Source organism: Agelaius tricolor, unplaced genomic scaffold, assembly GCF_023055355.1.
Source record: "Agelaius tricolor isolate 1412-34295 unplaced genomic scaffold, bAgeTri1.0.p SCAF_16, whole genome shotgun sequence".
Taxonomy (NCBI): Eukaryota; Metazoa; Chordata; class Aves; order Passeriformes; family Icteridae; genus Agelaius; species Agelaius tricolor.
This window is the reverse complement of record NW_027269276.1, coordinates 2,968,946-3,110,679: the sequence shown is the minus strand read 5'-3', so window position 1 is coordinate 3,110,679 and position 141,734 is coordinate 2,968,946. Positions and strand designations below refer to the sequence as shown.

Genomic DNA, 141,734 nt, shown 5'->3' with positions numbered 1-141,734 from the left:
CAGTCAGGCAGAGCCCATCTGCTTGGAGTGGGGTGAGCACCACAACTCCAGCAGCTGGCAGCTCGCTCAGAGTTTGTCTGAGCTAAAAGAAATATAGTTTGCCACAAGATATTTTTCTATATTCAAATGCAAACTTGAGCCACAAATGTTTCTCTGTGCTTGCCTACACCAACGAGTCACAAATTGTCCTCTTGTATTTAAATAGAGCCCAAATTCAATCCATATATTCCCAGTCATTATCACCCCATTATCCTTTCTCCTTTTTGCTATTTTTCTCACCAAGCAGTGGTAAACCCCAAGCCCTTTCTCAAACATGTGGTTGATATAAGAGGAGAGGAAAGTTCTTTTCAAATATTAAAATGTTTTTAAATACTGTTTTATAGCAATCATGGTCATCTGCAAGAAATCAGTTTTCAAAGAAGTGTTTGATGGACTGACAATCATTTGAGCCCAGGATGAGATGAAATGGTCCAATTCAAACTGGATTGGGACTAACTTTTCTGGAGAGCACATGAGTTTAGAAGAGATTGATGAAGCTGAATTTTGAAACTATCAATTTTGTCTTTGAACATGTTGGGATCCAAGCTGGCTGTGAGGATCAGAGAGCTGGGAGCTTAAGGGATGGAAGGAGGTGGCCTCCTCTGGAGAGTGGGCAGCAGTGAGGAGGAATGATAAAATAGTATCAGAGAAGCCATCCCATCTTTCACTGGACTTGAACTACTTGCACTCTATTTCTGGGACAGGGTGTCCTGTGAAGGGCCAGGAGTTGGACTCCATGATCCTTGTGGATCCCTTCCAACTCCAGATATTCTACAATTCTCTGATTTTGGTGCATTTGTTATGCAGCATTTATTGCTCTCTAATGCACACAGGTTGTTTGCTTCCTACGTGCTTCAATTTACACTTTTTGCTATGAGCTGCATTTTGTTGTGTTTGTTTATGTAAGGAACTTTCAATATTAAGTTTCAATGTGTAAGTATGGAAGGAAATCGAGAAAACTCTTTCTTGGGTGGAATTCATCAGGTCCCCAGCTGGATGGTTGTGTTTAGGGCTGCTGTGGCTGCACGAGGCTGGTGTGCCCACAGTGGGAACAACCTCCTGCATTTTCCATCATTTATATTGTTTATGCTGAATATCCAGGCTCAGAAGCAGAAATAACTTGGGGTTGTTTGGGTTTTTCTGGTTTTATTTTCTTGAATACCAGGAAGGAACAGCCAAGGCCTTGGTGATCAAGACTAACAGTGGGGCTGCCTTAAAAATCATTCAGGCTTTTCAGGTGTCCAACTTCCAAACTACTTAGGGCACAAGGGGAAATGTAAACATTGTTCTGTTATTCAACCTACTACATAAGAGCATTGAGTTTGACAAGGCTCCAGGTCCCCCTGTGTCCCGTCCTGCTCGAGATCAGACGCTGATATCCCTCCCCAGTGACATCCAATCTGCCAGGTTTGTTTTCACTCTAACAATTGCCCACTGTAAATGTTCCTTGCTCTGCTTCGTGCCTGCCCTGCCAGAGCTGCCTCCAGGAGGATTTCACTGCCTTTCTCAGCATTCAAGCTTGTAGTAGTTCTTTCTTAAATACAGTCAGGGTGTATTTAAATACAGGTTCAGGTGTGTGCTGCATTTAATCTGTGAGAGGAGGGAGGTGATTTTAGAAATTCTTTTGAACTTTTTAAACTTTGTATCAAAACCTTTTTTTCCTCTTTTTTTGGGGTAGATATATGTAATATTAAAAATTGTAAAACATTTTATTAAGGAATTGGCCACGTTGGATGAGTCTGTTTGCAGAGCCCAAGGTTGGTGGCAGAGCATGAGATGAATTTCAGGTTATGCCACAGACAGATTTGACACTGGACACAGGGTGGGAAATGGAGCTAATGAAGCTGGAAGTGCTCATTGCAGGAACTGTGTACATATGGAGAGCCTTGGTAGGGGAGAGGCTGATGAGCTCCAGGATTATTACTGAGAGCAAAACTCAGTGTCTTTGTTCTGCACTGATCTGCAGGGAAAGCAGAGTGGGAGCCATCCCCTCTGCCTCTGGTGAGCACAATCCATGTTTATACCCAGGAATGGCAAGGCCAGGTCAGGAAAATGCCAATGGTCTGCTTCTGCAACAGCACAACATTGGAAATTCTAATTTAAAGTATGAGATGTATATAAGAGTTATAAGCAGTAGTAAATGTGCTTGGACCAGGCTGGGAGAATTATTCCTGATCAGCTGGCAGAGCTGGATGTAGAGCAGGACCCTGGACTTTGGTGTAGTTTGAATTAAGCTGGATTTCTGTATTATATTATTTTTATAGTCTCTTCCCATCTGACAGAGATCTCTGCTTTCTTTGCTGTTTCATACACTGTTCACAGCTCACTCCAGTGCCAGGGAACAGTTGTGCCTTGATGGTTCAGGGCTCCCCAGACTGTGGGCATGATGGACCTCCCCAGCATCTGAGATGAGACAACTCCTTCCCAAAATCCTATTCTCTCTCTTGCTGCACAGACAAACTTCTCTGCCAGTCCCAAAAGCAGCAGGGAAGTGTTTCCATCTTGAACAGTTTGCTTCTCTTTATTTACCCTTGGCCTCTGGGTCAGGAAACCTTAATAATTTCCTTTTTATTAATTTAATCCATAGTTCCTAGTAATTACCATAAATTAAGCCTGCTGGGGGGAAAGCCACAGCCAATAAAGCAGAGGAACTGCTGGCTTTATGTGGGCAAGGTCAGTACCTAGAGGATTGTTTCCTGCAGCTCGCTCCCTTGGTTGTTGTGATTAACTTGAGATCAGCAGAGAGTTTCCCATCCACCTTTTAAACGAGGCTGGGACATGCCAAGAATTCTGCTAATGCACAGGGCCCTGTTAAAGGCTTAATCTTGGTGTGAAATGAACTTATCCTGCCCCTGTGCAGGTACTGAGTATTTCCCAAGGGATGTTTCTCTCTGGTTTGAATGAACTTGACTGGAGCCACCAGTGTGTCCTTCTCAATGGCATTCACACCAGTGAGGTGACAGCAGCAGCTACAGATCTACTTCTAACACCTTGGGGCTTGGAGTAGGGATGAAAATAGAGCTTTACCCCCAAGAACAAAGGGAAAATAATAGTAATAATAATCATCATCATCATCATCATCATCTGGATTCACAGGGGGGAAATACATGGCATCGTTCTGCAAAGACCCTTTTTTGGTCCTCCTTAGCAGCTCCTTTGGGATTGGGGCACTCAGAACATGGTGGAGAAAGAAAGTGGGAATTAAAACAAGCCCATGGGATGAGAGGCAGCCTCCAGGAGCCCACAGAGGCCCCACTAGTAAAGGGTTGCTGGTTTCCTCTCTGAACTGGGCTGAAGCCAGGCATTCCTGAGTGGCACCGGTCCTCCCAGCGCTGGAGAGGAAACATTCCCGTTTGTGAGCTGTGGAAGTGCATGCCTAAGCCAAAGGTTACCAGGCTGAGGTGATATTTTTGCATTCCTACAATGTCTTAGCTTTTTTAAATTAAATTCTTGCAACATGAGGATTTAATCCCTCCTGGTATATATGGCGTGCGTGTGTGTGCGTGTGCGCGCGTGTGCAGTTTTTTTTTCCTACAAAAATTTCATCAGGCAAGTTATTTTTGTTTTTGAAAGTTGGCTCAGATACAGGGTCAGTAACTTTCCACCCAGAGCCTGTGGAAAGGTTTGGGGTTTGAGGCTGAATAGAGGGTCAAGTTTTAGGGTTGTGCTTGCGTAGAAACTGGATCTGGGGTTGAGAGCCACCAGGGATGAAATCTGTTGAATTGTTCAGGAATATTTTTTTATTAAAAATAGTGGAAATAAGCAGTTTTCCTTTGCCCAAAAGCAGAGTTCTACCACATTGAAAATGGTCCTAAGAAAATTAGTGGTTTCTAGCATGGAATTGGGTTCGAAATCCAATCCCAGAAGGATACGTTTGGAGTCACATACTCAAAATTAAGCTCCAGCAAAACAAAAAGCATTTTGATTATAGTACTGTGAGGGTGGGGGAAGAACACAGGCTGTGCCCTGATCCTGCTAGCAGGAGCTGGAAACTTCTTGGGAGCAGAAAGGTGCTGTGGGACACCACAAAGCGCTGCAGGCAGAGCCCAGTCTCTGTCCTGGCCTCCAGGAGCAGATATTCCATCCCAGGGTTACTCACAGGAACTCAAAGCTTTGCCTTGGAGCTTGGGCTGTGCCTCTGGCTGCTCTGAGCTCACACACACTCTGCCCTGCCTCTGTCACCAGATGAGGGTGGTGGGTTTTTCCTGGGGAGCAAAGAAGTTGTACACTCAGGCTGTGATCTGGCTTCTTTTCCCTTCTGCTGAGCTGCTGTGGCAGCTTTGAGAAAATCAGGCTGATTAAACCCACCTACACTGGTGCCCTGGAGAAAATACCCACAGCTGAAAATACCAACGAGCCCCCTGCTCTGGGCAGGCACAGGGCACAGCCCTGCCCCTGCTTTGAGCCACGGGACAAAGATGAACCGGGCCAGCAGCACCAGGCCACAAGTGCCCAATTGCTCTAAGCCAGGACTCAGATTTTAAGCATCAACCTTCTGCTGAGGTGCCCTTAAAAATCCATCTTGATCATGCTGGAGAGCCACAGCATTGCATTTCTGGGGAGTTTTTTCTCCACTGGACTGTTGAGCCTGAGCTAATTCCTGTGCTGATGCCATGGAAGTGCCCATGTGTGCTCTGCCTGGACAAGGCTGTGTTCTGGATGAATTCTTGCAGCAGAGATGCTCAGATAAAATGAGGATCATGGTGTTCCATGGTTCCCTTCTGGTGGCTGCACAGCTGAGGATGTCCCTCAGAGCTGGCACAGCCACCTCAGGTTTGCTCAGTGAGGGGAAGGGGTGTCCTGAGCTCTCCCTTTCCCTTGGCTCAATGGAGCCAATGTGAAGGCAGGAAAGGCAGGTTCTGCTCAATGAAGATATCTCTGTTTCACCACTGCTTCCTCCTCTGGAAGAAAAATGATTCCTCCAGGTCTTGACATCTGCTGTTATTTAAAGGATCATCATCATCACCACTCCAGCCCTCCTGGGGCCTCAAGGTATATAAAACCTTATTCTTCCCAAATTTGTGATTGAAAACAGATATTACGTGGTGGTGTCCCTGTAAATGCCATGTCAGTGGTGGAGAGTTTAATAATTAATGGTTCTGCAGGACAGAAGCTGGGGGTGACTGGGGAGGGCAGGTGGGAGGTTTTAGGTGGATTTTTGCCCCCCTGGGGCAGGTGGGTGGTGACCACCTGTGGACATGCTGCAGGAGGAACCTGCAGCGCTTGCAGCTCTCTGCTGGTGCTGCTATTTGCATTATCCAGGGATTCTCTTGTGACCTTTAGCAGTTTTTATTTGGGCTCTGGTGAAAGACTGAGGCAGGGGAAGAATTTCTCAGGTTAGCAGACCCCTCTGCTACTTGCCACCCCCCTCATACACCCACATGCACACCCCTGTGGCCGTGGAACCAGGGGAGCAGTGGGAAAGTGCACCTGGAAGCTTCTCAGAGGGTCCAAGCTGTGGAAAAAGCTCATAAAACACCTCCTTGAAGGCTGTCCCTTGTGGGAGGCTGTGTGTAACCTCCATCCTCACCCTCCATCAGGTGGCTTGGATGGGGGAGGCTGCAGCTACAGACACAGACTCTGCAACAGCTCCACACTGGGGGGACCCAGCAGCTCTCACTCTGATTTAGGGTTTGCAGGTTCAGTGGTGATGGCAATTATTTATTGATTCTCAGGGTGGGCAGGCCCTGGCACGGGTTCCCAGAGAAGCTGGGGCTGCCCCATCCCTGAAGTGTCCAAGGCCAGGCTGGACAGGGCTTGGAGCACCCTGGGATAGTGGAAGGTGTCCCTGCCTGTGCCAGGGGTGGAATGAGATGGGCTTTGAGGTCCAACCCAAACCCTTCTGGGATTCTTCTAATTGCAAGTGCCTGAGAAGTGAAGTAGTGCTCTCAAACCAAAGACAGGAGGCTGTGTGATCAGCCTGCTGTTAGATTGCCTCCTTTAGCAATACCTTTTGTTAATTAAAATTTGGACTGTTCAGCTCAGTGCAGGGAGATCTGCCCCAGCCTCTCCCTGTTCACCCACCATGTCCTTGCACACTCACACACACAGAGCAAATTTAAAGCCTTTTCTGATTGCTGAGTTGTGGTGCCTGAAGCTGGTTGGTTTGACACAGAATCACCCTTAGGGATATTGGGTTCCTTTCTCTTTCCACATCTAAAATGTTTGTCTTGTGTGGGTTTGCCCTTGGGAAGCCAATTCCTTTGAAAGGCACCAGGAGTGGTTCTGAGTGAGGGGTGTCCCACGATGGGACTGTGCTCTGATGCTGCCGCCTTTACCTCCCTCCACAGGCTCTCAGCAAATCTCCTTTCAGTTCCAGGGCAATCAAAGATGTCAGGGGTGGTTAAAGATGTGGCAGCTCTGGATCTCCATGCAGTCAAGCCCTTCAGATTTTCCTCACTCCCACAGGGACAGAATTTTCCTATATTCAGTGCCAGTTTCCAGCACCCCCTGAGCCAGCTGAGGGTTTGAGCACCCTGCTGGATTCAGTCCAGGTTCAGCTGATCTCTCTGAGCTCCCTGTTCCCATCCATCCATCCTCTCCATCCCTGCAGTGCTGGGTGTCCTCTTTGGGCTGAGCTGGGAGCGTGTGGTCCTTGCATAGTGCCTGGGGTATTGCTCACACATGGTATGTTTTCCATGCAAAATGGGTTTTTAAGAAATAAGGGTTTTTTAAATGGACTAAAAATTTTTACCGGGGCATCTGGTATTGCAAATATTTGAAAACGTTGAAATTTTTTCTTTCTTGGCAGTAAAAGCAACCCAGCTTCTTGCCCACTGCAGTCCAAGAACTATTGAATATGTTTTAAAACAGATCGTTTGGGGGGTTTATGTAACTTTTTATGGTTCTAAACAGAAGATACTTTTCTCCTTAGAACTGCTTCAGAATCCTAAATTATAGTTGTTGATTTCTTGGCTTATGGGGAGCTATGTGATTTACACCAGTTAAGAACATCAGAAAGCTTCAAGAACCCTTTGAAAGTGCAAACCAGAGGAAGGTGAGCTTTTGTTTTCCTTCTCAGATATTCATATCCTTGTTGCAGACTATGCCTGGATTCACTCCATTGCTGCTGTGAACTGTGGGACTTTATCCCATCCCCATTCCCAGGTAGCTGGAGTCAGGAACTGCAGGGAGCAGCTCAAAGGTTCCCCCAGCAATCTGAAGGATTTGAGGGAATCCAGCCCCTGGAATGGGGTGAACCCAGATGCTGCAGCTGCTTCAAGATTTTTCCAGTTATTTTTTCCTGAGAATGACTATAGGGTCACAAGATCTGGGGGTTTTTGTGTGTGGCTTTCTGACCTGCTGAATCATGATATTTTTTTGTTATTTTTTTTTCTCATGCCTGTTGCATTCAGATGTAGTTTTGACAGAAGCTGAAAGAACCTCCCTGGGCTGGAGGGAGGAATTGGACCTGCATCTCTTGCATCTCAGCTGAGGGCCTTGACAACTGCGTATGGTACAGACAGCAACAAAATCAATGCTTGATAAAAAACATATTAAAAAATAAGGGGGAGGGGGGTAAATGGGAATGAGAAAAATAATTTTGAAAGATCAGCATTTTATCTGCAATTGATCCCACGCCTGTGTGCTGGAAAACTCTCTGTGTGTGACAACTCCTTGTGCCCAGGTGGCAAAAAATCTTGGGAAACTCCAAATACAGCTGAGATATTTGTGCATACAAAACCAGCTGGGTTTTCAGCTTATTGTGTGCTTGGACAAGTCCTGGTGTTTGCCAGCACAAAGGTGGCAGGAACAAGGGTGGAGAGCTGGGGCTGGGAATGCCCCCAGAGATAGCTTGTGCCTGGCTGTGCTCATGGCCAGCTCTGCAGTTGCCATGGCTGGGGTTTGCTGATCCATGAGCCAGCAGCCCTCTGAGCCAGGGATCTAAAAATGACCAGAAATCCAGCCCTGGACAAGGGAGGGAAGGGCTGGTGCTGGTGGAGGATCCAGCCTGGCCCTTGGGGTCCCAGCAGCCTTGGCACAGCCACAGCACCAAACCACATCCCTGGCCAGTCCTGCTCTGCAGTCTGGCATCATGCTCAGGTTGTGAAAGCACTGTAAAAGCCAGGTCTGTTGTTTTGGCCTTAATATTTGTCCCATGGCATTAAAAAAAAAATAAAGAAAGAAAAATCTGGAAAAGCACAGAATAATAAAGTCCTGAGATATTTAATTAGATTTACTCAAGTGCTGCTGGGCTTGTCTCTGCCTGCTGCTGGTGTCAGGGTTTCTGTCACCCTCCCTGGCTTTGCACGTGTGGTTCCACAAACATTACTCACATGGGGACCTATTCAGTGCCACTTTGGTCCAGTGCAGCACAAGCTGGGCACTTACAGATGTCCATCATTCACTCTGACAAAGCCACTTCTCCCCCTAGCTTTGGTAACCTGGAGCTGGAGCCCATCCCTCCAGAAGAGAAATTCACTCCTTGCTTTGAAGACAGAGTGCTGAGGCATCCTCTGCATTCCTTCCTGACGTGTTCCAGTGCTTGGCTGCCCTCATTCCAAACCAGATGTCTCCTCTCTGATTTGAATGCTGCTGACTCCAGATTCCTGCCATTAGGCCTTCTTCTGCCCGTTCCTGGTGGAGGTGAGGAGCTCCAGGTTGTTGGATACCCAGGCTGCCACTGCTGCCCAAAGAAGCAGCTGCTGTCAGGGTCAGAGAGACTAACAGCATCATGAAACACTTAAAAAAAATTCTTTCAATTTGTCTCTTGGCTGTGATGGCCATTTAGTAGGAGCAAGGCTTTCATGTGCACAACCCTGGTCTGGTTTTCCCATTGCTGGCTCTTCTTTGAGGCCCCTGCTTGGTAAAATTGTGGGGGTTTGTCCTTAGTTCAATTTTCCTCCTCTTCTGAGGAGATAAATCTGTTAGAATGTGTATTTTTTGCCCCTGCCTTTTTTTTTTTTGTTGTTGTTGTTTAATATCATGCCATAAATATTCTGTAATTTCATCTTGCCACAATGCTGGTTGAGGCTAAACTCATGCAGTTTTTGGTTGAGCACTGGATGTTCTTTCCATAAAAAGTTGCTGGTGAGATGTGGGGAAGGCAAGGGACAGTCTGACCACCAGCCCTGGTGAAGCCAGTGGATGAGTCCTCATCAACAAGAAACTTGAGATTTTCTTATCAATAGTACAAAGGTCAGCCTTGGTTTTGTTTCTCAGCTGCATGTACAGAACAATGTCTCTTTTCTCTGCAGTGCTGTCCTTCCACCTCCTTCCCCTGTAAATTTTGCTCTCAATTTAATTTATTTGCAGCCCTACCTTTGGTAGGCGAGGCAGAAACACAGGCAGAGTGTGAGATTGGTCTGATCCTGCAAAACTCTGCAGCTTTTGCTTTCAGGATTGAATGTTGGGCTCTTCTAAATGGAGGGGGAACCTGGCCTCAGCTCATTTTAAACAAGACTGACACCCTCTGAACAGCTTAAAATTGTAGTCTCACAGGATCACAGACAAGTTTGGGTCAGGAGGGACCTTAAAGATCATCCAACCCTTCTGCCACAGGCAGGGTCACCTTCCCCTAGACCAGGGTGCTCAGAGATTTAAAGGAAGCAAAGATGTGTCCATGGAGCCAATGGAAGTGTTTGTGCTCTCGCCCTCCCTGTGAGTACATCACAGTTACTCAGAGGAGTAGCACGTGCTCACTTACAGAAGATGTGCTATAGAAGAGTTATCACTCATCAGGGGAGATATGGGCTTAATGCAAAAAAGAGCCTGAGATGGCTCAGCACAGCCCAGAGCTGAAACATGCTGTGATACCCCTGGGTAAAGATCAAACTGTAAAGGTCTTACCGACATCTGATTCTCCTCAGGTTTAGTTGGATCCAAATCTAGCAAAAGGGCATTTTTATGTCTGGTCACAGTCCAAAAAGATATAGCAAAATCACCTGGAGTTACAAATGTGTTGCAGAACCTGTCCCTAATCACATTAAGAGCTCTCAACTGTAAGGCTCGATTGTTTGCCAAATGAAATATTCTCCTCCGGTATTTGCAGAAAGGAATTACAGTCTGTGAGTCATGTTTTTCATTTGGTACTGAAGTACAGTTTCTATTTTACAGACCCAATCCTGAGCTTGGGGAAGGAGTTGTTAAAAAGGCTTTGTTTTGTTGGGAAATAAGGGCAAGGTGACAGGTCTGGGACAGTGTATTGTGTACTCAGTTTGCAGCTAGGCTTTCAAGCCCTTGAGGTTCCCAATGTCAGGTTTTCCTCTGTGGTTCTCAGAGAGGTGCTGGGGGCTGTTGGATTTGAGGTTGTGCTGAAATAAACAGAAAGGCCATGTAATCCCAGGGCTCTGGTCTCCAGAGCTTCAGTGGCAGCCCCTAAGGTTGAAACTCTGCAGAAATGTCTGGTGGGTCCCCAGTGGACTCTTGCTCCAAGCTTGAAGTGCCTCTGGCCCTTCCTTTTGGCCCACTCTGATATTAGCTGGCCACCAGCCACGGGCTCTGGGCCGGAGCTCACCTGCGGTTTGCACATGAGCTCCTGCTCTAGTGGAAGGTGTCCCTGCCCCTGGCAGAGGGGTTGGAATGAGATGGTCTCTAGGGTCCCTTCCAACATCCTGGGACTCAATATCACCCAGTAAACTGATAGGAATGGGGTGGTGTGGAGCTCTTGCAGGGGGTAGGAGGTGGGGGACAGTGAAATGCAGGAAAGAAAAACATTCAAAGCACCAGGTCAGTGCTGAGAGGAGAAGCAAGGTGAGTGTGTGGAGAGGGCCCCCAGCCCTGGAGGATGGACCCTGCACAGACTTTGTCAGTTCCAGAGCTGTGAGAGCTGAGCCAGCTCCAGGGGCAGTGGGAGAAGCCCTTGGCCCAAACCAGAGCTACTGTTGGATGAGCTGCCCCTCACATCACACTGATCACACTGAGGGAAACTTCACCCAGACTCACCCTGTGTCCCACGGGAAGGAGAACCCCAATTACTGCAGCTCATCTTTAAAGCTGGGAGCAGGAGGGGTGGGCAAAGCCCTGTAATCCCTGGGGAAGAGGGGAGCACATCCCCCTGGGCTGCCCCTCAGCCACAGCCTGCCCCAGGCTGTCCCCTCCTCATCCTCAGGGAGGAAGGAAGCACAGGGCCAGGTCAGCCGTCGTGCCTGGGGGATTTTGGCCTGACTTCTCGCAGTGTCTTAATATACCCCAGCTGGCAGCAATAATTGGAGAGTTATTAAATAACTGTCTGCAGTGACATACAATCTGCAGAGCACTGTACCAATTATTTTTCATTTGCTTCCCTCTATCTCAACATGTCTCTATCTCCTCATCCTACCCCACTGCCTTTCCCAGGAACAATTTACTGTAGTGATTGGAGGGCAGGGAGATCTTCTCCAACAAAGAAACTACTTTATTTTCTGCCATGGTTAATGCCCCTGTTTAATGAGTCCTTCATATCATTCTCACCACCCTAAATTAAAGGGTAGCCTGTGCAATTAAACTGTTTAGCTTCCAGAATGCCCCTCACAGTTATCTGCAAAATGGGTTGAAATGCAGCTGCTACTACTGTTGCTCATACTGAAACTGGCAAAGGGAAAACCACTTTCATCTCTTTATTTTTAGTAGTGTGGCTTTACTTTCAATTAAACTAATTATTTGCACCATCTTGTTCTTGATCCTAGTCCCATAAGATTTTCTCAACCAGGAAATATTTTATGCAATATATAGCTGTAGATGCATAGATCTTCATGTTTGTGTCTTTTGGGAATGAGGAGAGAGCTGGGATTTGCAGCTCTTAGTCCAATGTTTATCAGTATTAAACCAGAGTAAAGTTAGTTTGCAGTGGATTGATTCACTCCAGATTTAAGCTTTGTTAGATGGCACTTGCTTTTTTTTTTTTTTCCTTTTTAAGTCAGAATTTGCTCTTTTTCTTTTACTTTTTAAATGTAGAAGTTTAATGAGGACAAGTTCCCCAAATCCCTTCTCGCCAAATATCTTTCTTTGCATCCAGAACCTGCTGCTGCATTCCCAAGGGTCGGATAACAACCTGCACTAAGAGCATCCTTGAGGATCTGTTGATTCTTTTCATCAGGGGCTGCTTCATCCATCTCTGATATTCACCCCACTCAAGATGAAAAGTGGCTGCTTTTTAAGGATTGGAAAGAGATTTGTCACTGCTTGGGTTGGGAGCAGAGTGGGAAGCCCCCAGATGTCAAACCACAAGGCTCTGCAGCAACCCAAGGAACTCTACTTGGGATGCCTCTGCAGGGAAGTTTCTTCCTGCCTCAAACCTGTTGAGTTCCAATATTCATTTTAATGATCTCATTTTATAAATAATGGGAAGCAAAACAATGCATTCAATAGAAATGAGATTAGAAATAGGAGGGGAATGAATTACAAATGCAAGAGCCTGTATTTATTCCAAGGAAGATAAATCTAATTTTAAGTGGTCTCCAGTGCAACAGAGTCTTGCTAAGACTAAAACAAAGTAAATCTGGTTTTGTTGATAAATAAAAGTGTGAGGCAGTGGCAGGGAATGTTTTCTAACACTAGTTGGTTGTCATAGTATCCTGGGACTAACAATACCTGGGCTTTACTCTTGGCCTGGCCACTGTCTGTCTGCAGTAAATTATTTAACACCCTGTGCTGGAGTTGAGGCACAAGCTGGAAAATCCAACTCCAGTGAACAAATGGCATCAGAGTGTGACCCTCGTTAAAGCTGTCACTGACAGGATTGTGCCTCAGCAGCATGAAGGGGGTTGGGGTGCATCATGAATTGGAAGGTGGAATTAGTGGCATTTCAGCAGCCCAGGCAGAATTTGCTTCAGGTTGTTGTGGGAAAGGTGGGAAACCTTTTAATCTGGGGCTGAGTCTGGCATGGTCATGCACCTCTTGTGTGTCACCCAATGTAGACACAACGTCAGCAATGGCTTGAAAATTCTCCTTTTTTTTTTCTTCTCTTCTGTGATTTGGTCAGGTTTTCTGTCCACATGAGTAGCAGGCAGGAAAAAAAGATGTTTGTTCTGCAGAACCCTCCCTGAGTCCCTTCTCCATGAGGTCCTTGAGCTGCAGTGAGGAAGGGACAGCACCAGGGATTGATGAGGGGGTCTGAACTGCCAGCTCAGCAGGGAGGTAACACCATCACTGCGTTCTCACCTAATTGAAAACACATTGTCCCTCTGTCCCACACCTGCAGACTCGGAGGGAAGCCCTGGCACGAGCTGCAGGGGATGGATGGGGTGAGATGTCCCCAGAAGGAAGGCAGAGCCTGGAGCTGGCACACACCGAGCCGGGCACGCAGAGCTGCCCCAAACAACACCACAAACAGCAGCCTCATGGGCTGGAGCTGGAGCTGACCGGCCCTCCTAGCTGGGAGCTAATGATTCCCTTCAGGATTGCATCATTACATTCGAACTGAGTCATTATGAGGCGATTTGGGAAAACAAGTTGGAATTCATTACCAAGGAAACGTGCTGGAGCTGTTGCAAGAGCCTCCAGCCGGGTCCGGGTGGGTGCAGAGGCACCAGCAGCCCCTCACTCCCAGGGCCAAGCACAGGAGCCAAGATCCCTGCTCAGTGGAGGCTGGTGGGATTCTTCTCTTATTCCACCCACAGCTGCTTCCTGATCTTGCCACTGCTCTCCATGTGACACCTGTCACAAGAATAAACAAACCCCAGGGCAGGGGGAGACACTGGAATTGTGAAATTTGCACTCGTGCATTCCTGGGTGCAGCCTCAGGAGCAGCCCCAGCCCCTGTCAGCAGTTCCAGCATGTTCTCCCCTGGTGTCCAGCTGCTGGCAGCCCCTTTGCTCCAGCTGCAGGGTTGGATGTTTGCCTGCCCTGCTCACTGCCTGGTGCTGGTGCCTCTCCTGGCGGGCACAGCTTGCACAGCTCTGCCCTCAGCAGCAGCATTTTCAGCAGCTCTAGTGGAAGGGCTGGAAAGGGACTACCTGCAAACAGCCAAATGGTTTGTGGCAGGTTCTTGGAAACCCAACAAAACCACACAGTGTTTGGGCTGCAACTTGTTCTGTGAAGCCACCTCTGAGCCACAGAGGGATTTCTACCTGCAAAGTGCTGGCTTCAGAGTGCTGGGTGAGGGCAGCAACATCCTTGGTGAAGGCAGAGAATGTGGTGTGAAGGAATCAGTAAAGGTTTGGGAGAGCAGTAAGAGAAATGGAACTTGGGGAGCAATCCAAGGCTTGATTGTGGGTTGGCTCTCAACACTGATGATCATCAATCAGCAGAGATCAGGTACTCAGGAAGCTGAAGCACCTACCAGGAGCAATGCTAACATCAGCTTGATGTCTAAGGAAACAAGGACATGGATAGAGACCAGCATGGATGGATATAGGCCCCTTACTTGCCTCTGCAGAAAGGTGTTATCCCAAAATTACTGCTGGGAGAGGCCAAGCTGTGGCCACTGAGGGTGAGCTGGGGTCTTTGTTAACGTGTTTATAAAAATGTGAAGCCTGGGCATTTGCTGGAAAAGAAGATAGTGGTGTATTTGAAAGTAAAATAAGCAAATGTTTGCCTAGTGAGGGAGAAAAATTATTTCAGAAACAATATGTGATAATGGAGAAATGCCTCAAAAATCAAATACAGTGAGGACAGCAAAGCCCTGGTGAGGTGGACGGGCTGGTGGGTAGCAAAAACAACTGAGGGCAGCCCTGCTGAGCATTTCCCATCAGTCATTTTCTAAGGAGCTCCCTGCCACAGCTGCTTGAGGAGATGATGGATAGCCTGGTCCCTGGCAAACCCCTGCCAGCTCAGCTTGAGCTACCAGGAATGAGGAGGTTTGAAGGAACAGAGCAAGATACAGGGTGAAGGAGAGGATTTCAAACACAGGGCTCAGGGCATCACAGCCCCCATTAGCACTGCCCCACATGGTGCTTACCTTGTGGCTGGCAAGAGAAAAGGCTTTGAATGTCCTCACACCTGCCTGTGATGCCAAAGCCACAGAGCACAGGTGACAAACTCACCAGACTCGGGGACAGTCTACCCTCTGCCCAATGACTGCAGGCTCAGGACTGGCTCTACTGGGTGACCCTTCCAGTTCAGAGCCTCAAAATCAGGTCAGTCTTGTGAATTAGAGGTTGCACCTAAAAGATTGGATTTTTTTTTCAAACTCCCACCAAAAAGCAGCAGGTCCCTGTAGAGTCAGTTGTTTGCCTGAGGGAGAAACTAGGTCAAAACTTGGTAAATTCAGATATAAAGGGTTTCTTATGCTTCCTCAGCAAACAATGTCTTACTGCAAATAACTGCAACTAACTGTGTGCCCTCAGTCTTGTTCTGTCCGGGGTGATGCTTAAACTGTCAATAATCCTAAGGCTGCTGTCACAGTGCTGCTCAATGGGGTTGACAGATTATATCTCTAAAGTCCCTTTATTGGACCTTGTTCCCAGAAAAGCTTGCAAATTGCTCTGATCTTACCAGACAAAGGCGTTGCTCACTCCCGGAGTCCTTGGATATCCTACACAAAAAGGTAGGAATTGGTGAGAATTACCTGAGATAAAATATCCCTTACAACATCAAAGTTCCTGGTCCCTTAGCTGTCAGCTGCAGGTATGTGAAAGTCCTGACAGGCTGAAGATAGAAGGAAGAGATAAAGCAAAAAAAGAAGGGAGGGGGACTGGAGAAATTCTCTGCATGAAACGTTATATCATTGGATTTGGCACAAAGATATCAGCTCAGGGGTCTGTACAGCCAGCTGGGGTGTGAGCAGGGCACTGGGCTTTCACCTTCTGAGATGAAGCAACAGCAGCTGATACCAGGCAGCCAGGGACAGATCCTGCTCCTGGGCACGCAGTGGAGGAGGAGGTGGACTTCAGTATCTTTGTGAGTCCCTTCTAACTTAGGATATTCTATGATAAATGAAGCAGGAGTGACAGAGATGAGCATAAATCATGATCACGATCCCCCACATTTTCCCCATGCCTGTACACTCAGCTGTTGGTTGTCTTTTGCCAGTGAAATGGGTGAAGAGGGTCAGTTACCAGGGGGAATCACTGCTGTAGCACAGGACATCATCCTTTTGCCATTTTTGCCCTGCACATTTTATAACAAATGGACCTCCCTGAGTTGTCACAGGAACATGGCAGGAGAGCTGGGGTCAGACTCCACTTGATGCCCAACCTGCACCACTGACCTCCCTGCAAAAGTCCAGGTAGGCCTGAAAAACAGATTTTCACAAAAACAGAGTCAGAGTTGAGGTGAAACAAGATCTAGCTTGTTTGTCTAAAATCCTGCCCTTTCACACCACAAAGACTGGATGGGTCTTCCCTCTGCCCAGTGCTCCCACACACCTAATCCTCCCTAAAACTGTGGTTTAGAGCAGATCAAATACCTTTAGGTTCTTAGAAAGGACTGGTTTTGGCAAATGCACAAATACTTTTCTCAAATGGCATAAATATTGTATGTGATTTGCTGCCTTGCCAAAATGCAAACACACACACATGCTCTCCTAACTAAGCAACATTCTTTAAAAGTTAAGATCATTGCTTAGAAAGAAATATGGAGCATTTTATAAATCCAAATTGATCACGCACTGTGTGTGTTGAAAGTATGTACAAAAAATGGAACCCCAAAACTCCATTAAACCACTTCTGAGACAATACATCACTGCACCTTTATATTGCACCAAGAGGTTTAACAACCCTTCTCCAGGAAAATATTTTACTAGGTAACAAAAAAAAAAAGTTATTGAAAACATATATTTGATACTTTTGGCAATTCATTTTACTACTTGCATTTCCAATTCATTGGTATAGTTCATGAAAAAAAATATTTTTGCAGTTGGGTCATGTTATTATTTCTCTATTTTTTTTTTCTACTTGAAAGCCATGATACAATTTTTTTTTTTTCTATGAAACAGCAAAGAGACAAAAGCTGCTTGCTTGGTGATCCAGTGGATGTTTGAGGGTCTGCTGGAAGCATAGAATACACACAAACATGCCTACAGGAAATTATGCCATCTTTCTGCTTTTCTGGATAACCAACTTCAAATCTGAACCAGCTAAAATAAAGCCAGGAAAGAACTAGTAGGTTGAATCTCCTAAGGAACAAAAAGAAGGCATAATTTACTAGAATATTAAAATTTTTTTTAAAATTAGATGATTTTGCTTCAGATCACCTGAACTGTCCCTGGCCCTGTCCTGTGTGTGACTGATCCTCTCCCTGCAGCACTGCTCTTCTCTTGGCTGGTGTGAGTGCACCTCCTCAGGTGAAACCCTGGCTTGAACTTGACCTGCCCAGATTCCAGAAGAAGGCAAAGGAATCCCAGGAGAGGAGGAGGTAAGCATTTCCTAAACCAGACCAACAGCACATCTGCACTGCACACTCAGCTTGGGCTCAGATTCCTTTCCCTACCCAGAGAGTGACTTTAGACCATTTGTTCTGGCCATCATGGCATTGTGGGCATGCTCCAGGCTTTTGCTTTCCCTGGGGCTGAAAACACACCCATTTCAAAACAAACCTAAACCATAGGTGGGACCCTTCTGTGCCTGCCTGCCATCCATCCTCCCTTCTCCCTCCCCACCTGCCTCTTTCCTTCACATCTCTACAAGAAGATTTTGGTGGAGATCTATCATGCAAAAATCTAGGTGACACATGTCCTTGGAAGCACTGGTGTCCTGCAGAGCTGGACATCCACACAAGGATTTCTGCTTCTCTAACCAAACTGCTCCTGGACCACATGTCTGCTCACTTCCTACACCATGCAGGTAAGTCCATACCCTTTGCTCTGAGAGAGAAACTGTGATTACCCACGAGCACGTTGCATCCTTGTTTGTCTGGAGAACAGTGATTTTCCATTTTAATTGCTTCCTGTATGACACATTTTGTTAGGTCCCAGACTCCTGTCAGCTTTTCTTCTCAGTGCATTTGTTTCCTGATGTGTGTGTAATTACAACCATGAAAGTCCATCAGCAAAAGCGCCATCAATCTGAAAGATTAACGAATCTCACGCTTTCCCTCTCTCCTCCCCCCAAAATTAGAAAGCCCCCTCTGTAGTTTCCAGCACACATCTATCATTACACACTCCTGGGTCTCAGGTAAATTAGCAACCTGATTCTTTTCCCTGCTGTCACTTAGAAGAAAAGGGCTTCTTATTCGCCATCCAAGGAAAAGTACAGTAAACCTAGAACTAGATAAAAGGGAAGTAATCAAATATATTTAACTGTACTCAGCCAAATCCCATTATTTGTATAGATGTTAGCTGGTGCATTTGAAGAATTAGGGAAACCTTGTCTTTTATAGGAAATTGTACTGCTTGATTGAAAACTGCAATATCTGTGCTACTGTTCCTCTGCTTACTTGAAATGAGAAGTTCAGCATTATGTAGAGATATATTTATGCATGAACAGTAGATATTTTAAAAGGGGTTTCATGTCCTTGCTCTTCCACTAAGCACGTACATTTGGGGTGAGGACAGCATCCTTCTGTGTTTCTTTCAGAGATGGGAAATGCCTCATCAGCGTGGGAATGTTCCATGGATTGTCCTTCTCACTTCTACCTGAAAGATGTGGAGAAAATAATTTTAGATAAGTCACCTCCTACACATCTGAGGGAATCAACTCCCTGGAGTGTGAGGAACAGCTTATGGGGTGTAGGGATAATGTAGGGGTAGGCTGAGCAGCCATGGGGAAGGAACATACTGGGAGTATCCCATGGAGATTATAACCATGGTGAGGCTGTAGGAGGGCACAGAAAAGCTTCAGCTGGTGGTAGGGAACCCAGGTTTTGAAAATACATGGAGAACATGACATCAGTGCTTGTGCAAGGGGTGCTCCTTCCCTTGGCAGCTGGCTCTGTGGGAAAGGGGGAATGCGCCACCTCGAGACGGCTGCAGTCGGTGGTCACCAGACCTTCCCCTTTGGAAATCCCTCCAGGGCCAAAACAGAGGATGCACAGCTACTTAGGAAATATACCCAAAAATACCCAAACCCACCTCCTCATCCTTATCCACAGGACCAAATTATCTTTCAGGTGTCCCTGTGCAAACAGTGTGAGTTTCGCTGTGAAAATGTTTGATTAAGGTGTTCCAACACAAGCATTGAAATTCAGGTCCACGGATTGAGGGAAAGGTTCTCCTGAACTGTGTTCATGGCAGCACACAGCTTTTCTGAGCTCAGTTTTGCGCTCAGAAGCACTGTTATGTGTGCTATCCAGCCAGGTAAGTGACAGGGGCTCTGCAGAGAGTCCAGGTTCTTCAGGATGATGACCCAGCTCACCCCCATGACAATGGGTGTAGCAAGGTGAGGCACATTTTGATCCCAGATCCCAGTTTTATTTTGCTTGTATGAAACATCACAACTCTATATTGTTTCAGAACTTTGGGGAGAAGAAGGAGGCAGACAAGAGTCCCCACAATGTTTTTTTACATGCCTGAATCAAATTACCCTCCCTTCTGCAGGGCTTCTTCTGAAGTAACAGATCGTACTGTAACCAAATATTGCCATCCAGGAAAGCCATTTTCCATCCAGCAAGGAGGCTTCTTCCTTCTCAGCAGCCACTGAAAAGGGCCTTTGTTCTCAGGCTGAACACCTGGAGAGAGTTATCAGCAGTGGCCTCTCGGGCCGGCGCGCGGAGCAGCTGTGACAAGACCCAGTGGCTTTGGCCTCGGGAGCGTCAGCAGCACCTGGCAGCTGCTGGCACCCAAAAAACCTCCTGTCTGGTCCATTGCGTGGGCAGCCTCGGGTGGTTCCTCTCTTCTGTAAGGATCAGGGTCTGTATTTTCTTGCTTTTCCCATCCTAAAATGAACAGCCTCACTCCACAGGGTCTCTGGATAACCTCAAGGATGTGACACCTCTGTAGGGAATGGAGAACAGCCTTGACATTACCTGGAGACACTGGTGGTGTGAGAGATGAAAAGCTGGCACAGAGCACCAACATCCTGGGCACATGGTTTGACACTACCCTTCAATGAGTAAAAGGTGGAACTGTTGCCTGGCTTGAGGGGGTAGAACATTCAGTAGAGAGGGAGTCACCCGATGTGACCAAGGACAAGATTGTACAGCAGCTGATGTGACCCTGGGCACAGCTTTCTGCTCTCTCCAGATAGTCAGCACCACTTCTGTCTGTGTCCATGGAAAGGCAGGCCCACAACTGCTCAGAAACTCAAGGAAACACAACTCATTTGGCCCATCAGGGTAATTCCCTGGAGGTAGAACTGCACTGTAAAAACCATCACTGCCATAGACATTAGCTTCAAAACCAAAAGGTTTTCATTCTTTCACTGGATTTTACAGGATCTGAAGAAAAATGTGTAAGGAAAGATAGAGAGTGAGAAAGCAGAGATTGTCAGTGGATCTGCCATGGGGTAACCTGGAGAGCTCTTTACCTGAACCTCTGCTGGGTCTATGAGGGGTTCTACCAATTTTCCACTGAAGCCAGACAGTTCAGATCACAAAAAATTGCCCCCAAAACCCCAACATAATTCTTATTTTCCTGATAACCCAGATAAAGTTTTGACTCCTCCAAGGGAGTCATACACTGGAGGATTTCAACAATGCCTCATCATAAGATGCACAGCTCTACAAAGTATCTATTCTGAAGCAGTTCTGCCAAATACCAAGAGAAAATTGCATAACATGAGAAGGAGCAAACCGCAGCTGAAGCTTCATCATCCGCAGTGGCAGCTGACCGTGGACGTCACGAGTTCTTCCATACCCGATGGCATCATTTCCATTTTCTTTGGACTGTAGTAGTGAAAGAATAAACATTTCAAAAGGTTCAAATGAGACCTTTGAGTGCCAGCGCTGAATCCCTGTGAGGTTGGGATAAACTGACAAAATAACATCCTGCAGAAGCTGTGCCTGGGACAAACCACCATTCCTGTGTTCGTGTTCTGTGGTTTGTAGCACAGGGGCCACTTTAAACCTTGGTCTCTGTCCAGGCACCAGTACCAGCTCTCCCATGACTTTATGTTTGCATCTCTTTCTTCTTCATGAAGGGAAGATTTCCAGGTTTGTTCCTTTTAACTTTGTTCATGGTAGCACTCTTGACAGAAGGACTTAGTGCCTATTTAATGTCTTTGCAAGGAAAAGAGAGAAACTTCTCGGTTACATAAAAGTTTGTATCAAAATTCAAGAATCCGGATTAATTATAGAAGACTTGCCTTGTATCATTCAATTTGTTTGAATAGCTTTAAAGATTAAGCAGATCCAAGGCCTAACAGAACCAGAGCCAGTAAGACAATAGCTGAGATTTTCCTTTGAAACAAAATATACAGGTGGTTTCTGTGAGTTTCTGTGTCTATCTGCCTGGCTTTTTTATTTTTATGTCGTATCCAATATCACAGAACCTGGCAGTAGAAATCATATAGCAATTTGTGAAAGCTTGTTGCTGTTCTAGATATCATATAGTCTGTTCCACACCAGCAAAGACAAAACCAATGCCTTTACTCCTCGAGTTTTCATTCAAAAGGATAATGATCTCTGGTAACAAAATATTTGGCAGTAGCATTATTTAAAATGCACAGAGGAAATGTTTGTCCCTAATTCAAGGCACTGTGGTCACACAGTCTCTATTCACTTGGTATTTACCAGTGAATGCCAAAGGCTAATCTGCAAAAAGCTCAGGAACAGAGTTAAGTTTATCACACTCCATCCTTCACCCATCCCATTGTAAGGGAGTTACAAAATAGTAATTATTGAATTTCTTTGTGGCCAGAGAACTTATAAACCGTGTTATACCCAGCAGGCTCTAATGGCTCCTTCGGTAAGTATCTAATTAAGTGGTTGGGGTGTTGGTTTTTTTTTTCCTTTCACAGCATACTTTCGTGTTTTAAAATCCCTTTGCATTAAATGACTTCTCGAGTTTTCCAAATTTCTCACACGCACAGAAGAGGGAAGTAAGAAAAAAAGCGGAGGGGAGATTTCGGTCGTGGGAACAGGAGGCAGAAACGAGGATTCGCAAAGGCTAAAGGCAAATCCTCCCCAAAGTCTCCATTTAAAATACCGAAAACTGCAGCTACTGCCTGGGACAGTCGGCTGTGTAGAGAGGGGAAATAAAGCCAGCCCGAAGGGAGAGGCCGCTCCCCCAAAGCGATTACAACACCTCCAGAGCTTTGAACGGTGTAAATCCGGGCTTGGGGCAGTTTTACCGATCCCGCTCGGCATCCCTCGCCCGCCGGTCTCCCCCCACCGGGAAATCCCGCTCCACCCCGGGGCAGCGGAACGCGCCGAGCCGTGCTGGGCGAACGCACGATCGCGGTGGGGAGAAACCGCCCCGGGGTGAGGCGAGAGGAGCCGAGCATCCGCCCCGCTGCCTCCTCGCCTTCGGGAGGGATGCTCGGCTTCGGCGGGGACGGCGCGAGGTGAGAAACCTGCCGATCCCCGGCCCGGAGAGCCCGGGGAGCGCTCCCTGCTCCCGGGAAAGCTCTTTGCCCAGGGAAAACTACGTGCTCTGGGGAAATGCCTCACAGCGAGCCACGGGACCGGTCCCTGCCGCTGCCCATCGCGGTACCAGCGGCCACCGCCTCCCCGCAGCATCGCTGCTCCTCCGGGCACCAAGGGACGCTCCTGCCCTCTCGGCCGTGCTTAAATCGCGCAGTAAGTTGGGGTTTTTAATGGAGCCACGCCGAGGTGCCGGAGATGGGCTGGAAGAGCCGAGTCCCCGCATCCCGACTCGGCCCCGGGCGCACCTGCCCCGGCCCCGGGGCTGCGGGTGTCTCTCGGGGCTGCTCCTCCCCTGCGCCCCCGATCGCTCCGGCCCCTTCTCCCTCGTTAGGGAAGTGTTAGAAAGTTGCTGAAGTGCGAAATGAGCCTGCGAAACCTCGTTGTCCTCATTAAACTCTGACAAGGAGGGTGACAAGAAGCAGCGGAGGGGAAACAATGCGGCAGTGTTGGGGAGAGCCCCGCGCCGGGGCAGCCTTTGTGCCCGCACACAAAAGCTCTTGTTTGCATGTGTTAAAGTCCATTAAACCGCGGCAGCCCCAGGTGCAAACGCCAGCCCGGAGAGGCCGCGCCACCTTCCGCGCCCGCTGAGCGCCGCGGCCGCTCCGCGCTCGGCCCGGCACCGGCGGGCGGCGGGGCCGGGGCACGGCCCTGCGGGCTCCTAATGAGGGCCCGGGGCTCGCCCTTCATTAACGGACACGGGTGGGTCCCGCTCCCGGTGCCCCCAGATTCGCCTGTCCCCAGCCTCGCCGTTAGTGGCAGCGACGGGACACAATGTCGCCTATTGTGCTGGGCAGCCCCTCGCCCGAGGGGACACGGATGGGACCCCGGGCGCAGCCCAGGGTCGTGGATGCTGACCTGGTGCCAAAGAGCCGGCTGGACAGGGCCGTGGTTTGGCTTTTCCCACTGGGGCTCCTAAAGGTGCCCTTGGACACTGTACTGTCATCAAATCTTCACAGAAAGTACCACCTAGGTTAGGAGCAGAGCAGTTTCCCAACTCCTGGTTCAAACAGCAGAATTCAACCCAAAAGGTGGAAAAGATAGGAACTGTGCAGAGAATAGCAACCAAAAAAAAAAAAAAAATCCACTAAAGCCTTGCACAGGTCAAAGCCTACAAAAACAACCTCATCACGGTGTTAGTGTTTCATATGAATGGCATGGCAATTTATCCAGGAAAAAGTATTTCCAGGTTCTGTTACAACAAGTCTACATCACTTTATCCCCAGTGGTCTGCCAGGGATCTGCCCCGCAGCTATTTTAAATTGTGCTGCTAATAACAATTCATTACAGTTGATAGAACTGGGAGACTTGCTTTTTATTTTGCAATTAGACATAAAGGCTCTGATCTGGCAAATGCTTTGCACTGTGAGCATGTGAGTAGCTCTGCTGAAGTCATCTGGGACTGTTCATGTGCTTAACATTAAGCCCGTGTGGGTTTGCAGGATCAAGGTCTGAGACGGGATCATCTTTAAGGATGTTTGTTTACCTGCTCTGTTCTGTATTTTCAGATTCACAACGGCGCCCTGCAAAACCATTGGAGTGTCTCGAGTCAGCTGGGCACAGCTCACAAGTAGCATTCTGAAGCCAAGTGATTCTTCCCGTAAACAAAAGTGGTTTGCAGGAGCTTGATTCGGGAAGACATGACGGCACTGGGTACGTTGCATTGCGAACTGTTCAGCTGTGTGAGCCTGTGTGTACTGAGGCGTTAATGCAGAACTGTTGGGCATTGGGCCCAGAACAGATGTGATGATGAGTGAGAGCAAAGAGACAGAGAGGAAGAAGAAGCACATTTTAGGCTTCTCAGTTCCTGACAACCACTGCTTCCAAAACCTGGGAACCGTCCCCAAATGCCTCTTATCAAGAGAAAGTAGGAGGCAACATGATCTGTGGAGAAAACAAACATATTTGCTTTTTTCATTTGCCAATCCTGCAAACAATACCTGTTTGTAGGCAAATAATCTTCAGGTCTGCATCGCCAGACCAATGCAGGGAGTGGTTCCCATCGGCTCTGCGGTGCCAGACACACTGAATGGTTTGTAAGGAAACAGGTCCTTGAACTTCTCCACAGCACAGACACTATCTTAGTAGGTTATCTCACACTTGCTTCTGTTCTTGCTCCCATTCTCCTCATCTTCCAATGCTTGGCCTGGCAGGGAGAAGTGAAGACTAGATGAAATAGACCTTGTTTTAATAGAAAAGGCTTCAAAATGTTCAGCTGTTTGTTATTTCCTTGCCACTTACTTTTCCAATTTACTTTTGGAGCCAGGCTAGCTAAAGGAAAGGCCAATCGCTGTGCACAGTCGCAGTTTAATACCTCTGATATGCATGAAGAAAATTAATTTGACTGAGGATTTTGCTTCATGAAGTAATTACAGCACAAAGCATAAAAAGGCTGTGTTTTGTCTTGAGCCGCCAAAGTCCTGGTTTGTATCATGAGGTCATGTTTAGGATTACAAGTGTTTGCATAAATAGCATCTTACAGTATCTCACATTGCCTCTCTCCACCTTTACTAACAGGACTTTTGGAGGTGCAGAGGAACAGGAAAAGAAACTGTTCTTCAGTCCCAGATGTGTTAAAATTGAAGATTAAACCCACAGGGCATGAGAAGGGCACCACAAATATGGGAAGGTGCTGAGTTCATGGGGCTGCTTACACTCCAAAATATATCCCATGCCTACAACCCCTCTCCACTACTCTCAGTGGAGGAGGTCTTGGACTGATACAAGAAAAACCCTCGTGTAGGACATACCATTTCCATGGTAACTTCAGGACAGGCTGATCTTTTTTATTTTGACTTTTTAAGGCACCTCTCTGGATTCAAATCCTTTTGAAATTGTATGTGAATACTTTGATAAACTGAGGAGAACTAGTTTTGGTAAAAAATGGCAGATTATTTCATTAATTTGGTGATATTTGCAAGGTGCTTCACAACTGAAGGCAGCAGTTCAATTATCACTATCTTGCAGCCAGAAAATATTTGGAAAAACAAAGCAAATCAAAATGTGCTAGCAGAGCACATCTCACTGCCTTCACATGGCCAGTCCATATCAATCAGTCGCTTCTGCTACCAGGGAACCCACAAAATGACAATCCCACCACAGCTCAAAACAGTCCATCCTGCTGCTGACCTGTATCACAGCAAATTTGTTCAAGACTGATGAAATTTATGGATTTTAAGTTCGCTTAGAAGAATTAACTCAAACTCTAGAGAACTACCCACGGGAAATAAAAGTTACAGGAATGGTAAACTTACAAAAACCAGAAAATTCGCAGATTAAAGTCACTGGGGAGCAATGCACTCTCTAGCACTTTCTGCCTTACCTGGGTGTTTAGGTGGGAGATCTTTACATTGTGCAATGACTGCTGGAGCTGAGCTCTGAATGTCTGTCATAAAAGCACTCGGGCTGTGGGTGACTCACATTGGGAAACTGAAATTATGAAGACCCTTTTTTATTCATCACTGCCTGCCTTCTTTCCTCCCTGATAATACAGGGTCAGCATCCTCTCAAAATGACTGGAAAAGGAAACAGTGCATGTGAAACTCTCAGACACTGCTGTCATGAGCACCATGGAAAAACCATAAGGAAATGAATAATTTTGTGCCCAAAGCACAGTTTGAATAACAGGCAGTAAAAAGCCCCTTCGCTGCACATTAAACAAGAGGAGAATAAATCATGAGGGGAGCTGCTCCCTCAGGAGCAGCAAGCATTGCCAATGCAGAGTGAGGGGGATGCCTGTAGGAAAAGGGCGTGGATAACTCAATTACAGTTCATCTGGATGAGGAAAACCAGGCAAATTCTGGACACTCCAGGCCGCTGAATGCTGGAGCATAGAGCCTCAGTAGCCTTTCAGAGTATATTGTTTCACACACGTATTTATGTTTGTGTGTGCATGGGCTTCGGGGTATATGGAAAATAAGTGGGATAAGCTTTGGCTCTGGGCCAGGTTGAGTGCTCTGCACAGCTACAGCACTGCTGGTCAGCTGGAAGAACAGGCTGAGGTCTAGATAAAAAATAGAAAATCTTTGGAATATCAGCTGATCAGTTTGTAGAGCATCTGTCAATGGCTACAGCACCACTGGCTGGACAAACAAAACTCTCTAATATGTGCCCCACTGCTGAATCTGTCTTCATCCATGGGGCAGGATGCCAAAGGGGTCTAGAAACAGCCTATTTCCAGGTAGTCTGGAGATGTCCTCACTGACCCTCTGTATACAACTCACTACTCTTCTGGATGGGAACCAGGGCATAAGATACAGCAGAGTGTATTTGGAGGAGTTACCACCAGCAATGTCGCCTTCATTAAGGTTAAATAAGGTTGGGAAGTAAGAGAAATTAATTCCTACAGGCATCCCTAAGAGATAGGAAGACAGCAAGATCATAGCAGGAACATGTCCTAGGACTGTGCCTGGCACAGCAGGCAGGACAGCACAGAGAGCACAGAGAGCTGTGGTCAGGACTCACTCACGGTGGCAGATTTCAGAGTGCACTTGTCCAACCCAACAGTGGGAAGGTGATCTTTGTTCTGCTTGGCAGAGCAGAGCTGGTGTACTGGTAGTGTAAAAACTCTCTGTGAGACACAGCTCTGCAGAGCAGCTCCAGGGAATCCACAGCCACTGCTGTCACATTGCTGAGATCTCTGTGACAGGAGAACACAGCAGGGTAACTCAGGAGCGATGGGGCCTCTCATCCAGGGACGCTTTTCCTCCTGCTCCTGTTTGCGAGGCATTGATCAACTTTGCAACACATTGTTGCAAACTTAGGTAAAACCCATTTTTTCAGTCCCTCTGTCCTAGTGGTGGCATGCCCTTCCTGAGGCACAGGAATGAATGTAAAATGTCTCACATTTGTTCTGATCAGGGCTCTGCTGATGGTTTTAGGGCTTCTCCCACTCAGAAGTCATGAGACGTGAGTATTTCCACCCCTGTGATCTGGTAGAAGCACAAAAGACACATCTGGTGACCAAAGGCACATCACTTCTGGGGCTGGTGGACTTCCTGCTTATGGCAGGATGGAGTTTGCCCAACAAAGGACCAATCAGTGTCCACAAGACTCTGACAGCAGAACATTCTGTTACTCTTCCTGTGACATTATCAGAGGAAACACTGCACATAGCTACGTATATCCATTGAAGTCAATTATTTCAGCTCATTCATATGTTGCTGACTCACCATTCATTCACTTTGTACAACCTTTTAAAAGTCTTACACATCCCCAAACCCTGTCCATGGAATTTCTGCCTTAGATGTATCTCACACTGCACCAACATTAACTCAAAGAGGCAATAATTTTCCCAGGAGTGTCTTGTATAAAATCTTCCTCATCAGAGATAAGAGACAAGGTCATTCCACATGAGACAACCCACTGGAATGACTCTTTAGACACTGCTTGTTCTGGAACTTCTTATTCATCATTCTCCTCATCCTGATATTTTGTCCTCTAATTGCAAAAGTACTTTCCACTTCCACTGAGAGTTTCTGTGAACAAGGTAAAGACAGAAATGGATAAACTGCTCTTCACTGGGACTAGGAATACATTGGGATATGGCTAAGAGATTTCTTTTAGCTTGGGTGCATTTGTAGCTTTTGTGGGAAATAGCAACTGGATAGTTAAAAACGGACAGCTTAGAAATAAACGTTTCTGCACCAATCACCATCAGATAGGTTTTCACCTGGGCAGAGAACTTCCAAAAACATCCTGCAAGCTGCAGGGAGTGGGGGTTGGTTCATCAAGGTACTTTCCCTTCTGAATCAGCACTAAATCTGTGCCACTGTGATATCACAGGCTGCCTTTGGAAGCTCTGAGTATTTTTAAGCATTCTAACAGCAAAGTGCTGACTATTGCTGGGGATTACAGATTCTGCAGAACATTTTAGAAGATAACTTCTGGCATCTTGCCACTTGTTATATGGAAAATATGTTGTATTATCTTCCATGTGTGTGGGGGTGTGAGGGTGCTCTGAGTGTCCTGGCCCTCAGCCTGCAAAGACTTACACATATTTTATGCAGAATAAAGTTAAGCAATACATAATGAACTTGTTCAGGCTCAGAGCCTAGATCTGTCACTTAAGACATGTTCCATATCCTTCAGGACTTCTCGAAAGACAGCATCTTTCTCGACACTCCAAGTACGCTACTATGAGCACCATGCTGGAGCTTGGCTGAGTGGGACACAACTATGCTGTTATCAGTGTAGGACTTTCTACTGGAAGGGCCTGGTCCTGCCCCAGCCGGCTGGAGTCCTTTGACTGGGATAGTCGGACTGGGATGGTCAAACTGGTCCCAGACTCCTGTACGCACACAGGAATGTGGAGGAGCTGCTGTCAGATGCACAGCACACATTTGGTGTCATGTTCTTCTCTTACTATCAGTCCTGGAAAGTTCTCCAGAGGCACTGAGTGAAGGATGAGGTGTAGCAGGTTGAGGTAAGGATGTCAGGGCACCAGGAATAGCAGATATTATCTCCCCTTATTGCTGGGAGACACTGGTGTTATTCCCATGGAGACCTTTGCAAAAGTCCTCCCATGAATGACTTCTGGGTGGGCTTGGGTGGGATGCAGAGGCAGAAGGCAGCAGAGGGCACATCCTCCCATGCTCACCCCAGTGGGACCCTTTGGGGGAAGCCAGGGTGGCTGCTCTACTCCCCAGAGCCCATCTGGTACATCCTGCTGCCCTCCCTCACTGCCTTCAGCTGCGGGGAGCCCTGAGGGAGCCCCGTGGGGAGCAATGTCAGAGCTGTGCGTGGAGCTCTGAGGGAGCCCTGTGGGGAGCAATGTCAGAGCTGTGCGTGGAGCTCTGAGGGAGCCCTGTGGGGAGCAATGTCAGAGCTGTGCGTGGAGCTCTGAGGGAGCCCCGTGGGGAGCAATGTCAGAGCTGTGCGTGGAGCTCTGAGGGAGCCCCGTGGGGAGCAATGTCAGAGCTGTGCGTGGAGCTCTGAGGGAGCCCCGTGGGGAGCAATGTCAGAGCTGTGTGTGGAGCTCTGAGGGAGCCCTGTGGGGAGCAATGTCAGAGCTGTGTGTGGAGCTCTGAGGGAGCCCCGCAGGAGCGCTGAGGGGAACACCACAGGGAGCCCTGAGGGAGCAATGTCCCTTCAGAGACCCTGAGGGACTATGTGGGACCCCTGAGGGGAACCCGGTGGGATTCTGCGGAGAGCCCCTCGGGAAACCGTTCATGGCCTGAGGGGAATCCCCTGAGACATTGAGTAGGATCCCTTGCAACGCTGTGGAGAGCCCTTTGGAAACCCTTGGGGATCCTGAAGGGAGGATTCCTTTGGGATCCCGTGAGTCCCTTGGGGAGCCCTTTGCGAGCGCTCTGGGGACCCCGACGGCGGCGCGCGCGGCGTGCGGGCGCCCCCCCGCCCCTGCGGCGCGCGCGGAGCCTCGGCGGGGCGGCGCCGCCCGTCACCTGCGGCCGCGCGAGGGGCCGGGGCGGGGCGCGGGGGGCGGAGCCGGCGCGCGAGGCGGGGGGCGGCGGCCAATGGGGGCGGGCGGGCGGCTCGCGCGGCGCTCTTAAGGCGGCGCGGGCGCTGTCAGCGGGCAGAAGGCGCGCGGGCTCGACGGCGGGGCCATGGCAGCCCTCAATGGCGCTGTGGAGAACGGGCAGCCCGACAAGAAAGTGCCTCCGCTGCCGCGGCCCCTGCGCAGCCTGGAGGTGAAATACACCAAGGTGAGCCCGCCAGGCACGGGGCGCTGGGCGGCGGGTGGGCTTCGCTGTGGTGTCGCTGGTGTTCGATGGAGTCAGTGTGGTGGTGAGGTGTTATATTTTTAATACAGAATTTTCGCCCTCAATGTTGTTTTCCTTAGCTTCTTTTATTCCTTCTGCTGCCTGAGACAGTAGGTTTACGGGGGTTTGAGGTTGAGCAAGCAGATGACAGTGGCGTTTCTAATGGAGCAACACTTGCCCCAATCCCTAATGCCAAAAACCTATTTATTTCTTTTTAATAAAATAACTCCTCCAAAGCTGTTACTCTGCCCCAGGCGCCCTGGGCTCCTCTCCCTGGCTGTGGCGCCTATCACCATCTTCCCCTCCCAAGCCACCCGTGAACGCCTCCAGCTCCCCGCTGGCGCTCAGCAAAATCCGATTTGGATGGGGTGAGCCTGGGCAGGGCGAGGAAGGTTTTATCCCTCAGAGCCGCTTGCTGGGGTCGTGTTCCAGCGTCCTTGACCCACAGCTCCCCTGTGGGGAGGTGGCTTGGTGCCAGTGGTGGGTTTGGGTGGTGGCGAGCGCAGGGCCTGTGTCCAGCAGGACTGGGCCTTGTGGAAAGGCTCTGCCATGAGACTGGAGCATCCTGCAGCCCCAGAGAGGAGCAGTGCTCGTGTTGGTGGCTCTTCATCCCAGCTCCATGGCCTCCCCACAGGATGAGGAGTCGGGCACTGAGCCCACACAAAGCCTCACCTCTCCACTCTCCATTGAGTTTCCCTTTAAACAGTTGCTCCTGACCTTCCAGTATAAACCAAAGGCTCCTGAGCTTGATATCTCTGTCCCTCAGAGGTGGGGCTGGCTTGGAGCTGAGCAGGGCTGCAGAAATCCCTGCTCCCAGTGCAGCTGTAGCTCTGCGATCGCCGAGTCGCTTTTTGTTCCACAACAGCCTGACCCGCTGCCTTGCGCAGTGGGGAGAGCGTCAGGCTGGTTACTGCTGAGGAGCCTCGGCTGCCATAATTTCAACTTTGTGCCCGGACTAAAAGAGCTGCAGGAGCTGAATGAGTGTGTTACTGTTGCATTTTTGTGTTGAGTATTAAGAAAAAACAAAATTCGAAGCTTATTGCCTTGTAGCTAGAAAGAAGGAACACTGATAGCTTGTCCGGTGAGGTGTTGATTTGAATTATGCATCCAAAGTGTACTGAAACAGACTAGCAATTATGAGTAATCAGTGGACTAGATTAATTTTTTAACATCCGAAATTTATCTACTCTTTATTTGTCAGATAAACTTGTCATTTAGCAGCAAATTGGGTCTGCAGCTGCTGGTTGCAGAATGGCGTAATGCAGCACAAACAGCTCTTTCCTGCGTCCAAAATGGACACAGCCATTTGAGTTCTTCTTAAACATCCAAATGTTCTGGTTTTTGTTATTTTTATTGTTGTGAACACTTTTAAACACTCCTTAGGGATCTTATCCTGCAGCCGTGTGTGTTTTCAAACACGCAGTTTATGCTCCACAGTTTTGCCAGAGACTGCGAGCGCTGAAAGAGTCAAGGTTGTATCTTTAAAGTGGAAACCAACATAAATTAAAAGTGTGAGTTTGATGTTTGATCTGATGCTCCCGGTGCATCTGAGAAAATAATGAGCAGCAGTCAATTTTCATAAAACTGTGAGGGGTTTTGTGCAAGCTCTGAGTTTCACCAGATGTTTACAGCTGACAGCACGGTTCCCTCTGCTTAGAGGAGATTTTTATTTTTGGTTCTACCAGTTATGGGGCTGGGGGGAGAGGCAAAGTTTTTCAACAAAGATCTTTCTTATAGAGCAGCTTAGTGCTTGTCATGGGTGTGTGATGGAAGTGATCTGTCCACAATTCCTTGTCTCAAATTTTGGCTGTGAAGCATGAACTGTGGATATACTATTCAATTTGATTTCAACTCCTGGCACCAAGGACTCGTGATATGTGGTGGATTCCCAGAATGATGCCAGTGTATATGTTACATTTAAAACAGCCTGATCCTGTCACTCTGATGTTTTACTGCTTAGTAGGAACATCACTTTCCCACAGAATTAGCACTGAATGCAAAGGAAAAATCAGTATCCTTCCCCAATCCTTAGTTTGTGAGCATATACCTGATACTGTAATTTTATGGTTCCTGTCATATTTCCCACATTTATAATACGACTTTTCTTCATTAGGGAAATAAACTCATTTTAACCTCAGTTTTTCTTTATGTTAAAATGTAGCACTTGGGTAACAGAGGTAGTTTGGGAGCACTGGGGTCCTACATAGGAGTTAATATTTCTAACATTGTATCTTTTCTTGTGACTTCCCTTGGCAACATTTTTTGTGAAATTTTCTTTTTCTCAGCCTGTGTGAAACAGGTGGGTCCAGCAGTGCAGCTTCTACACCAATTACACTTTGGATGCTTTATGCAGAAATAATAAGAAAAAGTCCTTTCAGGAAAAAAGCTGCCCAAGGAAAGAAAACTATGACCCAAAGCAGTGGGAATTCCGAATGTAAGAGATGCAACATTAATCTCCTGGTGGTGTGTAGAGACTCATAAACAAGATTGCAAATGTGGATGGCTTCCAAATAAAAGTACTAGCTTACAGCCACTAGCAGGCTACTAATAAAGATTACTTCATCTAATCTTATTTAAAGTATATTTATAAAATATAACACTGCCAAGTCAGATCACAGCGTGGATAAGATGCATGTTGAATCAATTAATTGTATATAGGTATTCGTGTTCTGTTTACAGTGAGTAACAACACTCCAGTATTTAATGCATTTTCAGTTACGCAACGCTGGGACTGTTTGTTCTTGCTCTGGAAATGCAATATTTTGAAACACTTAAATCTTGTCACAGATGACTCCAAGTGACGTGGGAGGCTTGATCTGGCCTGTGACAAGGCATGGTGGGGTAGAGCTGAGCCAGAGCCCTCCTCCTGCAGACACTGCCAGAGGGGGAGCAAGCTGTGGAGGTAGCCCAGGGCAGGGCACCAACAGCCAAGTAATAATTGTACAGCAACACAGAACGGGGGGCTCCCTTCTGCCTCAACCATACAAGTTTCTCTTGGGGTCTGCTTGCTGTTCCCATGGAGATGTATTTTAAAAACTGCCCATTTCTCACTGCCAAATCCTGGTGGTCTCTGTGGGACCTGTGCTCTGCCTTCCTCTGGCTCAAAACTTACTGGGTGCACAAGGTTTGTAGAAATGCTTCTGTATTGCCAGCAGTGTCCCTTGGAGAGAGCCTGAGCATCCTTGACTCTGCCATGGATGGAAGTTGAAGAGCCTCTGGACCTTTGAGGTGCACTTGTGGGTTTTTTGTCTATATAAGTTGTTTTTCTTTCTCCTGCCCATCCCACTCCCCTTGCTCTCTCTTCAGATATTTATTAACAACGAATGGCACGAGTCTACAAGTGGAAAGAAGTTCCCCACCTACAACCCTTCAACTCTGGAGAAAATCTGTGACATTGAGGAAGGAGATAAGGTAAGTATTGTTGGACAAGCAGTGCAGAAGACATTTTCCAGGGAATTCCTTTGTGTAGGGAAGCACACAGAGGAAAAGCTGCCTTATAACAGCAATATCCATCTGGCCAGCCTGAGCTGGAGGTCTGGGACACTGGATGTGCTGCTCAAGAGTTACATGGGCTGGGTGTAACATCAATCCTGTCCAGCTTGTCAGAAGCACTTTCCCTGGTAGGAACTGGCTGCTGAACACTGTCAGAGGAATGAGATTGAGCATCGTTCTTGTGCCATAGACTGGAAGGAAGTAGCCAGCCTGAGGAAATAGCAATGATGGTGTGTGCTCACCCCTGACAGGATTTGGGCCCTGTGTTGGGGGTGGTTTATACCCCAGCTGCAGGGCAGCCTGTTGGAGACACTGAACTGAAACTCCCCCTTTTTTAAACACAAATAACCTGAGTGCTTGGGGGAATTTAAATTTGGTCATGCAAACATTGACCACTTGCTGCTGAAGATGTGGTGCTGCTTTTCTGGCTGGTATTGTGGGTTCTGGTCTCCTGCACAAATGTGGCAGCTCTCACTAAAACCAAACCAGTATCTCAAGAGCTTTAGTAATCTTTTGTGTGCTGTAGAGTAACCTGAGATGTTACTGCTTGGGTTTGGTAACAGCCTGAGGTGAGGAACAATCACATGTGACACTTTTTTGTCCAAAACAGCTCATCATGTATGGGCCAACTAGTCTGACCTATGGAAAAGAGCTGGGCCAACATCTGGCTTTGTGCAGGAAGTCATGGGAAGGTGATTCACAGCTGCTGTGCTGTGCCAGGGCTTTGGTAGCTCATTGCTGTGGGCAGTAAGTGATGGGCAGCGTGGCCATTTCTGCCTGCACTGACTTCTTGTTCTTGGTATTTAAGCTTGTCCAGTGCTTGTGAGGCAGCCTCCAAGACTTACTGCCACTGGGGATCTGTGCATCCATGGGGCAATTACACATTGAGGCAGAACCAAACATTATGTGTCATTTCTTTATCCTGACTGGGTAGGACACAACTGTGTTTAATTGCAGTGGCATGTAAACAGTGGAATTGAAGCTGACTCTGATGCAAGTGTATTTTGATAGGCAGAAACCATGACGTTGTTATTGCTCCCTGAGCTAAGCGTGTCCTCAAGCAGCCATAGAGAGTATTACATGTGCAGTTTGTGCTTGCTTCTCAATGTTGGCTAAAGAAAATTGTTATACAAAACTAACAGGCCGGTTTTGCCTCCTTGAGATTTTTCCCCTCTCTGAATTCAGCTTCTAGCTTGCAGGAGGGTCACTGTAAACTTTTCTAGCCAGTGGAGCTCCCACCCCCTGAATACTCAGTACAGGTGACTGATTTCTTTAATGGAAATTGTAGCCAAAAATGTAAGCTAGCTTTGGGTGCTGAAAGCCTCTTCTATACATCTCACCTTTTAAAACAATATTTTGCTCTAACTAGGCTTTTCCAAGAAACTGAGTAGGGATTAGACCTGGATCTGGATTAATTAAAAAGAGTACTGGGTGACAACCATCCCCAACTAGCTGTTTGCCTTCTGCTGACACTTGACCACATCCCACCCTCTTCTGGCTAGCCAAGGTCCCTGAGGCTTCCCTTGCTCTGGTTCATCCCCTCGTGGGGCTGTAACTCCAGTCTGCTGGAGTTGCCACAGGAAGTGGTGAGTTGTGCTCAGTGCTGCTTTCCAGAGCCTTGTCCCCTTGTGCCACTGCACTTTCTGTGCAGGCCAGTGCCACTGCAGGGGTGGCAGCTCCTGCTACAGCCCAACATTGGCAGAGCACAGCTGAGCTCCTCTTCCCAAGCCCTGAACACAAACCTGCCCCTCCCTGGCCATGCAGAGTGTTTTGCTTAGGCTGCACATGAGGGGTGGAAATTTGGCAGCCAGTATCTCAGTGATGACAGTTTAGTCTGGTGCTGAAACTTGGCCAATGCTTTATAAGCCTAGAAGAAAAGGTTTTGTTGTCTGTTCTTTACTTACAGAATTGTCCTTGATGGGACAGTTGAGGGATAAAGAGATGTCTGTGTGGAAAAAGACGCCCTGAAAATAAAATGGTGGATGTTTCCACTGGATGCTGGAATATACCTGACAAATAAAAGCTTAGTGTCCAACTGTTTGCCAGGATGATAATGGAAAAGGAGTAACTCTGGTGCTGTCCCTAACACTTGGAGACAGGCTTTTTCTTGTAGCAGCTTGCTGACATCCATCAAGGACGGGGAAAAGTGCTCCTTCCTCAAAGCAGTGCCCAGCTCAGTTGCTCAGAGCATGGGCAGCAGGTCCACAGCTATGATTGTCAAGTCTCTGTCATGATCATTTCTAAACAGTTCACCCTCTAGTGGATCTTTGAATGTTGGGGTTTGTTCACAGTCAGTCTGTCCCCTTCAGATTGTAGTGGCAGACTGAGGTAAGACCTCAGTAGACTTGCAGTGCCCTCAGTAATGATTTTGGACATTTCAGGATGCTGTTAGGCTGCTGTTTGGAACTTAAAGGAATTCAATGTGTGAACTGTTTGCAGGGGAGCAGGTCAGGGAACCTCTTCTAACTGAAAAACTGTGACATGCTCATGCCCTATGTCAGAAGAGTGCCTTTCCAAAGATGTGCACAGGGGAGGCTTTTTGAAGAAGTCAGTAGGTGAATTGAAGAAAAAGGGTCCCCAGGGGTGTGCTCCATGCCTGGCACATCTCCTCACTTGGAGCACTCTGGGGCACCCTGAGATTGAAGCAGAGCAAGGCTTTTTTGCAGGTGTTTTCCCAGTCACAGAGCCAGTGGGGTGATGGTCTTCACTGTGCTCTGCAGCCTGTGCTGGGGCAGGAGAGAGGAAAAGAGGATGGGAAAGAAAAAAGGAGCAGCAATGAGCAGGACTTGAGGGAGAGGAGGAAGATGGACGAGGCAGCTCAGAACAAAGAACAGTGTTCAGTTTGTTCAGAGGGGAAGGTATGTGATTGTGTAACTGGGGCTTGTATCATAATTCAAACACCCCAGGTGGCTATGAAGGTTTGCAGGCATTTCCCAACACTGTAAAGACTTTGCAATCTTAATATTCTTAGTGGAGCTTTTTATGTAATGTCAGTAAATCTGTTATAGATCCGAGTGGAGCACCAGGATGCGTGGATCTCCTCCTGCTGTGGTTTTGTGCACCACAGGGTGTTCCTGGCACCTTGACAGCTCAGAGTCACTTTGTCACGCCTTGTGCCTACCTATTGCAACATGCCTGCAATGAACATGCCATTCAGACTCCCCTAATGCCTAGTCATAACAGGATGGATTAAGAATGGCATTTCAGCCTTCCTGAAGGATTTCCTTGTTTTTGCTGGTCTCTCAGGACTATTGAGGCTGTGCAGAAAGGCTCTCAGGATATCACTTGGTGGTGCTACCCTGAGGGTGTTTAGGGGAAGCCTGCATGACAGTGACTGGAAGCTCTGAGCCAATTTTTGTACCCAGAATATCTCAGAAAGATGGTTGTCTTCATTTTTGTCTCTACAGGAACTGCAGCAGGGCTCAGGTGCTCCCATTTTTAGAGGCTGGGGAACATCTGAGCATGCACTGAAGTCCTCTGCCCATGCAGTTGTCTCACTCCTGTTGTGAGTGCCAGGGTGGAGGGAAGACCCTCAGCACCAATGGCATTGTGCCACTGCAGACCAGTTCCCTGCACATCAGTGCTCCCAGCCTGATTGCAGAACTAATTAAATGCTGTTAAGGAAAGGCTTGTTTAAACCTGACACACTTATGTTCCTTTGCCTGCTCTGTCACATAAATTATTGCCTTCATTCCAGCAGGCAGGATGGGGGATACATGAGTGTGCAGTGGCTGGTGGTGCCTTCTGGCTTTTGTGATGTGCCAATGTGAATCCAGATGAACTCCAGCAGAGTGAGCCATTCAAAGGCCTGTGGTGTCTGTGGGTGATGGCTCCAGGCAGGACCTGCCTGGCTGTGCTTAGTGGCCCTGGGCACCTCTGCCCCACCAGCATCCCTTGCTGGACCAGAGCCATCCTGTGACAGCACAAGTTTCCTCCAATGGCTTCCCACCAGTGCTCTTCCAGAAGGATGGAACTCTTTTCCTGACAGTATAGGTCAGACTGTTTCAAAGCTGTGTTATTGCTTGGTAAAGAAATGCAGCCAAATTTAATGTAGGGTGCCATTGCCTTGGGTGATGACTTGCAGTTGTGACCATGAAGGCAGCATGGCTCCCTACAATGTTTTTTTTCTGGACTGAGCACCCCACATCCCCTCCTGTGAGGGGGATGTGGCCAGACCTTGTTGGATCAATGCAGAGGGTCATTTCCTAATTGTATCCAGACAAGACTTGAGAAAAGGTATAGATGAGACAACTGGTGAAGTGCTGGGAGGAATGGTCAAGGTCTGACACCTTCCCTCCTTTCCCAGCCTTTTGAACCAGTATATTGCACTGAGGTGCAAGTTCTCCATCAGCTGAAATGAGGCTTTACACACAGCAGGAATCTGCCCAAAGCTTTATCAGTGCTTGGGGTACAGCCTTGGCCTTGTGCATGTTGGTGGCAGTGTTCCCATAGATCCCATTGCATTGGAAGCCCTTGGCTTCACTTTTTTAATCAATGTGTGTGAGGTGATGGGAGGAGTCCAGAGCATACAGTGGCCAGAGCAAATGAACGAAGCTCCAGGGGTGATGGTGTGGGAAGAGAGGAATTTTCTCCCCATCTGGTTAGTAACTTGGTTAAACAGAGTTGGATTTGGTCCAGAGGATGGTAAAGCTGTTGGGAGATGAAGGGACAATGGCACTCAGTGTGTTTAGGGGAAATGTCTTTGTCATAGCACTGAATAGCAAAACCTTTCCCATCTGGTAGAAGTGTTCTGGGAATGTGTTCTAGGATCTAAGGGTGATTTTTGGTGTGTTAACTGCCTTGGCATGGGCTCCAGGGGAACTGGATGGTGGGATCTGAGCTGTAATTACTTCCCTGGGTAAAATCTTGATCTCATGGGGGATTTTCCTGCCCACACTTGTTTAGAGGAGGCTAATTCATGTAGGCCAGTGGCCTGTCATGATTCTTCATCCTCCCCCAGTGTCACATCCTGTATTGGCAGGAACATGATTCTGGATTATTTTATAAACAAGTCAGTTACATTAAATTATCCTTGAAAGACCCAATTGGTATTCAGGCCTCAAGGTTGTTTATGAGCTCAGGCCAAACATAAAACATATTCCAGGCTTGAATTCAAATCCAGGAGTGAAATGAAAGTGGTTTTGTTAGACAACTTGGTTTTGGCCACCACAGCACCAACTAGGAGGGGTTTCTGTGCCATTGTCCAGCTCCTTCCTTGTAACCTGAGGTTTTCCTGTGTGTGTGTTGTGTAGCCTGACGTGGATAATGCAGTGGAGGCAGCGAAGGCAGCGTTCCAGAGGGGCTCTCCATGGAGACAGATGGATGCCCCAAGCAGAGGACGACTCCTGCACAAGCTGGCTGATCTCCTGGAGAGGGACAGAGTCATCCTGGCAGTGAGTACTGGGAGCAGTGATAAGCCAGCAGCAGTTGGCTCTGGTGTATCCCTACCTACCTAATCTTTTTCTGTTCTCTCCCTTCATGAAGGGCAGAAGACAGGAGTCATGACTTTGTTCCTTTTTCTGCAGGACTTTAGGGGCTTTAGAAGGCTGTCAGTTCTTCTACATAGTTGACTTTTGCAGGACTTTAGCTAGTTATTGAAGTGATTAAATATATTAGTACTTAAAATGTGTTCAGTTGGTAGAAGCCTTTGGACTCTACAGGCCTTGTACATCTTTCCAAATGGCACCCAGAGATCTCAGCTTGGGGTTGCTGTCCATCCCCACCTAAGTTCTTGGATCTCAGCACTCTCCAGTTCAGTGCTGCACTTTTATCTTCAGGGAAATGCATTTATGACATTGCATGCTGTCAGATGTGCAGATAACTGAGCCAGTGCCCTGCTGGGGTCAGAGGGAATTGACACCTGAGGGATGTGCTCAGGAGCCTGTACCTGTGTGACTGTTTTGAGCTGGGTCTCTTTCCCCAACACAGTGTCACTCAACTGCAGGACAGCTTTCAGTTTCAGCAGGGCAAAACCAAAACATTTTGTTCTGAAGACAGTTCTGGGCAGCAAGTAAGAGGGAAGAAATACATATATATATGTGTGTGTGTGTGAATAAACCCTGTTTATTTTCTGCTCACTTTTTGATGTGACTTTGGGGCACCCTCCTTTTCCCTTAACCAGAACACACTTCAAGCTTGCTGTGGTCCTTCTGGTCTGGAAGAATTTGTTTGGCATTGCTGTTTGCACTGCAGAAATCCAGCCCTGGCTGCCTTGGCTGTGTACTAAGCAATGACTTATAAAAATCAGTTGTTTTAGCAGACATTCAGTGGATAACAATTCTTGCCATTCCAAGGGGAATGTCTGTTTGAGTGCTGTTTGGACCCTGATGTCTGTGGAGCATGACAGGGTATGACTTCATGTGTAAACAAAGATGTTTCAATCTACCAAGGGATAGTACTTCCTTTATGGATGTGCTGGCCATTTGCACCAATATCCCATTTAATGACCTGAGTGGAGAACAAAGCATTCCCTGAACTAATGATCAGAACAGTGTGAGGGACACAGGCTCAGCCTGGATTTTGTTTAGAGCTGATCAGCACCAGTGCAGCTTCAGTGAGGCAAATTCTGCCTTGCCCTGGGCTCAGCACAGATATGAGCCCAGAGGTTACTTAACCCAACCTCTGAAAAGCCTTCTGGTATAGGCTTATGAAGTAGAAAAATTAGATTCTTTCTTTTTCTAATAGAAGGAAAGTAGCTCTGCCTGATTTCAGTGACACCATCTGGACTCCAGAACATCTGTGCTGGAAGGTCAGTTAGGGTGAAATCATGATACTCACATTGTTTCTGACCAGTGCCCCAGACCCCAGCCTGTATCCCACCCACACTCACCTTCTGGAGGCTTCTGGAAGGTGCTCCTGAACAAAGCAGCTCCTGTACACATCAGAGTTACTGTGTCTGCTTTCCCTTCTGCATTATTTGTATTAACAAGCTCATTATCTAAATATTAGAGGAGGGAAGAACATTCCATGTCTTCAGAACAAGGCACAATAAAGCTTAGAAGAGGGTTTTTAAAAGCTCTTTCTTAAGGAAAAAAAACCCCAAAACATTGCCTTGTCTGATAGTGTATGCAAATTGGTTTTTTTTCAGACTCTGGAAACAATGGACACAGGAAAACCTTTTCTGCAGGCTTATTTCATTGACCTGGAAGGCTGCATCAAAACCCTGCGCTACTATGCTGGATGGGCTGATAAAATTCAGGGCAGAACTATTCCAGTGGGTGAGTACCTTCAGAGCTGGGATGGGATCAGGCTTGAGGGGGAGGGAGATCCATGGAAAGGCTGGCTTCTGAAAACCTGCAAAAAGAGCCTGCACTTCCTTTCTATCTCAGGATGCATTTTAAGCAGATGTGTTTCAATATTGAAACTAATGGGAGAACTTGGTTAATGCCTGGATAGATCTCTGGAAAATAATGTGTGGGCTCTTCTGTTGCTTTTTTAACAGAGAAACTTTTGGTCAGAGCAGTCACACAGAGAGAGCACTTTGGTCCAGGTGTAGAAGTTCAAATATTGTTTTGGTGAGAGCAAGTTAAGAGAATGGATGTCCTTGTGGCATGATGGACAATATGGAGTATTTTAAAATTTGGCTTCTTTTGTCCCTGCATGTGGGTGATCTCTGAGGCTGTGTGAAGGACAGACACTGCAGACAGAAATTAGTCACCAGAGGAAGGGCTCTGGAGGGCTGAGCTAGTTCAGTCTGTGCAGACAGCAAAAGGAGCCATGTCAGTCATATAAACTGAGATTTGTCACCCTCATTCAGAGTGGTGTAAAGCTTTGCTTGTCTGGACACTCCTTGTTTGTCCTGATTTGAAATCACTTTGAAAAAGCATCATTAGAAATGTTCTTGCTGTCTGTCACATCTTCCCAAAGAAACTAGGTGTTCAGCAAGAATGAATTTGAAAGGCAAATGTTCTTCCTGCTTTCTCTGTGAAAGAGCAGCAGCAGTATTTTAAGGTGAATAGTACTACTTTAGTTCCAGAGTTTCATCTTGTTATGAATTTCTTACCAGGAGTGTAATTCCTGTCACAGTGAACAGGATTCCTGTATAAAGTGGGTTTTAAAACTCCCTCCCTCAAGGACACAAGTGCTTTGTGTTTTTCAGTAGGACAATCTGAAGGAAATTTGTTTGCTCATATCAGTGTGATAATGAGTTATCCTCCCCTCAGCCTCAACACAGGGAGTTTGCAGAAGGAACTGAACCCTGGTTTTAAAAGGTTCCTGTGTGACTGTGAGTGCTGTTTGGCTTTCAGGCTGGCACAAGACCTGTACTCAGATCTTCATCTGGACAAAGCCATGAGTCAGGATGAACAGTGTTCTCTGTCTAACAGGGGCTTAGTTCTGTCCCCAACACACCTTCTGTAAAAGTGAGGATTTTGACTGTTTTGTGCCCTTTTACTCTCTTGTCTTGCAGATGAAAATTTTGTCTGTTTCACCCGGCACGAGCCCATGGGTGTCTGTGGAGCCATAACCCCAGTAAGTGACAGGGCTGGTGCCCTGCATCTCAGAGAGAGCTGGAAATTCCATGTGCTCTCCATCCTACCCTGCAGCCTTGTGCTGCCTGGCTAAGCACAGCTGTTCTGCAGGGAACTCCCATCTCAGTGGCCTGATGTAGTTTTGTGTTTTACCCCCATGCCAATTGCTCCTGGCAACAGAAGTGCTCTGCACTGGAAGGGTGGGTCTCCTAATCAGATGCTCTGTGGCTCTCTGAGGCTGACACCAGTCACCAGAGAGCAGTCAGAGCTCTGACTCTCACACTGCTGGGACAACCATCTTGTCATGAGGAGTGCTGGCTTTCTGCTGCCTTGTGCTGATGCATAGTTTTGGGTTTTAAATCATATCCATTATCAATTAATTATGTCTGGCTGCTCTCTGAGCTTTCTGGGATTAAATCTCATGAATAGTTTTCTTTTCCTTGAGGTCTCATTCTCTGCTGAGGGGACAGTGTGGCTAGCTCTTGGAATGCCTCCAGTGTTAGCATGTGTTGCTTGCTCTGTTTCAACAGACAGCCAGGAAGACTTTACAGCTCATGGGAGACAGATTTTGTTCCTGTCTGGTTGTAAAATGCTTTGAATGTGGTATCCTACAATTTGTGAGGCAAATGGTGCTGTGTCAAGATTCTGTTTGGACATAGCACCAAGTTTGCCAGAGCTCAAGAAGTCTTTGGACAATGCTCTTCAGACCTGTGGTGGGAGCCTTGCTGCTGTCCTGTGTAGGTCCAGGAGTTGGAATTTGATGATCCCAGTGGATCCCTTCCAACTCAGGATGTTCCATGATTATATGGTACTTGGATCAATAAGAGCTCCTGGAGGGTTTTGACTTTTGAGATAAGACTGAAAGAAATGCATATCTGCTGGACCCTGGGAATACCAGGTCTGGATCCCAAAGATGTCTGGGGTCATTCTGCTTTTTCCTTCAGCAGGACTGAATTTGTACCCCAGGTGACAAGAGGACAACAGTCCCTTTGGCAGTGTCAGGGTGAGGCAAAGTAAGAGGTTATCAAACATTTCTCTTGGTGGCTTCAGAGCTTTTCTGGCTGAGCAAGCAATGTGGCTGCTGGTGAGCAGAATTTATGACTTCAGATCAAAATCTCAGGTTCCTCACACTGATCACCAGTTAAAAGGTATTTTCCCTGTCACTCTCAGCCACCTTTGGCACTCAGCAGTGCTTTGGAAGATGTCCCTTTAAAAGCCTACATGCAGGATGCTTTGGAAGGCCACTGTAGGAGACAGAGTGGGACTTGTAAGATCTCAGGTTGACCCTAGACCAGCAATAAATACAACAGAAAGTACAGAAACAAATTTGACTTAAGATCAACACTGAGTTTGTATAAAGAATGATTGGGGTCAACAAAACCACATCTGTCTTCAGTTTACTCAGAACAAATCTTCTCCAATTTTTTTTCCTTGTTCAATCTCGATAACACCAACAGCCTGTGGGTTTGTATTTCCTACTTGATTGAAAAAGATTCTGTCACTGTCCTGGCTATGTTTCCCTAGAGCAATTACCAGTCCTCCCTTTCTCCTATGGCTTGACTATATTTAAATATTTTATTTTTATTTAGCTAGAGAAGTTCTTAGGAAGTGCAGCATATGGGCTGTTTTTTATCCCAAGGTGATATCATGAGGCAGCCCTGGAGTCCTTCACTGTTACTTTCACCAGCCACTGCAGCAGAAAGCTCCTAATGGAGCGATTTCATGCTCTGAAACTGTAGAAAAGTAGTGTAGGTATAAATGGCTCAAGCTGCCAGGCCTCCAAGAAAACTTAGGAGAAAAAAGACAAATGGGAACATTATGGGATGTGGCCATTGGAGAAGATCACTGAAATGGAAGAGGTCTGGGGAAAGGGTGAAGCAAGTTGAAGAATAACACTTGAGACCAAATTCTGCTTTGTCTCAGGGTTAGAATAGAACTCATGGCTCAAAAGCTACACTGCTAATTTATTTGTAAGTGTGAATTTGTGGATTCCTGACATACTTGGCTTCTTTGTTGATAGCTGAAGGCCCTTGGCTTAGGTTTTGACAAGAAGTCCCCTTGCTCTTGGCCTGCTTCCATCATCCCTGAAGCAGTATTAATTATTTTTAATGAAAAAATCCTTTCTGCTGCCAAATGACCTTTCTGAGATTCAGTGTGAGCTAGATTTTCCACTTCTTGCTTAGACTCCAAGATCCCCAAATATACATGACCATGAAAGAGATTAGCACAGAGAAAACTGATGTGGACTGGTTCCTAATTCCAAATTAGAAAACTAATTGGAAAGGAACAATTTACAATATGAAGGAAGTATGAGACCTCCCCTAAATTTCCATGACTGAACAACTCACTGCAGCTTCCTATTTATAAAACTGGAACTGAATGATATTATATAACTCCTAACTACTCAGCCAGTGCTTAACAGAGAAAAAATAGGTTTTTTTCAATGAGTAGTTGCATTCTGTAATTCCCCATATACAGATGCTGTACAGAAGTGATGCACCAGGAAACTGCTTCCAACACAGTATCTCTGACGAGCCAAAATCCTACACAAAATGTGATCAAACTCCTTCAAAGAATGAGGTCACATCATGCAGAAGGTTGTCCAGCTTACAGGATTAGTGTGAGGACTGCCAGCAATATCAGGGCTCTCAGGGGGAAATCAAGGAAGTTGTACTCCTTAGCCCAAGCAAACACAGCATTATAAACAGACGCTCCTCTTTGTGGCTTTCCTCCCAGCTCCTTTCCTCCCTGAGCTGGGAAAAGGCTGCATGGAAGTGAGTAGGTGACTGTGGCAGGCTGATCTGAGCAGTGCCTTGTGTTCTTGCAGTGGAACTTCCCCCTGCTGATGCTGGTCTGGAAGATGGCACCAGCTCTGTGCTGTGGAAACACCCTGGTCGTCAAGCCAGCTGAACAAACTCCGCTCACGGCGCTCTACATTGGCTCTCTGATCAAGGAGGTGAGGAATCTCAGCAGCCCCTCCAGGTTCTGCTCTCTTAAGGTCATAAGCAAGGCTGTATTTTGAATTGGTTTTTAGATTTTAAAGAGTCTGAACATAACAAACAGACTTCCAGCTTTAATAGGCTCACAAAGGAAAGTGAGAACAACCTCTGTCTTCGGTCTTTTTTTCCAAAGGCCTTTGTGACTGGCTGGGAGGTGGCAAACACCACAAAACCTCTGCATTTTTCTCCTTTCTCAGGAAGCTGCAGAGAGAAAAAGATGCTTTTCTTCCCCTATCTTGTCTTCCCCTCTCCCAAATGAGGGAAAGGCAACAGCTCAGTTTTATTAGTGGGACAAAAAAGAGTGTGATTAGGCAGCAGTGTTGTGTTTGTTGTTTTTAAGTGGGATAATTTAACCAAGACAGAGTGCCCTGGGAAACAATTCCTCGTCATTTCTGTGGTTTCTAGAGCAATGTAGTTGTGTCTGGCCTGTAAAGTCAACTGAAATAAAGGCAAGATGAAAGGTTGGGATTTTAAAATGCTGGTTTAGGGCTTGTCAGGTAGGATCTTGTGTGCCAACAGGTCTGTTAATTGTGCAGAGGAGGTGGGAGATGCACAGAACCTTCCAGCACTGCTCAGTACATCAGCTTCCTATAGCTATGGATGTGAGTGGCTGAGGAAAACCAAAGGAGTTGTAGATGGGCTTTGGCCTCTCAGTTTCTTTGTTAGGCTCAGTCAAACAATGATTTTGTCCTTTCTTGGCTTAGCCTGGGAGAAAATAGAAAAAAATATGTTGGTAATTGTCACTTAGGGCTCTTCCATCAGGAAAGGAAGTGGAAAAATAATACCAGTTAAGTATCTCCTACAGTTACTTGGCTTAATGAGATTACACAAGATGAGTGAATGAGTACAGGGTGCAGTTGTCATGACTTCTACTGAGCCCTGCCACACCACTGCTTTTTTTGACTCTGACATGCAGCTCCCCAAACACAGGCATAGCATTCCCCCCAAAAAAAATACCATTCAGTTCTGGTAAAATTATTTTGTTCAGCTGAAATTCTAAGGTTGCTATTTCTCACAGTAGTCCTTCAAGGCAGAAGTGTAATTAGAGCACAATAATTTTTTTTGGAGATGCTCTTTTCTCTGCCCAAAATTAGCTAAATTATTTTAAGTTTTTCAGAAAAATGAATTAAAATTTTTTGGTTTTCATCTTTAAAAGGATGTAGAAGATGTTACCACACACACAAAGCTATATGTTACGTCCAATGAAATAATTTTTGGCCAACCAAAATTTTGGCTTTCATTTTTGCTGAAAAACAGAAAAAACTTTTTGGCTCAGGGTGTTCTGAACCAATTTTTTACTTCCTTGTGGCTTTGCTGCTGACTCCAAACATCATTATTTGCACAGTTTGACATGCAGTATTTGCTTGAAAACTCATTAGCCAAGATGCAAACTCCATTAAATGCATTTTTGTCATTGTCACATCCATAGAAGAAATGTGACCACCCTTCCAATTTATGAAAAGAAAAAAAGGGGGAAAAAGTCTTATGAGGATAATTTTTTTGCAAGACGGTACATGAGCAATTGCTTCCTTTTTTCTCTATTACAAAGAAATGGCATTTATTGAGGTTTTGTATTAAAAAGTCATAGGAAATGAAGCAAATGTGTTATATTCTGGAATTTCATCATTAGAAATTGCAAGGAAAACAACATTGTGCTATCAGTAGTAAGGGAAGGCCAACCTAGATGAGCAATAATTGTTGAAACTCTTGTTTCAGGAACTAAAACCAAACCAATCAGTCCCTCAGTTCTCCTTGCACTAGAATTTCACCTGAAGTTTTGCCATTTGTCTGTTTTGGCAAAACTACTAGTTGGCTAATCTAGGTTGTAAATGTGGTGGAAACTTGCATAAGTCTTGTTACCATCTGCTTTTGTACTCCTGTTTTATTAGCCCCATCATCTAGTGAGGTTTTACTGACTTCTTAATCCCTCTGGTCCCTGAAGAACCACAAATGTCAACCTTTGTTCAAAACAAACTTTCATTCATTTACCCCTTGGCTGCAGCTGCACTGCAGTAGCTGGGGGCCAAGTTTGGCCAAAAGAGTCACTCTCTTTTGACTTGAAACTGGGACTTCTCCAAGAATTCTTCCTGAAACTTGGCATTTCCTAAGCATGGCTGTTAGTTTCACCCACGTCTACTCCAGCTGGTAGCATGCAGCCATGTTACTGGAAAGCCTGGAAAACAGGGATGTATCTGGTAAGAGCTCAGAGGAGTATAGTACAACTAATCCAGGCTTCCTGGGAAATGAGCTGTGCTCTCAAATTCGCTACAGAGCTGTTTTTAATCTCTGTTTCAGGTGGGTTTCCCTCCAGGTGTGGTGAACATTGTGCCAGGCTATGGCCCCACAGCTGGAGCTGCAATTTCTACCCATGACAGCATTGATAAAATTGCTTTTACTGGATCGACCAAGGTAGGTGCTGGCTTTCTCAAAGACACCTGCTGTCCCTCTTTGCTTTCTCTTGCAAACTGTCATCCATACAAGACTGGACCTAGGAGATGTCAGTGACTTCTGTATAACCAGCACTTCCTCTGGCACATTCCATGTGACAGGATTTCTCAGAAGTGTTTGTGTCTAATTCAGATCCTTGTGCTTGTAATAATCCCACATCTCTGAGAGCTGGGTTTTGCCAAACCACCACATTTCTCTAAGGACTGTAGGAAAAGGGGCTCTGACGTAAGGGAAGGCAGTCTGCAGGGCAGGCTGGCAGTGACTTAACATCTTGTCATTGACCCAGTGGAGCTTCTGGGCATGTTTGCCTGCCAGTCCTGCCCTGCAACTGGAAAACATGTCAGTCAGAGCCCTGAACAATTCTTCCTTGGCTTTATTTACCTCTGAGGAGCTAGGACTCAAATAAAAACATGGCTTTGTGCCTAAGGCCTTCTCTGCTGACGTGGAGGGGATTAACATTTGAGCTTCATTCTGAGGCCTGCACAGTAAAGCACCTTCTATTTAGCTTTTTTCCTGTAAATAGATGTGTCTGGCTTGTTGAGAGAGAGGTGGCCACAAGACCTCTGCACTATCAATCACCTCCAGCCATCCTCTTCCATACCTACATGGGAAAAGTGCATATGACTTGGCCAAGACCATGGAGTTGAGCAGAGCTGAGACATGCAAACAAATCTGACTGCAGTAATCACTGCTGAAAATTCTCAAACAAAAGCTTGCTTAGAAAAGTGAACATTTTTCCACTGACTGCTTTAGATGTTTCTTGTAGTAGATCTGCACCTCCAGAATGGAGGCAGTGTCCAAAGAATGGAAATGCTCGCACCAGTGGAGGCAGCTGAGGCAAATTCAGTCTCTTAGTTCTTTGAGGAACACTATTCTTGCTGAGCATTTGCTCAATTCATCCATTCTTAAGTCTGCCCTTGTAATTGCAGAGTGTGATGTGAATGTGCAATGATGACAAATTACCTTGAAAGGTGTTCTTGGTCGGTAAAGGTAACTCCAAACACTCAAAAGCTGCAGCATTTACCAACACTACCATCTAGTGGCTTTGTGTACATCCTGGGCTTATCCCAGAGGAGAAGGTGTGCTAAGCCTATGTTTCTGTACAGGGATCATGGGAACAAACAGAGCACAATAAAGTATAAGTTCACAGTGAGGTTGTCCTCTCTTGATAGTTGGTCTGATCTTGGAGTTTATTCAGTTACATGCTTCTCTCCAAATCCTAGTTTAGAAATTTTTAGCCCAGATGAGACATTAGCTGTGTGGAAACAATAGAGCTTATAGACTCATCCAGCCCACATGGATCTGTTTGGGTTTTTAATGAAAAAGGACTATCCAGTGGATTAGTGGCAGAAGGAAAATCTCAGCTGCTGGAGCCTGTAGGCAAAAAACTCCTGTAGACACTGTGCTTGTCTCCTAATCCATGGGTGTGCAGGAAACACCAAGGGAGACAGATCCTTTGCTAATGCATGTGTAATTTAGAAGTGTTTTCTTCCCCCTCCACCCATCTGTGAGTTCAGCTGCATCTCTGCAGCATTTGCAGCACAATGCTACTGTTTCTGAGCCAGGAAGTGAAGCTAATTTAAAATATATTTTGATTTAGTTATTAAGCCCCAACTTGGGCTCAGTGCCAGCTTGGAAATGCTGATCTTAAACTCCACGAGAATTTTCCCATATAGATCTCTTCTCTTAGGTTATTAACTCACTCCTCTTTGGCCAGCCAGCCTGCAGTAATGCCTCTTGCAAAGCTGGGAAGCATCACTTATTTCTGCTGTCCCTAGGCCTAAGCTCTGAGTGACTAGAGAAGATCTCTCCTGAGGTCAGGAGTCATGCTCGAGTAACAAGGGCAAACCATGAGAAATGCAGACCTGTTATTACCAGACAGCTGCCCCATGCTTTCCTTCCTCACAGTTCCACTCCAGGGCAAGAGCAGTTTTAGTCAGAAATAAAGGTAAAGGTTTCCATGTGCGAAGGTAAAATACAAGAAAACAGTTACAATATGAGCAAATTCAAATATTACATCACTCTTAAGAAATTATCCTGCCCTAACAACTAAAGGAACCAAATAGTTTTAATTCATACTGTTACTAACAGAATTAGTTTACAAAATTCTGAAAGCAGAGTACAGATGTAGTTCTCCCACACAGCCTGCCCTTTCAGACCTGCCTAAACCAATCCTTAATTCTGGGGCTGGTTTTGACCCAACACATTACAGCAGTAGGAAACTCAAAGCATTTCAGAGTTTCTCCCTCACCTCTACCTGTTGCAGCTGCCATCCAGGCTCTTCCACCTTTGTTGGAGTCACACTTGAGATTTCTGGGGGAAACAACTCATGTCCTCTTTGTGTCTCACTGATACAGGTTGGAAAACTGATCAAAGAAGCTGCTTCCAAGAGCAACCTCAAAAGGGTGACGTTAGAGCTGGGAGGGAAGAACCCCTGCATTGTGTGTGCAGATGCAGACTGTGAGTATGGGCTGTTGGCTGTGTTTGCTGTCAGAGGATCCAGGGTGGTGGGCTTTGTGTCTCTGCTGTCCTCTGGCAGCTCACAGGGCTGCTGGTTCCACCCCAAAGGCTGGAGGAAACCTCTGTCCAAAGGCAGGATGTAGATGTGCATTCCTGGAGCTCTTCCCCAGCATGGGGATCATTCCCATGGCCCGTGGTGCCTTCCCTGGGGATGGCTGCAGTTGCAGTTAAATCTTGCATTTCTGTGTTTGCTATTTGTGGGCTTTCTCTTTGGTTGGCAGTGCTGCAGAGCCTGAGCCAAGCACAGGGGAGAGCAGTTTTCTGCAAAGCAGCCCCTCTGCAGGCATTCCTGTGACAGGGGAATTTTGTAGGACCTGATGTAATCCAGCCTTCACCTCTATCCTGGTGGTCTGCAGGGCTCATCTTGTGTGTTTCATTGCAATTTTGTTACATGACTCAGTAGTACTAGGAGATATGTTTAATCTGTGACTACCAAAATGGTTGGAAAATCCTATTTGGCTTCAGGAAAATCCTCTCCAGTCCTGCACAGCACACATTGAAAATCAGAGGTATTTGTGCCAGCTGCTAATTGTGAGGATTGCAAGGAGCTGGCTGAAGCTGGCATGCTGCTTTCTGAGCAATCATGACTGAAACTTGTCTTTAAGAACCAATGCATGGTATCAAGAATTGCCAGAGCAAGAAAAACTGGTAACTGCCTTCAGTGAGTCCTTGTGGAAGAAAGTATCAGGAACTATGGCCAACTAGACCTCAAGACAAAAGGCAGGAAGGGAGGTGGATGCAATAAAAGATCTGGTTTGGGGGCAGTGAGGCCCTGTGAGTGCCTTCCATGGGTGTGGACCATTGTCAGCATTTTTTAACGAGGTTTTCCAAAGAGAAGGGAAAACAACAAGTCTGGAAACACTGGAATGCTGGAACTGTGCATGTGGTAACACTTTTCCCTCCTGGGTCTTCTCACAGTGGACTTGGCAGTGGAATGTGCCCACCAAGGCGTGTTCTTCAACCAGGGGCAGTGCTGCACGGCCGCCTCTCGCGTCTTCGTGGAGGAGCAGATCTACCCCGAGTTCGTCAAGCGCAGCGTGGAGTTTGCCAAGAAGAGACTGGTTGGAGACCCCTTTGATGCCAGAACTGAGCAAGGGCCCCAGGTAAGTGTGTGTCTGAGAGTAGTTGTTGTTTGGTTTTTGGTTGTGGTTTTGTATAATTTTCCTTGTGTAAATATTATCCTTACGGATGCGGTCCCAGCAGAAGTGCCGAGGGGTGAGTAATGTATCGTGGCTTTATTTTTCCTCTCTATTTTAAATATCAATTAATCACAACTGTTGAAATGTTATGTTGTAATTTTTTTCAAAACACAAATGTATTTAATTCAGTTCTTATCCAGCTTTATGGAAGGGGCTGTCTCCCTGGTGCAGTAACACAAAGCATGTTGCAGTGAGCCATAGCTCTGTGCAGAAGAGTGCAGCTAAATGGCTATTCAGCTCCTTGGCTGTGTGGGTGATGACAAGTAGTTAGAGCCCAGAGACTCCTGAGTCCTCACTTTCCCTCTCCTCCTCTGCTGCCTTTCTGATCCTTTGGAGAAGTTTCAGCTGAATTAGGAGGAAGAAACATGCCAAACTGCTGTCAGAACCAGCCTCCTCAATACTTCCAGAGCCTTCCTCTTAGTTTTTCCTTTTGAGGCAATCTGAGTTGTGCTGGAGAACTCTGGGGGAAGATGATCCTTAGGTCAGATCTCCTAACAGGCCCACTGTTTGGTACCAAAAATAAAGCAAGTTCCCCAGAAACCTATAGCTAAGTCCTGTTTTTCTCAGCACTGCACTGTGGGTTTTTCTTCCTTGATGCTGTCTGTGTAGGATCCCTCAGAGAAGGGGTGGCTCTGAGGACATCTGCCTCTTCTTCTCTGGATCTGAATCTCCACATGATTCATGCATGGTAAAACCTCATTTCTTACCCTCATGCAGGGGCAATAAGATGAGGTACATCCCCTGCTCATGCTGAGGCTGCATCCAGCCCTGTAGCTTCTCTAGAGATTTCAAACTGCTCGGGACTCTTAGGAAGAGAATCCCGTGCTCAGACTTGATCCAGCAGAGATGAGCTGACCCTCAAACACTGATTTCATGAGAACAGCTCCTAAATCCATTCAGTTGTGAGTTTTAAAGGGTGGAACACCCTGCAGTGGTTGGAGCATGTTGAACAGGGCTGCTAGTTTAACTTCATCAGTGTTCCAGCTCCTGCCAGGCTGTCTTCCAGGGTGCTCTGTGGCACAGCTCTGGGGTCACTGCTGTGGCTCAGGGGAGACCCTTTGCACACAGACCTGTAATTAAGGGTAACAGAGTTGGAATAGCAGTGTCTGGTCAGATTTTAACTATTTTAACTATCTGTCCTTTTTTCCTGCTCTGGCTTACCTGTTATACTTGTAGGAGAGAGAGAGCACACACACACACCTGAACATCTGTGTATGCAACTGTCAAGGCCAGGATGGGAAGGTGTTGAGGGAGTGGAAGGAAACTGTAAATCCCAAAGCTTTTTTTGTGGTTGCCAGTTCAAAGGGACAACCACTTCCTCTGCAGCTATGGCTGCTCACTCTCTGGAGCCTATGTTGTGGGCACATACAGAAACTTAAGCAGAGGAGAGAAATGATGCAGTGTCACAAGGACTTAAAAATACCTCTGAAAGCAGCAAAGATTCACACTTGTCCACAAATTATTCTTCAAATGTGAAGCTTCCAGATAATTTTTCCCCCTGTTCCTGAAGTAACCTGCTTGGCTGTGAGGTTTTTTTTTATCTTGAACTGATGGATAAGGGAAGAATCACTAGGAAAAATAATTTGTCTTCTTCATCTCTCCCCATCAGATGCTTCAGATCCAGCCTGTTGCTTTCATTTTCCTTTGGTTTAAGGCAGGGTGAACATACACAACAGTATCACAACAATGCTACATAGATCCCATTGTGGGATGGTCACTGGCTTAGAAGCCAGCAAGGGGAAGGGGTTGAAGCCAGCCTTCAGGCTGGCAGTGGTTGTAGCTCATGATCTCTTTGGTCCTGCATCAGCTGCAGGTGATGGCAATCCTGTTCCACAAGAACTTGAGCTTGATGTAGCTAGTTCAGGAAAAGTGGTCCCATGTGCAGTTGTTTGTTCCTACATTGCACTGCACTGGATTGGGGAACTGGCTGATTCAGGTCTAATCCAGCCTTTTTGGAAGTGAGGAAGAATGGTTTTACTCAGGTCAGTCCCCTGACGTGGATTACTGTTCACTGGCATAGATGCTCATGGCATGGCAGTGGGGGAAAGACTGTGTCAGCTGCAGTATTGGGTTATGCTGATATAAACTGTGCTGCTCTGATTAAAATTAGGTCAACTTTAAACAGCGTTAAATTTAGACAGAAATGAGGCATGCTTCTGGTGAGACTTCTCCAAAACTCACATGTGTCTGGCAGTGCTGACTGGCTGGAATTCAAAGGACACCACAAGAAACCCGAGGGGTGCTCAGGACTGTTTGAGCAGAGTGCCAATCTCAAATGCAGGCATTTCTAAACTTTGGATTCCTGGGAGCTGTATCACAGGAAGCAATAAAGTAAATCTGCACAGATGGCAAACTGGTTAACCAGTGCATTGTACAACTGTGAGCAGCAAGCTGCATTAGATGAGACTGACATCCTGGGGCACTAGAACAGGGATTACATTAAAACAAGACTAGACTAGTTTTGTTATTTTAGAACCCAAATACTGGGATTTGTGGACTGCAAGACCTAGTCTACAGAAATAAAACAAGCACTAATTATGGCACTTTTTAACCAGTAATTATTCAGCCCAAAACATATAATTTGATTTATAAGACAGTCAATATTTTCCTTATACTGTAGACATGCACTTCAGGATTAAAGTGTGAAAATAAAACATTTAAGTAGAAAGGGTTGTGTCCAACAGCCTGTTGGACCCAGTTATGGGCTATTTTGTAGGATTACAAACACTAGGTTTGCACATGGAAAAAATTCTCCTTGTGGTCTTGACTGAAATGAAGCAAGAGATGAGGATTTGGGGGTTCCCGGATTTTCAGTATTGCAGTGATCCTTAGAAGCTCCCTTCTCTATTGAATTAGATGAACAAATAGTAGAATTTGCTTTACCAGATCATGTGTTTTTAATAGAATTCAATGCTTGAACCATAAATAATAGTGGAGTAGGGGACAGAATTTAAACAAGCCTTGCAAGCTCTAGTTACAATGACAAACAGTTCCACCCTTGCATGTCATTTTTACAAATGTTTTCTTTCCCCAGTGTCTTTTCATCTAACTGTAGTTTGCCTTGCAACAAGTTACAGCTGTATAAATATCCTTGTTTTGTTTTCTGTGATGTGAAGTGGATGGACTGGATTGGTCTGGATCACAGACATGCCAGGATGGAAAGCACTTGCAGATATTTTTGAATTATTTACGCTTGGCAACTAAGCAACCAGACAAATAGACAATGTGTATGGCACCTGCCAAACTCAGTGTGACACTGTATCCTACAGCAGGGCACACATTTCCTCAGGCAGTAGCATGAATTAAGTGTGTCCTTGGGTAGCACCTTAACACATGAGAGAACACAAGCACTTAGAACACGCACAGTGCACGTGCTACTCACACATCTGTTTGCCTGGAGATGTGCTGGGCTCTGTTTCCACTGTGTACCACAAGTATCCCAAGGACACCCTCCTGCAGCTTTGATATTTGTCTAAAAGCATGAAAACTTGGATTGTGTGTGGTCAGGATTAACTAGGGACAGGATATAGTCTGTAATCTGGAGGAGTCAAGTGTGGAACACTCCGTGTAAACAGTCCCAACTGGCAACTGGCCCTGCTGAAATAAAACCAGATGCCTGGGGAGAGGGATTGAGCCAGAACAAGCATCTGGAGATACCTGGCAATCAGAATAATCCCCCAGCCTTCCAGGACACCTTGTACCAGTGGGTGGAGTCTTCTTTAATCACCTCAATAAATTTGTCCAGCTTTTTTTTGAGTTTTTCTTTTTACAAACATCTCTAAGCGCTTTACTATCTCCAGCGTGCTGTCATGAGGAGTTTCGTCACTTAATTCCACATCATGTCAAGAGCCAGGTCTGTTTGTTTGAAACCTGCAGCTCTGCAGCCCACTGCTGCACATGGAGGACTGAAGAAGGGTCAGCAGTGAGTGGAAGTGTTGAGTGGAAGGGCTTCTGCACCTGCTCCCAGCACAGGACACACTGTGCTTGTGGAGTGCATGATGTGTTCTCCAAGTCCTGGTGCAGCTGTGCAGCTTCAGGGTCCTGTCACTGGACTGGCCTTTCCCCACCCCTACAGAAATCCATGGTTAAAGGCTGACAGCAGCACTCACTATTTGAGATTACTCCATAGTTAGGAGGAGTTAGAAAAGGTAGTCAAATGTGAGAGAGAAAAAAATGCAGGATTATATCAGTTTCTAAGAACTGTGAAAAGTGATTCTGGTTTTAAAAGCAAGGCTTTGGTGCAGCAGTTGTTGTGAAGTCACCCCACCAACAGGGCTGATCTTGAGGCTGTTCATGGAGTGTGCACTGTGGAAGGAGATGGAGGCAGAGCTCACTGGGTTCTTCCAGCTGGGGACAGAGAGCTGTAGGTGAAGCTGCACACTGCAGCAAAATTGAGTCAATCGTTCCTGGATCCTGGTCTTCCCTCTCCTGTACTGATTCTGCTGCTGGTCAGATCCCTTGCCGAGCTCTTTCATCCATCTCAGGCAGTTCTCATACTGCTGCTGAGATAAAGCAGTGCTTGGAGAAGGTGAGAAATCCCAGAGCTCAAGTGAGGTGAGCTGTGGGAAAGGGGGAAGACTCCTCCATGTGGCAGCAAACTAATAGATCAGATGAAACTGTCACATGTCACTTCACCTTGTGTTTCCTGTGGCTCAGAGCTATGCCCATGTCCTTTCTTTCTCCCTGCTCACTCCCTGACTGCCACATCCTAAACTGAGCTATAAACTGGCCCAGTTTGACAGTGCCCTGCAAATGTGCCCCTGGGCCCCATTCCATGACTTCTCTCTGGAACCATGATAATAAAGGTGCTGCTGTTTGTTTCTTTCCTTTTGTGTCTGACAGATTGACCAAAAACAGTTTGATAAAATCCTGGAGCTGATAGAAAGTGGGAAGAAAGAAGGGGCTAAGCTGGAGTGTGGAGGTCTTGCCATTGAAGACAGAGGCCTGTTTATAAAACCTACAGTGTTTTCAGAGGTCACTGACAACATGAGAATTGCCAAAGAGGAGGTACAGTACAAATCACCTAGAAAAATGCTGCTTCAGGATCAGAAATAGTGGTAATGGAGGGGGCTCTGTCTGAATCCTTAATTTTAAATATAAATAACTCAGTAAAAATAACTGACACTGGCAGGCTGGAGCAATTATTTACCCTGTAATTGCCAATGACTGTGGACAGTGTAATGTGTGCTCTTGCTCCCCTACTTTGTAGAGAAGGGGTTGCTTTATTGCAGAAAAGTGGGAAAAGAACTCTGGGACCTGATGCTGGTAAGGAGCAAAGGAACAGCCACTGAAGTCCTCTGAAACAGCCTTAGCATCTGAAACAATCCCAGATTCCATTCTCATGGCAAAATCTCCTGAGACTGACTGTTTCTTTCCTATATGAAAACATGGTCAAAGCCAGCAAAGTGCAGATCTAATACTCTGGCTTTCATTATTCATATGTAGAAATGTTGAACAAGCTGCATGTGATTAGATGCTGTGATATTCCTTTGAAATAGAAGTTAATCTACTTTTCATCATGTTCCCTAATGGAAAATAAGTAGTTGCCAAAGTCTAACTGGCATTTGTAGTTTAAAGTTTAGCCTAGTGCTTTTTATGGGGCTGCTTGCTGTTCACTCCTGGCAAGATGTTTGAATGTCTCAGATCTGCCACAGAATCTCTAAGGAACCTGGGAAAGATATCAGTCAGTCAGGGCATGAGTTACATGCTAAAAATAGAGAGAAAAAGAGCTGAAAATCCCATGACAAACCTTTTCTTAATGAACTGACTCCAAATCCCAAGGCATGATTCACAAAGCTTATCCAGTTCCATTCATTGGCAGTTTTGTTACAAATGCATGTTCATTCTTTGCCTAGGATTAAGGCTCCACATAAGAGCCTGAATATCCCAAAACAAAGACATTTATAAACCCTTGTTTGAGCTTAAAAGTGGCCCAAATGAGTCTGTTTCTCACATTCAATGGGCTTTATTGTGCTGTGAGAGCCTGCAGACCAAGAAAGGGCTCCACCTTTGATACTGTGCCTGATGAGAGACTCCATCCCAAAATTTGGGAAGCCTTCTGTATGGCTGTTGCCTCTACTGGCAACCTGGGAAGCCAAGTTTGTGGTCAAGCACAGATGTGGTTAATGCACTGCATGCAAATAAAATGCATACAGTGACAAAATCAGGGTTAAAACCAAGGAAGAAAACTTGCAGTCCTTGAAATAAATTAATTGTTACTTGAGCACACTCAGCTTCAGAGTTCAAAAGGAGAGTTGTAAATGGAGTAAGGATGAATCATTTGTAACTTGTCCAGATCTAACTCTGCTTATTTTGATTGTTACAGATGATCCATTACTTGTTGGATCTTAACATTTATTAACTACTACAGCACATCACAATGCTTCCTTTAAAGTTTAATTAGTAGCTTTTAGGACACTCCATCAGTGACCCCTAGAAGGCTAAAATATAAGATTTTAAATATATTACCCAAACAGAGCATCTGATTCTGATTACTTCAAAACTACCATAATTAGCAGATGCTTTCCTGTACTAAAGTTTAATTGATATCTGCAGATTTTTGGGCCAGTTCAGCCAATTATGAAGTTCAAGAGTATAGAAGAGGTGATAAGAAGAGCCAACAGCACTGAGTACGGACTCACGGCCGCGGTGTTCACCAAGAACCTGGACAGAGCTTTAACCCTGGCTTCAGCCCTGCAGTCAGGAACAGTCTGGTGAGCAGCCTGGGAACAGAGGATGGGCTGGGGCTTTGTTTCCTGGGAGGGGAGAGGGATTTAGGACTTGCAATCGTGTTGGTAAGATAAAGGTCGTGGGCTCCATCCCCATATGTGCCGTTCATTTGAGAGTTGAACTTTGTGATCCTTGTGGGTCCCTCCCAACTCAGAATATCTGTGATTCTCTAAATGCTGCAGCTAAGGTGGATTAGTAGCCTGCCTAATTCTTAATGTTCTGCTCAGAAGCAACATCCATTCCTCAAAATGAGGTGGTGAGGCCTGACAGCATGTTGAGAAATGGACTGGTTTTTCCTTCAGTTGAGGTATTGCTTTGTCGGGGTTGTAGTAAGCTCCACCAGACGTTGTGCCTTCCAAAACCCTCTATGTAGCAAAAAGCAATTTTCATGATCTTTTGCCAGCACCAGATGGGATTTTGCTGCATAAACCAGTATGGACAGTAGGTGGCAACACATCACTGTCACAAAGAAAAGCAGCTATTTTTGTGTACAAAATTTCTTATTTTATATTAGAATGGTTTTAAAGATGGAATTCTGATTTTTTCCCACTCAAGACAGGAAGCTGATCTGGTATCTGATTCTGATGCAGAGGATTAATATTAAGAGTTGGCACCAGAAGAATCAGCCTCAAATATTTACATAAAAATGGGATGTTGGGCTTTGAAGGATACATGTGCTGAACACACATGGAGGTGCACACTTCCAGCTCAAGCTATGCCTGTGCTGCATGACCTTCAGTCATTTGATCATACTGAGATGCTGGGGAAGTGTCTGCACCAGCTTTTTCTACCAAGGATCCATAGAAATGGGCCCAGTGCTTTTATTTTACTTGACACAATTGTCTGACACAGTCCAAATGTTTTCTGTACCTGGAAGGGGATGCTGGGGCCTCATTGTGAGTGTTTAGAGAACTTTCTGAGTAAACATGTTCATTTCAGAATGTACTTAATAAATTAGGGAATAGCCTGAACTATTTATTTTAATCATGACTCTGAACATGGCATAAATTCTAGCTCAAGCACAAATGTCTTTGCCATTAGAGGATATGAAGCAAGATGTAGGTCAGACTGAGAACTACTCAGATGTTTTCTGTTTCTGCAGCAAAAGAAGATTTTATTGCAATAATCTGATTTCTCAAGTGTATGACAGAGAAAACAGAGAGATTTCTGATTTTATTGTATTGTTGCTGTTGTCATCATCTTGCTTTTCCTTGGTATTGAATTGTCTTTTTAAAATTGATGTTTTTATTGTAGGATCAACTGTTACAATGCTCTCTATGCTCAGGCTCCTTTTGGTGGCTTTAAAATGTCAGGCAATGGCAGAGAACTGTAAGTTTTGCTCAGTATTTTGTTTCTGTGTGGGTGGTGAATGCAATAACATTTGTGACTGTGAAAACACTGTTGAATTTGCTTTTAAAGTTTAATCAGGCTTGCAGCATGCCCCACAGGGAGGTGCTAAGCCAGTAGAGCATGGATGTAAAGCATTCCTTTAGGAGCACCTTCATCTGCTTTATGAGCTTTTAATAGCTCCAGTTCAGTCAAGTCCATTGGAAGCATTTTTCCATACTAGTTAGATTTTTAGATGAAGGAAGAAGTGTGGCACCATGGCTGGGGACACTGGTATCCACCCCAAACCTGCTCCATCTTTCCATAGTGGTGTCTGTGCCTCTCTTGGCTGCTGTATCATTGCTCCTTGTTCAGGTGGGAAGGAATGATCTCTCAAATCATTTTCCATCCCACCTTCCAAGGTTGCTGCTAAATTACACAAGAACTCTCTGTCCCTATTCCCCAGCCTGGCCTGTTACAGTGGAGCCACCAGACACTTCAGCTCTTAATAGTTACTAAAGCTGAAATTTTTAAACCAAAGTCACTCCATGAGTTAGACACAGAGCTGAGACATTGTCTTAAATCTTAATTTTCTTCTCATATAGGAGCCAGGTTTTGTTAGACCATTCAGCAGACTCCTCAGAGGAATCTAACACACCTTTTCTTTCACAAGCCAGATTTAATCCCAGAAACCATTTCCAGTAACTGTTCTGGTACATCTGCTGCTCTGAGACATTCAGGTGCCTCATTTGCTAAGCACAGCAAATAAATTAATCCTCAGATGGGACATAGACATATATTGAGACCTTATGGTTTGCTTTGCCTGATTGCCTGGATAATTAAAGGATGTCAGAGGTTTCCCATGGGAAGGGCACGGGAAGAGAGCCAGTTATCACCAACCAAGACATAATGCAGTGGTGGGCTCTCTCATCAATATGCATTTCTGGAGCAACTGTGCCTTCCTGATGACAGGGTATCTTGTAGATAGCTTTTTTTGGATGAAAAAATAACTTTAATTGCTGTCTAAGCACCAATAGCTGTGTGTATGTGGCTGTCTCTTGGATGACTTCTCACATCAGCACTCAGTTTGCACAGGCAGAGTCACAAGTGTCATCTTGTGGGTTACAGTGACCAAAGCACTCTGTGTTTCTCTCACAAGAGGGTGTAATTGTATGTACATGTACTTGGTGGTTATTAGAGGTGGTGGGACAAATGGATAGCTGATGTGAATTGTTCAGATCTGGTTTTAATGACCTGATGTCAGAAATGCACATGTGTACAACTCTCTTCTCTCAGGGAAATACACATTAACAATCAACAACTGTTTGTCCTTTCCTCCCCTCTTTTCTTCTGCAGTGGGGAGTATGCTCTGGCAGAATACACCGAAGTGAAAACAGTCACCATCAAACTCTCCCAGAAGAGTCCATGAAAACAGGAGGCCTGAAATGCTGACACTCTGAATGTGACACATGGGGAACATGTTCAGAGCAAGGGGGAGGGGAGGGGTGGGAAGGAACATGGAAACACCTGTCTTTATTCCTCTGGAAACACTGAATCTGCTGGGCTCCATTTTGCCAACTGGCTCTTCAAAAACTGATTCACTGACCCCACTGGCAGTACACACTTGTACTCCACAAGTCCCTGGCTGTGCATCTTCCTGCTCCCTGTGACTCAAAACTGGTCAGTCACAGTTTTGGCAGGACATCTGCTTCCCAACTGTACCCCTGAAGGACATGGACATCACTGGCATGCTAGAGAGACTGCTGGTGCCATCACAGGCACTGGCAAATACCTTCAGAGGCACTTGGGTTTCCCTTGGCAGAGATGGACTCGAGTGGTAAGGAAGGGTTAGAACAGCTTGACTGGAGTTGGTGGAGTTTGTGTGAAGATTGCAGCTGGAGTTTGGAATGGGAGTGCAAGCTTTCATGGAAGGATCTGTGAGGAAATTCTCTTTGAAAGAGCTATCATGGTTTCTCTAAAGATATGGTGCATTCTCCATCCTGGTGATATTCTAGCCCTGAATGAGATTGGTGGGAGTTTCCTGGGGGACTCCTTTGGGGCCACTATGTCACCCAACAGAGCCAGACTTTCAAGTGTCCTTGGAACCTGATGTTTGGGTGTGCACACACTACACATGCTGCAAATGCAAGTTCCTGACTTGCTGACCCTTCTGGCTCCCAGTGAGTCACAGTTGTATCTCAAACCTTCACTACAGCACTTTTCTCAAGAGGATTTTGCACTGCATTGACCGTGGTGACACCGAGTTGGATGCTGAGCATGTAGCATGGTAGATACCCCACAGAAAACACCCCATACCAATCCTGATCTGGAGGAGGGAGCAGAAGAGCTGCAGGAAACTCTCCTGCACTCTCTTTCTCTGCAACTTTCAGGCTTTTTGAACGTTTCTTTGTGCCTGTATGAATGTAGCTTAAAATACATTCCTGGAAGTGCAGTGTGAAAAGGCAGGTGCTCCCAAGCACAACTTGAGTGCTGAAGAGAAGGGTGTACAAGCCAGTTACCATGGAATAAGCTGTGGCTGGACTTGAGCCTGTCAGCAGCTTCACAGCCATTGTCCCTGTGAGTGCTGTCATCCCATGGCCAGCACAGAGTAGCTGATCCTTCACTGAGAAAACTGCCTTGGATTGTCCCTTGCTCACAGCTGTCCATGGAGTGGCTGTCACACCCAGCTCATGCCTTAGCACCTCCTGCAGTAACTTCTTTTTATGCCCAGACATTATTATGAGATTAATTATCATGAGATGAATGCAAACCACAGGCTATCTTCAGTTCCTGGGCTCACTGCTTTCCCTCCTCCTGACTCTGCTGGAGAACCCCAGCAAAGGCACAGCCAGTCCCATGTCTGCAGGAGTTAATGGTGACAGCTTGTTAGGAAGTTCAGCTGATCCCTCTGGGATTGTCCTCTGAGAACAAACCCAGCGAGGTTCCTTATGGCTTATCAGCAGGTCCCCAGGGAGCACTGATAAGGATTGCTGCTCCAGATGTCAGAGCTTGAAGCAGAAATGCAGGTCTGACCTCTCTTCTCTGCTGCAAGCCAGGATTTACCCAGTACCTTCCTTTGCTCACAGATAGGCTCAGACAGCAGCAAATTCTGTTGCATGAGTGGAGCTTTTTTTGGAGGAGGAAGGAAGGTGGGTGGTGATAAGTAAGGAAAAAAGTTTGCATGAGCCTAAACTTCCTTATTAGTTGGTGAATGTTGAAATTGCACTTCAACATCCCTTCACTTCTGGTGTGACATACCTCCCACAGTGTAACCAGGAGCCTGTGCTCCCACGGGGTGTGAGGCAGGTAAATCTCCCCATCCAGTGATGAAAATGTCCTCCCTTCCCCATGAAAGGCCAAATGGGAGCATTGTAAATAAGTTTCTATTTTTGTAAGACACTTAAGAGTGCAAACCTCTTCTCAGACAAACGTTTTACTCTTGCCCACCTGAGGGTTTCCTTGGGCTGCAGAGAGGTGAGGCAAACAGTAAAAGCCTGTTTATCTTGATGTATCTCTGTATTTTTGATAAACAGTGGTGGAAACTGAAATAACCTGAAATTCTTAAAATCCTACTCTTCTGGCTTTATATGTATGATATATATTTCACTTTTTTTCCCCTTATCAAGTTTTTCAAAAGTCAATGTATCTCTTATTGTATAAATCAGGGTTTGACTCTACACACTGAATTTTGTAAGTTATATAACACTAGACACTAACTTTAAAATAACCCCTTAGAGGATATATATATTCCTCCATTGCACAGTAAGGCTTTCATATGAATACTAGTTGTTTTTTTTAAAGAAAAGAACTATATTTATAAATTAGGATACAGTTAATCTAATGTATTTTTATAGCTAAAGGTACATGAAAATGTTATGTTTAAACCTCATGTATATATTTAGACTATGGATATCTTTTTTGTAATAGTTCTTGTTCCTAATAAATGTTTAACTTTGTGAAATGGGTGTATCTGAGGGTTTAGTATCTCACTGGGAGTCTGTGAGGGAATCTGCACTTGGATTAATTTTTGCAATTTGGATTAATTAATTTTTTTTCAGCTTTTGGATTAATTTTTGCAATTTTAAGTGCTAAGTGTGGTCAGTGTTCTGCACATAAAAGCTTGAGTTGTGCCATTTACCATAAGCAGAGGGAGGAGAGCAGAGCTGCAGCTGGCAGGGGCAAGCACAAAGCTGGATGGATCCTCTTTTCCTTCTGAGGTGAGCCTAAAATGAAGTGTTTAAAGACACTGTGGCTCCTGCAGCCAGATGGGGCTTCCTGCCTTGCTCTGGCTGCTCCCTAAACCCCTTGAGACACATCCACCACCAGTGTGGCTCCGCTGAATGTGTTCCCAGCCCAGTTTTATTTCTCTCATCTGCAATGTAGATACAGAGCAAGAACATTCCATTGTCTTTCAACTCTCTTCCCATCTGATGTGTGAGAAATTCCTTTGGGCTCCCTACACAGGCCAAGCCAAACTCCTTCAATTTTCCACTCACTGACAGCATCACTCAGAAGCTTTCAGACTCCAGAAAAGGGAAGGCTGGAGATACAAAGGCATTACTGTGAGTGACATAATCAATGGACACCTAAGGAAGAGTGGGATGAGATTTGGAGAGGGAAAAAAGGGAAAAATTAGCTTGAATATGAGGGTAAATTATTGCCAGAGGAAATTAGAGGCTCTATCATAATAAAGGAAAAAGAGTTATTTTAGGGTGGTTTCAAACATTGTGCTAAAAATGGTGTAAGAAAGGTCTGGGTAAGAGCTGGGCTGTGAGGCATAAAATGGAGCAGGCTGGGTAAGAGTTGGAAAGATGCTGAAAACAGGTATCACTGGTTTTTAGCTGTGTTAAAAGTCAGAAAACAATAGTATTGCTACGTTCTTGCTCTCTACCTATGGCTGCAACTGGACGCAGATTGATGGGAACCCGAACACAGGGAAGAGCAGCGGTGAGCACCCATCTGTGCGTCCACAATCACCCCAGGCAAATCGGAGGCTGCCGCAGCCGTTCTGTGAATGCAATCCACCCCAAGTGACCCTCAGTGGCCCATTGCTAGGTACCGACCAGGCTAAAAACATCCTCTGTGTGTAATTTAATTTACAGAATGGCTACGAACAGCAAAGTAAAAGGCACGCAGAAATGTTTGGTTTTTTTCTTAGTTGGTCCGACGAGTGGAGGAAATGGAGCAATCCCTGGCTCGTCAGAGGCTCCTGGAGAGGAATGGGTCAGTCTGGGAAAGGGCTGCGCACACAACATCCGACTCCCTTCGAAGAGAGGGGGCAACCTCGCTCCGCTCTTCCAGCGAGGACCGAACTCGCCGCTATCCGGGGAAGGAGCAACTTTCAAAGTGCAGCCGTGCCCGGAGCTGTGCCCCGGTAAGGTCGGGCCCTGCCGGGACCATGGGCAGCGCTGCGGGAGCGCTCCTGCTCCAGCCACCGCCACTCCCACGCTGGCTTTTCCTAAAAAACTCAAACCCTCGGAGCCTAAGGGCTGCCCGGGGGCGGTGTGGGTCGGGTCTGGGCAAGGAGCTCCATCCTCCTCCTCCTCCTGAGGGCCAGCCCTGCCCTCGGGGCAGGCCGGGGGCCGCGCCGGGGGACTCGCCCTTGGCCGGCGGGCCCGGGGCCGGAGGAGGAGCTGCCGTCCCGCTGCCTTTGCTGCCGGGCTCCCTCCGCCTCCCGGGCCGCGGAGCGAGGCGTGCGGGCGGCGCCGGACAAGGAGGAGGAGGAGGAGGAGGAGGCGGCGGCGGCGGTGGCGGCAGCAGCAGCGCCGGGAGCGCCGGCCCGGGACGCAGAGGTACCGTGGCTTTGCTGCCGCTTCTCGGGCACCTGCCCCGCCGCCAGGGCAGTCGGTGTGGGGGGCTGCCGGGGCGTTTCAGGTTGAAACGAGGGGGGAGAGGCGTTTGTTTTTAAAGAAAATGAAAGTTCGGAGGAAACTTTGCGGACGGGAGCGCGGCCGCCCCGCCCGGCGGGGCCGGAGAGCGGCGGGAATCGCTGTGAGGGGACGCCTCAGCCCGGGGGGTGGAAAGCGGCTGGCAAGGCTTCAGAGACCCCCCCAAAACGGGGTGTAGCGCCTGGTGTACCCCCAGCCGGCCGGGATGTGGAGAAGGGATGGCTTGGTGCTCGCTGGTCGCCCGGGACGAAGGATGCGGGTCCCTGGGCTGGCCGGGTCCCTGGGCCGGCACCTCGGCCCCAGGTTCGCTATCGGCACCGCACAGAGCCCCAGCGCCTTCCCTCCTGTCCCAGACCCGTGGTAATCCCCAGGCGGGGTTGTCAGAATCAACAGGTGGTTTGGGGAAAGCACTGAAGTTTTAGCAGGGCTTTTTTTATGAATTAGGAAGCGATTTTGGGCAAGCCGTGATGTTTCTATGGGCCCGGCTGTTTTCAGGCACAATGCACAGGGTCAGACTGGGCGGGATGGTGAAGTGGAGAGGAGGGGGTGGTTCAGGTATGGGCAGTAGCAGGTGTCAGGACTGGGAATGTGAGCAATGGGATATAAATCCCATTTACACCTGTTCAGGTGTGTTCTGCATGGTCCCTCTCCTTCTGAACGAGATTGTGCAGAGCACATTGACTCCCTAAATCAGATCCCTAATCAAATACAATCATGGTGTTTGCACGTGTTACAGTTGTGTGCACCTTCCTGAAGGTAAAGCTCTGTGGGTTTTTTGGTTTTTTTAAATTATATTCAAAAAGGTCCTGAAATACAGGAATCCTGCTTACCTGGACACTGTATGGCACAATATACATGGCTACAGCATTCAGTTACTTGCAGTTAAAGGAACTGATTAACAGAACCACACTGCTATTTTTCCTAAAAGTTATTTTTAATTTCACTTTATACAAGGAAAGTTTCAGTCTGGGGAATAGGCTGAATAGAGAGCTAAAAATCAGGAGTGGAGTGGTTTTCAAGCCTCGGGGGTCCACGCTGACCCCCATTGAGTGTTTCTTGTACAGTTGCTGTGGGTGCACATGGTTTGTCCCCATGTCAGAGCAAGGAAGTGCCTCAGAAACCATCACCTGCTGCAGAGCTGGTGGGCCAGAGTGTGCAAGGGGAAGTGTTTACTCTCCCTGGAGCTGCTCAGTGCATCGAGGGCACCGGGCAGGCAGCTGCTGGAAGCATCACATCCCCTCCACTGCCAGAGCCAACAGCCTGGGCAGCTCTGGGCAGGTGTGAGAGCCTCCGTGACACCTCTGCCTGGCGTGTCCCACCCGTGGCATGGGGGCACGTGCCAGTGTGGGCAAGGGAAGCTGAGGTCAGGAGAGAAGCTGAGTCTGGTGGGCCAGGGCAGAATTCAGCCCTCCAGCAGCACAGTGCAATTCACCAGTTTGTGGGCTTGGATCTGGGATTAGGGGTCACCTCCATCTCGGCCTCCTGCAGCACCCAGAGCCCAGACTGGGGCACAGGGGTGCCAGTCTTTGTTGCTGCTGCCAGGCACTGCGAAATCAGGGTCAGCAGAAGCTGAGTGCTCCTAAAATCCAAATATTTGCCTAGAAACAACTGAAATAGGATGCAGTGATTTTTAGTGTTATTGGCTGGTGGTTGAAATCCAGTGTAAGGAGGGAGGAGCAGAAAGCTTCCTGGAGAGGGCTGATGGATCAGCATATTTTTATATTCCCCTTGGCTTTTGATCCCAGTTCAGGAAGCCAGCTCTGCTCAGGGAGAGTCAGGGAAGGTCTCAGACCTTGCTGGCTGCAGTGGGAGGTGGGTGACGAGCTACAGCCTCAAATCAGAACTTCATCATCACACACCAGACATGAGCAGAACCAGTAAGAGTCAGTTGAGGTGCATCATGTCTCATCTGAGAGGCGTTTACTGACTGAAACTGAAAGCAGAAAATGAAGGAGCTCTGATGCTGGTTGGACAAACACTACAAATCCTCCAGGAGTTTGAGCCTCTCTGTGGAGAGGTTAAGGGGTGGCTGTGCAGCTGTGAAAAGGGAAGGAGCTGGAAGTGCCTCAGGAGACTGAGCTGTGCAATTTTCTGCTGCCTGTTATACCAGGCAGTTCACAAGCAGCCAGCCTTTAATAGCTCCTAAGGGCCTGATTTGCCTCCCTGAGTGAAGAAGCCTGGTGCATCCAGGGTGGGAGAGTTCTCAAAAAAGGGCTGGGCAGAGGGGACAGCAGCTGGTGTGTTTCTCTTTGCTCTCTTCTCTTTTCTACAGAGGATTATCTCAGTAGCCACATCAGTGTTCTTCAGTTTCTCACAGTCTTACAAGAGCTGTGGTTGTCTTTGTGGATGGGAGAGGTTTTGAGGTTGCATTTAGGATTTTTCCAGCTGCACTGCAGGGTTTCAATGGTCTGCCTTTACACCAGCTTGTGGAGAATCTGAAACTGCAGCTGTGACCCCTGCCCACCCCCTTGTCCTCTGCCCAAAGACTGAGCAGCTTTGGTGGTGAAAAATTAGGAACATTATCTTTCTGTAATGCAGAAATTAGTGGTCGCAGTCCCCTCTGTTAATTCATGTTGTGCTCTTAATGAAGCTAATATGAAAATAATTGTATTTATAGGATGATAAATGTATTTCTGCAGTGTGACATTTGGACAACTGTGCTGATAGTGGAGAGGAATTAACATGTCACCATTTCTACAGTGGAATGATTAATTTGTTTTCTTGTTTATTTTTAAACAGAATAAATGATGTTTATTCAGGATGGTGCTCACTAGCAGCCTCTGCTCCTGCATTCACGAGATGGGGATCATCCAGCCTTGACAACACTGCTCAGTCTGAAGTGCTGTGGAAAGTTTGTGTGTGGGGCCTCCACAACTGCCACCCAGAATGTACTGGTGTGTGGGAACGGAGGAATCCGCTGTTTGCAGGGAGAGCACCATGGATCCACAGAATGGTAAATAGCAGGATTTGTTTCTTTCCTCTTCACATCGGGAACAAAAGGTTCTAAGAGAACTCAGTAGCCACCTGCCACTGGGCTTTGATGGAGTTTAAAAATGTGAAAGTTTTTTGAGCCTTGATCTTTGAAAATCTACAGTCTAGAACAAGGAATTTTACTTCCAGGGAGGGTGATGTTTAACTATGGAGGTGGTAAGAATAGCATTTCCCTGAAGAGGGATGTTCTCCAAAGGCCTGGGGAATTAGTCAATATATGTATCACGTCTCACCAGTTCCTAAATATGTTCTACAAGATCTGTGCTTTTTCAGTGTGTGAATGCAAATATGTTCCCAGTCACTGATGCAATGGGTATTCAGGATATGAAAGCTGCTAAAATCAGAGCATCTCTTCTCAGCCTGAACAGATATTAACCTGCTCCAGTTTTACCCTCCACTCCGATTCGATGGCTTGCAGTGATTTTATGTTGGGCTAGATTAGAAGGTTTGTGTTTATGTAATAAAGTAATTCCCCTTTTAGAAGGGACATATGCTTCAGGTTGCTTCCTGTGAATTTTTTTTTTTTTTCCCTGAGCAGGCAAATTATTTTTGGATGGCTTCTCTCACTGCAACCCTCATCTCCCAGGCACTGCTGCCTTTCTCTGAGTCAAACCCCAGTTATGTTTCTGCAGCAAGAAATAGCCTCCTGTTCTTGTGTAACGGTGTTCCCCCCTTGCAGCAAGTGCTTCATTAGGAGGCAGCATCTGCGCTCCAAGTGTGGGAAGAAGGTGTGTTTGACGCTTTGTAGTGAGTAAGCAGGCTCCAGCAGAAGCTAATGTTTTTGCAGCCTTATTTTGGATTTTATCAGCAACTATGAAGCAAAACCTGATAGTTTATTCAGAGGCCTCCTTGTCTTGTTTGAAGACGTTCCTCACCAGCGTCACAGGGAGCTCTGGGAACTCTTTCCTTTCTCCGTACGTATTCTGCCTGTTCTGTGATTTTCCTGTTTGCTTTTGGTAATTAGCATTGTACCTTTCTGTAACATTTGGTTACTGAATATTCTTAAAATTCTTAAATTCTGTCTTCTGGGTTTCTCTCTGGAAGAAATTATCTCCACTTGAATACTAAGCTATAAACCATGAGAAGAATTTTAATCTGCGCTAACGGTTCGCAACTGTTCAGAATTGCTAAATTTTTGTTCTGCAGCAGTGCTCTGACAAGTTTTGTCTCTGTTTAAAGATACAGTAAATAAATTATTGTAGGAGTGAATAATGAAGTGGAAAGTGGAATAGTTATATTTTCTACGTTTTGAGTTCAGGTTTTTTCCCTGAGAACTTTATTACACATTGCTGTTATGTAATTATACTCAGTTAAACTGGTTAGCTGGAAGCATGCAAATCTCAGTGGTAGACTATTCTATATGGATAAATCTGGGTTGTATTAAAATAGTCTACAGTGCTGGAAAACTGGGAAAGGCATCCTTGTAAAGCTTAAGATCCCTGTACAAGGCACCAGTCTTGGTGGATTTGCTCTTTATAAGGGTATTGTACATGCTTAAACTCATTGTTTGTGTCCTGCCAAGAATGATTGTCATTAGCTAACTGGTCCACTCCCTAAGTTACTGGTCCTTGTTCTGGCTCGGATCCCGTTACAGGGCTGAAGCAGGAGCACGGTGACTCACTCAGCCTCCACATGCCAGCCCATTGTTTATGCCCGTGAGGAACAATGTGGATGCAGCCTCCTGCTCCCATTCAGCGGGAGCTGCTGGGAAGGGGAGTGAGATTCCGGGTCCTTTCTTTCATACCGACATCTCATTAGTGCTCAGTGCTTGGAGTCTTTTTCTTTTTCGGGCAGGAGGGACTGGCTTGTGCCTGTGGGGGGTTTAACCAGAGCACGGTGCTGCTGGGGGCTCCAGGGTGGGTCAGCTGCATCAGCAGGGCACCTTCCAGCAGGTCCTTGTGCACCTTCATTATCTGAAGCTTTAGGATTTTCCCTGGCAGCTATAAAGCCCTGGCCAATTGCATGTAGAGAAAATCACACTCAGAGCATCCTTGTTAGTTGGAGTAACATAGAGTGCAGGGGCTCACCTTGCTCAGGTGTCTCCTCTGCTGTTCCTCCCAGTTTCCAGTGATTTCCCTGTATCCCAGCAGGATGCCAGCTTTCCTGGGAGTGGCTGAGCTGTGTTTCAGACCTGGACCCTCTCTGCCCTCTGGGGATGGTGCTGGGCTTGACTTGGTGATGCTGACCGAGCGCTCGGAGGGGATTTGTCACCAGAACACAGGATGAGGCTCCCTTGTGGGTGCTCTCAGCATCTCCTTTGCTTCCTCAAACCCTGCTTCCCCTCTCCTGGATTTGTTCATCTTGTCCTAATTAAAAGAAACTGAGCAGGGGTATGGGGGTGGCTGCAGTCTCTCATGAAGTACAGGGTTTGGGGTTTTTTTAAAACTTGGTTAAAGAGCTCTGCATAATCCAGAGGAGGTGACATGATGTGAATTTTGTAGGAAGTACAATGGAAGCTCAAAGGCATCACTTTATGAATGTGTAGAACAGCATAAAGATTCATCCCCTTTCTATGGGCTAATTGATTTCTTTGAACATTACAAAACTTCATAGCTAGGATTTAATTCTTGCATGGTTTTTTAGGAGTTCCTCAGAGATGTAGGAGAGCAATCATTGTCTTCTGAAACATAAGAGTACTTCTGTTAAAAAGCTTATCTCCTTCTTACTGGGAATTTTATTCAAAGTCACAGAGCATTCATATGCCACTGGTGTGTGTCTCAGAGGTGGGATTGGATTATCCTTCAGACATGCCAGAGGGTGTCTCTTCTCTCCTGCTAAATCCAGAAATGAGCCCTGAAGAGGGGTGTTATGGTGGAAGGTGTCTAACATTACATAATTGGGGACAACAGTGCCAAGGAGAGCTGCCTGAAACTTCACAGTAGCTTTGCAGGTATTAATTAAATGCACCTTCACAACTTCTTTTGAGGCAAATCAGTTGTAACTTGGTGACTTTCCACTGTCCAGGGAAGGACAGATGGACATGGACAGTGTGTCTGGAAAAGGGATCTAAGTATTACAGGAGGGACCAAACAAGTAACCAGAACATATGACTGGAGTTGTCATTTGGAGTGCACCAGAGGCCCCTAAAGCTGTGCTTTGCAGGTGCTGTGGTGACCCTGCAGCTCACAGGGCTTTCTATTTTATCAGAAAGAATCTGCCCACAATGGCAGTGACCTTTGCAACCCCACCCATGGCTCAGCTCAGATCTGACTCACAGGGAAAGCTGCTCCTACTGCTTCCTGAATCCTGGGAAAGGCTCTGGTCTGAGCAAGAGTTGAACTGGAAAAGTCAAGGGGTCCTTTGACAAGAGGGACAGCTCAGGAGCAAGTGCAGTTTTATAGGGAAAGTTTCACAACAGTTTGGGTGGTGACAGCTCAAGGTTGGCCAAGAGCAAATGGAGCAGTTTATCCTCCTGGGACACACTTTGTGCCTCCAGCTTTGCTCCTGGTTGGCATCAGGGCAGGATATGTGCAGAGGTGGACTTACTGGTCCTGATGGGTCCCTTCCAGCTCAGCCTGTTCTCTTATTCTATGATTTCCTCTCTGTTGTTGCCTTAAATGTGAAGGGCAGGACCTGGCAGCATGAATAACTTCGTTTAAAAATCTTTCCTGATGAATAGAGGAGGAAGGGAAAATCAGCACCACTGATAGCAGTTTGTTCCTCATGAAATCACCGTGTAAACCTTAAAACCTTCCCGTCAGCTGTGTGGGGACAGGACCAGCAGCTGGGCTGAATAACAGGGGAAAAGTGCTCACAGCCTCTGTCCTGCTTTTTCCATGCACACATCACCCTGTAGTAACATTAGCCTGGGTGTTTTGTGACAGTGTGGGGTGAGAAGGACAAGGACAGGATCTGGGAGGTGAAGTGAGCACACAGAGAGCCCTGGTGAGCTGCAGAGTGTGGCAGTTGTGTGAAGTTCTCCATAAGCAGACTAAATCAGCCTGGAAGGTTTGCTGGTTTTCTTCCTGCTGGTTAAGCTGTGAGTAAATTCAAGTCCAAACAGCAAACTGAAAGGGTTCCTGTGAGCTAAAAAAGCAGAAAATAGAACAGGTTTTGTATGTGAGTCAGTCTCACTGCAGAGTGCCCTGCAGAAGGAGAAGTAGGAAATGCTCAGCAGGAATAGGAAGTACACCAGTAAAGCAGTAATAGGCTTGTATTTTTAAATATTTAAATAAACTCTTCATACAGAAGTGGTGCAATCTCACAAGGGGCCGAGGGCTCCTGCGGAAGGCTGGTCTGCAGCTGAACATGCCTGTGGTTAAACCTGCCCTCCTGTGCAGAGCTGGCTGTTACAACATCCCTCCAAACCAACCTGTGTGTCAAAAAGGGGCAAGGAATGCTGAGGCATTTACAATTTTCCTGACAAAAACCATCAAAGCCAGCCTGCTCTTGAACTTGAGGGCCGTGTCAAGGAGGGCAGAGCTGCTGGGAGAGCCAGTGGTGCAGTAAAGACCTTGGGAAGTTAATTGAGCAGAGAGTCTGACCTGAGAGCCAGTTTGATTTACAGGCAGCAGTAAAGCATTGATCTTCAACTGAGCTGCATCTGGAATGATCTGCTGCTTTACAGCTTTATTTTTACACCTTCACATTAAAATTATTTGTGGTGTATTACATTGAAATGTAACTTATGACAACTCTATCAAGAAGCCTGGAAAAACCCAAAGATAAGGTGATAAGGTAGCAAAGAAAATCCTTTGCCCTTAGCACTTGTACACAGGGAGTTCTTTACAATGTTCCTGAGGTGTGATTTATGAGGGAGCTTTCAGGTGAGGGTTGATTCTGGGGTCATGGGACTGCTGTCTTCTGTTTCAGTGGGAAAAAAGCAATTGATAGTGTTCACACCAACTCAGCCTTTACCAGGGCTGTAATTGATGTAGTGTTTTGACAGAGATGTTGCAGGTGATTTTATACTTGCATTAAGAAAATGCTATGAATTATGGGGTTTTATCCTCCCCAGAGCCTATGGGGGCCTTATCCAAAACCCATTAAATTCTTTGCACTGACATAATGGGATCTTCAGGGATCCTTACAGCATTAAGTCTGTGGTTTGTTTGTTTTTCACTGCTCTGATCAATAGTGGGGCTGTCAGGGCTGTGCTTGCAGAAGGCAGTGAGCTGGGAGGAGCAGTTTGCATTGCAGATAGGGGGAAGAGATGGATTTTATACCATTCAACTCCCAATCTGCTCTATAAAATCATAGAATCATGGAATTTTTAAGGCTGGAAAAGACCTTTAAGGTCACTAAATCCAACTGTTCCCCCAGCACTGCCAAGCCCACCATTAAACCATGTCCTCAAGTGCCACATCCACACAGCTTTTAAACCCCCCCAGGGATGGTGACTCAACCATGGAGTCTGTCTCTTAATAGGTTCTGTTTCAGATTTTACATCAAGTCAGGCTGATATTTAATTCCTTCCCTTAATCCAAGTCTGTGTGCTCATTAGTGGGTCAGCAATTGCTTATTTGCATGATTATGTATCACCACAGCAGCAGCTCTTTTATGTAAGCTGCTGATATTTTCACAACAGAAGTGTCTCCATGTTTTTTAATTTGTGCCTTGCCTCACTTTAGGGGACCTATTTAAAAAGCCTTTAAGTTTTAGGAAAGGCTCTCGCCCTTCCAAAAGCCCTTCTGCAGTCAGAGGGACTCTGGGAATCTGCAGTTTGTGCTGCTGGCAGCACTTGGGGTCTGCCATGGAGATGCACAGTGGGAAACCTGGGGCAGGTTTTTGGCTCTCTGTTTTGGCTCTCCCTCTCTACTTGGAGAGGGCAGCAGATCCCTGGTGAGCTTCAGGAACTTCTCATCTGCAAAGACAACCCCACGAGAGTCACCCAGGGGTGAGGGAAAGGGTCAGTGTGCCACAGGAAGAGTGGGAGGAAGGAGGTGGGTGGGAAGGAGCTGGGACCTGGGGCTGGCAGCTGGAGGAGCAGCTTCATTTCCTCTCTGATAGTCAGTGTGTGGATCCCAGGCATAAAGGTTGGCATTTCAGATGCTGCTGGGGAAAAAACTCAGTCCCAGGCTGTCCCCAGCTCCTCTCTGTGCATAGCTGAAAATCATGGAAAAATAACGAACCAAAGCAGTGACTCAAACAAGAAGTCTGGATAAATTTAGCTCAAATATTCTTGGTATGTTTGTGGTCACTGTGGAAATTGCATCACTTCTTGTTTTAATGATCAAAATATTGCTTGGAAAACTGGCATGGCTACCCGAGAAGAGCTCAAAATGAAATCCTTTAAAAGCAAGTATGTCTTTGGAATTGCTTCATCTGCAGTTAATTGGTTTTGGGGGTTGTTTGTTTTATTCCTGTCTTGGTTAAGGAGTTTTTGGACTGGAGGTTATTGCTGCTTAATTGAAAAGCCACAAGGTTTAGAGCTGATACACTCTGCAGTGTGATTATCTACTTCATATAAAAGTTCTGTCTGGGGAGTAGGATTCAAAAAGAGTGCTGGTAATTGCTGAAGACAAGACCTCCTCCAGAATCTGCCTGCACGTCTTTCTGTCTTTCACATCAAAGAGCCTTTGAAAATGCTTTTATTTTTGCATCAAACAGGAACATTTTAATTTTTTTTTACAACACTAATGGACAGGATCCCTTTTCAGATCTCATATATAGCCTGAAAAACAAAAAGCCTGGCTCCTTAAGTGAGCTTGTAATCCTGGTCGTAATTCTCCCATGTTTTGCACCTTGGACCTTTCACACAGTGGCAGGGTGTGAATAAAAGCTGCCAAATCAAAGCCATTTGCATGGATAGGAGCAGGGTCTTGGATGCAATGGATCAGAGTTTGTCAAAGCTTGGTGGGAAGGGGATGAACTGTGCCCTTCCTCATGTTGCTGTCTCTGCCTTGCAGCAGACATCCAAAAATGCTGTGAGCTGCAGCGGGGTCACAGTGTGGACACAGGAGCCTCCCAGGCAGAGTCCTTGTCCTCCTTTCACTGAAATGGGTTCTGATATTCCCAGGAAGACAAAATACCCCCCTGCAAAAGCAGGCATTTCTGCCACTTGTAGGTTTTGTCACAGGTACAGGAAGGTTTTATGCATTTTTTGGTGGCCCCATTGAAGCTTTGGTGGCTGTCTGGGCCAGCAGCAGAGGCCTTTCCATCAGGTTTCTCTTCTGCTGCAGCTACAACTGTCCAGGTGATCCTCCCTCTGAGACTGTCCTGGAAACCAGGATCTTCCCTGACTCCTTGGGAGAACAGTCAGAAGTGGGAAGTGCTCACATTGAGTTCAGTAGAAGCTGGAGTGAAGCCCCCCTTCCTTCACTGTTTTGTGTGGATTTTTTGCTGTCTTCTCCAGACTAACCCATCCATCCCTTTCCCTTGGAGCTCTTCCCAGCTCTGCACTTCCCTTGGCTCTGCTGTTGCCAAATTGTCCCTTCAAGTCTCCTCATGCCAACCATATCCAATATCTTGATTGCATTTTCTTTTTCTCTGCATGCAACACTTTAAACTGATCCAGAGTGGTTGTCTTAGTGATAAGTGAGAAGTGAGGGTAGCAAGGAGTATTTTATTAGTTAAGCAGGCACAGTAAAGAAGCTCATTGAACTGTGTCTAACATGTGCTAAGCTTGGATTTTGCTGTGTGGGATGTTTGCCCCCTCAAATCTCCTGAAAGGCTTCTTCCTTTAGATGTGTCTCCTGAACATACCAGTCTTTTAATAAAAATATTCTTTCATTTTTCAAACTTTAGTCAAAACAGCTGGAAGGAATGTGTGGGTCAGTGTCCTGGTGTCACACTCCTACACCTTCTGTCTTTCTGGAGAGACAGATTTTGGCTGCTTTTGTGCTCTTAGTTTTGACCAGCAGTGGGGTTGCAGTGCTGTAAATGGGTTTTCCACTGAGGAAGGTGTTTACATGTGTTATTAAAGTGAAACACAAGCTTAGGAACTGCTTTTTCCAACTCAGAGAAGGTGTGGGATCTCTGGATGTGTCTTTGGTGGAACTGGTAGAAGATTTATGCTAAGAAGAGACCTGAGCAGAGACCCTGGGCCTATTTTCCTCTCACTCACACCCAGCAAATCCCTCCTGAGCCCCCCACATGTGGTCTCTCACAGCTGGGGCTAAAAGCATTTGCTTCTTCTAAAGCAAGTTTTAATATGTGTCCAAGCAGCAGAAGTGGGCTGACTATGAGGTAGTGCTTCCCCAAGGTGAATAATTAATGTTTTAATTTTTTTAGAAGAATTTTGAGCAAATTATTTCTCTGAAAGAGAGAAAATATTGGTGTGTGGGGTTTTTCCCCTTCCGATGAAAGCTTTGAATGTTAGGGAAAAGGTTCAGAAGAAAGTTAGCCATGAAATTTTATTTTGTGAAGTTTCAGATGAAATCCAATCTTGGTTTGGTTTCATGGCTGTAATATTTGATTCAGTTGGACAGGAATGGTCTCACTGGAGACACCTTTCACCATTTAACAATCCTCCATTTCCAGCCATGCCTGGAAACGAACACAAAGAAAATCCAAAAGTGTTGTCATGCTCCTGCATGCTTAATGTATATCTTCCAATTTAAAATTTGGAAAGCAAGAGTGGCATAGCTGGCCTTGCCTGCACAAGCACATTTCTGAATGATTCAAGCTGTAGGATGGGAACCAAATCACTGAGGCCAAAAGACAAAAATAGAAACTTTCACTCTAGAGCTGAGTCATTTGTATTTTCAATACAGCAACTCTCTGGCCATTTGGAGCTCTCAATAGCTTCTCTTTGGGGTGGCAGTAACAGCATCACTGTTCTCTTTGGGCTTTGCTGATCCTTTGCACCCCAAAGAGGGCACTGCTGGAGGCTTGGGGGTATTCCCACCCTCTGTGAGAGCTGTTTTTGTTCTGTGCTTGCTGGGGGACATCCCTGCCCCATTCCTTCCCTGCCCAGAGGGAATCCTGCTCCTCTTGCAGCAGCTACAGCCCAGAGCAGTGGAAGTGGAACTGCTCTTCACAACCAACCAGTGGGGAACATCCTGTCCTCTTGCTGAGGAGAGGCATGTCCCAACCCCTTGTTCCTTTTCCATGGATAGCTGCAGGTATCATTAGTGACCCTGGATCTATTTTCCACTTTCCAGCCTGGTTTGCACAGTGCCATGAGGGGTTTGTTCTGACACTCCTATTCCAGTGTAATTCTTTGTGCTCTCTCTGACCCCATTGCCTTGTAATGCCTCTGTGCAGCCTCTTTTGTACTTCAGCAAAGAATAACCAGCTCAGCTCCATTTTAACTTCTTGGACGACACAAACAATTCCCAGAGTCCTGGGATTTTGGGAGGTGCACACACAAATGCGGGAGCCTGCCAGATCTGGCAGTGCTGGCACTGCCCAGATACTGCTGTTACCAGGATTTGAGGCTTTTCTGTTCCCCCTTCCCTCATTACCCTGGATGATGAAGAAATGATTGTGTAAGTGTGGAGCTAAAGCCTTTGGAGGCGTCTGTTTCTCATAACTCTGTCCTGGAGCCCAGAGAAAAGGCAGCAATCCAGAGCATTTTTCCACCCGGGACTTAATATTTTCCTTTCAAAGTTGCACTAGCAAATGCTTTTTTTCCTTGCAGGTTAAAAGTGTTATAAATAGAAAATTTGCAATGATTCTGGTGATAATTGTTCACTTTACACAACTGTACCTAAAATTGTCAGCGTGCCCTGGGTGCTTGCTGGAAAATGTTCAGTGCAGATCAGCACGATGTGTGTGTGGTGCTGGCATGTAAACAACTTCAAAATACTTCCACAATCTGCAGGAATAGTGAAAAAGATCCCTTCAGCACTGGATTTTTGCCTTTGAAGCATTCCTCTGTGTTTCATATCTGGTTTCTTTTGGGGTTTTAAGTCTCCTTTTGGGGCAGTGAGCATTGATTGTGAGCTCTGTTGTAGATGTGGGTGGCTTTTGTGCTCAGCACATCATCTTTTCCAGTGCCTTTGGCAGGCAGAGCTCAGTGCAGAGCTTAGTGCAGAGCCACTCCTTAATTAGCTGAAATAATGGATATTTGGGGGAAATGGAACCACAGGAAATAGGCAGAAAAAAGTGTGTGGAGGGCTCCCACTGTCCTGAGAAGCTGGCACATCCCACTTGTTGTGGGAAATATTAATTAGGGTCAGAGGGGGCATGACCCAGTTCTGGCACAGGCTCTCCAGTGGGGATTTGGCACTTCCCAGATAAACCACCTTGTTCTCAGTGTCTTCTCACAAGGGCATTTATTGGTAGTTCTGGCCATTTTTCAATCCTGACAGAAACATTTTAAAGCAGAATTGGTTGAACCACATATATTTCACCTAAATCTGAGAAAAGGCAAAGCAGATCACTGGCTTCTTGCTGCAGGATGGTTTTGAGACTGCTTCTGGCAATATGGGCAGGTGGGGGAGCACCTTGGTCTGTGGCTTTATCTTCTAAGAAATGAATGAACAAAATCTTTTAACTATTTTTTTAAAAAATGAAACCTTGAAGTGTCGGCTAGATAGAGAAGGAACCCAAAAGATACCTTTGCTTCATAAAGCATTTTTACCCACTAGGGTTGACTGAAAAATTTATTTCTTTATTTTTTATTGAAGAGCCCAGTGTTTTCTTCCTTGTTTGGGATGGGATTTTTCAGTATCTCAAAAATTTCCAGAGGACTGAAAAATTTTTCTTACCCATCTAATAGGAAAGTGCAATGTAGGGCAGATCCATCGTCCTTTGAAATCACTGGAGGTTTCCTGTTGGCTGCTGCTCAGTTTGATAGCCTGAAGTTTTCCAAAGCAGCACAGGAGGCATGAATCTGTTGCAGAGACTCAGAAATAACATGGCTTTCCATTAATTTTGCAAACAAGCTGGGCAGAGCTTTTGTGGGGTAGTATTGAAAAACATTCAGTGACACCGGTGAGTTTCGGAATGTTTGGAGGTGCTGGCTTTAAATATTCCGCACATCTTCACCCTCATCCCTGTCCCGTTCTTTAGCTGTGCAGTGGCAGCACTCAGAAGTCAAAATGGCAAAAGATTAAGCTGGTGAGGGTTAGCTGCAGCCATCTGGTGCTGTTGGGGAATTAATGTGTGAGCTCAGCCTCCCTGCCCACCCCCATCCCCACATCCTCTGCACCAGAGGCTTGGATTTCGCCGTAATGGGACAGGGAGATGAAAATATCTGTCAGGGCTAAACTGTGGTAGTTAATTCAGACAAAGGAGCAGCCAGCCAGCCATTCCATCCAGTGGCCACTGCAGGAGCTGCTGGTGCTGGAGCAGAGGTGGGTGGTTATCAGTCCCAGGAATTAACAGCTGAGTTGGGCATCGCTGGGGGGATGCTGTGTTAAAGCATCAGCTTGATTTGCTCCCGGCTCTGGAAATACCTGCACACATTATGACAAGGTCAGTAGCAGTTTTCAAGTTCTGTTATTGTTGTAATTCTGTTTTTGCAGGAGGTTAGCTTCCTGATTTATCCTGGGTTAAAGCATCTCATTTATATTTTCCTCTGCTAAATAAAAATATCCTACCTAGTTGCCAAAGATCTGCTGGTTACGGAAGGGCCTAATGTGGCATTTACAAACTCTTGTGAGTTTATGTGTCAGAGATGCAGTGATTTGTGCCATTAAGAAATAATCATCTGTGCATTGTGCTGCTTTGTTATGCAGCTCTTTGCTGATTCACAGCACTGACCTGCAAACCCTCCCCTTTTACTAATGGCATGCTGTCAGTTTAGGAATTTTAGAGGGGTTTTTTTCACCTGCTGTTATAAGGCCTGTGACAGGGTCTAACGACACATGACCCTAAAATTCTCGTGGTACTCTTTATTACTAAAAAGGCTTATTTTTATTTGGTTTTTCTGAGCTGGGCCAGCAGTCTGTTGCACTTTAAAAGTGATACCTTGTGCCCTTTTAATGGCAATAAAATAACATTGCTTCTTTATTGATAACCTCTGGTTTCATTGGGATATTTTGTAAAAGAAAATTAGTCTTGCCCTTAGCTTTTATAAAGGGCTGTTACGGCAAAGCCACACTTAAAAGGTATTTCCAAAGCATAAATCATTGAAATCAAGAGAGAAATAATTCCAAATTTAGTTGTTTTTGTACAAGCTGTTAAATGGTGTGAGGAATAGATGATGGATGCATTTTTGGTGTCAGCAGATGCCTCCCCTTTTCCCCTCACAAACAGCCCTGGGTTTGCTTACAGCTTTTTTAGTAGAAAGCAAGAAAAGAAAAGAAGCTGTGGATTTATGGAGAGGTTAAACAAATATGATGCAGAGATGCAGAGACTGCATATTAAAGAGTAAACTCCATGGCTTTATTTTCATAGATGTTCAAAGGTGTTAGAGAAAAAAAAAAACCCACAGGTTCCTCAGTTCAAATAGGCTTCATTTATCTGCTTTTTGGTGCTGCTTTGGGGCAGTGCTCTCAGAGGAACCTGTGCCAGCACAGGAACTGCCCAGATCTGTGTGCAGTAAAGCAGAAACTCAAAAAGATGGCACTGGGTGTGTAAAGTTTCTGGAGTTTCTTGGACAGTACAGGAATATCCAAGAAGTCCTGCTGGGATGTCATCCCTTGCACACAGAATGTGCATTGTGCAGGAACCAGACCCTGTTGTGCAGCGTGCACGAGCTGGTTCCTAAATCCATAAAATCCAAGAATGAACAGCCCTTTGCTACATCTGGGCTCAAATGCTCAGCGTGTTGCACAATCGAGTCCAAAAGCAGAGGTTCAGTGTTATTGAGCTCCAGTGTTGCTCTCCTGTCTCACTGCTCAGGGCTGGGTGTGACTGAGGTGACTCTCACAGGAGAGCCATGAGGAGCTCAGGCAAGGAGCAGGAGACATGTGAGGTTAAAAGCAGAGCAGAATTTCTTGGATTTCCGCCCAGATTTCTGCTAAAAATGGCTGGTGCATGTATTGGCAAAACGTTATTCCCAGCCCACACGAATGTCACTGCTGATGATAGGTCAGTCATGCATCTTGTGGAAATAAACCAGTCTCTAGTCAGTAAAATGTAGTTTTCCTCATTTATTTTCCCCCCACTGGTGAGTATAAATGAAGCTTATAGAACATGCTGCTTCTTAATTTGCCCTAGTATTTCAGAAACCAATATATCATTTACTAAGTCACCAGGAAGTCTTCTGTGAACTGGATAATTTTGTTGCTGAGATGTTAACTTTGCTCTGCTTTAACTTTGGATGGTGTTTGTGCTTTTTGGAAATTTGGAATGGATAGCCAACCTTTTCTCCTTTAAGCTCTGAAAGCTCTACTAAAATCTGACACCACCATGTGAGTACAGCTGTTGCAAGCTTTTTTACCTGTATCTCACCAGTTTTGCAATTTTTAGGCTTTCAATTGATAGTCACAAGGACTGTTTCTTGCTGGAGACCTTTTCCCTCAGGCCTAAGGCAGGAGGTCAATTTACCCTGCAGAATGGAATCATAGAAGGAAGTTTTGGTGTAAGAAATTTGAGACCGGTAGCATTATCTTGCTGCCAGGAATATTTAATATAAAAATATTGGTTTCCAACAGTAGAATTGCCCAAATTTCTTACACTCAGTGAAACCCTTATTGAATTCTACTTGATGAATTGAGATATTCAAAACTGAGCAGTCTTTATTTGGTCAACAAAAGTTTCCCTAAAACAAGACTGAAATTGAGTTTAAGGACTAAAATGAATATACTGAAGATTGTTCTGGGAATAAGCTCCATAGAACCAGGTGTGACCTTCCAGTTCCTGGAGATCCCAGAATTCTACACCTAACTCATGGCCAGCCCGTGTTCTTCCAGTGCTGGTGGCACCAGGGGTTGTGACTGAGCCATTGCACCACAAAGGATTTCAGAAATTGTAGGGGGGCCAGAAATGTAAGGGGAAGCCCAACACATTGGCTGAGTTGTTTTGTGAAGTAGTCATTTGGCAAAACACAGAAGTGCTCTTGAGTTAGGGTCAAGCAGGCAGAGTTCCTCCTTCCCACAGCCCTGTGACCTTTCTTGTGCTGGTTGGAGTGGGGCAGCTCCAGCAGGAGAGGTGGAAAATGCTCCTTTTGAACTTCTTTTATTCCCAGTTCTGTGTGTGGGAAGGTGGCTGGAGACCCCTCTGCTTGAAGGGAATGTGACACCAGGATGCGATGAATCTCTGATTGTGAGATTCTTGTACCTCCACCCTCCCAGGCCACGATTTAAAATCATTGAGAGATGGTCCTGCTCAATTCTTTGGCAGAAAGGGTGTGCTTTTACATCTGGAGTGGCTGCAGATGTGGGCCTTGAGTGACAGTCCCCAAAATCAGGATTGAGGCTGGAATTGAGTAAAATTTGTCCCTCCTTTCTGCAATTTGTAGGAAGCAGATTGAAGTTGCCCTGCTCTGTCAGCCCTAGTCTGCAGGGCTCCTTGAGCAGGAAGCTGAGGAGCTTTCCAGCTGTTTTGTATCTCTGATGTGAGGCATTTTTCCCTCCAAGGGGAATTCCAGAGCTTCTCTCTAGGTTCAGGATTTCATCACAGGGTGCCAAGAGGGGAGGCTGCTTGTTCCAGTAACTGCAGTGTTTGCTTGGATCTGTACTTCTTGAATTTTCTTAGTCCAGTTCTAAGTTGTTTTGACTGGAGAGCTATTTTGCTCTGAAGTTCTCCTTTCTATCATCCTTTAAACATACTTGCCTAAGAATATTTTTTTTCCTATCTTTGGTGTCCGTGAAAATGAAAATTAAATTATATGTTATATTTTTAGTGATCCCTTGTAGGTGTGCAGTCTGCTTTAGAAGAGTGAACCAAGTGCAGGAAGAATTTCTTGTCTCATGTACTCCTTAAAATTACAGAATTATGGAAGCACTACTCCCATTAATGTGAACTCTGAGATGCTGTTTATTGTGCTGTAATTTAATCCCACTTTCATGGGCCTTGATTTCTGCTCCTTATCCTTCACAGGTTCTGCATCATCTGGGAAAGGTTATTGGTGAGGGCACACTTTTAATGGCACCAAGCTCTGGAGCCATCTCTGATGTCTGAGTGATTTGAGCTTTGTTTAAATAATTGATGAGAAGTGTTAGTCAGAACCTACTGGTGATTCAGGCTGCATTATTCAAAGATATTTACTGACAGTTATAGATTGCTCCAAATTTACTTCTCTTTCCAGGCTGCATCAAACTAGGCCCTGCGTGACATATATGTCTATTTTAAAAAGAAATAAATCCTTGTTAATACATGTGAAGAACTGTGGGCTTAAGTGCTGTATTTAACCAGTTGTAAATAAGCAAAAATAATTAATGAAGTTTTAGCAGGAAAAAGCATTTTGTTTTCAAGTGGAAAATGCTTTTTTCCTCTGTCTTGGTTGTTGTTCAGGAGTAGACCTGAAAACATCTTGTATTTCAGTGACTTTAATGCAGCTTTCCCTGTACTGGTAGCTGGGGAATGGTTGGGTGTGAGACTTCCTGCCTGCCTCATTAGCCACCCACCAAAGCATCTTCTCTAATGGCTGCAGCTTTTAATCTCTGACACTTAAAAGCTCTTCTGGCTCCCAGCACCATTTAGGAAAAGAAAGTCTGGTCTAGGAGATTCTCCAGAATTGATTAAGGTGACACTGGGCATCTTGCAAAATCTCCTTTTACCTTTTTTTTTTTCTTTTTCCAGAGTAAATATTTCCAATTTCTTGTATTTCACACTTGTAGAAGTGCCTAAAATTCTGGTTGAAAATGCTGGAGGACAGTGGGATTTTATCAGGCTGTTGTCAGGAGTGAAGTGTGACTGAAGCAATGCCAGTAATACCAATTTGCCTTTCAGATTCCTGCCTTTGTCACAATTCCTGCAGGTGCCAGTCCCATGCAATTCCTTCTCTTCCCTGGTTCCTCAGCAGGAGGAGGAGTGTGCCAGGCAGATGAAAGGTTCATGTGTGTGAGCTTCCACATCTTCCTTTGGAAACCACCTCTGGAAACCATTGGGGAACTCTGTCCCTCTCAGTTTCATGTCCCTTTGGGAGGAACTTTAACATTTTATCACTTTCTTTTATCAGGCTCTTTTTCTTTTTAATTGCGTGCAGTAAATAATTCCACTGAAAATCACCAACTTCTTTTATTCCCAGGATTCACTGACATTGCAGCTGTGCATGGGTAATGAGCAGGTACTTGTCCCTGACTTCTCTTTGCTGTTTTCCCTACAGGAACTGTGGACATGGGTGGCAAACAGTCCACAAGTGGCGACGTCTCCGTCACCCAGACCCCTGTGACAGAAAGCATCCAGGATGCCTACAAAGCTGGGGACACCAGCAAGGCCCAAGAGTTGATTAGGTTGTCCTGTGAAGAGACTGCACTACAAGTGGAAAAGGTTGGGTTGGGTTACTGCTCTCTCTCAGGTTTTATTGGCAAAGATGCCAAAATTTCAAGATGCTGCTGTCTTCTGTTGTTTTTTCATGGAGAGAATCCGTTTGGATGTGTGGGTCCCAGGCGTGGCTGGTTGTGTGGGGCTCTGCAGGAACATGCTCAGTGACACAAGTTTGCCCTTGAAAACACAGATCAGGAAGATGAGGCAGGCCACAGGGAGCAGTGTCTGTAGGAACACAGGCTGTGTGAGGAGGGGTGCTGCTGCTGTGGTCACCAAAACAGGGAAATGCATTTTTCCCTATAAAAAGGAAGCAGAAAATGTATTCCCTCATCAGTGCAAAGATGGTTAATGGCCCCCTGGGAAGATTTTGCTGCCTGTGTGTGGAGTTTTATCACAAACTCTGTGCCAGCTTCTGCACTGCTCTGCCTTCAGAGCCCTCCTTTTGAGCCTGCCCTTTGCACAGAGCTGATGTGTTTTGGGAGGCTCCCTGCATGTCAAGTCCAGTCACAGTGGCCATCTCCAAAAACAGGTAATACTGCATTTTGCAGCTGAGCTGTGCAAATGCTTTTTCTGTTGGTCCATGAAAAATGGGTTTATATTCACTGTTCTGTGCCTCAGGCACTAATGTAAAAAAACATACAAAAAAACTAAAATACAAACCCCAACAAATTATGTGAAAAACCATACAAAAAACTAAAATACAAACCCCAACAAATTAACATAATAAATTTATCAACAATGATTACAATGGCCACTAGTGTTTATGACATTTCCAATTAACCACAGTGACAGTGGACTTGCCTTGGCATGGGCACAAAGAAGCCCATACAGCCCTAGAAATGCTCTTTCTCTGCCTGCTGCCTTTAACAGAGAGCTTCTTCTGCTGTGTTTCCTTCACCAGTGTCAGCTTTTAGGCATTGCAGCAGCATATGGGGACCTGCAGGCAGTGAGGTACCTGCTGAAGGAGGCGTTGGTGGTGTTACCAACAGAGCCCAACGATGACAATGCAGCGGTGGTGGCGGCGTATTTTGGGCACAAGGACATCGTGAAAGAGCTGCTGGATTCCCTGCGTGGTAAGGCCTGGCCTGACCCTGCCTCCCCTCGAGTTTTTCAGGAGCTGTGTGCTACAGCTCCAGGCAGGCATTTGGGGTTTTTGGCATTCCTTGGAAAGGGAGGGGTTTAGTCATGGGAAAGTGTGTGCAGGATCAGATCTCTGCTGTGCTTGAAGGAAACTTCCCCCCTGGGGTAGAGAAACACTGACATAAAAATATTCTGTGTTTGCAGACTGGAAGTGGAGGAAGATGCCATTGAGACAGTTCATTCCTGTCAGGCCTCACAGCTGGGTAACATCCCAGACCCTACAGGGAGATTAGGGGATTCTCAGGATGCAGCATCATCCCACTGCTGATCCAACAGTCTCAGTGGTGCTGGCAGAGTGGCCTGACTGGTCAGGGACACTTTGGGTGCACAGCTGACACCCACTCTGTTCTCTGCTTGACATTTTGGTTTGACTTTCAGGGGAATTCCTTCTTTAGAATAATAATTACATTTTACTTAAATTTTATTATAGTAGTTATTTTGGAGCAGAGACAATTTTTTGACTCAGACACTGCTGCTCCTAAGGCAGCAGTGGGGGCAGGGGGCAGAACTCTGACTCAGGACCAGGAGCTGTGTTTGGGTCCCTGTTGCTCTCTCAGTGTTCTGTGAGCTTGCCAGCTGCTTCTCCCTGGGACCTTCCATGCATTTGGGGTCCAGAGGTCCTGCAGAACATCTGGGGCAAATCCTTGACCTCAGACACTGCAGTAACACAAGAGCTAAGCTGGCTTCTGCAATATTTAACCTGAATATGGCTCTAACTCCTCACTGGGACTAAATAGTTGCCAATGGCCTCACTGAGAACAGGAATAACCTGTTGGGAAACCTGCTTATTTGGTGTCCTATTGGAGCACTGGTAAGCAAAATAAATGTTCCAGTTTGGGGGATGCAATTAAATGTAATATTTCCTTCAGCCAGAAAGGAAGCTGAGTAACCTAGTAGAAAAATTAAATTATATTAATATCATGCACTGAGTAATGAAAAGTGACTTAAGTAGTTTCTGGAAACTTAGCTCAGTTTAGAAGTGACCAAATTCCCTCCAACTCTTGCTGCAGGGGAGTCAGGGGAGGAGCTCTGTACAAACAGCAGCTTTCAGAAATTTTTGTGCAGGACCTTCCAGCTGTCTTTTTTGGGAAGTTACAGAGAAACCAATCACAGGGCTTAGGTATAAATTGCCTAAATTTGCAATTTGGCTGTTGCACTGCAGTGATTCTCCCTGGAAGAGTGAGAACTACTTGTGGCTTACAGCTTAAGTGGAGCCCATTTTTTGTAGCAGGAGGGTGAGGGATTTAGTGGAGTTGTTAAGAATGCAAAGAGAGATGTAATTTCCACATGGATAAGCTGCAAAAAGCCTTGACATGTAAAACTTGGGCTTGTGGATGTTCCTGTAAGTGTTTCAGAGAGGATGTGAATTTGTAAAGGATATGGAGGTATTACAGGGAATCAGGGGAGATTTGGGGACTGCTTATTGTTAGCAGAAATAATTCTGTCCTGGGCATTTAGTTGCATGTCCAGAATTAGGCACAGCTAGAGAAAAGTGGTGTTCTACAGGAAAACGTTATTTCTGAAAAAAAAAAAACAAAAGGCAGTTTGAGAACGACTAAAACATCAGCAAATTCATGCAAAAATCAGAAAATAGTCTTTTGGTTTTTAGCCTTAAATGACATTTGTCTGACTTTACTATGAATTAATAGTAAAGAGTTGACCTGAAATGAAATATTTGAAGGCAAAATGAAAGGTTTTGTGGGAGACTTCATGTTGCAGCAAAAACAAGCTAAAACAATTCCTTTTTTGTTGACTGAAGCATTTTGTTTTTGTTTTATTCATCCAATAACATGAAAACTTACCTGGTTTTCCCCATTCTTTGTATCCCCTCTCATGATCTTGGAAGAAGTGGCCAATCTTGGGTGTTTGGATCTAATGTCTGTTTGGATCTGGATGCAAAGACAGTCCTGATCATCCCTGTTTGGGGTCAGATGTTTATTTATCTGCTGGTGTTTTAGCAGAATGTTGCTGCCTTATGAATGCTTATGTCAAGGACAGACAAAAAGTTTCACCCATTAGCTGGGTGGGTAAAGAAGAACAGTTAAGCAAAGCTGAAAACTCTGTGCCTGACCAGCTTAGGACTCTTCTCTGACACACTTTTGCAGTGCAAGCTGTTTCTTTTGTCCTCAGGAGCTTCACCCTGTCCCAAACCGTGGGCATTCCTCACACGTCACAGCCCGGTGGCACCAACTAAGTCACATTTTGTGTGTTTTTGGTAGGTCCCAATACTTACCAGCAGCTCCTGAACTGGATGCTGGCCATAGCCTGCCAGCAGGGCCATTTGGACATTGTCAAGCTCCTGATCCGTGCCTACAGTGCTGACCCAGAGAGCTGTGCAGTCAGGAGGAACGAGTTCCCCGTCCTCATCCGCCTGCCCCTCTACGCTGCTATAAAGGCAGGTGTGTGTTTGCATGCTTCACATTCTGCCCCCTTTCCTGCCAGCTCTTCAAAGAATGGGCTGAGCTGTTCACACACAGGATGGTATCCATGCCTTGTCTGCAGTTGCATTTCCAGCAGGATGAATTAAAGTAAAATTGGCTCTGAATCTGTCAACTCAGCCAAATTGGAGTCAGGGCCTTGGGAAGTTAGATTGCTGTAAATACTGAGAGGCTGAACTTTCCTCTATAAACTCCTAGGGAAAAGACCCTTAAAAACCAGAATCCTTGCAAGTAAAAGCATTATTGTTATGGACACTCTGGCACACATGCTTGATTTAGGCTGAATAATTTGCACTTCAAAGCACAGCTGTGTGCGTAGTTTAATAAGATGGGAAAAGAAGAGAAAAAAGAAAGAGCTTGGGCCAGCACTTTTACACAGTGTCTTTGCTGTCTCAGTTTGACCAAACTGAGTCCTGCCACTGGAGGAAACAGCCTTTACACAGTTCAGTTTCCTTTTTGCACACCCCCACATTTTTTTTTCAGAAGTGGTTATTTCCCAGGATTTCTGTTCAGCTCCCTGCTGGTTCATTTACCTGAGGTGAAGGGAGCAAACAATCTGCTTTTCTCCCAAGGGAACGAAGATGTAGCTGTGTTTTTGTTGAGGAATGGAGCTTTCTTTTGTTCCTACATCCTGATGGACAGCCCTGAATCCAGCAAACACCTTCTGAGGAAGTATTTCATTGAGACAACCCCACTACCAGGTAGTGCTCCAGCAAAAACAGTAAGTAACCATTTATCTGCCTGAGGAGATGTTGTTTTGAAGGGGCATCATGTTAATGGTTGATAATTGTCTTTGCATGCCATGCAGCTGCTGATTCTTCTCCTCAACTAAGAGCCTTGTGGTTTGCTGCCCTTTCAGAAAGTTGTGCAAGTGGCTTTGGTGCTGAATTACAGGGTGTGAAACATCAAGGCTTTGAATGGCATCACTGTGCAGGGCACAGCCACAGCTTCTGTGGGGCAGTTTAAACACCATTATGTGAGCCAGGGTGTGCTGGGGGCAGGAAACACCAACTTTGGGCTCAAAGCCTTCCAGAGAAGAAACTGGGATGCTTCTAGCACAGATTCCCTCTGTGCCCCCAGGGTCATCACAACCTTTATGTTCCTGTTGTGCCTCCTGCTTGCACGGTGATGGCACCAGCTCTGTGGTGTCCCTGAGGGTTGGCATGGCACAGAGCTGAGCATGGGAACCCTTCTGTGTCAGGCAGTGCAGGTAAAAATGGACTTGGGTGGCTTTTTGTTAACAAGGAGCATGAGCAAAGCAATAATATCTTCCCTACTTCAGATTCTCAGCAGTAAAAAAGTGTCTCACACTGGTATTGTTATTACTTTATCAGGGAGCACACAGTATTTTGTATTATTTATACTGTTCTCCAGCAATTTATTACCAGGCATTTTGAATTTTTTCCCCTCAATATGTAGTTTAACCCACACTGAATAGGAGCATCAGATCCCTGAGCTTTCAGTGCTTACAGTTTTCATCAGGTCACAAAAATTTGGCAGTGAAAAGATGTCCCTCACCAATCCAGTTGAGTATCTGTCTGCTCAGCTTGTAGCATTGCAGGCTGTTGGTTCTGTTTTGGTGTTAAATAAAAATAAGGAGAGAGCTTTTAGTAGCTTTACAAACTTCTCCATTCTCTGTTTTTCTGCCAGAATCCTCTCACTGTTCCTGTTAATAGCCTGGGTGTTAGACCACATAAGTGAGCTTGACTCCTTTAGGTTCAATCAGTAGATTTAGAGCCCTTTTGTGCTACTCTTAATTTTGTTGACAGATAATCAAAAGGAGTCTGAATTCTAGATGTGGAGAAGAGTTGATAAAATGTCTTTAAGAAGAAAAAAAATAAATCCAACTGGATAATTCAGCTTGAATAAGCTTGGAATAAATGTTTGAATCACAGGGAAGAGGTCTGTTTTCTATGAGAATTTGCTGGCAATATTTAACTTAGCTGCTGTAAAAATGACTCAGCTTTGCTGTTGTCACACCCTGAGCAAAGAAGAGAGCAGTCTTCAGATATCAGCTAATTGCCAGAAGGGCCTGGTTGAAAAAGAAAGAAAAAGAAAAAAAAAAAAAAACAGAGAAAAAAACACAGAATCTTGACCTTGATTGTCTTAGTAGCTGTTTATTTTTAATATGTTTGCTTATTTAATGCTTTCTCTTTGAATTCATTTTGGCAGACTGGGACAGACTGGGGAGTATCTGTCCTAGTTTGTCTGCAGAGCTCAGATCTTTGGGAAGTGACACTCACACACCCTGATAACTTTGGTAACTTTTTAAAACACAACTTTGTGGCAGCTGCAGACAAACTGCCTCGGTGCTTTCTTCTTGTCTCAGAGGGCTCATCCTGAGATGGATTTTGCACTGGGAGGAAGCAAAACTGGGCTGTGTGGAGACTGTGTGTGGCAGCCAGCTGGATGTCACAGAGTTCTCCCCTTGGACAGCAAGGGCAAATCAAGCACTGATCATTTCAGAGAGAGCCCAGAACTTCAGAAGGGTTTGTCCCTCTGTGCTATCTCTGAGTGGAACCACTCGAGCACAGCTGAGCTCCAATGGATTTCACAGCAGTGACTGCAGAGCTATGCACAAAATGTGCCTGAGAGCTGCTTTTGGCTGCCACACCTTCCAGACAGCCCTTGCACCCAGCACAGCTGCCCTTTCTCAGGCAACACCAGTTACATCTCATTTTTCTAATATCTGTTTCTCCTTTCTGTGTTCTTTCCTGGCATAAATTTATACCCACAGCAAACCACAGCTTTGCTAAAGAGGGGAAGTGGTCCATTTTTACAGGAACAGGTAACAAGTGCCAAAGAGAGCCTTTGCAATGAAGTGGCCAGGCACAGATTCCAGACTTCAATAGATGAAGCCAGCAGGGAGATAAATGTAACTTTCCAATGTGTGCTGTGTGAGATATATTTAATTTTTCCATTACGGGCCAGAGAAGAGCTTTGTCTGCTGTATCTTCCCTAGGAAATATTTTACCAATACTTTTATATTCAAGCATACAAATGTATGTGTGTGTGTGGGATCCTCCTCTCATTTCTTTATCCTGGTAATCTCACTTACATCACCAGAGCCCTGCAGCAGTCCCACACAAGATTCAGAGCAGAGCTGTTGATGGAGGGAGCAGATCCCTGTCCTCAGATTATCCCATCTACAGCAGGAGTGAGGTTCTGGAGCACGTCACGTCTTTTAGGAGAAAAGCACAACAGCCTCTCTTAATCTCCTTACCAGACAGCCTCAGATTTAAGTAAATATTTTTCATATTTATAGTTGATCCTTTGCCCAAGAGCAGCGGGGTTTTTTGCTCCTGCACAATTTCCAGTCCTTTGCTTCAGTGCATCCCCTAACATTGCTGCAGTAGATTTCAATTTAGTCTTCAGGGCTTGTATTGGGAAATTGTTCCTTTGGCAGGAGAGGGGAGTCTGCAGAGGTTTTCCTTGGCCTTCTGAGGAGCAGTGAGCTGCCTGCAGTCAGCCCTGAGCTAACATCCTCTGAACTCTGTCCCTGGTTTAGCACAGAGTTCGCCACCAGCCCCAAACTGAGAAGGGTTGGGCTGACTCTGTTGGCATCACAGACCTTTGGCATCAGAGAACCAGCTTTTCTGGGAAAACAGTGCAGATGAAGAAGTATGAGTTGGGAGTAAATCCCCTCTTTGTGGCACTGCTGTCGGGATTTCTTTCACTTAAATAACATTTTCACTGCAGAGTCCTGAGCCAACCAAACCCCTAAGGTAACTCCACTGATACCAGGTTAGTGGTACCTGCTGAATTTGGTCCCCTGTCTCTAAATCAGATAGAGGGGTTTGGCTGGTCCTCCAGTTTGCAGAGACACTGTCAGTCCTTGTCTCTGCGTGGGAAGGAGGGCACTGATTGCTGGGATTCAAAAACTGCCTTGGATACAGGACACCAACCCACAGCACTGATAGCAGGTGCTGGATTTCACAATCTTGTCTGTGGTTTGAGAAGTCATTATCTGCATTCTACAGGTATCTCCTTATCACATTAACTACCCTGAGGCCATGCCTCTGCATTTTTGAGGGGAATGATACACAGCAATCTAAATGCAAAGTAGAGATGGTTTATCAGTCTGCAGCACAGACACAAGGTCCTGCTTGCTGCCCCTAAAAGAAGGCTGTAAGGTTTATTATTACTGCACTGTTTGGTGTACTCAAGGACAAGTACATTTTTCCTAAGCCAAGGGATTTGTGGTACGTGTTACCGGTGAGAGAAAAGTTCAGAAAACTGCATACTGAATTTAAAACCAGAGTTTCTAAGCAGGAAGCTGTTAAATATGCAGAATGGGAAATCTGGCAGTAAAGCAGGGTGTGTTTGGTGTGAGAGTGGAAGCTTTGCAAGGCAGCTCCCATTGGGTGCTGTGCACTTTGCAGTAGCAGTGGAGACTCTGCTTAATTTGATTTCTTGTTGCTGCTGGCTTGCTGTGTTTTACAGGGGTGCCTTGTGGCATGGCAGTGGATGTAGCTTTGAACAAACAGCTGGAGCTCCCTGCCTTGGTTTCCCCAGGGGCACAATGGGCATAATATTTCCATTCATATTTGCAGGGCTGTCCTGAGGCATCACGAGTGAAGGTTTGAAAAGCACAGTGTCTACACTAAGTACAACTACTGTCAGTATCTAAAATGTGTATCTGTTTGTACTTATCCTTTGTTCCATTCTCCAAAACATTTGAACTGTCAGATCTACATGATCAGTCCTGAGTCTCAGATAAGCATTTGAGATAAGCACTCTCCTTTGTTTCCCTTTTCTTTCTCTCCTTTTCCCAAACACATTCCTTTTAATTCTTAATTTGGGGTTAAAGTCCAAAGAGCTAAATACTGAGCATTGGAAAGCAAATGAAATTTGCTGTCGGGTTCTTGCTGCCTCCTGGTGGAGAATTAACAATCATTCCATTGAGGCTGGTTTTGGGATGAGTTATGTCAAAAACAACAAGCTTATGAAAACATTTTGGGAGTATAATTTTTAAAATGTGCGTTTCAGGACAAGGTTTGGAATGCATTGAGGTGATCTTGAAAATGAAGCCTTGGGTTGTTTCCTTGCATTGATGAAAACTATGTGTTCACACTTTCTTCTGTCCATGCTGGACCCTGAATAATATGAACTGGTGAAGAGGTGCAGGTCCCCTGCTTGAGCTTGTTCATGGTCTTTGGAGTGAAATCCTGGAGCAGATACAGCAGGGGCTGCTGATATCCAGGCATGATATTCATGATTTCATCTCTGAGTCAGTTTAATTCCTAGAAGCAGATTGGAAAGTGAGCAAAATGTTTATGGCCTGTGCTCTGCTCTGCCAGATTCCCAGTGGTGTAGCACAGGCTGAGACCAACTGGGATTCCACTGATGTGGTTTTCTCTTCTCTCTCTGACACATGCAGGCTTTGTGTGTGAACTGGTCAAACCTCAAACTGCCCTGGGTGGATCTAGACTGGCTGATCGATATCTCCTGTCAGATAACTGAGCTGGATCTCTCTGCCAACTGCCTGGTGTCCCTCCCCTCCGTGATCCCATGGGGGCTGATCAACCTGAGGAAGCTCAGCCTGGCTGACAACCAGCTGACAGAGTTACCCAGTGTGCAGTCCTCTGATGAGATCATTTGTACAAGGTGTGTGTGCTCCCCACAAAGCTGAGCCTGCAGGGAGAGCAGCTCAAACTGGGCTGAAGGGAGACTGTAAGGGGAGAGCACATTGCAGGAGCTTCTTGGTCTTTGCCCCTCTGCATTCTCAGGGTTTCCAAATTTGTTGTCAGGACAGTTGTGGGAACTTTTATTGCTGTGCTGTCTCATGTTGCCTCTGCTTTTCTCCAGCTCTGGTGAGCCCCATTCCTCTAAGCTGGCTCAGAGTGACATTTACTGGCTGAGACCAATTATTTGAATTGCTGTCTATCCAGAGCACCTCTCCCTGCTCCCTGGAAGGGTTAATTTTCTAATTAGGGTTTTATGCTTTGCCTTGTGAGGCACACTTCAGCTGCTTTCATTCAGAACTGAAACTGTCCTGGTAAAACAGATGTTTGTGGCAACAGGAGGCTTTGCTAGTGTTTCACTGATGCCTGACTGAGATTGTTCTGTACTCACAGGTTACTCGAGGTTGATGTATCCAGCAACAGGCTCTCCACTCTCCCTACTGGATTCCTACATCTTAAAAACCTTAAAAAACTCATTGCTTCCAAAAACTCTCTGGAGAAGTTGTTTGACGAGGAAAACAGTACGTACAGTCCAGTGCTGGGCTTGTATTTCAAGGCTGGGCTCTAGGGAAGAACCCCTAAATGTTAAAATAATGGCTTAAATGGCTTTAAAAAGCTCTCATGCTTATACCAAGGCCACAATGTTTCATGTTTTCCAGCAACTAATTGGATTGGTTTAAGGAAGCTGCAGGAGCTTGACGTCTCTGACAACAGGTTGGTGGAACTTCCAACGGTTTTTCTATACTGCTTCAAGTCCCTAAACATACTGAATGTTTCCAGAAATCAGCTGAAAGTGTTTCCAGACCCCTGGGCCTGCCCCCTGGTAAGTTGAACTGCTCTGACAAAGTCAGAGGTTGAAAAAACTGTTGAAACAATGCAAAAAAAAAATTGACTGTAATGCTTAAAAAGCTGTCAGATGCTTAAAAGGCTGTTCTGTAGGAGTGTCCTTGCCAAATTTGGTTTATGGGTTTTATATCCAGTCTTTCTGGGGTTCCACCCTGTTCTCACTATGTTGATGGCATTGGTGGTAAAGTTTTAGAAATGAGTCTTACATGGATGTGTTCATTTTCTCTGTGGTTCCTCTGTGCAGAAGTATTGTTAGGATCATTTTACAAAACACCCAACTTTCACCAGGGGTAACTTTGCCCAAACCCATGGCAAACTAGGACATCTGTATCCACACCCATCACTGTGACTTCATTCCTCATTTTTACAGGGACAGCAGGGGAACAATATCCTTTGGGGAAGTGTTTGTTTATGGTTGAAAAGCAAATGGGGGTGGGTGATTTTCACAATAATTTTTGGAATACTTTTTGCCCACCAGGGAATTTGACCAGCAGTTGAGTGGATCTCCTTAGCAAACCCTATGTGCCTGCATGGCCAATAATTTATCTAGATCAAGGTATCTAAAGAGACCACCTAGAATTAATTTATTAAAGCTTTTGACACGTGACAGCTGATCTACCACATTATTTAAAGAGATGATTACTGCTCTGTAAGTGTGGGGCTTTTTATGTTTTCCAGAAATGTTGTAAAGCCTCTAGAAATGCACTGGAATTCCTACCTGATGCATTGACTGTGTTCTGGAAAAATCACCTGAGAGAAGTGGATTTTTCTGAGAATTCACTGAAAGAAGTTCCAACAGGACTCTTCCAGCTTGAGGTAAGTGTCATTTCTTCCTAGTTCTCACATTATTTTTCCTAACTCTGACTCAGACCTCAGACTGGCTGCCTGGGCAAGGTCGGAGCCCTCGTGCTGGTTTGAGCTGGTGCAGTTGCACAGAGCCCCTGAGCAGGCTGTCACCCCCTGAATCAGCACATTCAGGCCCTCACCCAGTGAGATGTATCTAGTTTCTGACACAGGTCTTCTGAGAACTCTCTGGATGTCTGTGGTTTGCAGAATTTGGGAGCACAGTTTGGAAGACAAGCCCTGCATTGTAGCTCCAAGCTCCAGCCATTGAAATATTGATGTAATCAAGTACACTCACAAAGAGTTGTGCTTTTTCTTGAAAAAAAGAGTTGTGTAATTAGGAGTTAGTCTTTCTGTGATGAAAATAGCATGTTTGAATGCCCTAAACAGTGCTGCCTGGGACCTCTATAATCTTAAAGGTTGTAGATTAAATAATTCTTTCCTGTGGACACCACAGATCCATGGGTTTATGTCAAAATTCTTCAGAATTTCTGCTTTCATATGGTGTTGACATGAAACCAAGCAGAACTTGGGGTTTCCTCCAAGCTTCCCTGCAAGATTGTGAAACTCAGAGAAAAACAGAGAAACAGAGGTGAATCTGGGCAGAAGTTCCATGCTTTTCCCTGCTGGCCTCTTGGGGAAAGATGCAGAAGTGATGGTTCATTTCCATGTCCTGTCCTGATCTCAGGATGTGCTGCAAAGGTGATTTTTCCTCCTGCTGGAACAAGAGGGTTGAATTCCCTCAGTTCTTTCCAGTCATCCCAGCACATTTGGCTTTGCTCTCTGGTGGCTGTTTGTTTCCAGTTGGCATTTCTCCTGAAGCAGAACGAATCCTATGGACTATTGTCTCCAAAACTTGGTTTTTCTGAATGCATTGAGAGCCATCTCAGGGGGTGGGAGCCAGCATGGCAGATATTAAACACTAGATGGTGCTTCCAGGGCACAGTTCTTAGGTGCTGCTGCTCAGAGGGTGCAAAGGGAGAGACCTCAGCACAAACTTTGCTGATGTTTTCAAAGTCAGTGAGCCTTGGCTGCCCTAATTAGTGTCAGCTCTTATCTGTATCTCTTCAGCATTTTATTCATATAAGAAATAAATATAAAATATTTTCAGTGCCCTGAGGGCCAGAGTGTGGTGAGCAAATAGAAGGTAAAACCCCATGCCTGGAGGAGCCCTGGCTTGGGCTATTCCTTGATTGTAGAGTTGGTGTGGGTGAACAGGGCTGTGCTCATGCTCCAGCCCTCTCCAGAAGCAGATGTAGGAAGGGGGAGAAATGGGAAGTGAAGTGTTCCTACAGATAATGTATTATTTTTATGTAGGAACAGCAGTGAACTGATTTCTCCCTGGGAAAAGCAGAGAGCAGAGGAGGCCTGTGACTTGAAAGCACATGTCATAGGACAGCCATTTGTCACTGTAGCTGCAGTGCAGTGTAGTTTATCACTGGCCTTTGCATGGTTTGCAGAGGAACCTCAAGACTGGGACCAGCTCAGTACCATGTGTACTCCAGAAATGTGGTGTTGAGAGAAACAGAAACCTCCTCAGCTTTCCTGGCTGCTGCCTTCTAAAGGAACCAACCAAGCCATGTCTTAATTCTCTAGACTACTTGGCTTCTCCCTACTTTGCTTCTCCTGGAGACACCTGGCCCTCTCTGGATGGAATAATTCAGCTTAGACTCTGGTCAGCTTTTCCACATCATGACCCTGACTGAGGCACCTTAATCTGATGCTGCAGTCCCTTCACTCAGGTGTCATCTCACACCCTTTGGAATGCTGTGGCAGCAGCTTTGGAGGCAGTTTGTCTGCCACTGCCATTGTGTCCCTTCTGGAGGCCCCCATTCTCACACTGAAAGGCAGTAAAAATGGAGAAGTTAGAGACAAGAGGCAATTTTAAAGGACTAGAGGTCTCCAGAGTTTCAGTCATGAAGAACCACAGCCAGCTGACAGTCACTGATTTCCCCCATGCACAGAACCACTGGAGAGAAGCTGCCCAGGCTCTCAGCTCCCTGGAGAGTGGCCTTGGTCAGTGTTTGGGGGGACACAGACACAGTGACTGAAAAAGAATCACCCCAGTTAGAGCCCCTAGAGCACAGTTTGTGCTAATTCTGGGATGTGCAGCCTCCCTCTGCTCCCTCCCCCTGCCCAGGGGTGTTTTGGGGAGAAGTCTGAGGCATTGTCCTTACACAGCCCCATGCTGACACTGGAGAGAGCCCCACACCAGGAGCCAGGGGCAGGCTGGGCCCTCCTCCCAGGGGAGCATGAATGATGGTAAAAGCATTTTCTGTCAGTTTTCAGTTCTCAGTTTTCCAGTTTTCCCTTTCCTTGGGTGGCTCACTCTGTCTGCAGTTCTGTATTCCCTTCACCTTCCCCAAATCCCAGCAGAGCCCAGCTCTGCCTCTCTCCATCACTAGAGGGAGCGTTTTGCACGGTAATTCCCATTCCAGCCACTGCTGCTTGTCCATCACTTATGTCACATGGACACCTCATATTTTTCCAATCTAAAAAAGGGGAGGAAGGCCAACAAACTGCTTTGTGAGGCCCCGTTAATCCTGCTTGATGAAAAGGGGCATAAACCTTTTTTATTAACGTGGAGCACATAAAACATTTAATACACTTGACACTGAAGTCTCTGCTGGTAAAACATGATTTCCATGGGGTATAATTCATTAATATTGCTGTACTTCTGGCAGGAGATAATTCAGCTGACATTCTGCTTTATCTCAGTTTTTCATGGTGGGGGGACTTGCTGAATAAACCTGGTTGGAAACTCTACAGACAGCACTGTTTTTCAGTGGAAAATTGGATTTTCAGCCAAATGAAAATGATCATTTGAGCCTCAACATTATTAAGGGCAGATGGAGGAGCACAAACTTTACAAAGTTGAATGGGAACTGCATTTTTTCTTTTATATTTCAGTTAAATTCAAAGGAGATCTTATGTTTAGCTTGGTATTTCCAGCTGAGTCCTATCTGTGTGGTGTTAACTGCATCACAATCAGTTTCACTTGTTTTTAAAATTCCTGTTTCTGCTGGGAGGGGGGAAAAACCAAGGAGATGTGTAACTTGTATAAATCACAGAAAGTGAATACAAATCCTGTCCATTTTAATAGAGTTGTCATAAAAAAAGCAATCAAAACTTTTCCTTGTGTGAAGTGGCTCATGTTTTGCACCTTGATTTTGTGCATGCACTGCAGGTGTAAGCCCACTTTGTGCAGACACACAGTTATTACATATACAGTCCATATGTGGCATCCTGTGTTGGTAAATCAGACTGCTCTTTCCCACTTGGAAAGGTTTCCTCACTAAGAAGTAAGATGTCCTCTTGCATGGGCTGTTTCCAAGTGCATCTGTCAGCAAGTGGAGCAATAATCTCCCTGGAGTGAGTGGTGCTGCTCCGTGCAGAACTTGCTGGGGACAGGGAGGAAATGTTTGCATGCTGGGCAGCACGGACAGGATGTTCTGATGAATAAGATGTACTTTCTTCGTGTTTCTGTTATTTAATAGCCATGCTTAAAAAGCTCCTTCTGTGTGTTTGGTGCTCCCTAACTCCAGGCTGTTCCTCTCCTAGGCTTTGGTGTCCCTGAAGCTGCTGGGAAATCAGTTAGTTATGTTGCCTTCACAGGATAAGTGGAACTGCAAACAACTTAAGTCGCTGGATCTTTCAAAAAACCAGCTTGGGAAGTAAGTGTTGCTTTCAAGTTTTGTCTAAGAAAACAAAAGCTGAAGAAATAATAGCAAACCCAATGCCTCATGTAACACAAAGGATGTCAGGAGAGAATTAATCACCTGCATAGAAGGCATTGATACCCACATACCATGTCCCCAAGTACATTGTGTGTCTGTGACAGTGACGAATTATCCTTTGCTGAATTCTTTGGGCATTTAGCACACTGTATCATTTATTAAGTGGATAGATTATTGATAATGGCAGTTTAATTTCTGAGCATGTAGGAATTTCTTCAGCCCACTGTGTGGTTCATCACTACAAATACAAGTTTGTGGGGAGCATATCTTAACCATAAACCATCTGGCTGGACTGCAGTTATTAGTTAGTGTGGGAGTATTGTTATGGAAAAAATGAAAAGTCTTTGTTTTTTAAATGGAAGTATAACCAGCTGCCAGTTCGTAGAGATTTCCAGCCTAAAGGATTCTGTGATTCTAAGGCTGATGTTAATAAGATCATCCAATAAATGAGTGATGTTCTTCTGTTTAGAAATTCCAATAGAGATGTTTAACATAGAAAGTTAAAGGTCCTTTATCATCTCCAAAATTGCACTGAATTGTGTCGTGCTATCTTCTCATTTGGGTGCCTGTCTAACACAGTTTTTGGAGTCCTTAGGAGTTTCTGTGTCAGTTGCAAAAGACAGATTACCACTTTTTGAATGTCCCAGTGCATTTCCAGAGTCATGCTGGTGGGTCATCTTCTCTGAGCCTCCCTAGGGAGGGCGGGCAGTGGCAGCAGGTCAGTTCTCCAGCACTTCTGGTGAAACTCCTTCAATCTGCTGTTTGACAACCACTTAACCCTGACACCCATAAAGCCAGGGGTCAAGTGCTCCTGCCCTGGGAGCTGGGAGAGCTGCTTGAGGAGCTCTGTTGATTTGCCAGGAGAAAACCACTGGGCTGGACAAGTGTTGGTGGAGTCTGATTGCACAGCAGGTTTCACTCCCATCTCTCCAGAGCAGGTGGGATCCTGTGAGTGCATGGTCAGGCTCTTCCCCATGTAGCTCAGCAGCTTTCCAAGATCTTTTCCCCACGAGTCCCTGTTTTGTTTGGCCCACAGGAACGATGAGGGGTTTAAAACGAAGAGGATCCCCTTTTTCACCACCAAGAACAGGGTGCGTGGTGGCCCCGAGGCAGGTAAGGCACACAGCGAGTGCTGGCAATGCCAGGAGAGCCGGGAAGCAGCAGGAGTCTGCAGTTTGGCTGGAGGGAAAGCAGAGGAAATTCCTCTGCAATTTAAAGTGCAACTGCATTTCATTAAGAGGAAATATGTTCAGATAAAATGTTTCTAAAGAAATTATGCAGCTGGTTGGTACCACCAACATAGAAAGATGGTGTGAAACCTGTTTCTTTTGCTCTTTCGTGAAGGTTATGCCTTTTAGCCAGAGCATTAAGTGGCATGTTGAAGGGAAATTAACCCATAATTATCCATGTGACTCTTAGGATTGTTTTGATTGCTGACTTTATAAATGGCACATTTTCCCCTGCCTGTGATTTGCACCCTCAGTTTGGGGCAGAGCTGATGAAATGCATGTGAAATCCCAGAGAGAACAAAGGGATATCTGAAGATACTGCACTGCTTCCTGCTCTCTGTGGGATTCATCTGCATTTCTTTTGTTTGTTGTTTTATTTTAAAGCACTTGGGGAGTTTTCTCATTCTGGCTGCCTGCAGAATGCCTGGCTCTAAGCATTCCTTGCCAGTCACAGAGTGGGACAGAGCCAGCATCACATCCCAGCAGCCCTGGACTGCTCGTGGGAGGAAGAGGCCCTCCTGCAGCAAATCCTTCCCTCAGTTCCCCTGAAAACTGTGCCTGAGGTGAAGTTGGTAAATGAACCATGTACAGCCATAGCTGTAGGTTAGGGCTGGAGATCCTCACCTCCAGCTGCTCCTCTGGGAGGCAGGAGCTCTACCTGGACCTGCAGGCCAGGCTGGTCCTGCCTCGTTTTCCTGTCCATGGCAGTGGAGGCTGCTGTGCTGGCTGAGGTGTGTGTGCCCCCCAGGGGGAGAGGAGGTTGGTCTGTGCTGTTTCACAGCAGGAAATGGAAATGGAAATGCTGTGACATTGTTGGACTACGGAACAACTGGAAAAGGAGTCTGAACCTTGTGGAGTCTGACATAGCCTCAGAGCTTTGCTGTAAAGTGCTGCAGCAGCATTTCCCAAAGGGGAGAGAAGGGCAGGAGCAGCAGGCAAAGGCAGCTACAACCAGTTCTAAAAGGGAATTGCTGTCCTAATGGAAATCTCTACATGCTGCAAACCTAGCATCACCCTCTGCAGAAAGCAGGAGAGGGTGAGCTCTGCAGCAGTGAAATTTGAACAGCCACTTTGCACCCTGGTGCAACCTGGAGCTGCCTCGGGTGGCCTCAGGTAGCAGGGGGCACAGAGCAGCCCACCTGGCTGGTGCCACGGGTGAGCAGCCACAGAGACAGAGCAGAGGCAGCTCATCCTTTTCTCTCTGTTCCTCTGCCAAGTGTAGCTTGGTGAGACGAGAGGATAAGGCCAAGAATTTAAACATCAAGAGAAAACAGAAGCTGGAGTACATCAGCTGCTCACAGAAGTCTCCTGGTGAGGTGGGGGTGGACAGGTTTTCATATGATTTACCAACAAAGCTGTTTACTTAAGTCTAGGTTATTTAAAGAGAATAATTTATGGTGCTCACTATACTTGATTGATAAGTCTCAGAATAACTTCTTGCACATGCATGTGTGGTGTTGGTAGCGTTTATTCATCCAAAAATACATTTTCAAGATGGGATTTGTTTTAATTTTTCTACAGTTCTTTAAAAGAAAATTTGAGACGAAGCCAGAGAAATCATAAATAACTCATGAATAAATAATTACAATTCATAAACACCTCAAGCTTGCTTCCAATATAGTACACTCCTTTCCACCTGGGACTCCTTGGTGAATTCAGAGTATTGCTGCTATTTTAGGAGTTTGCTCCTACGTGTCCAAGAGGGACTAAATCTGTCTGTGCCCAGGTACCTACTGAAGAGCAACAATGTAAAGTTCAGCAATGAGCCAGAAAGGAAGTGAATTGCATCCCTGAATAAGCCTGCTGTTCTCCTAAAATAATCTCAAAGATGATTTTTTCAATTTGAAGACTCAAAAGGCAGACTGTGACACTGCCCACACCAGACAGTCCTGTCACGTATATGAAACACCCCTGCAGATAGTGGGACTCCATCTTGCTCCTTTTCTGATCACAGCTCGGGCTGCAAGTGCTGTTAATATTAGAACTGGGGAGTTTTCTCCTGAGAAAACCTCTTCCAGTTTTTTTTCCTCTTTTTGACTGAGTATAGTTACAGTTCCTCACGTCTTCTCTGTAAAGGAAGATCTTGGTGGAAGTGGAACTGTCCCATCCCTCAGGAAGGGACAGTCTTGCATCTCAGGGGGTTGCTTTGATTGACCATAGAGGCAGCAGATGGTGCTGGTTGTACTTTCCTATTGAGACTCCAAACCCGCCTGGTTTTCCTTCATTTCAGGATGCTCTTTGGTAGATAAATGTCAAACCTCAATACAGCAACACAATCCATGGCAGTTTTTGTGCCGCTATCCCAGATGCTATTTCTGGAGTGAAATGGTGCTCTTTGGGACCTGAAGAGCTTTCCTTTCTTTGAACCTCTCCAGCAACAGCAACTCAGCCATGCAGTTGATGGTCCTGCTGCTTGGGTTGCTCCCAAAATACCCAAGATGCTCCTCAGGCATGGAGGAAGTTCCCTGAGTCCTTCTCTAAAACAGAACAGAGGAGTAAATACCAGCATGTTTTGGAGACAGCATAGGTCAATCTCTCAGCTCCAGTTTGGGTTTTCTTCTCTGTTGTTACTGACTTTGATTCACCATCAGTTACTGTGGGATGCAACATGGGGGCCCGAACATGAATTCTGACTGGCTTTTCTCAGATAATATGGAAAAAACACATTGAGAACCAGCTGTGCCCTGGGTGTGCCCTTTCAGTGCCATGTTAAGAACCAGTTGTACCCGTGGGATGCCCTCTCAGTGCCAGCTGTCAGGCTGCAATAGGGGCAGTTCACAAGATATTACCATGTATTCAAGAGCAGGAGACAATGTGCCACTCATCCCCTGAGCTGTTTTGGCAGGCTTGGAGTTCCTCCCTCAGCACCCCATAAGTCCTGGACACTGTCACCTTCCAGCACTGTGACTTTAGGACATTGAGATGTGAACATTGATGTTTGATTGTCACTGAAGGCCATTTGCTTTTCTGCTCTTGCTTGGTGCTGGCCCCTGCCAATGGACACGACCTCATGTCCTGCCTGCAAAGTTCAGGTGAAGCTCTTGGTTCAGAGCCTTGATGCCTGTTTTGTTGTTTCTTTTTTTAAAGGTGCATTTTGTGTTCTGTCTCGTTCCAGGTCCTTTTTTGGAGTTTCCAGCATTTCTGAGTGATTCTCTGGAGGTTCTTTATCTGAACGACAATCAGCTGGACTCTGTCCCTCAGTCCGTTTGCCTCCTGAAAGGTTTAACAGAGCTTTATTTAGGAAAGTAAGTCCGTGTCCTGGAAAAGCTTTGCAGTGTTATTTCCATGTTGTTTTAGTGACCAGTCTTCTGTGGAGCCCCACCCCAGATGTCCAGTGCTTTTGAAGTCAGAAAGCTGGAAATTGTCAGCCCCTTGTTAGAGCTGTGCCCATGGTTTGCTTTAGATAAGGAGGAGACTGGTCTTTTGAGTCAGGGAAGATGATCTAATGCTTTGAACACAGGCCTGGGAATCTAATGTGCCTCTAGTTCATTCTGGCTTTTTGCTGTCATTTTCTGTAGTGCTACATTCAATAACTCATCATTTTTGCCTTTATTTCCTCAACTATCCAGCAAAGATGATTACATTTGTCTGCCTCAGAGGATAAATTGAGGTTATACATCACTTTTAGGATGGAAATTGCTATTAAAGTGCTGAGTAGTCTTATTAAAATGTTAATGGAAGATTTCTGCAAGGGTAGAATAGCGTAATCTGAGAGTCCATGAGAGCAGCTACTTACACACAAAGCCTGGTTGTTGGTAGATTTATTTGTTTTTGTACAGTAACCCTGGTATCCGAGAGCTTCCTCCAGAACTTGGACAGCTGGCTAATCTCTGGCAGCTGGATATCGAGGAACTAAATATCAGTAATGTTCCTGCAGAGATCAGAAAAGAGGGTAAGGCTGATGCTGTGTATTCTTTATTAAATTGACTGAACATGCAATAAAATCTCTTCCTTTTAATGGTCAAGAGCAGGACCAGACAGTGACTGCCTGAGCCCTCGTGGGGTTAACTGGAATTGCACAGGGAAACTTCCTACTCCTATTTACAAATTTGATAATCAGCGCTAAGCTCTGGCTGCAATGATCAATTTAAAAGAGACCACAATTTAAAATGATGACTTATAAATGCAGTATTTCATTTGCAGTATGCATAAATTCTGTGGCTTGCTTCCTGAATGTGGATATTTTAGGATATTTAGATGGTCTCTCTAAAGACTGAAGTGTTTAGGATCAGCAGTCACAGACAGTCCCATTGAAGTGACTTTATTGTGAGCTGCTAGGTTTTTGGATCCATTACAATGCTGTCTTTTTTTTTTTTTTTTTTTTTTTTCATTTTAATCAGAAAATCCTGTGGGAACAAAGTTATTAGGAATTATTCCTGCTCCAGCAGTATACTGTTGAAACCTCAATCTCACTTTAACTGGAAGCATAAAAGCAGAGGGAAAAACTGAGTATTTTTCCAATACTGAATTAGTATTTTATGTTTCCTTTCAGCTTCTGAAGCATAGGAGCCCCAGCATTTGTTTCTCCTTACAGTGCTCCATTGTGGAGCCTCCGAGCAGTGACCTTTTCCTGGGGTCTCTGTCTCAGGTTTGTCCGCTGGAGGTTTCTTTGTTTATTCTCAGCCCACAGCCAGGCTGCAGGGCAAGCAGGAGTTCCCAGCCATGGGATGTGTGTGTGCAGAGTGGGGTTTGTGCTGTCCCTGGGTGCTGCTGGCTGCAGTGCCCACCCTGTTCTGTCCTGCTCCCAGGCCCCAAGACGGTGCTGGCGTATTTACGAGCGCAGCTGCGGCGGGCAGAGAAGTGCAAGCTGATGAAGATGATTGTCATCGGGCCCCCCCGGCAGGGCAAGTCCACGCTGGTGGAGATCCTGCAGACAGGGAAGGTGCCCCAGATGATGCACAGCGAGGCCACCATCCGCACAACCAAGTGGGAGCTGCCCAAGCCCGTGGGGCACAAGGCGAAGGTGAAAAGCGGTCGGAGATCTGCAGGACCAGTGGGATGTGGGAGCCCTGCAGGGTCCTGTGGGCTGAAATTTGAAATTGTCCTTTTGCAAAGAGCAGTTTGCATTGCCTTACAAGTGGGATGTGGTTTTAGACCCGTTGCAATTCTTTCATTTCCAGAACTAGAGGGCAGTTCTGTTTTCCTGACTGTATTCTAAAGAGTGTTGGCTAGGCTGAAATTCTGGCTCTCCCACCTCAGTGGACACTAATTTTGAGAGAGTGCTTTAAATCAGCTTCTCTGCAGCAGATTGGGTTTTCATTTGGGACATCAGTACCTAAAGCTGGACTTCCTTGATACCAGACCTGTCCTGGGTGGGGCATGTGGGTGGAAGGTGTGATCCAGAGATGTGTAAGGCATATCTTAAACACCCAAATCTCAGATGGCTCATCCATGGAGTGTGTCACACTAAAGTAATTTGGAGAGTGCTGATTTAATCCAAGCATTTGTAGGTGGTCCTGTCCGCTGCCTGCAGAGTAGCCTAGGGAATGGGGGATGCAGAATTTGTCCTGAAGTCTTGTCAGAGCTGAGGGGGTGCAAACACATCACTCCCCCTTCCCAAATGAGAGCCATGACCACCAGACTGTTTTGGAAAGGGGAAAGAAGCCTGCTGAGTTCAGCTGTTCCACAACAAAGAGTGCCAGGCCAGAGACAGAAAGAAAAGAGCAACACAGGCTGACTCCTTGAAGGGTAGACTTTTGTGGGAGAAGGGATTTGTGCATTTTGTGTTGAAGAGCAATTGAATAAAATAAAAGTGTAGACAGCACCAGGGACCTGGAGTGGAATCAAAACAATGAATAGGCTTTTATCTCCATCTCTGAGTCTGTCTGTCCACACACACATTCCCAGCTGAAGGTCTTCTGGATGAACAAAGCAGTCCTTGTGCTGGTTAGGGCTTGGTTTCAACAATTGGAAGTTCTTCCAGCTGTTTTTGGGAGACTTCACACGGATTGCACAGAATCAGAGCCCTGCTGAGATGCTGAGCTCCTGGCTGAACTCTGATAGGGTAACTTCCACATGGGATCAGTCAGTACCTGGCCCCAGCCCCCTAAACAGAGCCCACTGGGTGTTATGTGATGCTCTGAGGATGGTGGCTTCCTCTGAGGAGGAAGGTCTGGTTTTGTGTTCAGTCTCAGGTTTTTTGACTCTCCAGGGCCAAGTGATTTAGGGACAGATCTTCCCAGGTTTGCTGGTACTTCCTGCTGCAACTGAGAGCCTGAATGCCATTGAAGCAGAGAGCCAGGCTCCCTCTTAGTGCTGTCATGGGGCTGCACAGAGGAATGGATGCAGGGATACTGGGAAGAGAGCCAGAACTGGAGAGGCCTCCATTTAAGCATTCCCCCAGAAATCAGTAAGTCTGATTCACAGCAATTGTGATTCTGGCCCATCTCTGGCGTGGCACAGGCGTCAGAAGCCTGGGAGCAAAGTGTAGGAGGTGTTTATGGAAGCCTGAGAAGCTTCCCATCTCCTGAGCATCTCCCTTCTGCTTGGCTCAGCTCGGTCTGAGCTCAGTGGAAGTGATTTCAGCAGGGGTTTCCTGTTCCCCACAGCAGAGGCAGATAAGCAGCTTCAATGGTCTTGTGGCACAGGCAAGGATGAAACAGTTTCATTTACAGATGCAGTGAAATGCAGGGCTCAGAATGAGACCCTTGTTTGGACTGGAGAATCCACAGCATTAACTGGAGTTTTACCAGCATCAAGGGCACCTCTATCGTTTTAGCAGCAAGTAATTAGTCTTGATTTCCTGTGGGGAAGTGGTAGCCATGCTTAACAATTGCTTGTTGATTTATCTTTCCTGGAGGCACAATTAGGACATTGAACCCCTTCTTGTGTCATACATTATGCAGGCGTAGGTTTATACTTCAGCTATTATCTCCCAGTGATTTACTGCCACGGTTTGATTTGAACACTTCTCTTTGTCTAAGTAGGTTGATTCAGTGGAGTTCAATGTCTGGGATATCGGAGGCCCAGCGAGCATGTCTACAGTCAATCAGTGTTTCTTCACAGACAAAGCATTGTACATAGTGGTCTGGAACTTGGCACTGGGGGAAGAAGCTGTGGCAAACTTACAGTTCTGGTTGCTGAACATTGAGGTAAGAAGTCACTGGTGGGCTCTGGGATATCTATTTATCAAGCAGCAGCTCAGCACGCAGATATGTGATATTGCAGATTCTTTTTGCTCTGCTTTTAAAAGCTCCCCAAGCTATGAATTTTGCACAGCATTTGGGATTCATTTTCCATTACGCTGTAGGCGTATCGCTCTATATTTAATGGTTTAAATTTATCATTTGCTTTGTTCTCCCTCACACACAGCAGAGAGCGAAACAAAAGCTGATTTATAAACCCTTGCTAAGTAAGGCTGAACATACTTATTTTGGAATTAGTGTTTGACCACACTGTGCTCCAAGGGGGGTTTGAAGCATTTTCTTTCTTCTGTGGGTTAGACACACATTAGTCTTGAGGTTATATTTTTAACACTTTAGATTCAGGTAAGATGGAGAGTATTTCCAAACCAGCTCTCATTTAGACTCAGAGCTGCAGTGAATTCATTGCATTTTTACAACACCATGTTCATAATTGTCTGTAACTCTTTATTATTTTATAACTGTTTTAACATTAAATGCACAAAAATGGGTGCCTCTTGAAAAGCAAACATCTTGTAATTATCGAAATATTAATGGGCGCAGCAATCAAAAACCCAAACTAGGTAACAAAGCTGAAAGGAAAATTATTAGATTTCCAAAATGTCTGATGTGTCCTTAATACATCCCAGCAAGCACACAGTAACATCAGGAAAAATGCAGAGAAATGTGATCATGATGGTTAAAAAAAGGGGAAATGAAGAGTGCTGTGTCTAAAAAGGAGAAAACCACAAGAGAGTCTTTGTTCATGACCCTTTACAATAGAATTGGGAGAGAAGAAGTGAAATTGTAGCTTTGAAGCACACAATGGGAAGTATCTTAAACACACTGGATGCCTAACCTGTGGAGTTTACTGGAAATAAAGTATACTGGGGGTACCAGAAATTGGAAAGACAAACTGGTGAATGCAAACTCCATCAAATGCTGCTAATTCTGAGATACTCCCTCGTGCTGAGGAAGTCAGTGAGCTGCAGGCTGCTGGGTACTGGGAGAACACACCAGGGAGTTCTCTCCATGGACCTTCAGTGAGAAAGTGTGTGTGACTTCCCCAGGTATCCATTCCAGATTATCCTTGTTCAGGATGTCAGATCTTCTGGCTGCAGGTTAAGTTAACTTTGTCTGGGCAGACATGGTTCCCTTCATTTCACTGACTTAGAGCAACTCCTTTTATGTTAAACCCTGATGTAAAAACACAAAGTGACAGTTTCCTGCTCTGCAGTAGCAGCAGATGATTAAGCCATGCTCTGCAGAGCTTCTGTGATGCCCAGATCACCTGCAGCAGTTGTCAAGCTGCCACAATATGTTGCCTTTATTTTATAAATATATATATAGGTATTCCATTTTATTGATATGTGTGACTCCCTCCTCTTAAATACTACACTTTTCATCTGTCCTCCCTGATGTAATCTGGATGAGATCACTGCCACTGTTTTCTCTTGCAGGCCAAGGCTCCAAACTCAGTGGTGTTGGTGGTAGGAACACACCTTGATTTGATTGAGACAAAATTCCGTGTGGAGAGGATAGCAACCCTGAGGGCCTATGTCCTGGCTCTGTGTCGCTCTCCCTCTGGATCCAGAGCAACTGGCTTCCCAGATATCACCTTCAAGCACCTGCAGTGAGTCCTTGTGCCTTTGTGAAGTTCAGTCACTCACTCTTTATTTTATGACACTTTTAACAATTTTGAGATACTTGATCTCCTTGGCAACGGAACCAATTTAGAGGCTCGTCAGCATTGCATTTCATCTATTTTTGACTGAGATAATGTATTATAATGAGAGAGAAGGTCAGTGTTGCTCAGGGGGCTGATGATGAGTCTGAGAGCTAGAAGCTCCAAAGTCATGACCTTGACCAGCCTGTTTACTGCTCCCCTTCACTCAGGTTTCTCACTGTTTGATGGTGACACATTAGTCACAAGGGGAGAAGGTGCAGATTGACTAATTAATGCTGTGGGAGCGTGACTGTCACAGGGGGGTGCCAGGGGCTTTGCTGAGGGGAGGCTGTGGGTGGTACCTGACATGGGAACATGGCTCACGCGGCTGGGCAAGGAGGGGTCAGTCCCCTGAGCCTCTGGCAGTCCAAACCTGTCCCATGCATCTCCAGGTGTCACAACAGGGGGCTGGGGCTGCCTGGGAGGGGGGTGTCCCTCAGGCCACGCAGTCTGACACTGCTCCAAGAGAATGCCCTTGGGAAGAGGAGGCTGCTCCAGCTGGGAACGGAGCGTGCTGTGAGCCAAGGGGTGCAGCAGGCTGGCACCAAACAACGTGAAAATATCTGCCTGGGGCAGGAGCAGGTGGCAGCTGGCAAATGAGGAAGGGCACTGTGATGTCCCCAGCACTTCCCATCTGCTGCCTGGCAAAGGCATCAGCCGACCTCCCACACACTGCTCTGCAGGCACTGTCAGGCATCCCAGCCCATGTCAGGCATCCCAGGCACTGCCAGGCATCCCAGCCCATGTCAGGCATCCCAGGCACTGCCAGGCATCCCAGCCCATGTCAGGCATCCCAGGCACTGTCAGGCATCCCAGCCCATGTCAGGCATCCCAGCCACTGCCAGGCATCCCAGTCCATGTCAGGCATCCCAGCCACTGCCAGGCATCCCAGTCCATGTCAGGCATCCCAGGCACTGCCAGGCATCCCAGCCCGTGTCAGGCATCCCAGTCCATGTCAGGCATCCCAGGCCATGTCAGGCATCCCAGCCCATGTCAGGCATCCCAGTCCATGTCAGGCATCCCAGCCCATGTCAGGCATCCCAGCTCATGTCAGGCATCCCAGTCCATGTCAGGCATCCCAGTCCATGTCAGGCATCCCAGGCCATGTCAGGCATCCCAGTCCATGTCAGGCATCCCAGCCAGCTCTTCCCCATTAGAAGAAGCACCAGGGACCCACTGTGAGGCTCAAAGACTCATCATGAGAAGGAGAAAACTTTGTTTGTGTCACCTCAAGCCTCTTTTGCCATCACCTCCGAGCATCACAACATAATTTCTGTCATTCTTTCTCAAGGGGACTTTCTTTCACCCTGACAGGCATCCTGAACATTTCTCTTCACCTTCCTTTCCACTTGCATTTCTTACCAGCCTCTTTCTTCCTGTGCCTCTCCACACTCCATCATCCACCTGGAATAAGCATGGTATTAAGCTCTGGGGCTGGAGGAGTGTGAAATCACTGTGTGGGTGACCCTGGGTGCTTCTGTCATGGTCAGGGTCATCAAGCATCCCAGTGAGTTGCACACTTCCCAGTGCCATGCAGGGCTGAGGTTTAAGATGAAGCATATTTTCATTAGAGAAGGGTTTTCTGTCTGCCATGGGAACATGTGTAGGATCAGTTAGAAAGACCCTTTGTTGGGGAAAGTGGAACAGAACTGTTCTTATCCAGCCCACAAAGAGATTAAAACTAGTAGGAGTTGAAGAGGGCAGGTTTTTAGCTGTTGAAGAGATAATGAAGGCCAGCTTTTAGGATCTAAGCATCAATTCCCAGATTGCAGGATCCAGCTGATCAAGGGCCGGAATGAGGGTGGAAAAGGTGTCTGGTAGTCATCATTCTGCCTCTTTGATCTGGGCAGGGAGGACTGGACCTGTCTCCAGAGGCTGCTGGGGCACAGAGTTCTCATCCTCCCCACAGCCCCTTCCAGGATGTGTGTGGCTCTGGAGGGACAGAGGGGGATGACTTTGGTCAGGCTGCCAGGGATGTCCCCAGACATCCCAGTGCACAGGGGACAGCAGTGCAGGCAGTGAAGCAGGCAGAGCAGAGGTTGGGCTAATACAGACATGGCCTGATACATCTTTTCCAGGCAACTCTGTGTTGTCTCCAAAGTATTCTAAAAATACTCACTGACAGCCTTCCTCCCATTCAGCTGACACAGGAAATTTACAGTCAGTGATAAGAGAAAGTGAGGCTGGAAAGGAAGCCAGTGTGCTGATAAGGATTGATAACCTTCCCCCTTGAATGGCTTTTGCAGTGAGCTCTCGTGTAAGACTCTGGAAGGCCTCGAGGGACTGCGGCAGCTGATTTTTCACGTCACCTGCAACATGAAGGATGTTGGCAGCTCAATTTGCTCCCAGAAACTTGCAGGGAGATTGGTGAGAACTGGGCTGTCTTGGTGATCCTTGCCAAAGAAGGGCTTTTGGGAGGCTTGGGAGGTCACCTTTAGGAGTTACTGGAGTAAGGGGTTGGTGCAGGAGCCATGTGAATATTTAAGATGGCAATCTGGCTCTGGGAAAAGACAGCACTGAAAAACCCCTGTGAAAGGAAGGTGGCAGCCAGTTCATCCCTTGCTGGCTGATCCTGATCCTGCTGGTTTTGTCACATGGCTTGCAGATACCAAGGAGTTACCTCAGCCTCCAAGAAGCTGTCCTTGCAGAACAGCATAGAAGAAGTCAAAATGATGATGTGCAGTATTTAACAGACAGACAAATAGAGCTGATGATCGAGCAGACACCTGGAAATGACATCAAGGACTATGAAGACTTGCAAACTGGTAGGTCAGAGCAGACCAGTCATTTCTTGGAAATCAATAGGTACATCCAATTGAAATGTTCCACAAATAGTAAACACAAATTCCACCAGTGTAGAGGTGACTTTGGAAATTGGTAAAATATAAAATTAGTAGTGGGGCTTTGGGGACAGGACTGGGAAGTTTCTAAGGTGGTTTGAGGTTACTGATTTCATTCTTTTTTTTTTTTTTTTTAACAAGCTGTGTCTCATTTCTAGTCTGTGTAGAGTGAAGGTTGCCATAGTTTCAAGTCTGGCTTCTCTGTAGGTCCCCAGTCTTGTGATCTTTATGGAGGCCTTGCTCTGCAGGAGGCAGGGAGAGCCCTTTCCCTGTGAAGATGACAGGAGGAGGGTGAAGGGGAGGTGTCATGGGGACAGAAGTACTGGCTGTGAAGAAGTGAGATGTGGGTTTTACAAGTGGAGTGTCAGATAGCAGCACTCCTCAGATAGATGTTACTCTCTTGGCTTGGCTGCGTGCTGGCTGTGTCTGGAATGCATAAAACTGCACAAAGTGCCTCATAGTCCTACTCTTCTGCACTTCTGTGGTTTCCTGATGCTGATCTATTGCTAATCCCCAATTCTTTACTTTTTTGCAGCCATTAATTTTCTCATAGAAACAGGGACACTACTGCACTTCCCAGACACGAGCCATGGCCTGAGGAACCTTTACTTCCTTGACCCTGTCTGGCTCTCAGAGTGTCTACAGAGGATTTTCAACATCAAGAGCTCCAAGTCTGTAGCTAAGAATGGAGTCATCAGAGCAGAGGACCTCAGGATGCTGCTGGTTGGGACAGGTTTCACCGAGCAGACCGAAGAGCAGTACTTCCAGTTCTTGGCCAAGTTTGAGATCGCCCTGCCTGTGGCCAATAACAGGTATGTTGATAACGAGAGAGATTTAGTCAGGCTGGAGAAAAATGACCTTTTAGTCAGTGGATATTAACAGGCTTTGCCACTCCAAGTGGTTGTCTTGACAGGATTCTTGTGCTGAGAAAATATCTGAGAGCATTCAGCAGTGTCATGGAAGGCACCCATCCATTTGGGCTGTATTTCCTGAACTGAGCATCCTCTGGGCCAAACCAGCCTGTGTGAAAGCTTTCCCAGAGCAGTCTTTGTCCACTGGGTGCATTGAGGCTGTGACAGGCTCAGCCACCAGCCCGGAGGGGCAGTGACACCGCCGGGGCTGTGGCCATGAGCAGGTGGAAGCTGTAAGGGCTCAGCCGGCGCAGCTGCAGCTGGGAGAGGATGTGAGGCCACGGCTGCCAGGCCTGAAATATAGATGGGCTGGAGTCATCTGTTTCCAGTGAAGGATCCTCACTTCAGCACGGCAGAAAACTTTGGGTAATCAGTACTTGTGTCAGCCCTGAAAGTAGCAACATTTTATTCCTGGTGAAATCAGGAAAGTGTAGCTGCAGCAGCAACGTGATTTACTTGATTTTTAACTTCAATAGGTGTTGATCAATAGTTTTCCTAGAAATGGTCTAAGAAACCTCATTCTCTTTAAATGTTAATGAGTCCTCCTCCCCTCTGCCCCCCGGTCCCTTTTCCTCTGGGCAGAGTTCCCTGCGATTTTTCTCTCTGCCATCTGCTTGGCGACAGCCTGTTGTTGGGCTAGCGGTGAGCCCGGAGCTGTGCTGCACTTTTGATGTGGCATTTGCATTTCACTTCCTTGCCCTTGCAGGACAGCGCGGCCGCATCGCCCTGAGCCTCGGGGGAGCTCTCAATGCCAGCACAAGTGCAGCATTCTCTGTGCTGTCATTATGCCTGTCACTTATCCAGTCCCGGATGCCAACAAATTTTCTCAGGCTTAACACAGATAAAGCAGCAATGTTTCTGCTCAGTCCAAAATGCCTTTTGGACTCCTTGTCACTATCTGCCATTTTTCACCAGGGCAATTACATTGTCTGTGCCTCAGGAACAAGGAAACTGCTTTTTCATGGCCTGCCCAATGTTTTTCTGAGCGATCCAAGCCACATTAGCAGAATATTCTTCCCACTGACGGGCTGTAGCTATAGCAGGTTGGATTAATTTAATGTACTAGCCAGACACAGAGCAGTTATTTGTTACTGTGCTGCTGCAATTATTGTCTAGATTGCCAGATAGGGTTTCTGTGCAGTCAGTAGAGAAAGCAGCTGCCAGTTTCTGTTCTGAAAGGGTGGATGGGGGCATGTTTCACATATTTTCAAAATTTGCATTGGCTGTTGTTCAAGAGCGTCGAATCACCATCTGTGTTATAATCCACTAGATAGTTGTGGCCCAGAAGGGCCTCACTGGCCCTTCTTACACTCCTAGACCTTTTCTTGGATGTGCTGTGGAAAATTTATTGCCTCTCTGATGATGCATCCACTACTTTTATAGAGCAAGAAGTTTTAGTTTGTCGCACTCTGCTTTTCTGCCTAAGGTGCACATAACTTAGCTGTGTTCTGCTTCTTAAAATACACTTAAAAGCGTGACCATTCTTACTGGAATTTATAATTGAAACTTTTGCCAGTTTTACATTCCAAAGATGTTTCATGGAACAGATAATTTGATCATGTAATATGTCATCACGTGTGACATATGGAGAGAGCTGTTGTCTAATCATGGCCGTTTTTTTTCTGAGCTGATGTTTCAAATTGTACAGAATGCTGCAGCTGCTAGAGAGAAAATATGAGAGGCAGTGGATTCTTTAAAGCAGTGGATTCTGACCCAGCATTAGTTCTGGTTGTGTCTAGTCCCTGCCAGTGTTATTTTGGTCAGGTCTCTTGGCCACGTGCCTTGCTGCTGTCGTGCCCGTCAATGATGAGCCCCAGATGCCAACACATTTTCTCAGGCTCAGCACTGATAAAACAGCAGTGTGTCTGCTTATAAGCAAATAACATTTTAGATTGTATAGGCATCCTAGGATGTGTTTGGTACAGAAGAGTATCACTGACAGGAGATTTACTGGCAAGTATTGAAAGCCATAAGCTCATGGTTTTCAAAACAGTTGCAGTGTTCCAGGACGTTTAACTTCCCAAATATGAAAGATCAGGACAAATGAATATTCTGGGATTACTGGGAGATCTGAAAATAATTTGAAAACGTTGTGGTCCCCTACACCAGCATAACCCCGTTACTGCTGGCTGGTCAGGCACAGATAACATCAAGTCTCCTTCACACTTGGGCAAAGTACCTAATAATCTGATTGCAGAGGAATCTGAGCTAGACAAGTGATTTCTCTGCTGGCAACAGCCTGGCAAAGTGAGCTCTTGCTCTGGAGGTTCGTCAGGGATGTGACAGGGATCCACCAGCTGCAGGATGGGGCAGCAGGAATCCCTGTCATGCTGACCCATGGGGTGCTCTCATTGTGGGGCTGGGTTGAGGGCAGAGCCCAGTCCCTGCAGCCTGAAACTCCTTTCCCCCACTTCTGGGCTTACAGAACCCGAGCTACTGGAGGTTGTTTTTGCCCTGATCTCCTGTTCCATAGCTCTAATTCCCTGCTTACTACCAGGGCAAAATAGTACCAAAAAAATGAGTCCCGACATCACAGCTGTTCTAATGACTCTTATATTTTAATGCATTTAATTTGTGAGTACACAAATGCTCATTACATCAATTTTAGCCCTTTCCAATAGCCCTGGCTGAATTATGTAATGTCTGTTTTGCCTCTGCTTGCTTTCATAGTGTAAATTAATTTCTCCATGTATTGCTGCAGCGTTTTAGTCTAAAAGCTTTTTTATATGCAGTAGGCTGTGCCATTAAAAATCTCTTTGGAGACTGAATCGCCTTATTATCTGGTAACAATGTACTCACTGTTAAAAGCTGTAGCTAAAATCTGAGCTGTTGAACTTGATGTGTTTCAGCTACCTCCTCCCTCATCTGCTTCCTACCAAGCCGGCGTTAGATATCCACGGGCTCTGCCACCAGACTGCAAACACGGTCCAGAGGGTCTTCAAGATGAGCTTTGTCCCCGTTGGCTTCTGGCAGAGGTTCATAGCTCGAATGTTAATTAGCCTGGCAGAGATGGACCTCCAGGTAGGTTACTGTGTCTGTCTGCAAACAAAAGCAGACAGCTGAGGGGGTTCAGAGTAAGTGGGATGTCTGTTCACATCCCGCTCGCTTCTGTCACAGACTGCAGTAGCATTGTTTGAGTAAGCAGGGAGAAGTGAGGCTCTGCACTCAAAGCCTGACTCTGTTTTTGCAGTAGGTGTCATTGAGAACGACAAATTGGCACTGGGGGAGAAAACCTGAGTTCTCCACAGTCTCTTTATAACGTGACCCCCTGGAAGGTCTCAGTTCCTCCAGCATCTTCCAATTACAAGTAATTGGAGTTCTGCCTGCGGCTCTTGTCCATGACCATTCCACCAGGGCAGACTCCCTCACAGCTTTGCCAGAGGAGATCTGGAATAGCTCCAGCCGAGCCAAATATCTGAATCTCTATGGGTTTAAATGAGAAGAAAATTACAGGACTGTTGCCTTAATGAGGCACCCCATTAGTGCGAGTGCTGTGAGTGACATTAAAGTAGTGTTTGCAAGGTTCTGAGAGCCCAGTGAATTTTGATGTTGTTTGCAGTAGTTTCTATTTGAAACTGTAATAAATATCTGCAAAATATTTATAGTACTGCTCTGGTATCTTCTTAGCAGCTCTCCGTTAAACTGTGGTCTGTCAGTGATGTTCAGAACATGGAAAACATGATGCCTGTTTTTGGAAGGTCCTCTGTGTTCCAGGCTTCTCAAGCCATGTAATAACTTTACCTCTTTTAACGGGGTGTCTTGGCAACCCCATGCTTACATCCTCCTGGGCACTACATAATCCTAAAGCACCTTTCCTAGGGGCTTCATCCAGTCCTCATGAAGGGAGTGGAAAGGATGCCAGGCGTCAGACCTGTCTGCAGGCAAATAAATGTTGGAGCAATGAGTACAGCGGAGTCCTGCAGATTAACTTCTTGGTTTTAAAACAGAAATACATTTTGCTGGTTTCAAGTGTCTTGGAGAAGAGCCATCTTCCTCCTACTAAAACAGGTGGAAAAGTTAACTCTCTCCATTGAGGGCAGACTTCATCATTCACTAGAACATTTAGTGCTTTTGGTTTATAAGACTTTTGTGAATGCAGAATAAATATGGCAAATGTCACAGTTACAGAATTAGCTTTGTGCACTGATATGAAATTGTTCTTTTTTGAGTGGCATGAAAAAGATTTCCACTGTGGAAAAATCAATTTTACCACGTGTATTTCCATTCCATCGCAAAATTTTATATGAGCACAAGTCACTTTTACTGGAAAAGGTACAACAGCACCTGTGAAAGCCAAAAAAAGAAATCACTTTCTTGCCCGATTGAAACATCCTTACGAGAAACTTCAGCATGATTTTCATGCTTTTCTGCTTGTTTCAGCTCTTTGAAAACAAGAAGAACACCAAGACAAGGAACAAAAAGGTGACCATCTACAGCTTCACAGGCACACAAAGGAACCGCTGCAGCACGTTCCGAGTCAAAAGGACTCACACGGTTTACTGGCAGGAAGGTCTGTTCGTTACCTTTGATGGAGGCTATCTTAGGTAATTTGTGTTCATAATGCAGCATGTGTGACAGGGGACTAATAGAGTGTATGAGACTCATCAGCTGAATGGAGATGAATGGGCCTGACCCAGGCCGTGTGCTCACTCATCAGGAGAAGAGGAGGCTCTTCTAATGGACATAACTCACCTGGTAACAATTGCTGACAAAAGTGATGAATAACTGATTATTTGGCAGGTCTGAATGTATCAAGCTTATCTGCTGTTGCAGCCACAAATTGAAAGATGACTGAGAACAGAAAGTGAAATTCAGAGTGGGGCTCTGGCAGCTTAAAATCATGCATTTTCACATGCAAAGATTTCCTTACCTCAATGAGTTTTCCACTGAATCCTAAAACTTCACCACTGCGTGGCAGTAATCCAGGTCAATGGAGGTGCTTCTGTGCAGCAGGGACTGTGGGCAAGTGCCTCAGCCTGGCCAAGGCAGAGTGTCTGCTGGCTGCAAGCCTGGGGAAAACCTCCTGTCCACGTTGTTTCACAAATGCAGACATTTAAGGCTTTTGCTCCTTCAGTCCCTGGCAAGACAGGGAGGAACCATTGGTGCTGTTGCATGGTTGGAGGCCAGAAGGGAGCAGTGACCTTCCCAAGTTTCCAAGCTCAGTAGAGACTTGAACCCAGACCCTGCAAACCACAGGCTGGAATCCTGAATTCTGGACTCTAGTAGTGGTCATGCTCTTAGCTCCCCATGTATTTCAAGGAGTTACACTTTCATGGGAATTGTGCAAAAATGATATTCATAAACTTTTCCTAACGGTTTCTGGAAACACCATTATTATTCCACTGGAGTTTTATTACTGATTTTACAACTCCCAACCTTCCATCATTCTGTATAGGGCATTTCTGTCAAAGCTCTCTGTCATACTCAGCTTGCTTAGGGGCCACAGTTTTCCCTAGTCCTGACCTTCTATAGCACTTACCCTTTGTGAGGAACTGGCATTTCTGTGCAAGAATTCTCTTCTGAAAGTCATTTTCAGAACAGACTGAGTTGAAAATCACCCTCAAAGCTAGATTGCTTTGTGTTTCGATGACTCATGAACTGTGTGTTATTATGTAACTCAGGTTTCCTGCCAGAAAGAAAGTTTGTTGACACTGATACTGCAGAAAAGCTTCACAGGTCTGTCTTTTGGCTTTCTCACACAGCGTCGAGTCTTCTGATGTGAACTGGAAAAAGAAAAAAAGTGGTGGAATTAAAATAATTTCCCAGTCAGAAGTGAGAGACTTTTCAGCCATGGCGTTCATCACGGATCATGTCAACTCTTTGATAGACCAGTGGTTCCCTGGTAAGAGAACAACTCTAATTTTCTGTGCAGTGTTACATCTTTTCAACAGAGGGTTCTTTGACAGAGCTCTCCAGGTGCACAATATTGTGTGTTAATTGAAGACCCCTCAGGCTCTGACAGTCTGAAGCCAATAACATTTGATAAAAGCTAATAAACCTGCAGACAGATCAAGATTAGTTGCCAACACCCTTTGGTCTAGACATTGTGTCTTCCAGTCTGTCTGTCACAGCAGCAGAGGTGAAACATTGCAGTTCAGACAGGACCTGCAGGAGTTCAAGAGATTCATCCAGTGGGGGCAGGATTTGGCCCAGACTGCTTGGTCCTGTCCCTTGAACTCATTTTGGCATCCTCTGGGAGGAGGATTTGCCCATCATTTCTAACTTTCTGTGAGTTACAAAATTCTGATGTGAGAGGCTTGAGTGAATATGGTACCAAGACTCCATGCCAAGGTAACTTCCTTGACTCCTGCAGCTGCTTTTCCTGTGCTCAGCACAGATCCTGCTGTTACCCAGCAGGCTCTTTGCAACCCCAAGACACTTTGTTTGAAACCAAAACAAAATCTGAAGTGCTCTTTGTCGTCCTACCCTGGTCTAGAAAGCAGTGCCAAAGTCTCTTAATTGGAGGCTCTGTGGAGGAAACAGTGGTGCACTCTCACATACTCACGTTCTGCGTGTTCTGAAGATTAAAGAACATTTTATTTGCCTTTGGATTAAAATAATGCTAAAGTTAATCAGTGAAGCTTGAGAAGAGCCACGACTTCAAAGGCTGCAGCCTGTGTTCACCCTGACTAATTGTGGGCATTTAAAAGAGCCTGTCACCACAAAATCTCTCTGTAGTTATGGGAGAGGTGTGAACCTCCCAAAGGCTTAGTCGTGGTAGAATCCAAGTTTCCCCTGGAGGGGCTGAACACATTGCCCATGAGGGAGCCCGCAGGACCTGTGTTCCCAGCCTGGGTGCTGCAGGTGAGTGCTGAGCCTGAGCTCAGTGTGCTGTGCCTGCCAGCCTGCTCACAACCCCATTCCCACCTCAAACAATCTGGCAGTTTGCAGCCTGGGCAGAGACAGAGGCACTCAGCAAGCAGAAGGGTCTCTCCATTCCTTTATTCACATACTTCCAACTTTTGCTAGTCCTGAGTACACCTGCCTCACAGGCCTGTGCATTACCTGTGACCAGAGCAGGGTGAGCGTTGGGTTATGTCCACAGCCCTGTCTCCCCAGCACTGTCCCTGTCTACTTTGCAGAGCTATTTTCCATTCCAGTCAGTACCCTGCAGCAAACTGCTCTGTGTGAGCGTGACCATCCCCAGCCGGCGGATCCAGGTCGTGCTGCGGACACTGGAATGCACTCGGAGCTGTTGTTCCCTCTCAGCTGCCGTGGTGACGTGGTTTCCTGTTTGTTTGCTCTCTCTGCAGCCCTCACAGCCACGGAGAGTGATGGCACGTTGCTGATGGAGCAGTATGTGCCCTGCCACATCTGTGCAGCTGCCAGGCCGGAGCAGCGCGAGGGCGGCGAGAGGGCGGAGGACGCGCAGTACTTCAACATGGAGGATTGTGTCCTGACCGCCATCGAGCTGGACTACATCACATGTCCTAACCACCCTGACATCCCCGTGTCGCTCCAAGAGCTGGTCCCAGAGCTTTTCATGACTGATTTTCCTGCCAGGTAACGTGTGATAGCCTTTGGTTGAGTTTCAGTGAACCTGCGTGATTTGGTTGGGCACTTTTCCCGAGTCGCCTCTGCTGGAGGGACCTGCTGACCACAGGAAACAAATCCATCTGCTCTCCATCCGTGCTCTGGCAGTTCATCCTGAGCTGCACCCCTGGTGTTCAGCAGCTTGCTTAGACAATATCTGTGTGCTGACCGAGTCACCACACCAGGGGTCCTTTGAGATCACTGTGGTGCAATGTCAAAGTCCTTTTTAAAGCCACAGCTGTCCTGCATTGCCCAGAACTCTGGCCAGGACTTTCTGTAGTTGGAGCCTTTCTGGGATCCCACAAAAGGAGATTTTAATGTGGCAAAACAAAAAGGAAGTGCTGCTGCATCACAAAATTGGCACTGAAATGGCTCTAATTTTGTAAGGGCCTGTAGGTGAGTGAGTTTATGGACACCACAGGGGGACTCACACTGAGCTGGGGCTCCTGCTCGGCTGAGAGCTGCTGGATGTGTTGAGTGTGTGGCAGCCCTGAACAGCTGAAGGAGCTCTTCCCTACCCACTGCAGCATTGCCAAATCTTTAAGCTGCTTAACTGCATTCCCAGATGGGCTGTCTTATACCCCTCGTTACTCAGTGTGCAGAGCAGACCCGAGAGCAGGCAGGACAGGAGAGCAATGTCCCCTTTGGCTCCTGCTCTCTCAGACCTCTGAGTGCCCAAGGCAGAATCACAGGACCTCTGGTCCAGACTGTCCTGTTGGCTGCTGTCAGAGCTCTCTGTGCTCTCACTGGCCCCTGTTGCTTTGTTGGGGTCATTTTTCTGGGCAAACACCCCATCAGCTCATCACACCATCCCTCCTCACACTGTTATCTCCTGCAGATTTATTTGGCAGGTGTGAGGCGAGTGGAGATGTTTGAAGTGTGAACAGCTGTAAAAGTAGTCTCTGGGAGAGTGGGGAAATGATGAATTGCAGCCTGAGAACACTAAGCTGATTTGAATAATCAGGTTTCAGAGTGTGGGGCTGTTCATAAACATCCTGTCCTGCCTCGGTGGAAAGAAAGAGGAACAGGAGGTAAATGAAGCAAAAAAGAAAAAAATCATTAATACAGATAAGTAGTACAAGTATCAGTACCTGTGTCATCTGCTTGGAAAAGGAGCTTATGTGCTTTCCAGATCTGTTTGATTCTTATGGGATAAATTAGTAAAAAGCCTTTTGTGCTTCTTTGCTCAAATTACTATTTTCTGTGAGAGATCTGTTGTACAATGTGAGCCAGCATGGAGTGCACTGAGATGACCAAGGTAGTTCAGGCAACCCAGTCCTCTTGGTAGATAAGGCAAGAGCCTATTAGGCATTTGTGAAAATGGAAATCACATTAAAAACATTAATTTACCACATCTTTGAAACTTTAATTAAAAAACCCCAATTTCTGTTTGGCAGACTGTTCCTGGAAAATAGCAAACTGGAATGCAGTGAAAATGAAAACAACGTTCTTGGCCAGGGTGGAAGTGGAACTGTTATATATCGGGCACGATACCAAGGAAAACCAGTGGCTGTGAAGAGATTTCAGATTAAAAAATGCAAGGGTTCTCCCACTTCAGCTGCAGGTACAGTGCACAGATTTGGTGTCAGGAATCTGGGAATCTGGGATCCTAAGCTAAGACCAAAGAGTCTGCAAAGTGCTGACAGCACCTGATTAAACACAGCATGGAAATAGATAGCAAAACTGATGGTTTTCAGTGGAGGAGGAGGATGCATGTGAGAGTTCTTCATGAGCATTTGTAGTGATGAAGGTCACTGGCTCTGCATGAGGCTTCTCTCCTGCAGATCAAAGGTTGGATTTATAGGGTGCCAAGGCAGAGCCCTTGATTGGGAAGGGAGGTGAGATTTCACCTCCTGTTTCAATACTATTTGACCATGAGAAATGTGGGTTTGCTTGGGTTTGCACTGAGGACTTGTGAGTTTCCACCTCTGAATTTGTGTTTTACCCGCTCTGTGCCATCAGCTGGAGAAAGCAAACTGGGAATCCTTCTGAGCCCACCAGCTTCTCCAGGCAGGGATGGGCTCCTGTGGAGTCCAGCTTTCCAGCAGAGCCTCAGTCTGTGGACAGAGGAAAGGGGAAAGTGCCTCACATTCCTCATTTTTGTCAGGGGAGGATGTGGTGAATCCCTGAGCTGGGGAGGAGGCCAGCTGCTGTCCCAGTGACAAATCACCTTCGGGAAGAGCCGACCTGCCTGAGCAGCCTGGGGTGTGCTGTGGCAGCAGGACCATTACTGTGACGGGTCTCTTCTGGCAGGGAGGCTTGGAAACTGTAGGGAAGAGCCCTTCCAGCAAAGGGGCTGCAGTGTGCCATCTGCACAGAGCCCCTGCTGGGAGAAGCATAGCACGGGCTTCTCCAAAGTCATCAGGGGATGTGTGAGAACAGCATGTGCCAGGCACACCTGAGCCTGGTGTTTAAGGACCAAGAGAGCTCTTGCTTCCTGAGGCACCAGACAGATCCTGCTTATAGCCAGTGTCTCTTAGTGGCTCATGCATCAGCAAAAGGATTCAACTTAAAGCCTTGCTGTCTACATAATCCCACCAGCTGCAGCCCTTGCTCAGTGATCACCTCCCAAAGAGTTTGTGACTCGTTTCCTGAGCTGGGCAGTGAGGAGGGGGGGTTGTGTGTCTTGCCAGATACCATGCTGAAGCACCTGCGGGCCATGGATGCCATGAAGAACTTCTCGGAGTTCCGCCAGGAGGCCAGCATGCTGCACTCCCTGCAGCACCCCTGCATCGTGTCCCTCATCGGCATCAGCATCCACCCGCTCTGCTTCGCCCTGGAGCTGGCCCCGCTGGGCAGCCTCACCACCGTCCTGGCTGAGAACTCCAAAGGTAAAGCCAGCCTCTCCCCCACCCCTCTCCCACTGACAAGTGTTCAGTGGTGTTTAAATTACTGCTTGATTTGCTGGAGGGGATTTTTTTTTTTTCCCCAGACTAAGGGAAGTGGGAGGGATGGCATTGTTCTTATATTGTGCTTTTGGGAACCTAGTAAAATTGATGCTCGGGATTCTCAAAGCTACTTTGGAGACCTGGATTTTCAATTTTTCTGCAAATGAATACAGAGTGCATCTCTCTTCAGTGCTGCGTGGATGGTGCTGTGTTTTTCCCCCTGCAGATGGGTGTCTGGTACTCTAAATTATCTCATTATTATCTGTATTGCTGTCATTGTCAAATGAACAACACTAATTCCAAGATAAGTTGAGGCCATCTGACCCTCTTGGCACCTTGGCTTCATGTCAACTTTCAGTCAAACACTGATTTTCACCCGAAGATTTAGTGGCCTAGAAGTGAAAGGGTTTAAAAAAAGAATCTAATAGGACTGTCAGACATGTACAGTAAAATAAACAGTGTCTTTTCAATTAGTGGCATTGAGTGATGTTTCAAAAGGTTGTCAGCTATTGCTCTGGAGTTAAAAAGAGAAGGAGAGAAGGGGAAGAAGCAGCAGTTATGGCAATTACAGGAGCTGGAGACGGGCTGTTCCTTTGTGCCAGGTTCCTCCTTTGTGCCGCTGGGACACATGCTGACGCACAAAATAGCCTACCAGATCGCCACAGGCCTGGCCTACCTGCACAAGAAGAACATCATCTTCTGCGACCTCAAGTCGGACAACATCCTGGTGTGGTCCCTGGACGTCAGGGAGCACGTGAACATCAAGCTCTCCGACTACGGCATCTCGCGGCAGTCGTTCCACGAGGGCGCGCTGGGCGTGGAGGGCACGCCGGGGTACCAGGCCCCCGAGATCCGGCCCCGCATCGTCTACGATGAGAAGGTGACCAGGGGAGGCTGTGGGGCTGCCCTGTGGTGGCACTGAGGGGGCTGGCACCGTCCCATGGCTCAATTCCCTTCTCCGTGCATGAGGGCTGGCACTGGCTTTCCCACTGTGCCTTCCTTGCTCTCCTCTCCATCCCCCAGCAGAGCCCTGCCCTGATTTTCTGTCTGTTTCTGGCTCTAGGTGGACATGTTCTCCTATGGGATGGTCCTGTACGAGCTGCTGTCCGGGCAGAGGCCTGTGCTGGGACACCACCAGCTCCAGATTGCAAAGAAGCTGTCCAAAGGGATCCGTCCTGTCCTGGGGCAGCCCGAGGAGGTGCAGCTCTACAGGATGCAGGCACTCATGATGGAGTGCTGGGACACTAAGCCAGAGAAGGTACAAAACCACCCTCCTGAGCTGTGTTCTCTGAGCTGCTGCCCTCTTTGTGCAGGAGGGCTGAGCTTGCTCCTGGTGCAGCACAACAGCTCCATTGCCCATTTACCCCTCCTGCTGATTTGGCCCAGAATTTCTGTTGACTTAAATGAGAGTTTTATGAATGAAATGATGACAGATTTGTGGCCTTAGACATCTGTGGTGGCTTGAGGGTCCCTTGATGTCCGTGGCAGTTAGGCTGCTGATTTCACCAGGGCAAGACATTACCCATAATTTCTAGAAACAGCTCCAGTGTCATGCTGTGAGTGCAACTACAAAGACTTCAAAATCCCCAAGATTATAAAAGGAGGTATGAGGAAGAAAAAGCTTCAAAGTGCAAGAAAAGGATTATGCTGCATTGCATTCTTCATTAATTTCAGTTGGTGTTTTAAAGCTGCTGTCCTTCAAACAAAGGTCAGCCTGACTCTCAAACATCTCTACACTGTCATGCAATGGGTCAGCTTCCAAAATTCATAAGCCTGAGGAAATTAATCAGTAAAATGTGTAAGAGAATGACAGACCAAGCTTTAATAAATATTCATAGAATCAGAAAATGGTTTGGGTTGGAATCCAATTCCAGGGACACCCAGCCTGTGCTTGTGCTAGGGATTGCCCCGATCCAGGTGCAGGACCTTGTGCCTGGCCCTGTTGAGCCCCCTGTTTATTATGGTTCTCCTGTTTCATCTTGTGTGACTTGTCTTTCTCTTTTCCTCCCCCTTCAGCGTCCCCTGGCCATCTCTGTGGTGGGGCAGATGAAAGACCCAACCTTTGCAACGTTTATGTACCTGCTGCCCTGTGGGAAGCAGTCTTCCTTCTTCTGCTCCCCGGGGCAGGAGTACACCGTGGTGCTCTGGGATGGGAAGGAGGACACCAGGTGAGACAGCTCACATTAGCAATTCCTTTTTTTTTCTTTTTCCTTTTTAAGTAAAAAATCCTTCATCATCTTCGCTTCTGCCTCTGGGAGGGAGGTAGAGAAGGTGAAAGTGAGCTTGGATGAACGCCAAGAATACAGTGAACATTGTTTTCCCAAACTCTTTTAATTGGGAACAGTGGTTGCTTTATAAAGGATATTTAATGAGCTTAACTCTGCTTCAGTTAATATGGGGAGAAGATTAGGGCAGTGTAATGATTCACACACACAGGATGAAGCATTTGCACATGAGAACAGACGTGTTCTGCCTTTCCTAATGAGGCCATTTAACACTAAACCTTTCCTAATTGAGGCTGCAGTTCCATCTCTCTTCTGCAAAGCAATTAAGCACATGCTTAAATCCTATTGCAATCATGGGGAGTTAACCACATGCCTGGAGCTGTGTGTGCATCCAAGTGTGCACTGCCAGTAAAATGTGTTCTGGACTGAAGGCATGTGCTTAAAATGTTATTAAATTGTGACTGAGGTGATGGCATTTTGCTCAGCCACAGGTGACCTGTGGCTAGTTAGGTTCATTTTTATGGATGCTGCTGATTTTTATAGCCTCAGTCTTATTTGGAAACATTCACAAACTGATCTGAATTTTATATTAATGTGTTCATTATTTGTAACCATTAAGCTAATGGGGAAGGCACATGATTTGTTGCTGAACTATTTGCTTTGCCATTTGTGGTCCCTGGTCAGTTGTTCAGTGCAGGCAGTGTAACTTTTCCTGCTGAACTGGTGAAGCACATGGCACTCCCAGATGTATTTTGAATACATGGATGTTGTCCAAATATTCACAGCAATATATCTCAGTGAATCTGCTTTCTGACTGGACAATCCACTTGCTGGAGACTGTTGAATAACAAGTTTACTCACATGTGACAGATTTCAGGATGTGTAATTGCTTGTGCCACAGTCGGTAAAACATCTGGGACTCACAGATGTGGTTGTGAATATCCAGTTATTGTTCAAACATCCAAACTCAATAAACTTCCCCAAACAAACAAAATCCTTTTAGCTACAAAAAAACTACTAATTAGTCATATTTATAAATAATTTTATTAACTTAGAGATCTTTGCTCTGTAGAATCATGCTCCTCTGTTTATGTACTGGAATAATAATGAAGCCAGATAATAGCAAGGTAGTGAACTTGGAGAGCAGCTATTCCCTTGAGAACCAAATGGGCAAGATGGGCTGAGACTTCCCACTTATTAATTACTGCTGTTCAGCTGGATCTGTTTGTCTCACAGCTCCATTACAGGAACAGACCACATACGTCCTGCTAACCCTGTGCAAAGTCAGAGAGCTGAGTGTAAATCCTCACAGAAGCAATTGCACATCTGCCCCTGAGCCAGGGCACATCTTTCTTTTCCTTCAAATGAGGTATTTCCAGTTAGGAGGGGTGTAGATCCTTGCAGCATCATCCACATCTGAGCAGTTTTGTCATGGCTTGGCCACAAGTGCCTCAAGTCCCTCAGCCCCGTGCAGGAGGAGTGTTGGCTGTCTGAAATTGTTGCTTGCTCCTTTCAGGAACTACACAGTGGTGAACCTGGAGAAAGGAGTCATGGAAGTGCAGAGGATGAGCTGCCCAGGAATGAAGCTGTGCTGCCAACTCAAATTTCAGAATGCCCTGTGGGCAGCCACGGAGGTGAGCATTGCCTGTGCCCCCTCGAGAGGGGTGACACTAACGAAGAGAAAGGGCCTGTTAAATTAGTAAAGCCAAGAGTGTGTGAGACAAAGGGCATCTCAGATGAGCAGTGACTTTGCATCTGCTGTCTCCAGGTGTTTTGTTTCTACCTGACACACAGCTCCAGACTGTGCCTCCCAGAGCGACCGTGGGAACCTCGGCTTCCCGAGGGGAAGCTCTGGGCTGGAGCAATCAGTGCCCAGGGGTTCATCTGGGAAATGTCCTTATCTGTGGGTGATAAAGGGAGGCAGGGACAGAAAACATGCATTTAAGGGTGGGGCTTTGAAAGAGGCCTGAGGGATTTGAAGGTTGGTGGGAAATGGGTACCCGAGTTTTGTGTTCGCCGTGGAAAATTGCAGCTAAAAAGATAAGAGTGAGAGAGAGTGGCTGATTTATCCCCCAGAGCCCCTGGCCACCCATCAAAAAGGGCTGTTAAGTGTCAGCCAACTCTGACACAATCGTTTCACACAAAACAAAGAAAAAAACGCAAAAAAATTAAATGTACCTGAAGTTCAGTGTTTTAGAGTGGGGGAGGAAAAAAAGGCCAGACTTGCTGAGTAAATAATTTGTGTTGGCTATTTCACTCTGCCCTGGCATGGATGCTGTGAGTATAGAATTTTTTTTCTCTCCATAAAAAAATAAAATATTTTGACTTTTTCTCTTCTCAAATAGAGGTAAAGCTCAAATACTCTTTCTTTTTTCTTTTTAATAATAATAATAAAAGTCTAGAAAAATTTAAATTCAAAGATCTTAAAGCATTGAATTTCCACCTTTTGGATGAGAATCAAAAGTTTGCTGGTTCCAAAACTGGATGCTCTTGGTCAGTCTGGTAGATTTAGGAGGTGTGGGATAGGTGTGATTTCACATAAAATGTAATGTCCCTCAAATGGACAGATAATTGCAAAATAACATACAACCTGCTTCAATTGTTCTTTGGGATTTTTGCATTCAGGGTTGACAGATGCTGCTTTTGAATGTGGTGATAAAATCTCTACACTGGTGATTTTTGGTGACTTTTGGATAATGCATATATTGTCCTGTTCTGGGGAATGCAGCACCTGCTTTCTACTCACATGCCAAAGGTTCTCCATTAAAAACAGAAATTTACTGTCTGGATATCAAAAAATACAAATAAAACCCAGTTTTGGAACCAATTAGATCTTGCTCAGGTATCAAGATATGAAAAGCAGGGGGGTGGTTTGCATTTATAGAGTTTTATGTGCTCTTTCACAGGACCAGAAGATTTCTGTGTATGGATTGCAGGGCATGTGTCCCTTAAAGACTCCACTGAAGGGTTTAGACACTCCAGCCACTGTGAGCTGCTTTCTGGTGATGCCTCTTCTGAAAAGGGTAAGGAACAACCCAAAGGAAAAGGGGCAGTAGTGACACTGCTGAGCCAAGCTGCCACTCTCAGCTGGTGCTGAAGGACTTTGCAATGCCCAGGAACATTTTGGCACTGCAAGGAGAAGGTTTCCAGGTCTTTCTGCCTCTGCCAGAGGACAGAGGTGTGGGCAAGAACCCGAGTCAGGGGACCAAAGCTGGCACTTCCAAACCTGCTGGGAAAATAGTCAAAACAGATCAAATTCCTCAGCAAGGAAGTTTTCCAGCTGCGTTTCCACTTCACTGGAACACAAGATTTGGGCTGATCAAACAAAGTGGAGAAGACATGAAATAATAATTATAATAGAGATTTGTTAAGTGCTAATGCAGGACGTGGGCACATCCGGCCTCTTGTAGCCACTGTTTTCCTGGCTGTGCTGTCATTTGTGTGCACAGTCATCCTGAAATGTTATCTGGGCTCAGCCACACTCCTGTTTTGGTTTTGAATGAGAACACTTAGATAATACAGCTGGTTTGGGTAATGCTCTTATGGGTAACAGGGATAATTACTCTTACGGACATTAAAACAAGGTCTATGTTATCTGCCTTGCCCTGGGATTGCCACCATCCCGTTCTGGCAGGAGAGATCTGACCTGGGTGCCTATTGAGGGCAAGCCTTGGGAGATGTATAAAAACTGTTTTCCAGCTAAATTACCTCCGTTTGCTTACAGCCACCTCAAGTGAAAATATGTAATTATGTTCCAACATTGCTGGTAGCTGTGTAGTCTTTGCAAATGCCAGCAGTCTGGGATGTGTCTGAGAGCTCAGCACAGGGCAGCTCTCAGAGCTGCTGGTTTATACCAGGCCTGTCCTGAGCCATTGTCCATTTCTGGCTCTTCTGCTGGGATTGCTGAGTCTGAGGCAGATGGTTTGTGTAAGGTGTGCTGCTGCACTTCCAAACATGGTGTAAGTGGAGCTAAAGTAGGGCATTGATGTAAAGTTGGCACAGGGCTGGATTTCTCTGCATCTGTTGGCTTTCCTTGGCTCCCGGACCTGCCGCATTTGTCCACCGTGGAGTTTCATTTCTGATGTGTAGGGCAAATTTCTTTTTCATGCTGGCTGATGTTCCATCCAGGACAGTGGAAGGAGCCTTTTGCTTTCAGCTTTTCCACTGTCACACAGCTTGCAAAGCCATTCCTCAGGGGTTACGAGTGGCTTTATGTCTCCTGGTTTCTATTTCCAGTTTGTGGCTTGCCTAGAAAATGTCATAAATAATGCCAGGCCCTACAATAGCAATATTGAGTCTAGACACCTCCCTTCCTCCCCCAACCCTACCCAACCTTCCAGAAATCCACCTCCCTTCAGCTCACTCCTTCTTAGTTTATTGGACTTACTTTTTCCTCTCTCCTTTCTATGAATGAGTTTGGCAGTGAAATGGCCAGAGCAGCAGCCTGGGGATGTGCAGACCAGGCTGGCAAGAACTAAACCAGCCAGTTCTTCCAAAAAACCTATGTGGAAAGCTTACACTTGTCACACTCACTGCCTGGCCAGCAAGCTGTATCAGAGTTATCACAGTCACTGCTGTCCAGTGGAGAAGAGAATTGCATTTCCCTTTAGCTGGTGAGATGTGAGGTAACTTTTAGTCAGAGAATTGCCAAGGGATGTTGCTGGGAAGGGGAATTCTTTATGACTGCCTTGGGAAGGCTGATCCAAAAGAAATAGTTTCCAAAACTTGGTTTCTCATCCAAAGGAAGCATCATGGAAATTTGAAAGCAGGCAAGAGGGGCCCAGAATCTGAAACTCACCCGCCAAGGAAAAGTCTTGTACAATTTAAGCTTTTTGTTGCATGCTTTTTGTCACCAGGATGATTCTTTTTGGTAAACAATACAATTTGCAGCAGAAAAAAGCAAACAAATTAGCAAATGAGCAGGTTAAAAGGGCAAACCAAGACACATTCTGCCTTGGTAGAAGAGAAGTGGAGGGAAGAGATGTGGAGGGAGACAGAAACCTGAATGGGTGCAAATCTTTGGCCCCGCGCAGACACCTGGAACACGTGGAAACAAAAGCTGCATTTAAAGGCTGCAGCCAGCAGTGCCAGACCCTGTGGGGACAAGAGGAGGAGGAGGAGGAGGTGACCAGGCCCTGGTGCAGGATTTTTTGCCATTCCTGCTGACCTGCTGGCAGGGGGACGGGACGTCTGGAGCCGGCTCATCCCCGCTCATCGCTGCGGCCCCGCTCGGGGCCTTCCTCCTGGCACGGCCCCGCTGCTGGCAGCACGGGGCCTTCAAACGCACTTTTGTTGCTGTGTGTTTTTGTTGGCTCCTCGTGGAGCCCAAATGCTGAAAATGAATTCTGAGAAAGTTACTTAAGGTTTCTGGAGGCTGCAGCCCTGCCTGCCTTTGGTGGCTGCTGGAATACCCTGATCAGGGGGGCTTTGCTTCACCAGCACTGGGTAAAATCTGGCAAGAATTAATTATGGCATCTGTGGGGAGGTGGTTTTTGACATGGTCTTCTGCAGAATTGGTCACTCCCTCAGCTCAGTCAAGTGGGAGATGGCAGGGTAAGGGCATTTCTCAGCATTTGCTCCTTGTTTCTTATCTCTCTGAGAGATAACAGTAATGGCTGGATAGAAACAGGTCTTGATAGCCAAGACAGAAAGCAATAAATACCCCAATGGAAAAAATACCTTCCAAATTTGCTTCTACCATTGTTCCATCCCAGACAGGCCAGGATTTGGCATTGCTATTACTGGTAACACCAGGAGGGCGTCAGTGACCCACCTCTCCCTGGTTATGGTGCTGTCTGCTCAGTGCCAGGGAAATTTGGCCTGTGGAACTCAAAAGGGAATAGGGATTCTGTTCTGTAGTAGCTGACACTAATCAAGGAATTCAAAATAATTTTTTGTGAAGACTATGCTTGGATAATTCAGCGTTATCAAATCAAATGAGAGAAAATTATAATCTCTGAAGATTTTTATAGTGTCCTGTGTCATGCTAGGAGCAGTTCAGGTTGACATATACATTACAGTTAATGTCTGATGTTCCCATTTCAATTTAAATTTCCCATTTCTAGTAAGAAATGCCTCTTGTGCGGGGTCCTTCAGACTGAAAAAGTTGGACCATTTTTTACCAGAGAAATATGGGCTGTTCTGCTTTGTTTTATTCAGTTTTAAGTAATTGAACTCCCTTCCAAAGAAAAAGTAACCCAAAACCCAGCTTGTGCAAAGCATTGTGCCATGATCCAACTTACTGATGCAACTCCTTGGCAAAGGCATTTCCAGGAGCCTTTGCACCAGATCCACATGGCAGCAGGAACATGGCACTGAGCACTGCAGGTCGTTGGGGTTTCTTTTAATTAGTGGTTAGAGAATTGGGACTGGACTGAGTTAGTCCAAGCCCCATTTCACAACTTTCCACTTGCTTTCCTAGTTTTTCCCATTACAGTAAAATTCTGCTGTGATTTGGATTAGTCATAGGGGCTCAGTGCTCTCGTGGTTTTACTCATACTTGGTAAGCAGAGAGTGTCTCTTTGTCCAGGACTCAAAATGAGCCTTGCAAGTAGAGCTGTCAATTAAATAACACTCACCCTGCACTACCTGCCCCTTAATAGCCGGGGAAAGTCAGAATACTGATTTTTCTGTGGATTTACAGCCTGAGAACTATTGTCTAGGCCTGGCAGAATCAAGATCCCTGGAAGGGCACAGGGGTGCCTTAATTTAATTTTTGCATTCCCAGCTAAGGGTGACTGAGCCCTCAGCCCCTCACTGGCATCCTGGGCATGCCAAAGGCTTTCCACTGGTGAGAGGCTGAGGAGGGACAAGGTTGTGTCAGCTCTGTGCTGCTCTGTCTGGTTCTGTTTGGTTAGCTGTGCTTAGTCCAGGCAGCAAAGAAGTCCTGGGTAAAATGGTCTTTATTTAGAATTTATTGCTCCACAGGGAGGAAATAGAAAGGCCTTTGAGGTAAGTATTGTTTTATCTGCTTCACAGATGGGGGAGTTTCTGGTAGAGGCCCAAGGTCATGGGAAGTTTTGTTCCCAAGAGATCAATTTCCCAGCCTGTTTAACAGCATTTTGCCCCGCTGGGATGAGCTGGAGGAGTTGCTGAGCCGTGGCCTTCTCAGCAGCTCCTGCCCCTGGGACACAAGGGATGCATGGCCCCGGAGCTGGAGCTGTGTCCAGCACATCTGTACATTTAGGGACAGGTTTTTACCCACCTGCAGAATTGTTTGTGCCACTTGGCAGGTGCTTTGCTGAGCTGCTGCTGCTTCTGTGCCCTGGGCTGGGATGTCTGAGCTGCCAGGGATCCCAGAGCCAAAGCACATCCCTGGGAGGAGCAGAGCTCTCAGAGCAGCAGATTCTGGATGAGGAGCAATCACTGGATGCTCTTGTTTGGGAGAATATTGGCTCCCTCTTTCCATTTTTACTGCATTTCCTCCATTCCTCTCCTACCTACATTGATAGCAATAGCTTTACTCCTTTTTGGAAGTGAGCCGGGTTTCTGCAGCTGGATTCCTGGGATCATGATGGCTGTCTCTGAACATACTCCAGCTTGAATTTGTTAACCTTCAGGGCAGGCTGCCAGGTCCGTCTGTCTGCCCCTGCCAGTAAAGAGAGAGGTAATACTGGGTGAAAGGAGCCTGGCTCTGCAGCAGCTTCTAGGGAATGACTCCTTTTTATGTTGTGTTATCGCTGTTCTGGGGTAAGTTACTGGTGTTCTTGCAGAATGTGAGAAGCAGGCAGAGCTTCTGGGAATGAAAGCTCTTCTATTATAAAGAAGTAAAGAAACAGGAAAAAATTCTTTGCTGTGAGGGTGGTGAGGTCCTGGCACAGAGAGGTTGTGGACTTCTATCCCTGGAAGTGTTCAGGGCCAGGTTAGATGGGGCTTGGAGCAGCCTGGTCCAATGGACAGTGTCCCTGCCCATGGCAGAGGGATGGAATGAGATGATCATTTAGGTTCTTTCCAACCCAACCATTCTATAATTCCATGAAATTTTTCTCTCTTTCTCACAGAACTCATATGTGGTGCTGGCTGGCTTGTCAGATGGACTGGTAGCCGTGTTTTCAGTGTCCCAGGGCCTGCCAGGGGACAACTGCTCCTACCTGTGCTCCCACACAGCCAACAGGTCCAAATTCAACATCCCGGACAGCGACCCGCGGCAGAACCCGTACCCGGTGAGGGCCATGGAGGTCACCAGCGGCGGGGCCGAGGTGTGGTACAGCAACGGCCCCGGGCTCCTGGTCATCGACTGCGCCTCCATGGAGATCAGCAGGAGGCTGGAGCCCTTCAGCCCGCCCTCCATCATCACATCCATCGCCTGCAACTCCGAGTGCCACGGCGAGGAGGTGCTCTGGTGTCTGGATGACAAAAGCAACTTCCTGGTGATGTACCACGCCACCAGCTACCAGCTCTGTGCTCGCTACTTCTGCGGGGACTGCAGCCCCCTCAGGGACATGTTCACCATCCAGCAGCCCTCGACTGCCATCCCGGCCACAGCCCCCATCAGCCAAGGGGCGATGGAGAGCAACCCTCCAGGGGATGTGAGCATCATGTACAGCCCAGACGTGGGCACCCAGATCCTGAACCACCAGGACTCGCTCACAGATTACTGCTCTGTGTCTTCCTACTCCTCCTCGCCTCCCAACGCGGTGACCCGCTGCCCCTCCAGCCTGCCCAGCTCGCCCTTGAGCTCTTCCAGTGCACCCTTCTCCACGGATTTTGAGGAGTCTGAGAAATTCCACGAGCTGAAGGCTCCCCTGGATCATGATGCTTCACCTGTGGGTGAGAGCACAGAGCATCTCCAAGCAGTCAAGATTCTTCCTGTGAAAGACCTCATCTGGATCCCCAGGTAAGTGGGTCACTTAACCAGGCAACTTAGTCAAAATCCCTCCTGGCTGAGCATGAGATTAACTCAGGCTAATTCAGCAGCTTTTACATTCCTAGTATGATTCACCTGGCCAGAAAGTCAAGTTACCACTGAGAAATTCTGTTCCCAGTATAATGGAACATGGATTTTCTACACCTTTTGGAATTATGCAGTGTTGAGCAGAGTGGCCACGTGGAAAACCTTGCTGGGTTGGTTTCTCAGCAGAATGAGAAGGGGGTGGTCAGACTCCAAGCTGTGTTTCCCCAGCTACAAAAGGAAACAAAGAGCAGCAGGCAGGCTCCTTGCTTGGACGCAGCCCTGGCAAGTCCTGCTGCCTCCTGTGGAGCTGATGGGAACCTCTGGGAAGCTGATTTTGCTTGTCACAGGATCTCTCACTGCACTGGATTCAGAATGCCCCCTTGGCATCGCGGTGCCCCCTCCCTGTGCCTGCAGGTGGGCATGGAGCAGAGGATGGATATCCAGCATGGATCATCCTCAGCTGACAGCATCCCCAGTGCTGAGGATGTGACATTTCCCTCATTTCTCTTCCAGGAGAGGAGGGGACATCATCGTTATCGGGCTGGAGAAGGAGTCGGGCACGCAACGGGGCAGAGTGATCGCGGTGCTGAAGGCAGGGGAGCTGGCTCCCTACGGGTGAGGCTGGCTGGGCACACCAGGGGCACAAGGGGCTGGGGATGCACAGGGGGGCTCTGCAGACTCTCAGGGCTCTTGGGAACTTCCTCTTGGCTTCCAGCAGCTTCTGAGGAGTTCCCAGTGGGAGAACACAGTTGCTGAGTGCACGTCAAGGCTCTTAGAGAGGGGCAGACAGCAAGGAGAAGGCTCTGAGATTACAGCCTGGTCTCCAAAGTCCACAGAGACTGAGCACCCCATAATGACACAGACAGGATCGAGCTGGCCTGATCCTGCCTGGTGCTGGCTCCCTTTGCTCTGAGGGCACCTGGCAGAAGGTCAGAGCAGCCTGGCAGACTCGGCCCCGTGCTCAGAACAAGAGGTGTATTTATGCCGAGCACGGCGCTTGTCTGTGGCTGCATTCACGTGGGTCAGGTTGATGTTCTGGCTCTAAATGAGCACCTTTGTGCTGTGGGCAGTGACAGGCCGGGGGACGGCTCCTGGAGCACAGGGGAGAGCAGTTAGATACATTAATTTAAAATGTTTCATACAGAGAAGGAGAGTCAAGGAAATAAATAACTGCTGGAGAGGTGGGGGTGTTCCTGCTGATCACTTAAATACCGGTCTGGGATTGTACTATTTATGTCCAAACAAATGCAGGTTAAGCAGTGCTAAGGATTATAAATGATCGTTTATTACTGCCAGGTAAACACAACAGGAGATCAAAGGCTCCTGCCATTCCCTCTACTCTGAACTGAGTGTCTTTATCAGTTAGCTGGGAGGAGAGAATTCTCTTTATTGGTCACAGGTACTCTTAGGCTGGTTTTGTTTCACTGAGATTGAGTGTGGAGTTCAGGCAAAGTGATACCACATCTCACACCTGTCCTGCCCTGCTGCCTGGCTGGACCAGGCACCATGGCCACTGACCCTCCCTGTTTGAGCAGCAGGATAAGGAGCAGAGGGGAGGAAAGGGAAGGGGCTGCTCAAATGGCAGAGCAGAGCAGGGAGGGGAGGAAAGGTAGGGGTAGTCTGTAATTAAAGGGGGGCAGTCTGTAATAAAAACTTTGTAGGGGCAGTCTGTAATAAAAACCAGCTGCCAAGGATAGTCCTGTGGCCAGCGCTCCCAGCTGGGCGCCTTTGTGGGGAAACACGTTGGCACCAACCTTCCCCATCTGCTATAGGAATGGTAGAAGGAGCCCAGTGAGGGCTGGACTCCTGTCCCTTGGACCCTGCAAGGGAAAAGTGTCATTGTCTGCCCAGCCACCTCCCTCTGAGGTACCGGCAGGGCCAGCTTCAACAGAGGCCATGAAGGGAAGGATATACAACACGGACCACACGGATCCCTGAGTGCTGCCACAGCTGTGCCTGCTGCTCTGGGCCAGGGGCTCAGACCCTGAGCTGACACAGGCAGGCTCCATCCCACTTCCATGCTTTATTCCAGGCTGTGGAAGCTCTCAGCAGCCTGTCAGCTGTGTTATGATGGAACTGTTCTGAAAATGCCCAGCTGGCAGCGGGAACAAGAGTCTGTGGATTTAGCAAATCAGGAGATTAGCAGCAACTTCAAATGCCATGGCAGACTTAAGCCCCCACCTGCATATTTAGGCACCTGAATCCCTTTAAAAACCTTTTCCCATGTCACTGAGCTGCTTGGTTTTGATGTGACACAGTTTCTGATCCCTGTCTTTGTAACATTCTCCTTGCTAAAGGATTTGCAGCTTATAAAAAGCTTGTGTAGCTGGAAGGGAAGCTCATGAGCCAGTGCTGCGCTCACAGAGCTGCCCTTCCCTGCAATGCCCTTCCCTGTAATGTCCTTCCCTGTAACTCCTTTCCCTGTAATGCCTTTCCCTGCAGTTCCCTTCCCTGTAACTCCTTTCCCTGTGACATCCTTCCCTGTAATTCCCTTCCCTGCTCTCTGCTCCTTCCCCAGGACTCTGGTGGATGCGGCTCTGGTAGCGAGGGACACGGTGGTGTGCTGCTTTGAGAACGAGCACATGGAGAGGTGCCTGGCTGTCTGGAGGGGCTGGAGTGCCAGAGACTTTGACATTTTCTACCAGGCCTACGAGGAGCTGGGCAGGCTGGAGACCTGCATGCGCAAGAGAAGGTAGTGCCCGTGGCACTGCACCCAACATCAGCGGGAGCGTCCTGGACTCGGAGACACACCAGGGCTGATGGGGGGACTGTGTGTCTGGTTTGCTGCTAGTGAGCACCCTGGGGTTCCCAGAGCCCCACCAGGGCTTTTGGGGAATGAAGAAGCCGCTGTGAGCAGGGCTGGGACAGGGCTGGGAGCTGGGCCAGCTCCCTGCTCTGTCACACGCTCCCCTGTACTGGTGAGAGCAAAGGTGGCTGCAGTTCTGTTCATCCCCCGATTTCCAGTTTGTTCTTCCCCGTTTTGAATTCCTTCCTCACCTTCAGCATGCCCTGGCTGCTGCTGCTGTTGTTGTTGTGTGTGTGTCAGCCAGGAGAGCTCCGTGGGCTCTGCCCTGGGTGTCTGAGCACGTCCCAGTCCCGGCTGCCTGCTGGCCGGCAGCGCGGGCACCGAGGGCTGATTCACCCTGTTCCCAGGAGGAATGCATCTGCTGGAATCCCTGCACTGTGGGGCTGCTTCCCACCTCCCTGCAACTCCATTAGTTAGGGTGTGTGTCCTACTTCAGGTGTAGACCCTGTGTAGAGACACCCTGGTGCAGGAGCCAGCGAGAAGCTGTGGCTGGCCACTGCATTTCTGGTTCCTAGAAGCTGTAGTGGTGCTGAGTTCCTGTGAGGGAGCCCAAAACAACTTGCCAGGAATGCTGCACCAGGAGTGAGTGAGCTGGCTCATGGCACTGCTGCCTTGTCAATGGAGCTGATGGAAAACAAAGCCACTGGGTGTGACAGATATTCCTGATGGAAGAGAAGGGAGCCCCTGACCAGGAAGGTTTATAAGCTGTCTCTGCTCCACTCCTGTTTCTCTTGGGAAATGCGCTCTGGAGCAGCAGGAACACAATAAGCTCAGTTTGCCTGTGTATCTGTGCAGCTTCTGCCCACCACAGCTTGTATTTTATCTTCATTAGTGGCCTGGGATGCTGTATTGGCTCTAAATCCAATTGCACTTAATTATCCCAAGCATGTACAGCAGTGTAAAAAGTGTCCCCAGCTAAGCACCCTGTATAAAGGTGTACAGTTTGAATTTTGGACCTTTCTTTTTCTTTTTTTTTATCCCAAGAATCTTGTGTGAGCATCGGCAAGGCTGGCCAAGGCCGAACGGGCAGGTTAACCCTCTGGTTCACATTTCTGTTGCAGGCTGCTAAAATATCCTTCTTCAGAAACAGAATGTATCTTAAAATAAACTGATTCCTCCCCAGGATGACACTGCATTGGTGGTTTTTATTGGAAACCCAACTGGCACTGGGTGTCTGGGGTTTGCAGTGTGATTTAAGTGCTGGTTGTGATGAGCACAGCTGGAATCAGGGCTGTGAGTACAGACTGTCTCCATTCCTGGCCTTGCCTGTGACTGTCACCCCGTGCCTCTCCAGCAGCTCATAATCAGGTATGGCAGCACCAGAATTTCCCTCCCTTGCCAGGACACGCTGTCTGCCTTTGTCTCAGGGCTGGGCTGAGGTCTCATGGTCACCTTTCCCAGCTGCCAGATTCCTTTGACTTGCAGGAACTCTTCCTGTGATACCTGAAGTCCCAACAGGAGCTATAAAGGGGCTGATTCTTTCATTCAGCCTTGCAGGTTTCCTTTGAGGAAACACCCTGTGGGACAACCACAGCAGTTCCTTACTGTCCCTGTTGACCAGAACACCTTGGGTGCCGTGCTGCTCCCAAAGCCAGCGTGGGCTTGTGCCCACCATGGGCTGCCCAGTGCCCATGGGGGAAGCTGGAGCATCTCCCAAACCTTTGGTGGGCCCTGGCCAAGGCCTGGACACAGCAGGGCCCTTGTTCTGCTGGACACTGCTCTGGGGCTGTTGCTGCACAAGACCCTTCCTGACACACCGAGCCATCCCCTGCTCCTTGCCAGGTGGGTCAGGGTGCTCACTGGGGAGGGAGCAGGAGGGGGTGACACCTGGGTTTCATGGGACCTCTGAGTGGTGGGTGTGTGTCCCAAACCTCTGGGAGCAGGGGGCTGGTTCCCAAAAGCAGCTGAGAGCCTGAGTAATAAGAACAAAATCCTCCCCCTTCAGCAGACCTGAATCCTCATTAGCACAAGGCTCCATTAAGTGAGCACTGCACGTGCTGCAGGAATGATTCCCCAAGGGCAGAAATAAACAGACATTAAAAACAAAATTAAATCAGCTCCCACCAGTTCAAACAGTTTGATATTTCAGTGCTCCTTTCCATCTCTCCCACCAGCAAAGCCTGTTCTCCTGATGGCAGGTACAGGTGAGGGACATCAGGGGGAAGGGGTGGGGCCACAGCCAAAGGCAGGAAAAGCCCCAGAGCCCGGGAGCAAAGGGGCAGCACGAGCCCCGGGTGTGGGTCTGGGGGAGCTGCACCTATCTCAGTCCTCACTATTTTATTTCAGCTGATAAATATAAGCCCAAGCCTGGCAGGGGGTTATTCCTTCTGCTGACTGAGGAGAGGCAAGAGAACAGCATTGGGCTTGGTGCTGGGGGGGAAACAGATGCTCTGGGAGTGGATTAACCCCCAGCACCAGCAGTGGGAGGGCAGGGGGTGCCAGGGGTGTTATTTACTCATCAAGGAAGCAAAAAGAGATGAACAGGACCTGCCTGGGATTAACTGAGCCCAAAAGCACCCCCAGCTTCACTCCCTCAGAGCTGAGAGCAGAGCCGCACAGCTCCCTGGGCTTTTCCCTGGAGTGCTCCATGGTCCTTTACCTGCTTTGAAAGGATTATATTCAATTGGATACTGATTCCTATTCCTGGTTTGGGCTGTCTCTTTGCTGGCATCAGTGCAGAGTCAGGCCCTGGGATAAAGAACAGCTGTGCCCAATATCCCAGTTTGGGGCATGGCCTGAGTATTTTTGGGGGGAGGCATGATGTAGGGGCAAATCACTGGGTTGCATCCCATATCCTGATGCTCACTCAGGACATTGTGGGGCCCCAGCACTGTGGGTGCACAGACCCCACCAGCCTGGGGCTGTCCAAACCCAACCTACCCCTCCAGGTGTAGGAAAATGGGAATATTACAGCTCATTCTGCCAGGAAAGAAGGGCTGGCTCTGCCTCATGGCACACAGTGCCCTGCACAGTGGGCAGGAATTGCTGTAATTTGATATATTAGAGCATAACCCCACCTCTTGTGCCCCCAGGACAGGGAAGGCAGGTGAACATTGACACAGCAGCAGGATGCTCCTCATCCCACACAGCACCAAGAGCTCTCAGCTCCAGCATAAGGAAAAAGGTGATTTCTAAGAGAGGTGGGGAAAGGGGCAGCACTGGCTGCTTTGTATTCTGCTACCGAAAGGACAGAGGAAATGAGTTTTCTTTAAGCAAGCTTGAAAAGGACAGGAAATATCCTGGTTATTTCAGGCCTGTCCTCAGCTTACCCCTGGATGGGAGCTGGGTTGGGCTTCAGGGGCTTAACCCAGGTGGAGCAGGGTAAGGATGGGGTTGGGGATGGGGATGGGAATGAGGGTGGAGATTGTGATGAAAATTAGGGTGAGGATAGGGCCAGGGATGGAACTGGGGATGGGGATGAAAATGAGGAGAAGGATGGGACCAGGAATGGGGTTTGGGATAAGAATGGTGCCTGAGAGGGGGCTGAGCTCACCTGCTCAGCACTGGGGAAATCACTGCCAAGTGATGCTGGCAGAGGGACAGAGCCCATCCCAGCCCATGAGTGGAACATCCACAGCTGTTCAGGTTTCCCAGGGCTGTTATGGTCCTACCCCAGCACTCAGAGCCATCCTGGCACAGCAAACAGCCTTTATCTGCCCCACATCCCAGCCTGTTTGCACTGGAAGTTTGTTTTATCACAGAACCACTTTAAACTCTGCCCCTTTTGGGAGCCCTCTAGGTGAAAAGTCAGTAATAAACAAAGGTGGTGTTACTCTTTTGTATTCTTTTTCTAAAAGGTGGAGCAGGACCCTGACAAAATCCTCCTGACACCCCCAACCAAAGAGGGGGGACCCCCCCATTTCCAAGAGACTGCAGCCCAGCCTGCTGGAAATGTTGGAGCTGATTCAGGTCAATTAAAGTCAAGGTTTTTATTGAATTAAAGTGTGAAAGTAAATTCAGCCAGTCCAGTATTTGGGCTGGTTTTTTTGTTTTTTTTTTTTGATGTTAATTTAATTTTTTTCATTCCACCCATAAAAGTGATTTAGAAGGTGGTAGGGATTCCTGGGCTGGAGGAGACCTGGGAGATGGTTCTGGAGCTTGGAAAGGACGTGGACACACTCCTTACACCTGGGAGTGTCGGCAGCAGTTCGGACGTGAGGAATAAAAGTGCCTCTGGCAGCAGCAGCCAGGTAAAATCCAGGAAAATAGTTGGAAAGGATTCCACATGGGATGCACTGCCTTGGCTGGGGAGCCCAGGTTGTCTCCAAGGCTGCCTAAGCCTGGAAGGAGGTGCCTGTTGAGCTCCAACTGGGATCAAACCCCTGAATTTGCTCTGGTCAGCACAATAACTCACATTGGCAGAGTCCACTGGGTACAAAACCTTCATTAAAACAGGGCAGTGTCCCACCAGCCCAGGGATCACCACGAGCAGAGCAGAGGAGGAGCCCAGTGGAGCCTGGACCTTCTCCCCATTTTTAATGCCTCTGCAAGGTTTTCTTTCCAAAAGCTCCCGGCTGTGGCTGGCTGTGCA

General features: G+C 46.6%; 2 protein-coding genes across 4 annotated transcripts; both read left to right on the top strand.

The window, feature by feature from the left end:
* The first annotated feature begins 29,895 nt into the window (after positions 1-29,895).
* On the top strand, positions 29,896-63,219 carry ALDH1A3 (aldehyde dehydrogenase 1 family member A3). Its single transcript, XM_071441234.1, has 13 exons — positions 29,896-30,020; positions 33,384-33,488; positions 38,822-38,962; positions 40,657-40,786; positions 41,977-42,038; positions 44,865-44,993; positions 47,332-47,445; positions 49,842-49,944; positions 50,923-51,107; positions 56,046-56,210; positions 57,759-57,916; positions 59,187-59,261; positions 60,615-63,219. Exons 1-13 carry the CDS (start codon positions 29,922-29,924, stop codon positions 60,685-60,687), a joined length of 1,539 nt encoding a protein of 512 aa, XP_071297335.1. The 5' UTR covers positions 29,896-29,921; the 3' UTR covers positions 60,688-63,219.
* A 1,729-nt stretch (positions 63,220-64,948) lies between these two features.
* On the top strand, positions 64,949-138,328 carry LRRK1 (leucine rich repeat kinase 1). Of its 3 annotated transcripts, XM_071441230.1 has the most exons (34): positions 64,949-65,050; positions 67,886-68,099; positions 84,183-84,346; positions 85,245-85,416; positions 87,703-87,882; positions 88,494-88,642; positions 93,302-93,528; positions 93,999-94,126; positions 94,265-94,428; positions 95,130-95,267; positions 98,856-98,968; positions 100,068-100,144; positions 103,376-103,505; positions 104,040-104,152; positions 105,009-105,223; positions 107,187-107,351; positions 108,842-109,014; positions 111,354-111,474; positions 111,713-111,872; positions 112,483-112,759; positions 115,708-115,879; positions 117,239-117,402; positions 118,561-118,700; positions 120,112-120,361; positions 121,789-121,955; positions 123,025-123,222; positions 123,882-124,159; positions 124,343-124,537; positions 125,296-125,447; positions 127,021-127,138; positions 128,411-128,527; positions 133,505-134,340; positions 134,911-135,012; positions 136,916-138,328. In XM_071441230.1, the coding sequence occupies exons 2-34, from the start codon at positions 68,033-68,035 to the stop codon at positions 137,091-137,093; spliced, it is 6,000 nt and encodes a 1,999-aa protein (XP_071297331.1). In that variant the 5' UTR covers positions 64,949-65,050; positions 67,886-68,032; the 3' UTR covers positions 137,094-138,328. The 3 variants fall into 3 exon arrangements, with proteins under 3 accessions (XP_071297331.1, XP_071297332.1, XP_071297333.1); XM_071441231.1 differs by lacking the exons at positions 64,949-65,050; positions 67,886-68,099 and adding an exon at positions 68,513-69,051; XM_071441232.1 differs by lacking the exons at positions 64,949-65,050; positions 67,886-68,099 and adding an exon at positions 79,269-79,441.
* Positions 138,329-141,734: the final 3,406 nt, after the last annotated feature.

Bases quoted from the DNA above. Each gene is read 5' to 3' on its own strand.
- ALDH1A3 (XM_071441234.1), top strand. From the start codon at position 29,922: ATGGCAGCCCTCAATGGCGCTGTGGAGAACGGGCAGCCCGACAAGAAA. The intron at 33,489-38,821 runs GTAAGTATTGTT...TGTGTTGTGTAG, and splicing joins ACATTGAGGAAGGAGATAAG to CCTGACGTGGATAATGCAGT. The intron at 51,108-56,045 runs GTAAGTGTGTGT...TGTGTCTGACAG, and splicing joins GAACTGAGCAAGGGCCCCAG to ATTGACCAAAAACAGTTTGA.
- LRRK1 (XM_071441230.1), top strand. From the start codon at position 68,033: ATGTACTGGTGTGTGGGAACGGAGGAATCCGCTGTTTGCAGGGAGAGC. The intron at 88,643-93,301 runs GTAAGTAACCAT...TGACACATGCAG, and splicing joins GTAGTGCTCCAGCAAAAACA to GCTTTGTGTGTGAACTGGTC. The intron at 111,873-112,482 runs GTAGGTCAGAGC...ACTTTTTTGCAG, and splicing joins CTATGAAGACTTGCAAACTG to CCATTAATTTTCTCATAGAA.